The sequence below is a fragment of the Lithobates pipiens genome, unplaced genomic scaffold (genome assembly GCF_037356315.1).
Source record: "Lithobates pipiens isolate NorthernLeopardFrog02 unplaced genomic scaffold, aLitPip1_a1.2 Scaffold_37, whole genome shotgun sequence".
Classification (NCBI taxonomy): Eukaryota; Metazoa; Chordata; class Amphibia; order Anura; family Ranidae; genus Lithobates; species Lithobates pipiens.
Genome location: NW_027507825.1, coordinates 5,656,395 through 5,800,573, shown reverse-complemented (window position 1 = coordinate 5,800,573; position 144,179 = coordinate 5,656,395). Strand labels below are relative to the sequence as shown.

At 47.1% G+C, this 144,179-nt stretch overlaps 1 protein-coding gene across 1 annotated transcript; it reads right to left on the bottom strand.

Moving 5' to 3' along the window:
- Nucleotides 1–52,499: 52,499 nt before the first annotated feature.
- DICER1 (dicer 1, ribonuclease III) lies at nt 52,500–143,280 on the bottom strand. Its single transcript, XM_077466709.1, has 24 exons — nt 143,152–143,280; nt 132,751–132,885; nt 130,013–130,173; nt 124,171–124,339; nt 121,231–121,706; nt 119,328–119,460; nt 114,171–114,413; nt 113,921–114,075; nt 107,611–107,743; nt 104,187–104,262; nt 100,428–100,567; nt 98,497–98,676; nt 93,469–93,682; nt 93,145–93,298; nt 89,558–89,740; nt 86,599–86,704; nt 84,404–84,579; nt 82,183–82,930; nt 78,618–78,773; nt 73,912–74,761; nt 66,912–67,180; nt 57,737–57,899; nt 55,113–55,188; nt 52,500–52,697 (listed from the first exon to the last, which is right to left on the bottom strand). Exons 2-24 carry the CDS (start codon nt 132,874–132,876, stop codon nt 52,532–52,534), a joined length of 5,253 nt encoding a protein of 1,750 aa, XP_077322835.1. The 5' UTR covers nt 132,877–132,885; nt 143,152–143,280; the 3' UTR covers nt 52,500–52,531.
- Nucleotides 143,281–144,179: the final 899 nt, after the last annotated feature.

The window sequence follows — 144,179 nt, the reverse complement described above, 5'->3', positions numbered from 1 at the left end:
TGTACAGAGGGGGAGACAAGTGTATTTTTAACAGCCACATTTCTGCTGATTACTGGCAATGCTACACAGTGGCAGAACACCAGGGCCCTGCCGCAACCATGGAAGTCCTGCCACTGATTTGCACCTTCAGCCATGTAAATCAAGGAATTAACATTCATGCAGACATCCTGACACCAAGGGTGAGATGATGTTCTTGGACAATGCTGTTCTTGGACAATCAACATCTGCCTTGTTACCTGTGTGGATATTAATGGTCGGGTATCTTCCATTAGAACTGAAGAATAGGTTTGGAGAAGTTACGAAAACATCTTCAACATTACAGAGCAGGGCCAGTTGAATGTGACTGACTACTATTAGACTGTGGTGGCTGGTACTTCATTGGTTGGGGTGGCAGCAGACGGACCTGACCACAAACCTGACCACGGACCCTCCCATCACTCCAACCCGCCATCGCACACCATACCCACCTCCAGGTCGCCAGCTCACTTACCCTGTGCTTCTATCTCCGGATGACAGTGCCTTTACCTGCTGGCTCTGTGCTCTCCTCCTCCTCCTATTCAGCTCCTTATCCCTCAGAGCCAGGTGCTGTGCTTGCTGCAGATGACTCCACACTCCAGACTGACATGTTGGATGGTGCCCGCCAGCAGTGGCTTTCCCCCTCCGTCTTCTCCTCCTGGCCAATCTTAGGACTTCCGGTCAATGGGGTCTCAAAAGCCGCTTCCTGAGTGGCCAGGAGGAGAAACAGGAAGACATTTACGAATATTAATTTGCTAATGTCACACAACTGGGTGGGCTTTGGGTGCAGTGCCCTTTTTTGAAACCAATTAGAGCCTCGGGCTCTAATCATATGCTTCTAAAAAAAACAAAAAAAAAACATTGAAATACATGCGTCTGGCACCCTGCATGTAGATTAGGGACCGGACATATGGATAGAAGAGGGCAGTGCCCTGGCGCCCCCTATGGACGGGCCGCCCCTGCTACTAGATGTTCCATTGACAGGTGTATCTGATGGGGGAAGGGGGGATTTAATATTTTGAGTTTAGATGCACTTTAAGCTAAACATAAAATTTGCTCAGAGTTCAGGTGGATAGTACGTACTTTCCTGATGGCTGATGGAGAGGAAAAACAATATAAAAAACACACAAAGCTATGTTAGGCCAATCATGACGTCTGATGACAAAACGCGTAAGGCCGAGCTTGGAGCGCCATCACGTGGCTTCCAGTTGTGAATCTTTTTCTGTGGAACAGATTCTTAGTTGTAAATGATTGTTACTGATCTTCTAGCACTATTGATAATGCGGTTTTAAAGTTACAACCTGCTTTTTGAGTGAATAAACGCATATAAATATTTTTTATGGATTCACGCTATGAGTGTCAATGCTTTCCATTCATCAATATGCGTGTTAGGCCAATCATATCACGTTTTGGAGGCTAAGGCCACGCCTCGAATCAAACACATTCTGATTGGCCCAACACAGTGGTAGGAAGCTCCCCAGTTTGACAGCTCCGGATCACCTCCACGCCGACTAACCCAGCTGGCATCCTCCTGAGGTCTCTCGAGGCCTCAGCTCCCCGCTAATACACGGCGCTCGTGGTTCAATACCCAAGGGATTCACCGGCGGTTCTGTTCCCATGCTGGACCTGGCTAGCCCCCAACTCCTGAGGTCTCTCGAGGCCACAGCTCCCCGCCAATACACGGCGCTTGTGGTTCAATACCCAAGGGATTCACCGGCGGTTCTGTTCCCATGCTGGACCTGGCTAGCCCCCAACTCCTGAGGTCTCTCGAGGCCTCAGCTCCCCGCCAATACACGGCGCTCGTGGTTCAATACCCAAGGGATTCACCAGCTGTTCTGTTCCTATACTGGACCTGGCTAGCCCCCAACTCCTGAGGTCTCTCGAGGCCTCAGCTCCCCGCCAATACACGGCGCTCGTGGTTCAATACCCAAGGGATTCACCGGCTGTTCTGTTCCTATACTGGACCTGGCTAGCCCCCAACTCCTGAGGTGTCTCGAGGCCTCAGCTCCCCGCTAATACACGGCGCTCGTGGTTCAATACCCAAGGCATTCACCGGGTGTTCTGTTCCTATACTGGACCTGGCTAGCCCCCAACTCCTGAGGTCTCTCGAGGCCTCAGCTCCCCGCCAATACACGGCGCTCGTGGTTCAATACCCAAGGCATTCACCGGCTGTTCTGTTCCTATACTGGACCTGGCTAGCCCCCAACTCCTGAGGTGTCTCGAGGCCTCAGCTCCCCGCTAATACACGGCGCTCGTGGTTCAATACCCAAGGGATTCACCTGCGGTTCTGTTCCCATGCTGGACCTGGCTAGCCCCCAACTCCTGAGGTCTCTCGAGGCCTCAGCTCCCCGCCAATACACGGCGCTCGTGGTTCAATACCCAAGGCATTCACCGGCTGTTCTGTTCCTATACTGGACCTGGCTAGCCCCCAACTCCTGAGGTGTCTCGAGGCCTCAGCTCCCCGCTAATACACGGCGCTCGTGGTTCAATACCCAAGGGATTCACCTGCGGTTCTGTTCCCATGCTGGACCTGGCTAGCCCCCAACTCCTGAGGTCTCTCGAGGCCTCAGCTCCCCGCCAATACACGGCGCTCGTGGTTCAATACCCAAGGGATTCACCGGCTGTTCTATTCCCATGCTGGACCTGGCTAGCCCCCAACTCCTGAGGTCTCTCGAGGCCTCAGCTCCCCGCCAGTACACGGCGCTCGTGGTTCAATACCCAAGGGATTCACCGGCTGTTCTGTTCCTATACTGGACCTGGCTAGCCCCCAACTCCTGAGGTGTCTCGAGGCCTCAGCTCCCCGCCAATACACGGCGCTCGTGGTTCAATACCCAAGGGATTCACCGGCTGTTCTGTTCCTATACTGGACCTGGCTAGCCCCCAACTCCTGAGGTGTCTCGAGGCCTCAGCTCCCCGCCAATACACGGCGCTCGTGGTTCAATACCCAAGGGATTCACCGGCTGTTCTGTTCCTATACTGGACCTGGCTAGCCCCCAACTCCTGAGGTGTCTCGAGGCATCAGCTCCCCGCCAATACACGGCGCTCGTGGTTCAATACCCAAGGCATTTACTGGCTGTTCTATTCCTATACTGGACCTGGTTAGCCCCCCAACTACTGAGCACTATGTGAGTGCATTTTATATGGTTATAACTTTGCTTTTTTTTTTAATAAAACAAAATAATGCTGCACTAGGATTGGTCTGGCGCTTCCCTTTCTTTTGCCCTTCCATTGCGTCTCTTGGCAGGCTGAAGATGGCGGCACTCACAAATCATCTGTAAGCTGGAGATTTGTGCATGGAGCGCCTCTACATGGCTTATTAATCGAGTACAAGGATCGTGAGCGGATTTCAGTTTACTTCACGCGCTCGCTAGCAGAGTGCGGCGGCCCCACCAATCCTGTAATCCCGGCACGGATCAAGGAGAAGTACAGATAGGAGAATTCATAATGGCTCAGTTCATAAAATCACATCGACGAGAACCGACCAGAATGCACTAAAGAGCTTCAACTTCAACAAGGGAATGTACAGTGGGGTCCTTCCATGTATTTATTACCTCTCGCAGAGATCGCAGTACTCCCCTTGACAATGCCTTCATCCGCTTTTCTCTCCAGAAGGACAGAGCCATATTTGTTCGGGGATCATTCAGGGTTATTATCTACTTCCTGGACAGAGATGTCGGCTCACAACCCTGTAAATCATCCTGGGTGCTTGTGCAGTTCTTGGTTGTGTTCACGAAGGTCTGACACAGACCAGCTCCTGCTACAGCCAGAGCTAGGACAAGGTCATCCAGTGCCCAGGGCAAATATGCCAACTGCGCCGCCCCCCATCCCTTAGAGGCAGGGTGCCCCCAGCCCTGTAATAAACCATTGATGGGGCACTATTCCTAGAACTGATGCCAATGATGGGGCCTATTCCTCCCACTGGTACCAATGATGGGGCACTATTCCTCCTACTGACACCAATGATGAGGCACTATTCCTCCCACTGACCCCAATGATGGGGCACTATTCCTCCAACTGATACCAATGATGGGGCACTATTCCTCCCACTGACACCAATGATGGGGCACTATTCCTCCCACTGACACCAATGATGGGACACTATTCCTCCCACTGATACCAATGATGGGGCACTATTCCTCCCACTGATACCAATGATGGGGCACTATTCCTCCCACTGGTACCAATGATTGGGCACTATTCCTTCAAATGACACCAATGATGGGGCACTATTTCTCCCACTGATACCAATGATGGGGCACTATTCCTCCCATTGATACCAATGATGGGGCACTATTCCTCCCACTGGTACCAATGATGGGGCACTATTCCTCCCACTGATACCAATGATGGGGCACTATTCCTCCCACTGACACCAATGATGGGACACTATTCCTCCCACTGATACCAATGATGGGGCACTATTCCTTCAAATGATACCAATGATGGGGCACTATTCCTCCCACTGATACCAATGATGGGGCACTATTCCTTCAAATGACACCAATGATGGGGCACTATTCCTTCAAATGATACCAATGATGAGACACTATTCCTCCCACTGACACCAATGATGGGGCACTATTCCTCCCACTGATACCAATGATGGGGCACTATTCCTCCCACTAATACCAATGATGGGACACTATTCCTCACACTAATAGCAATGATGAGACACTATTCCTCCCACTGACACCAATGATGGGGCACTATTCCTCCCACTGATACCAATGATGGGGGACTATTCCTCCCACTAATACCAATAATGGGGCACTATTCCTCCCACCAATACCAATGATGGGGCACTATTCCTCCCACTAATACCAATGATGGGGCACTATTCCTCCCACTGATACCAATGATGGGGCACTATTCCTCCCACTGATACCAATGATGGGGCACTATTCCTCTCACTGACACAAATGATGGGGCACTATTCCTCCCACTGACACCAATGATGGGGCACTATTCCTCTTAGTGACACCAATGATGGGGCACTATTCCTCTTAGTGACACCAATGATGGGGCACTATTCCCCCCACTGACACCAATGATGGGGCACTATTCCTCTTAGTGACACCAATGATGGAGCATTGTTTATTCCCTCTGACGCCAGGCACTTTCTACTCTTAATGCTCACAGTCTGCCCCCCTCTCCAAGAAAAAAAGAATGTCCCTTTGTTTAGAAAATTTGCAGACCCCTGTTGAAGAGAATTAGAGGGGGCGTGTCTGAACAGGCCTGTTACGGAGGGCCAATTACTGAGAGCCCTGGGTCCAACTCAGGTGCCTATTGGGCACTTCAGTCATATTTGAACACCTTGTGCAGCTGCTGTAACAAGAAAGAGGAGGTCAGACTATAAAAATAGAGGTTGGTAGACAACAGGTATGTGACCGCACACCTATTTCTATTGCCGCGTACACACGAGCGGACTTTTCAACATCCAAAGTCCGACGGACTGATTCCGGCAGACTATTCGATCGTGTGTGGGCTGCAACGGACTTTTGATTCGCAAAAGTCTGACGGACTTTAGAATATGGAACATGTTTCAAATTTTTCCACCAGAACTCCGCCGGACCCAGTTCCTACCGAGAAATCCGCTCGTGTGTGTGCTAGTCCGACGGACTAAAACCGACGCGAGGGCAGCTATTGGCTACTGGCTATGAACTTCCTTATTCTAGTCCAGTCGTACGTCATCACGTTCGAATCCGTCGGAGTTTGGTGTGATTGTGTGTGGCCAAGTCCGCTCAGCCGAAAAGTCCGTCAGAACTCTGTCGGAACTCCGGCAGGACTCCTTCGGAAGTCTGTCGGACATAAATCCTCTCGTGTGTACGGGGCTTATGACTTTCAAGTGGCCTTTTTTTTTGTATTGGTTGAATTAGTATTGGTGTCTCTTTTCAACCAATGTAACCATCTTATATATTGAACTGCACATGCAGTGAATGAAGATTAGATATGAAGCCATACGCGTTGTACAGGGCTGGACTGGGACAAAAATTTGGCCCTGGACTTCATCCAGACCGGCCCACTTTAATTTTGCAAACACGCAAAAAACAGTATAGAAACTGTACGCAGTTGCGCAAAAAAGCCCCTAGAGAGCCCCCCCTTACATCTGGGTCCCCAGAGAGCCCCTCCTTACATCTGGGTCCCCAGAGAGCCCCTCCTTACATCTGGGTTCCCAGAGAGCCCCTCCTTACATCTGGGCTCCCAGAAAGCACCCCACTTACACCAGGGTCCCCAGAGAGCCTCCCCTTACATCAGGGTCCCCAGAGAGCCCTTCTTACATCAGAGTCCCCAGAGATCATCTGCCTTACCTTAGGGTCCCTACAGAGCCAACCCCTTACAACTGGGTCCCCACAGAGCCCCCCCTTACATCCGGGTCCACAGAGAGCCCCTCCTAATATCAGGGTCACCAGAAAGAGGGCAGGTAGTAGGCCGGGACCTTGTGGTTGGGGACTCCTGCACTGACTTGGGGCTATGGGCCCCAGATTCGGGGCTATAGCCCCAAAAGTGAGCCCCAAAAGTGAATTATAGAGCTGCTCCAGACATCGGGATTTTTGTCTGCAGGCCAGGTCAAGGTTTAGCCGTTATGAATGAGGAATTTTCTGTTTCACAGGATAAATGTCTATTAGTCAGGTGAGCGCTTCGATCTCTACATCTGTTAGTGTCATCATCGACCCTCAGTTTTGCCCTCAGCCCATCAGATGCAGATACGTTATCTCCAAAGAGACATAAACTGCAATTACAAATTACTTTAATCTCCCGGTGATAAATTATGAAAAATCAGCTATTAGTTATGTAAAGCATTGCAAGCCTGAAATACCTAATTATAACTTAAAATAACGAATGATCCTAATGAACTGTCAGGAAACAATGTGGAGACGGCAATTTAGGGATCTAGTCAATGTTTGACTCTTCTAATCTGGTGGAACTAGACTGCCAAACCAGCTGCTAACAAGACATGTGCATGTAATCCTATTGGAAGAAATATTATTATGCCCCATACACACGGTCGGATTTTCCCGACGGAAGATGTGCGATCGGATCACGTTATCGGCAAATCCGATCGCGTATAGGCTCTATCGGACTTCTTCCGTCCGATTTTCCGACGCACAAAGTTTGAGAGCAGGATCTAAAATTTTCCGACAGCAAAATCTGATCGTGTATGTGTAGACAATTCCGACGGACAAAGTGCCGCGCATGCTCAGGATAGACTAAAGCCTCATACACACGATAGGACTTTGTACAAACTTTCCCTTGGATTTTTGTACAAAGGGCGTCGGCCGTGAACTTGTATTGCATACACACGGCAGGACTTTTTCAGCCAACTTTCACCAAATCATCTGGTTTTTCTGCTCTTTACCGCCACCTTTGGTCAACTTCTGTATTGTTGTCTGATCTTTTGCATTGGTTCTGAGCATGCCTGTTTGTACTTTGTACAAAAGTCCTATGGTTTTCTGTACACGTGATCAGACTTTGCTCCATCGGACTTTTGTTGCCAGAAAGTTTGTCCGCTCGCACAGCCAACAAAAGTCCGATGAAAACCAAAAAAAGTTTGTCCGATGGAGCGTACACACGGGTCGGATGTTGCTCCAAAACAGCTAATTTGCATGTTTGTTGTCAAAAAGTCCGACCGTGTGTATGGGCCTTAAGATACGAAAGCTATTGGCTACTGGTCTCTTTATAGTCCCGTCGTACGTGTAAAGCCTCATACACACGATAGGACTTTGTACAAACTTTCCCTTGGATTTTTGTACAAAGGGCGTCGGCCCTGAACTTGTATTGCATACACACAGCAGGACTTTTTCAGCCAACTTTCACCAAATCACGTGGTTTTTCGTACACACGATCGGACTTTGCTCCATCTGACTTTTGTTGCCAGAAAGTTTGTCCGTTTGCACAGCCAACAAAAGTCAGATGAAAACCAAAAAAGTTTGTCCGATGGAGCGTACACACGGTCGGATGTTGCTCCAAAACAGCTAATTTGCATGTTTGTTGTCAAAAAGTCCGACCCTGTGTATGGGCCTTAAGATACGAAAGCTATTGGCTACTGGTCTCTTTATAGTCCCGTCGTACGTGTTATACGTCACCACGTTCTGAATGATTGGATTTTCCGACAACTTTGTGCGACCGTGTGTATGCAAGACAAGTTTGGGCCAACATCCGTCGGAACAAAATCAGACGGATTTTGTTGTCGGAATGTCTGACCGTGTGTACAAGGCATAAGAGGTCCAGTTCACCTCTAGTCCCATTCAATTCAAGCCCTGATGAAGGGTTGTGTGTTTTTGGACTCTTTGGCTTGCTCCCAACTTTTATTGAAATAAAGTCGTATCTGGACACTCTAGAAGTAGCGTGTCTTATCAGTTGGCATTTTTTGGTGGAACCGGATGTTCTAGTGCGGCTAACCTGGCGCCGAGGAAGAACGCAAAAGTAAAGCCCAGCTCCATTGGCCGCTTCTGTCCTCCTTCAGGACACACTTGGGCTTACCCAGCACCATCTCCACAATGTTCAGGGTAACAGAGAATTATGGGTAAACCTGGACAGGTATCAGAGATGACTATCCAGCATTGGTTCCAGTTTTGCCTCGTACACACGATCAAACAATCCGGTGGAAAAGTTTGCCGGACAATCCCCTCATGTGTGGGCTCCGGCGGACTTTTTTTATACAACTCGACTCGCATTTCGGCGGACAATCCGGCCGTGTGTGTGCCAGTCCGCCGTACTTTTGAAATGAAAGGACTTTTCCCGCCCGGAGAAAAGGCCGCTAATTTTGAGCGCGTCTCAAGGTAGCCGGGGCCAGCGATGCCTCCTTCGCTGGCCCCGGCTACCTTGAGACGCGCTCAAAACCTGGTATGAACTAAAAGTTGAATCCCTACGCCGAAAAATCGGCCCGGGGGTCCCCCCCCAGGTCCATGTCAGACCCTTATCCGAGCACACTACCCGGCCGGTCAGGAAAGGGGGTGGGATGAGCGAGTGATGACGGCGGCAGCGGCGACAGAAGACCGGATGATGGCGGCAGCGGCGACAGAAGACCGGATGACGGCGGCAGCGGCGACAGAAGACCGGGCCACCGCTTGTAAAAGAACTAGAAGAAGGCGCGGTGGCCCGGCAACAAGAACCAAAGAGCGGGACAAGACCCCCGAAGAGGGGGACAAGACCCCCGAAGTCGGAAGAAGAGGGCGGCGGCGAAGAAGAAAGCCGGGCTCCTCCGCTAGTAAAAGAGCTAGCAGAAGATAGCGGAGGAGTCCGGCGAGAAGACCCCCGAAGATGGAAGAGGACCCCTGGAACTGTGTAATAAACTATTTTAACCCTTGTGTGTTGTGTTTTTTTATTTATTTTTTACTTTTTTTCACAGGTGAATGGGTAGGGGTTGTCAGGAAGAGGCCCTTGTCCTCATCAACATGGGGACAAGGTGCTTTGGGGTGGGCCTGGTACAGCTCAGGAGGGGGGGGGGGCGCTCGCTCGTCCCCACCCCCTTTCCTGGGCAGCCGGGTAGCGTGCTCGGATAAGGGTCTGATATGGACCTGGGGGGGGACCCCCACACTGATTTTTCGGCGTAGGGATTCCCCTTTAAGTCCATACCAGGTGACAGGGCCAGCGAAGCGCCTCCTTCGCTGGCCCCGGCTACCTGGAGACGCGCTCAAAATAAGCGGACTTTCCTCCGTGTGTGTGGGCGAGTCCGTTCATTTCAAAAGTACGGCGGATAGTCCGGCGGACTTAGTACGCCATATTAGTCCGCTGAAAAAGTGCCGTGTGTGGGCAAGTAGCTAGTTCGGAAAGTCCGGTGGACAGTCCGGCGGAAAGTCCGCCAGACTTAGTCTGCCAGATAGTCCGCTATGTGTATACGCAGCATATGGCAGTTTTTTATGGTGTCGGTTTCTAATCTACATCATAGTCAGTTTGGAATAACAAACTAAAAAAAGTTGATATGTGGGCAGGCACAGTCTACTTTCTCTACTACTGGTGGTACTCTTCCGTAGTGGCACTGTTGGAGAAAATGTCAGGAGGAACAGGGTTGCTAAACAAGCTGCTGATTAAGCCTGTGCTTTTAACTCACACTGGAATAAATACCTTTGTAGGTCCAGTTCACTTCTGGTTTGTTCACTTGGCTGCCAGTCAAGCCATTATGAAGAGGACATGTACATCCCCGAAATGCATTGGCTATTTCTTGATCTGTACCTCTGACCTTTAATGGAATAAAGTTGTATCTAGACCTCTTAGCACTTCAATTTCAACTCTTTCTTACATTACACTACAAGCCAAGGGGACTGTGGAGATCTGCTGGGGCGTCGAATCTTCCTGCCTAGGAACCAAATCATTTACACCAACATTAATACCTTAAAGCGGGAGTCCGCCGGGACTCCGCGTTTTTAAAAAAAAAAAAGCCAGCAGCTACAAAGACTTTTAAAATAGTGACACTTACCTGTCCAGCGCGCCCGCGATGTCGGCACCCGAAGCCGATCTGTAGATCGTTTCTCGGGTGCTGCCGCCACCATCTTGGGTATGGGAATCAGGAAATGGAGCCTTTCGGCTTCATTTCCCGGTTCCCTACTGCGCATGCGCGAGTCGCGCTGTGCAATAAGGACGGTCCCCGCTGCCTCTGGGATCTGTGTGTTTTCCCAGCAGGCAGCGGGGCACTTGCGGAAAGGGGCGGGACTTGCGGAAAGGGGCGTAATATATGCCCCTTTCCGCAGAGAGCTATCCCGGAAGTGGGTGCAGATACCTGTACTGTACAGGTATCTGTACCCCCCTCCCCCCTGAAAGGTGCCAATTGTGGCGCCGGAGGGGGGGGAGGGTTCCGATGAGCGGAAGGTCCACTTTAGAGTGGACCTCCGCTTTAAGATAACAATACCAGTAAAATAAACCTATGGGTCCAGCACTATCTTTCCACTTTCCTCAACCGTCCTGCAGGACAGTGGGATTACACAGCACCAGCTCCACCATGTGCAGGGTAACAGCAAACTATGGCTAAACCTGGACGAGTAGCAGAGATGACTATTCAGCGTTGGTCCCAAATTCAGTTTTTCATGGCGTTTCTAGTCTACATAATAATAATTGGAATGGCAAACAAAGAAAGTCAATTTGTAGGCAAGCGCAGTCTACTTTCTCCACTACTGGTGGTGCTCTTCCACAGCAGCATTGAAGCTGGAGAGGAAGTCAGGAGGAACAGGGTTGCTCTATGGCTTCTCGGGTCACTGGGGAAGCTATCCCATTGGATGCTGCCACCCCATGTGATCGTAGCAGCCAACTTGGGTCAAGCACAGCCCATTTAAGGCCCTGTCTCCCATGTTTGGCACACAATTTTTGTGCGTTGGTAGAGTAGGGGCCAGTACCCCGCCTTCTAGGGACAGTACTTGCAGTAGGGAAAGGTTCTTGACGAGGAGGGAAAGTGTAGGGTCGCAACTCCTTTCAGCATCATCCCATTTGGGCATGAGCTGGCCAGGCAGCACTCTGCTCTCTTTAGTGTGTCAGTCCAGCTGATACCCACTCTCTTCACATTACTGGAAACCGTCAGTGCGCCCAGCTTGGCAGCCTTCTCATTGGGTTTATTGTGAATGTAGAAACCTGCGTTACATTAGAGGGGGGGCGGGGTCACCCATACGTCACTGTTGAACCCCATGGCTTCCCTCACCAGCGTCAGAGGGGGCGGGGTCAGGTGACGGGTGGCCCCGCCCTCCTAATATAAGAAACGTCAGCGCTGGGATCCCCGCAGTGTTTCCGCCGTGGAGACAGAAGAAGGATGTATGGACAGCGCTGGACTGAAAATCACCCGTCGCTGGATCAGATCAGCCATCGCTGGACCCCGGAGAGATGATCATCCGTCGCTGGATAACAAGAGTGGATTACCACCGCTGGAATCTTTTTTTTATTTTATTTTTAATAAAGGAATTTTTCAAAAGTGTGTTTGTCTTATTTAACCATTTTTAGACTTGCTTTGTGAAATGGTAAGGGTACTTTTGTACCCCCTTACCATTTCAAACGGGGGGGGATCTGGGGGTCCCCTTGTTAAAGGGGGCTTCCAGATTCTGATAAGCCCCCCGCCCGCAGACCCCCACAAACACCGGCCAGGGTTGCGGGGATGAGGCCCTTGTCCTCATCAACATGGGGACAAGGTGCTTTGAGGGCTCACAGACCCCCAAAGCATCCTCCCAATGTTGAGGGCATGTGGCCTGGTACGGTTCAGGAGTGGGGGGCGCTCTCTCGCCCCCCCCCCCTCTTTTCCTGTGGCCTGCCAGGTTGCTTGCTCGGATAAAGGGTCTGGTATGGATTTTTAGGGAGACCCCCACGTCAATTTTTTTTTTTATTTGATGCAGGGTTACCCTTAATATCCATACCAGACCTGAAGGGTCTGGTAATTGAATTTAGGGGAACCCCCACGCTTTATTTTTTACATTTTTTTTATCAATGAATGAATTGTCGGCTAATACAGAGAACACTCATTGAGTGTTCTCTGTATTACGGGAGCCGACAATGGAAAGTGATGTTGAAAGACTTTTTTTCCTTTGCGAAATGACACTTTGTGCAGGGACAGTTCTAAGCACGGGGACAGTTTGTGCAGGGACAGTTCACAGGCATACTATAGATACCCCCCAGGTACGAAATTTAAAGGAATATTACACTTTTATTGTTTCACTTTAATCATTATTAAAATCACTGCTCCTAAAAAAACTGCCATTTTTAAAACTTTTTTTGCATTGATCCATGTCCCCTGGGGCAGGACCCGGGTCCCCCAAACACTTTTTAGGACAGTAACTTACATATTAGCCTTTAAAATTAGCACTTTAGATTTCTCCCATAGACTTGTACAGGGTGTTCCGGCTTTTTGAATTTGCCACGAACAGCCCAAATTGTTCACTGTTCGCTGAACAGGCAATGTTCGACTCGAACTCGAAGCTCATCCCTAGTTATGAACACTTGGCGTATGTCCCTTCAAGGGTCATTTGCTTTGCACAAAAACTGGAGCCGTCCTATTTTTTTATTTTTTTTCAGCGCTTTGCTGTGATCTGAAAACATAGGAGATAAAGCAAACCACCTTGGTCTTATGTTGGGACTGCGTTGGTCAATACTGTCCAATGAGAATGAGCCCTTATAGGCTTAATAGCTTTAATTGCTAAGTTACTGATGTCCCCCCCCCCCCCCCAAATATCACGCAATCCCAATGTAAAGTATTCTGGAGCCACCATAAAGGAGTTCACATACTGGTGTCGTTACCTCACTGCAAGGGAAAAGTGGAATTGGACAATTTTGCTTTGCCTTTTTTGGCACATTTGGGAACATTTAGGTGAAAAGCTTGGGAGTCACTGGGGAAATTTGGGTGGTTTATAAGGGTACAATGGGCTCCCAATAGCTACTAGGGGTCAGGAAGCTCCTTTTCGCTATTGCTCCAATCGTTTGCTAGGGCCATACTGTTAGATATTGATGAACAGAGATGAGCGTTAGATCTATCACTAACCATTACCCTCATACTAACACCAATGGGTCATTTAGACGTGCTGTGGGTCGAGACGTGTTTTTATCACCCCACCAAGCCGCCGCTGCCTCCCAGCCCCTTAAGTGGATAGAAAACCCAGGAGGCAGAGGAAGGCATTCAGATGATGTAATTGGCTGTCAGCAGTCACAGGATCAAGGGCTTCTGATCGCAAGTATGCATCGGGAGCTTTCTGTAACACTCCAGTTACTGTGCTGGGAGCACGCAAGCATGCACTCAGCACGGTAAACTGTTTATATATAGCCGCATATACACTTTCAGACCGGACCAATTTGCTGGTCAAAGACCAGACCACTTTTTGCGATTCGGCACTGCGTCGCTTTAACTGACAATTGCGCGGTCGTGCGACGTGGCTCCCAAACAAAATTGACGTCCTTTTTTTCCCACAAATAGAGCTTTCTTTTGGTGGTATTTGATCACCTCTGCGGTTTTTATTTTTTGCGCTATAAACAAAAATAGAGCGACAATTTTGAAAAAAACGCATTATTTTTTACTTTTTGTTATAATAAATATCCCCCAAAAATATATAAAAAAACATTTTTTTCCCTCAGTTTAGGCCGATACGTATTCTTCTACATATTTTTGGTAAAAAAAATCGCAATAAGAGATTATTGATTGGTTTGCGCAAAAGTTATAGCGTTTACAAAATAGGGATAGTTTTATAGCATTTTTATTAATAATTTTTTTATTATTTTTTTTACTAGTAATGGCGGCGATCAGCGATTTTTATTGTGACTGCGACATTGTGGGGGACACATCGGACATTTTTGACACATTTTTGGGACCATTGTCATTTATACAGTAATCACTGCTATATAAATGCAGTGATTCCTGTGTAAATGACACTGGCAGTGGAGGGGTTAACCAGTGGGTGGCAGTGTAGGGGTTAAGTGTTCCTAGGGGTGTGTTACTAACTGTGGGGGGGGTTGGGCTTTCATTTAGTGAACACTGATCTCTGCTCCAATCACATGGAGCAGAGATCAGCGTCACTAGTTGCTAGGCAGAATAGACAAATGTTGTTTACACAGCATTTGCTCTATTCGGCCGCTCTGTGAGACGATCGCGGGGATGCCCGCGGCGATCGAGTCCGCGGGTCCCGCGACCGGACTCACGGGGGTCCCGACCAGCACGGGAGCGCGCCGCCGGCGGCGCGCTCCCGATGACAGGGCGGCATCGAATATTGGACGTAACCTGTACGCCAATATGCCTGCCCGTGCCATTCTGTCGACGTACATCGTCCTGCGCTGGTCGGGAAGTGGATATACACTATATTGTCAAAAGTATTGGGACACCCTGCCTTTACACACGCATGAACAGTCTAATGCCACGTACACACGATAGGATTTTCAGACAACAAATGTTTGATGTAAGCTTGTTGTCGGAAAGTCCGACCGTATGTATGCTCCATAGAACATTCGTTGTTGGAATTTTCAACAACAAATGTTTGATAGCAGGTTCTCAAATTCCGAGCGTGTGTACATAAGTCTAAATGCACAAAAGTCTGCGAATGCTCGGGAAATCAAGCAGAAGAGCCGCACTGGCTATTGAACTTAATTTTTCTCGGCACGTCGTACCTGTTGTACATCACCGCGTTCTTGACCGTTCGGAATTTCCAACAACATTTGTGTGACCGTGTGTATGCAAGACAAGTTTGAGCCAACATCCTTTGTAAAAAAAAAAAAAAAATCCACGGTTTTGTAGTGTGTACAGGGCATTAGTCTGTAGGGTTCAATATTGAGTTAGCCTAACAGCTTTAAAGAGGGATTCCACCCAAAAAAAAAAAATATTAAAAGCCAGCAGCTATAAATACTACAGCTGCTGACTTTTAATAAATGGACACTCACCTGTCCCGGGGTCCAGCGATGCCGGCAGCCGAGGCCGATCGATCGCTCGGCTCTCGGCTGCTGCCGCCGCCATTCTAGGTGAGGGAATCAGGAAGTGAAGCGAATCGGCTTCACTTCCCGGTTCCCTACTGCGCATGCGCGAGCCGCACCGCGCAATAGGAAATCTCTGCGCTGTCACTGGGACCCGTGTGTGTCCCAGCAGACAGCGCGGCAGGGCAGGAAATGGCGTAGACTCCCACGGGAGTCTATGCCCGGAAGTGGGTGAAAATACCTGTCTTAGACAGGTATCTCCACCCCCCTCCCCCCTGAAAGGTGTCAATTGTGACACCGGAGGGGGGGGGGGAGGGTTCCGATCAGCGGAGGTTCCACTTTAGGGTGGAATCCCGCTTTAACTCTTCTGGGAAGGCTGGCCACAAGGTTTATGGGAATGTTTGACCGTTCTTCCAGAGGCGCATTCTTGTGGTCAGGCACAGATGTTGGACAAGAAGGCCTGGCTTGCAGTCTCTGCTCTAATTCATCCCAAAAGGGTTCTATTGGACTCTGTAGGCCAGTCAAGTTCCTCCACCCCAAACTCGCTTTTCCATGTCTTTATGGACCTTGCTTTGTGCACCAGTCCAAATCATTTGGTGGAGGGGGGATTATGGTGGGGGTTGTTGTTCAGGGGTTGGGCTTGGTCCCCTTAGTTCCAGTGAAGGGAACTCTTAAGGTGTCAGCATACCAAGACAATTTTGGACAATTTCATGCCCCCAACTTTGTGGTAACAGTTTGGGGGATGACCTCTTCCTGTTCCAGCATGACTGCACACCAGTGCATAAAGCAAGATCCATAAAGACATGGATGAGAGAATTTGGGGTGGAGGAACTTGACTGGCCTGCACAGAGTCCTGACCTCAACCTGATGGAACACCTTTGGGATGAATTCGAGCGAAAACAGGCCTTCTTGTCAGTGCCTGACCTCACAAATGCTCTTCTGGAAGAATGGTCAAACATTCCCATAGACACATCTCCTAAACCTTGTGGACAGTCTTTGAAGAAGAGCTGAAGCTGTTATAGCTGCAAAGGGCGGAGCCAACACAATATTGAACCCTCCGGACTAAGACTGGGAGGCCATTAAAGTTCATGTGTGTGTAAAGGCAGGTGTCCCAATCCTTTTGACAATACAGTATATATGCGTGCAGCCAGCAGGAAGAGGTTAAGGCAGTGGATGGAAGTGTTCACTTGCCATGGTCGTGATGCTTTTTTGCACGCAGCAAAAATAGGATTTTTTGTATTCATCGTAAAATCCTTTTCTCTGTAGTTCACCGACTGACACAGCTCCTTTCTTAGACCATTGGGTTGTTACGCCACCTTCAGGAGAGGACTAGGCATAACAAGGACCTTTAAAGTGGGAGTCCGCCGGGAGTCCACGTTTTTTTTTTTTTTTTTAAAGCCAGCAGCTACAAATACTGCAGCTGCTGACTTTTAAAATAGTGACACTTACCCGTCCAGCGCGCCCGCGATGTCGGCACTCGAAGCCGATCTCTCGATCGTCTCTCGGGTGCTGCCGCCGCCATCTTGGGTATGGGAATCAGGAAGTGGAGCCTTGCGGCTTCATTTCCCGGTTCCCTACTGCACATGCGCGAGTCGCGCTGCGCAATAAGGACGGTCCCCGCTGTCTCTGGGATCTGTGTGTTTCCCAGCAGGCAGCGGGGGGACTTTCGGAAAGGGGCGTAATCTACGCCCCTTTCCGCAGAGAGCTATCCCGGAAGTGGGTGCAGATACCTGTACTATACAGGTACCTGCACCCCCCTCCCCCCCTGAAAGGTGCCAATTGTGGCGCCGGAGGGGGGGAGGGTTCCGATGAGCGGAAGGTCCACTTTAGGGTGGAGCTCCACTTTAAGTAAATGCACGGTTGCATTTGTCACCACAGTTCTGAGGCGGTTTGGAGGTAGTGACTCCCAGATGAGGAGCACTCTGGGGGGTTTTTTTTGTGGGTAAAAAAAAGTTCTTGGTTATTCCCACACTGTTGCTTTTGTGGGTAAAGTTTTTATACTAGTTCCCACATGCCATTGTGAGTGAAGTTTTTATGCTGTTTTCCCACCCCTCGTTTTGGCACTGCTTGCGGACGTCCAAATGGTCTAAGAGAGGAGCTGTGTCAGTCGGTGAACATAAGAGAGAATAGGATTTTTAGTACTCACCGTAAAATCCTTTTCTCTGTAGCTCACCAATTGACACAGCCCCCGCCCCTCCTATTTTTGTCTACCTTATACTGCTTGTTAAAGCGGGACTCCGCGTTTTTTTTTTTTTAAAAGCCAGCAGCTACAAATACTGCAGCTGCTGACTTTTAAAATAGTGACACTTACCTGTCCAGCGCGCCCGCGATGTTGGCACCCGAAGCCGATCTCTAGATCGTCTTGTCGGGTGCTGCCGCCGCCATCTTGGGTATGGGAATCAGGAAGTGGAGCCTTTTGGCTTCATTTCCCGGTTCCCTACTGCGCATGCGCGAATCGCGCTGCGCAATAAGGACGGTCCCCGCTGCCTCTGGGATCTGTGTGTTTCCCAGCAGGCAGCGGGGCACTTGCGGAAAGGGGCGGGCACTTGCGGAAAGGGGCGTAATCTACGCCCCTTTCCGCAGAGAGCTATCCCGGAAGTGGGTGCAGAATACCTGTACTGTACAGGTACCTGCACCCCCCTCCCCCCTGAAAGGTGCCAATTGTGGCGCCGGAGGGGGGGGAGGGTTCCGATGAGCGGAGGTCCACTTTAGAGTGGACCTCCGCTTTAACTTACTGAGGCTGCAGTAGCAGGCTGAGGGGTTGTTACCTAAGCGACCGCCCCTTTGGGCGGAACTATAAAGTTCTACTTTTATTATCACATGTTAACATGTTATGCCTAGTACTCTCCTGAAGGTGGCAAAACAACCCAATGGTCTAAGAAAGGAGCTGTGTCAGTCGTTGAACATAAGAGAAAACTACTCTCCCCGTCATGTTTGCGGGTAGTAAAGCCACCAAACACGACCCATTCAAACAATGTGGGGTCAAAACAGATGGGGTCAAATGCTGCTGAGGTGCAATAATTTTGCCGTACATCTAAACCAGGGATCCTCAAACTACGGCCCTCCAGCTGTTGCAAAACTACACATCCCATGAGGCATTGTGCAGCTCTGACATTCACAGACCTGACGGGGCATGATGGGAATTGTAGTTCCTGAACAACTGGAGGGCCATAGTTTGAAGACCCCTGATCTAAACCTTGCCTTACCCAAAAAAGTGATCACCAGTTCATCTCAGCTACTCAATACCAAAGCTGTGAAAGTGGGGATCAGACTGTTTACACCAATTCAGAGAGAAAAGGATTCTCCAGGTTTCTCTATTGTACCATTATTTTTGACGCAAGGTTCTTTTTAAAGCAGATCCTCAGCCCAAACCTTTATTTTCGATAGAGCTGGAAAGCTTTAGAACTTCTAATGTTTTTTTTTTTTTATAGCCATTTGGGAAGTTCCTCAAACTTTCTTCCCCGGTAGTCACACAAGAGGTGTTAGCCCACATACACACGGTCGGAGATTTTGCCAACCAAATCCGTCGGATTTTGCCCTGTCGGATTTAGTCCGACGGATTGTGTCCGAAACTGTTGCATACACACGGTCGGGCCAAGTTGGCGAAAAATCCGATCTTCCAGAACGTGATGACGTAATTTCGTTACGACGGGACTACATTCAGGCTAGTAGCCAATAGCTTTGATGTAGGAATTTGATCTGAGCATGCGTGGCACTTGGTCCGATGAAAATTCTCTACACATGATCGGATTAGGTCCGTCCGGCCCAGTTGGTCGGGAAATATTTCCAACATGTTGGAAAATTGGTGTCGGACGGAGATTCGGACGGAGATTCGGACGGAATCAGTCCGATGCAGACCACACACAGTCGGATTATCCGACGACACAGTCCGATAAGACGCATTCCGACGGATTCTCCGACCGTGTGTACAAGGGCTAAGGAAGATCACCACTCTCCGTACAATTTCATCTTATTTACTCAATACCAAAGCTGTGAAAGTAGTGGGGGTCAGACTTTTTACACCAGGTCTTGTGAAAAAAAAAAAAAGGGGTTGTGCATGTTTCACTATCGGAAACAATCATTTTTTGATGTAAGTTCTTTTTACAGCAGATCCTCAGTCCAAACCTTTATTTTCGATAGAGCTGGAGGGAACTAGAACTTCTAATTGTGTTTTTATAGCCATTTTGGAAGTTCCTCTAAAGCCACGTACACACGGGCGGATTGTATGACGGACTTAGTCCGTCATACAATCCGACGGACAGTCCGTCCTACTTTCGAATGAACGGACTTGACCACACACGGATGCACAAACAGTCAGTCGAAAGCTTGCGCGATGACGTGTACAGCACGTACGACGGGACTAGAAATAGGAAGTCCAATACACAGCAATGCAACCTTCCGCCGTGTAAATCCTTTCTGGGCATGCGCCATTCTTAGTCCGTCGAACTAGCCTACTGACGAGCGGATTGTCCGCTGAAACCAAAGTATGACAGACAGAATTTCGAAAAATCTGAAATACTTAGTACACCAGACTGCACGCTGAAAAAGTCCGCTGAAGCCCACACACGAGCGGACTGTCCGCTGAAATGTGTTTCGACGGACTAAGTAGGCCATACAGTCCGCCCGTGTGTACGCGGCTTAACTTTCTGCCCTGATAGCCTCACAGTGAAGTGGAAGAGGAATCACCCCAATTTCGGTTCCAGCAAACCAGAGGTTTCAAACTTTTGCCTGCTCTATTGACTGTTTAAAAAAAAAAAAAAAAAAGTTTTGGCTGGAGTTCTGGTTTAAATATTCAGGAATATAAAAGCTCAGAAAATACTGCGAGCCAGAAGGGGCTTTTTTTTTGGGGGGGGGGGGGGGGGGAGGATTTACAATGAGCCAGCAAGTCCCCAAACTCTGGCATAGTGGAAATCATTGAAGGGGTTGGTGCACGTTGAAGGCTTTCAGTGCATTATGAGTATTACAGCAGACTAGTTTTACAGGCCTCAATGGTGTCTCTTACACTGTTGCTCTGTTTTTAGAAAAAAAAAAGAAAAAAAAATATTCAGCAACAGAAACTTTTTTTTTTTTTTTTTTTTTTTATTAAAACCACCTGCCATGCATTGTTAGAGGACATTGATGCTGTCAAATAACTTAGCCTCTTAAGCCAAAACAAGTCATTAAGTAGACGGTGAATTAGAGAGTTAGACATGGTCGATAGGAGCCCTCGATGATCAATTGGTCTTTTCCTCTGATAAAAAAAAAAAAAAAATAAAGTAAAAAAAAAAAAAAAAAAAAGTTCCTTGGACGACCTTTTGAATCTTTCGACCCGGAGTCACTCACTGAATCTAATTAAGGCTGAAGAATAGCAGGCCCCGCTTAGTGCTGAAAGGACATCGCTAGATCTATCCATTAATAATTCTCCGGTGGACTGCGCATTGTAATTGTCAGCTTGCAATTTACAGTAATCCTTAGACGCAAAGAGAAAAAGAAAAAAAAAAAAAAAAAAGCAGCTGATTTGAAATTCATACAAGCAGTTGAAAGAGAGAAAAACAAGGTCCACACCGGGTCGGAGGGCACGTTGCGTTAGCGTGTACGCTGAGTGACAGACGTTTTAGTACTAGCTAGGGACCGAATTTTAAGAGGTCACCAAAAACTTTTGGCTCTAGCCCCCCCCCCACCCCACGACAAACAATGAACTTTCCATATATTTATTTGCCATGTCTTTGTTTTTACAGCGAGCGTTATAAATGAGTTAAATGACGTTGCGGAGGTCTGCACATTGTCAGCGCAGGTTATAAGTCACTATTAAACCCCGTCACTTCAGCCCCAACTTCGGTCTCGGCAAGGAGGCTAAGAGTTATTTGCATTCTGCATGTCATAAAAAATCATATCCTCTTACCCAAGGCTTGTTTCTTTATTAAAACGCAGCCACTGGAGTATTGGACTCTGGCAAAAAAAAAATAAAAAAAAATAAACTCCTCTGTAGAACTAAGCAACTGTGAAGCAAAACCTCCACAAAAAAAAAATAAAAAAAATAAAAAAAAAAATAAAATAAAATAAAATAAAATGGAATAACAAATGGTCCCAGTTGTACGAATCTGGGCTTTAACTCAAGAAACACATATTACTTTTAAATAAGATTAGCCGTTATATTTTGCTGCTTAAGTTTAAACTTCTCATGTCATTCTCAAAGTCCAACCTAATGCTGTTTTTCTCCAAGATATTTCAGACATATAAAAAAAAAAAAAAAAAAAAAAACCTCAAAGTAGATTGGAGCTCCAAACAAAAGATTTCCTGCAGCTCAGTGATAATGTTCTGTGTTCGTAAAAAAAAAAAAATTTTTTTTTTTTTTTTTTTAGCTTTATTATTTCGAGGTTGAAGTTGAAGTTTGTACATTACGTTCTAGAAACGATTGGGTAGGGGAAGGTTTTTAATGGGTTTTCCCTTGGTTGTAGTTGGGGTGTTTTTATGAAAGGGCTAATAAAACGTAAAATACAAGCTGTCTTATGTAAAGGAGCAAACTAATAACTTTCACAAATATGTATGTAAAAGTTTCCGTAGCTTTAAAAAAAAAAAAAAAAGAGAAAGAAGGTTGATTGACGCATTTGAACGCTGGCTGTTGTCTCTGTTTTCTTTTTCACAGCAAACATTTTGTTACGATAAAGTCCCCAATGTGTCTTCAGTAATAAAATATTGTTGACCTTAAAGCCTTACCTTATTTTTTTTTCCCCCACACTTTTGTTCGCTTTTTATATACACTCACCGGCCACTCTATTAGGTACCCCTTTGCTAGTACCAGTTTGGACTGGGTTTTCCTTCAGAACTGCCTTAAAGCGGAGGTCCACCCTAAAGTGGACCTTCCGCTCATTGGAACCCTCCCCCCCCCCCTCCGGCGCCACAATTGGCACCTTTCAGGGGGGAGGGGGGGTGCAGGTACCTGTACAGTACAGGTATCTGCACCCACTTCCTGGATAGCTCTCTGCGGAAAGGGGCGTAGATTAGGCCCCTTTCCGAAAGTCCCCCGCTGCCTGCTGGGAAACACACAGATCCCAGAGGCAGCGGGTCCATCCTTATTGCGCAGTGCGACTCGTGCATGCGCAGTAGGGAACCGGGAAATGAAGCCGAAAGGCTCGACTTCCTGATTCCCATACCCAAGATGGCGGCGGCAGCACCCGACAAGATGATCTAGAGATCGGCTTCGGGTGCCGACATCGCGGGCGCGCTGGACAGGTAAGTGTCCTTATTTTAAAAGTCAGCAGCTGCAGTATTTGTAGCTGCTGGCTTTTAAAAAAAAAAAAAAACACGGCGGACTCCCGCTTTAAGTCTTTGTGGACTAGATTCAACAAGGTGTTGGAAATGTTCCTCAGAGATGTGGTGAGTGTGAAGGCCATTGGAGGACAGGGACCTCCTTGTCCAGTGGTGAGATGATTGGAGGACAGGGACCTCATTGTCCAGTGGTGAGATGATTGGAGGACAGAGACCTCATTGTCCAGTGGTGAGATGATTGGAGGACGGGGACCTCATTGTCCAGTGGTGAGATGATTGGAGGACAGGGACCTCATTGTCCAGTGGTGAGATGATTGGAGGACAGAGACCTCATTGTCCAGTGGTGAGATGATTGGAGGGCAGGGACCTCATTGTCCAGTGGTGAGATGATTGGAGGACAGGGACCTCATTGTCCAGTGGTGAGAGGATTGGAGGACAGGGACCTCATTGTCCAGTGGTGAGATGATTGGAGGACAGGGACCTCATTGTCCAGTGGTGAGATGATTGGAGGACAGGGACCTCATTGTCCAGTGGTGAGATGATTGGAGGACAGGGACCTCATTGTCCAGTGGTGAGATGATTGGAGGACAGAGACCTCATTGTCCAGTGGTGAGATGATTGGAGGACAGGGACCTCATTGTCCAGTGGTGAGATGATTGGAGGACAGGGACCTCATTGTCCAGTGGTGAGATGATTGGAGGACAGGGACCTCATTGTCCAGTGGTGAGATGATTGGAGGACAGGGACCTCATTGTCCAGTGGTGAGATGATTGGAGGACAGGGACCTCATTGTCCAGTGGTGAGATGATTGGAGGGCAGGGACCTCATTGTCCAGTGGTGAGAGGATTGGAGGACGGGGACCTCATTGTCCAGTGGTGAGATGATTGGAGGACAGGGACCTCATTGTCCAGTGGTGAGATGATTGGAGGACAGGGACCTCATTGTCCAGTGGTGAGATGATTGGAGGACAGGGACCTCATTGTCCAGTGGTGAGATGATTGGAGGACAGGGACCTCATTGTCCAGTGGTGAGATGATTGGAGGACAGTGACCACGTTGTCCAGTGGTGAGAGGATTGGAGGACGGGGACCTCATTGTCCAGTGGTGAGATGATTGGAGGACAGGGACCTCATTGTCCAGTGGTGAGATGATTGGAGGACAGGGACCTCATTGTCCAGTGGTGAGATGATTGGAGGACAGGGACCTCATTGTCCAGTGGTGAGATGATTGGAGGACAGGGACCTCATTGTCCAGTGGTGAGATGATTGGAGGACAGGGACCTCATTGTCCAGTGGGGAGATGATTGGAGGTTTGTGACATGGTGCATTATCCTGCTGGGAGGAGCCATCAGAAGATGGGGACACTGTAGTCATGAAGGGATGGACATGGTCAGCAACAATACTCAGGTAGGTCGTGGTGTTCATATGATGCTCAATTGGTACTAAGGGGCCCCAAGTGTGCCCAGAAAATCTCCCCCCCCCCACACCATTACACCACCACCAGTCTGAACCAGTGATAAAAGGCAGGGTGGATCAATGCGCCAAATTTGGCCCCACCATCTGAATGTCGCACCTGAAGTCCAGACTCATCGGACCAGGCAAAGTTTTTCTATTGTCCAATTTCGGTGATCCTGTGCCAATTGTAGCCTTAAGTTTCCTGTTCTTAGCTGACAGGAGTGGCACCCGGGGTGGTCTTCTTCTGCTGTAGCCCATCTGCTTCAAGGTTGGATGTGTTGTGCATTCAGAGATGGCATTCTGCATACATTGGGTGTAACGAGTGATTATTTGAGTTACTGTTGCCTTTCTACCATCTGGAACCAGTCTGCCCATTCTCCTCTGACATCAACAAGGCATTTTCCTCCACACAACTGCCACTCACTGGATATTTTCTCTTTTTTTCCCACCATTTTCTGTAAACCTGAGAGATGGTTGTGTGTGAAAATCCCAGAAATACTCAGACCAGCCTGTCTGCCACCAACAACCATGCCACGTTCAAAGTCACTTAAATCCCATTTCTTCCCCATTCTGATGCTCGGTTTGAACTTCAGCAAGTCGTCTTCACCACGTCTATATGCCTAAATGCATTGAGTTGCTGTCCTGTGATTGGCTGATTAGCAATTTGTGCTACCAAGCGATTGAACAGGTGTACCTAATAAAGTGGCCGGTGAGTGCATATGGTTTGACAGTTGTTGTTCTCCCGCAGGAAGGGGGTGTGCTTGAACCGGATGGTAAAAACAGATTCTTTAACCACTTGCTTACTGGGCACTTAAACCCCCCTCCTGCCCAGACCAATTTTCAGCTTTCAGCGCTGATGCACTTTGAATGACAATTACGCGGGCATACAACACTGTACCCAAATGAAATTTTTATCTATTTTTCCCACAAATAGAGCTTTCTTTTGGTGGTATTTAGTTACAGCTCGGAGTTTTATTTTTTGCTAAACAAACAAAAAAAGATGCAAAAAAAAATAAAATAAAAAAAAATCATGTTTAATAGTTTGTTATAAAATTTTGCAAACAGATCATTTTTCTCCTTCATTAAATTGCGCTGATGAGGCGGCACTGGTGGCACTGATAGGCGGCGCTGGTGTTCACTGATAGGCACAGTTAAGGCGGCACTAATAGGCACAGATAAGGTGGCACTGATAGGCACAAATAAGGCAGTACTGATGGGCACAGATAAGGCGGCACTGATAAGATGGCACTGATGGGTGGCACGGATGGGTGGCACAGATAGGTACCACTGATAGGTGGCACTGCTGGGCGTCACTGATGGACACTGGTACATGACACTGATGGGCACGGATATGTGGCACTGAGGTGCAGCACTGTGTGTGAGAGGCAGATTGTGGGCACTGATAGGTGGCACTGATGGGTGGCACTGTGGGCACTGATGGGTGTCACTTTTTGCCATATTTTAGGTGGCACTGGCAGGGGGCAGGTGGGCACTGATGAGCTGTCCCCAGCTCGCCGTGATCGGGACTGATGTCCCGATCACGGCCGCCGGCAATCAGCTTTTTTTTTTCTCCTCGCGCTGACAGGAAAAATAGCCTATTACCGGCTCTGTTGTGATCACATGATCAGCTGTCATTGGCTGATCACGTGGTAAGGGGTCGGGATCGACCCCCTTGCTCCGATCTGTGATCAGGCAAGTCTCAGACTTGCTGATCACAGAGCGGGGCACGCAGGCCGCTAGTGCACGGGGCAACGTCAATAGATGTCGTCCCGGCAAAGCAGGTCCGCGCTGTAGCCGTCATTCGGCTATAGTGCGGATCTCAAGAGGTTAAAGTGTAAGTAAACCCCCCACCCCCCCCCCCCCCTATCGTTTGCAGCCAAGGAAGCTGCCATCTTTGCCTCTGTTTAATCTACAACTGCCATGAGGCTGCACTAGGGTTGCCACCTGTCCAGGATTGACCCGGACAGTTCTGGTTTGGAACCATGCATCCAGGTTTCAGACTGCCTGAAACCCGAACACATTATTCAGACTGGACTATGGCTTCCCAGCAGGGTTACCGGCTGCTGTTATCTAAGCTGAGAGTGTCTGTTACACCCTCTTTCACACTGCCTAAAGCCAACACCCCCCCCCCCCCCCCCCAAACACACACACAGACAGGAAAGGAGAGTGGGCTTGATCTGTATCTCTTACTCTCTTAATTAGAAGTCCAGCAGCCTCAGATACATCTGGGTGAGAGGTGCTGACTGCCAAGGGGTGAGTGAGCTCACCATCCATCCCTGTCTGTGACTGAAGTCTCCCCCCTTCTCTCTCCTGCCTCAGAGAGTACACTTAGGTAAATCAGGGTTCCCAGAGCATCCCTTATGTTAAAGTCCCCAGAGTTCTCCCTTACATCAGAGTCTGCAGAGTCTCCCCTTACAGTGAAAGAGAACTCTGCAAGTTCAGATATAAAAGAGGAACTCTGTGGACTCTGATGTAAAGGGGAACTCTTGTTATTAATGTCATAAGATTAGAAATGTTATTTAATAGCAAAATATATCTATAGATAATACTATATAAAAAAAAAATGCTGTGCGCCGATAAAGTGTTCGGGTTTGACTTGAAGAAAAGGTGGCGACCCTAGGCTGCACATGTGATCAGTTATGACACCAGCCGTTGGATGGTTTGACAATGGGAGCGTTACATTTACGGCACGTTTACCTCCGCTTTAATGAACCCCAACCGCCCACCTTAACCCAACACGGCACCAAAGGGTAACACATGCCAAAGCAACAATTATACCACAGGTGACCTCAAACGGGCACAAGGCTGCTAGATGATTGTGTAGGACAAACAACTTGTTAAGGCCCATACACACAATCAGACTTTTTGACAACAAACATGCAAATTAGCTGTTTTGGAGCAACATCCGACCGTGTGTACGCTCCAACGGACAAACTTTTTTGGTTTTCATCTGACTTTTGTTGGCTGTGCGAACGGACAAACTTTCTGGCAACAAAAGTCCGATGGAGCAAAGTCTGATCGTGTGTACAGAAAACCATAGGACTTTTGTACAAAGTACAAACACGCCATGCTCAGAACCAATGCAAAAGATCAGACAACAATACAGAAGTTGACCAAAGGTGGCGGTAAAGAGCAGAAAAAAAACACGTGATTTGGTGAAAGTTGGCTGAAAAAGTCCTGCTGTGTGTATGCAATACAAGTTCACGGCCGACGCCCTTTGTACAAAAATCCACGGGAAAGTTTGTACAAAGTCCTATCGTGTGTATGAGGCTTTAGTCTTCCTTCATGGAGACTGGAAGAATCCTGAGGAAAGGACAAAAAACAAACTTGTTAGGATTCTTCTGGTCTCCATTAAGGAGGACTGAGGAACGTTCTGGAAAGGTCTTTGTGGTTTTGGAAGCTCTAAAAGAGCCAAGGCTGGGGACAGCACCGGAAAAAGCTGCAGACGGATCCTCAAGCTCGTGGTGGTGGTGGTGGGCATTGTGTCTATAATGGCCAAAAAGCTCTCAAAAATTGTGAGGAAATGGCAGAAGGATGCGATTCCTCTAAGGAAGGTTTATCATTTAATAACTTAAAGTGGAACAAAACCCTCCTATCGGTTTCAGCCATTGGAAGCCACCTCTGATCTTCACCTGCCATGGTGACCAGCCTTTTGACGGTTTGGTTTAGAGCCCAACCAATGTGACCCGCTACGGACAAGCCTTGTTTCCAGGTGAATGGGTTTGCAGCGATGTGCAGCTTGCAGGATTTTTCCTTCCCTGCATGCAGTGTTATTATCAGGGCAGGACTTACCATTGGGCTTGACTGGGCTCAAGCCCATGGGCCCCACCCAATAGGGGGCCCCTGCCAAGATACATAGCCGAGTGTACCCGGCTCGGCTCAGCTCTGCTCACAGTTACTGGGCGTGACTGTGAGCCGAGCCGAGTACACTCGACTACTCTCGGCTCCGTTCGGGACTGCGAGAGAACCCGAGAGCCGCCGAAATACACAGGACTCTGTATCTCGGCAGCACCATTTTTAAACTTCGAGACTGCAATGACAAGCCTGCAAATGACAAGGCTACAATGACACTGGACAAGGCTGCAGATGGATGGGCAAGGCTGCAGATGGATGGGCAAGGCTGCAGATGGATGGGCAAGGCTGCAGATGGATGGACAAGGCTGCAGATGGATGGGCAAGGCTGCAGATGGATGGGCAAGGCTGCAGATGGATGGACAAGGCTGCAGATGGATGGGCAAGGCTGCAGATGGATGGGCAAGGCTGCAGATGGATGGGCAAGGCTGCAGATGGATGGGCAAGGCTGCAGATGGATAGGCAAGGCTGCAGATGGATAGGCAAGGCTGCAGATGGATGGGCAAGGCTGCAGATGGATAGGCAAGGCTGCAGATGGATGGGCAAGGCTGCAGATGGATGGACAAGGCTGCAGATGGATGGACAAGGCTGCAGATGGATGGACAAGGCTGCAGATGGATGGACAAGGCTGCAGATGGATGGACAAGGCTGCAGATGGATGGACAAGGCTGCAGATGGATGGACAAGGCTGCAGATGGATGGGCAAGGCTGCAGATGGATGGACAAGGCTGCAGATGGATGGGCAAGGCTGCAGATGGATGGACAAGGCTGCAGATGGATGGGCAAGGCTGCAGATGGATGGACAAGGCTGCAGATGGATGGACAAGGCTGCAGATGGATGGACAAGGCTGCAGATGGATGGGCAAGGCTGCAGATGGAGGGACAAGGCTGCAGATGGATGGGCAAGGCTGCAGATGGATGGGCAAGGCTGCATTGATGGGCATTTAAATGTTTTTTCTTAAACTTCCCTCCTAAAAGTTTTTTCCTTAAAATTCCCCCCTAAACGTGGGGTGCGTGTTCTACGCCGGCGAGTGTTATACGCCGATAAATACGGTAATGTATAGAAGGTAGGGCCCGAAAGTGACTCAAGCCCAGGGGCCCCCACCACCCTCAGTCCTGCCCTGGTTATTATGCACTACAAATGTACAGGAGGAAAATGGTCAGAGGAGATCTCATAGTCACCACATCCCATAAAAGTAGGACAAGATACAGAGCAGAAGCTCCCGGCAAAGCAAGAATTTTTAAGGTGCCAATAACTCCCAAATGCAAGATAAAAATTGAAATATTTTATTCCACCAACTAAAATTGCGTCAAAAAAATAAAATAAAAATAACAAATGAATGAAAAAAAAAAAAAACATAAAATAAGTTATAAAGATGCAATGGATCAGTTCATCTTAAATATTTACAAACATGATTTGTGATGGGTGGTAATCGTGGAATGATGAACCCAATATTCCTGACATTTTTCACCAAGTATTAGGCTTCTTCAATGGATATACACTATATCACCAAAAGTATTGGGACGCCTGCCTTTACACAGCACATGAACTTTAATGGCATCCCAGTCTTACTCCGTAGTGTTTAATGTTGAGTTGGCTCCGCCCTTTGCAGCTATAACAGCTTCAACTCTTCTGGGAAGGCCGTCCACAAGGTTTAGGAGATGTGTCCATGGGGAATGTTTGACCAATTCTTCCAGAAGCGCCTTTGTGAGGTCAGGCACTGATGTTGGATGAGAAGGTCCGGCTCGCAGTCTCCGCTCTAATTCATCCCAAAGGTGTTCTATGGGGTTGAGGTCAGCACTCTGTGCAGGCCAGTCAAGTTCCTCCACCCCAAACTCGCTTATTCATGTCTTTATGGACCTTGCTCTGTACACTGGTGCGCAGTCATGTTGGAACAGGAAGGGGCCGTCCCCCAAACTGTTCCTCGCAAAGTTGAGAGCATGAAATTGTCCAAAATGTCTTGGTATGCTGACGCCTTAAGAGTTCCGTTCACTGGAACTAAGATGGCCAAGCCCAACCCCTGAAAAACAACCCCACACCCATCAATTGATTTGGACTAGTGCACAAAGCAAGGTCCATAAAGACAGGGATGAGCAGGTTTGCTTGACTGGCCTGACCTCAGCCCACCTTAGAGCGGAGACTGTGAGCCAGGCCTTCTCATCTAACATCAGTACCTGACCTCACAAATGCTCTTCTGGAAGAATGGTCATTCCCATAGACACATCTCCTAAACCTTGTGGACGGCCTTCCCAGAAGAGTTGAAGCTGTTATAGCTGCAAAAGGGCGGAGCCAACTCAATATTGAACCCTACGGACTGAGACTGGGATGCCATTAAAGTTCAAGTGCGTGTAAAGGCAGGTGTCTGATCATTACAAACGGTTTGTGATGTGCGTTGCCCTTCCATGTGCACCAGTTAGGCTGCTTTCACACTGGGGCGGTATTCAGGCGTTACAGCGCTAAAAATAGCGCCTGTGTAACGCCTGAAAAAAACCGGCCCCTTTAACTCCAGTGTGAAAGCCGGAGGGCTTTCACACTGGAGCGGTGCGCTGGCAGGACGGTGAAAAAAGTCCTGCTAGCCGCATCTTTGGAGCGGTGAAGGAGCGGTGTATTCACCGCTCCTATACCGCTCCTACCCATTGAAATCAATGGGACACCGCGGCAATACCGCCGGCAAAGCGCCGCTGCAGCGGCGCTTTGCGGGCGGGTTTAACCCCTTTTCGGCCGCTAGCGGGAGTTAAAACCACCCCGCTAGCGCCCGCACACCGCCGCTAAAACGACGGTAAAGCGCCGCTAAAAATAGCGGCGCTTTACCGCCGACGCCGCTCCCGCCCCAGTGTGAAAGCAGCCTTATAGAGTTGGATGGTTGCCATATCCCTGTAGACCAGCGTCTGATCACAGCTTCCTGTAAAAATAGAACATTTGGGTTCCCTTCGGGTAGAAAAGGTGTATTAGCAAAGCAATCCAATCACACTGGCTGAACTCCGGTAACGGGAAGGGGGTTACAACACCGTGCATACCGCTCTCTTCCCGGCTGTAAAGGCCCGGCCTGTGACAATATCCACATGTAATCCCGAAATGTGATAACACGCTGTCTGCAGTATTTTCCATGTCGGAGTTCTGAAATTTACTGGCACAGAGAAGCCATAACACGGGATCGCTGCGTCTGAATTTTTATCCAGCTCTGGCCAAACGGAGGAGGATGGAGGCGGCGCGGATTCTCCCAAGCCATTAAACGTTGGAGAAGCCGGATTGTTAGGACGCTTGTCTCACGTTACCGACTTTAAACTCAGACCGGGTCATGCCTTCGAAAAGGAAAGCGATGACAGTTTTCTGATCCACAACACCAGCGATGAAGTGATAGTAAAGCTTTTTTTTAATTTATTTTTTATATAACAAACATAATATGTTTACCTGCTCTGAAATGATTTTGCACCGAGCAGCCCCAATCCCCTTCATCGGCACACCTGGCTCCTCCCCCTTCCTTGATCAATGCCCCCTGGGGGTGGGGGGGGGGCACCGCTGCGTGCTCACTCCCGAGCCGCTGCTCTATGTGTCCAAAAGACCTCAGCCCCGCCTCCCCGCTCTCTCTCCTCATTGGTTCACTGGCTGTGTTTGACAGCAATGGGAGCCAATGGGCGCTCGCTGCTGTCTCAGCCAATAATGAGAGGGAGTCCCGGAAAAGCCGAGGTTCTTGCGCCCATTGCTGGATCAAGATGGGGCTTGCGCCATCTCGATCCCGCGTGCCCCCCACAATATCACATGCATTATTATCATGTGTGTTCGCTTTTGATGTTTACTGTATTTATCTTTTGTAATAAAATTTTCATTATTTTATATAATTTTGATGTTTTGAGCATTCATGGTCAAGCGGAAGGAGGTCGGCAAGTGGCGAAGAGAAGTTTATGCAAGTCCAAATGAAATTGAAAAAAAGTAGCGCAGGAACTTTTTGTCAAAGTCGCTGCGACGTCGTGGCGATTTGAACAGGTCCCATTGCCCGGCAATGGGGTGCAACTTGTCATGTGATTTGGAACTGTCAAATCGCATTGGTGAGAACCGGGGTTAAAGAGGATGTGTTGCAGTTTTAGTACGGTCAGGACTAATACTAGACAACCAATTGTGTAATGGTCAGCACAGGGAACATACCCAACGTCCCATAAAGTTGACCCTGAAATACCAAAAGGTTTTCAGTGGGTCACCTGCTCAGGTGTTTCCTAGGAAAGGACAATAATAATACTAAAGCCTCGTACACACAATCGGATTGTTTGCCAACAAAACCGTAGACTTTTGTCCGAAGGGCGCTGGCCCAAACTTGTCTTGCATACAAACGGCAAGGAATTGTCGGCCAACAGACACGAACGTAGTGACGTAATATGTTGTTTTTCAGCTCTTTCTGCTAATTTTGTGTTAGTAGAAGTTTGGGAGTGTTGATTTGCACTTTTCAGTTAGTTTCTGAACAGCCGTTCGTCAACCAGACATGTTGTGGAATCGGAGGAGATAACGTGTTATTTATTATTGGCCTTGGAGTTATTGCTTTGACCCAAGTCCAGTCCAGGAACAGGAGGAGGATTTATTGGACAAAAAATTGGTTGCTTTATTAATGGTGACCAATCATGTCATATGCCTTTGCTGCGGGAGCTCCAGGAGAATAATCCAGATGATTTTCGGAATTATCTCCAGATTGCGGACCCCTGCTTTCACCAACTCTTGGCATTGGTGATCCCCCCCCTATATTAAGAAGCAGGACACATGCACAAGGCTTTTATTTTATTTTTTGGTTGAATAATAATGATTTGATATATTTGTTTTTGGATGCATAGAATGCACTTTTTGGTTACCGTATATACTCGAGTATAAGCCGAGATTTTCAGCCTCTTTTTTGAGGCTGAAAGTGCCCCCCTCGGCTTATACTCGAGTCATCGCTGTCTGCCCGCTCGATCAGCGTGTCGAGCAGACAGACAGCGGCCATTCTATTCAAAAGCCGCGCCTCCGGCTCCGCCTTCGCCTGTGATAGGCGGAACACTGAATTTCCCAGCAGCCTGTGTTCCGCCTATCACGGACATCGTATCATCCTCGTACTACGGACGAGGATGATACGACGTCTGTGATAGGCGGAACACAGGCTGCTGGGAAATTCAGTGTTCCGCCTATCACAGGCGAAGGCGGCGGCGCAGCTTTTGAACTTTACAATGGCCGCCGACGAAGAGGGCACGGGACGGCACGGCACGGGACGGGACGGGACGGGGGCAAGGCAAGGCACGACACGGGACGGATGCAAGGAGGCAAGGCACGGCACGGGACGGAGGCAAGGAGGCAAGGCACGGGACGGAGGCTCGGGACAAAGGTAGGCTGGACACACACACACACACACACACACACACATGGATGGAGACACACACAGGGATGGATGGATGGATGGATGGAGACACACACACACACAGGGATGGATGGATGGATGGATGGAGACACACACACACAGGGATGGATGGATGGATGGATGGAGACACACACACACAGGGATGGATGGATGGATGGACACACACACACACAGGGATGGATGGACGGACACACAGGGATGGACGGACACACAGGGATGGATGGATGGATGGACACACACACACAGGGATGGATGGACGGACACACAGGGATGGACGGACACACAGGGATGGACGGACACACACACAGGGATGGACAGGCATGTCTCACCCTCGGCTTATACACGAGTCAATAAGTTTGCCAGTTTTTTGGGGGGTAAATTGGGGGCCTCGGCTTATATTCGGGTCGGCCTATACTCGAGTATATACGGTAAGTTCTATTGGCAGGTAGCATGTCTAATTTTCTTTTTTAATGCACAATAAATAAAAAAATAAAAAAATTGTGTAGAATAATACTTGGCTATGTGTTTTACTTCAAATGACAGTTTGGGAGTCGGCAGTTACATTTTATAATATAATGTAAAATTGACAAGGGACACCAACATAGTTGTATCTTTGATCTTATAAACTACGGGATAATGGTGTTGTTGTAAATTTCCCAAATAAAAAAATAAAAAAGCATTATTCTTGATATCACAAAAAAAAAAGAATCCCTTGAAAAGCCATTTGCACTAATCCATCAGTATCACCAGCAAAGCCGACTTTCACCGACTGACACAGCTCCTCTCTTAGACCATTGGGTTGTTACGCCACCTTCTGGAGAGGACTAGGCATAACATGTAATAAAAAAAACTAGAACTTTCTAGTTCCGCCCAAGGGGCGGTCCCTTAGGTAACAACCCCTCAAGCCTGCATCGTAGCTTCAGTACTTCAACAAGCAGTATAACAAAGAAAAGGAAGCATAAAACTTCACCCACAATGGCATGTGAAAACTAGTATAAAAACTTTACCCACAAAAACGACAGTATGTAGGAATAACCAAAACTTTTTTTACCCACAAAAAAAACAGGGTGCTCCTCAACTGAGAGGCACTACCTCCAAACCGCACCAGAACTGCAGTATCAAATGCAACAGTGCATTACTTAAAAGGTACTGAGTTTTTACCAAAAAAATAAATAAATAAAAGGATGTTTTTTTGGTAAATGTAATTGCAATTATACAGCCACCTGCAAAACTTTGCGGCCAAAACAGGCATCAGCCGATACAAAATTCTACAAGGTAGATGTCAGTGCAAGTGTGAGCAGACGACCAAGTTGCCGCTTTACACACTTAAGCGACAGACCCTTGATGTCGGCAGGCTCAAGACGTTCCAATTGCCCTTGTGGAGTGGGCCGTGACCGGAAAGGGGGGCACCTGCCCCTTCAAGTCGTAGACCTGTACTGCAATCTGTCTGATCCACCTGGAAATGGTGGCCGACGAGACCGCCATGACTTTTTTTTTTTTGACCAGCCACCGAAACAAAACAAGGAGTCTGACTTCCGAAAGGGAGCCGTAGCAGACAAATACACCCTCAGAGCCCGAACCACATCCAGGGCATGAAGGGCCCCACCTCCTTAGGATGTGTCGGTTTAGGACACAAAGATGGTAACACAATGTCTTCATTGATGTGGAACACCGAAACCACCTTCGACAGAAGAGAAGGTTGCGGACGCAACACCACCTTATCCTTGTGGATAACCAGATAGGGTGACTTGCAAGACAAGGTCGCCAGTTCCGAAACCCTCCTGGCCGAAGTAATGGCCACTAGAAAGACCACTTTCTGGGAAAGAGTCAACAGAGGGATCTCTCTGATATTTTCAAATGGCGGTTTTTGAAGCGCCGACAACACCAGGTTCAGATCCCACGGGGGTAACGGTGGACGCACTGGAGGAACTACATGTCGGACCCCTGAACAAAAGTGCTCACTAGAGAGTGAGACGCCAGGGGTCACTGAAAAAAAAAAAAAGGGAGACAGCCAAAGCTGATATTTGATCTTTAATTGTGCTTAAAGACAATTTCTGGTCTACTCCTTGCTATAGAAACAGCAGGATCCTGGATATAGAAAAGGGCCACGGATGCCATCCTTTCTCCTCACACATGGAGATGTAGGCCTTCCAGGTACGATGATATATCTTCCAGGAAGATGATTTCCATGCTCTCAGCATAGTTGAGAAACCAGGGTCTTTCGGACTTGGTGATCCCAACACCTGGCTCTCAATACCCATGCCGTTAAAACCAGCGATGGTAAAGAAGGATGGAGAATCGGACCTTGAGACAGAAGGTCTTCTCGTAACGGCAGTTGCCAATGGGGCACCTGCCACCAGGCAAACTAGGTCTGCGTACCAGGGATGCTGGGGCCAATCTGGGGTAATCAGTATTGCTGGAATCCCCTCATCCTCCACTCTGCGGAGCAGACGTGGTAACAGTTTCAGTGGAGGAAACGCATAGATCAGCTGGTACCGATCCCACGGAGCCACCAGCACTTCTGACGTGTCTACCCAAGGATCTCTGGTCCTGGACACGAATCTCTGCACCTTCTGATTGAGACGGGAGGCCAGAAGATCCACATCTGGTGTGCCCCATCGCAGCCACAGGAGCCTGAACACCTCCGGATGCAACGCCCATTCTGCTGGGTCCAGCATCTGGCAACTTAGATAATCCACCTGTCAGTTCTCCACTCCCGGGATGTAAATGGCCAACAGGACCGGTACATGTCGCTCTGCCCACTGAAGGATGTGAGCGACCTCCCCACGCGGCCGCCAAGCTTCTTGTTCCTCCTTGGTGATTGACGTATGACACCGCTGTGGCGTTGTCTGACTGGATCCTGATCGGATGCCCTCAAAGTCTCATCGACCATGTGGAGAGGTATAGCCTGATCGCTCTCAGCTTGAGCAGATTGATTGGCAACTTGGATTCCTCCACCGTCCAGAGGCCCTGTGTTGACTGAACTCCCATTACTCCATCCCAGCTGGTTAGACTGGCGTCTGTTGTGATCATAGTCCATTTCAGAGGTAGGAACGACTTCCCGGACCGAAGTGCTGGGGACCTCAGCCACCAGGGCAGGGAATCCCAGACTAATCGGCTCATTGAATCTGCCGATCCAGGGACAACAGAGATTTGTCCCACTTTGTCAAAATCTCCTTCTGCAGGACTCTGGTGTGAAACTGGGCATATGATACTCCCTCAAAGGAGGCCACCACGAGTCCCAGGACTCGCATGCAGAAAAACAGCGACAACCACCTGCAGTTCATGAGCAGTTTTACCATGGCTCTGAGAGTCTGCAGCTTGTCTGAAGGGAGAAACACTCGCTTCCATGGAGTCCAGCACTCCAGGACTGGGCTCCGGGCGCTGAGTCGGTACAATCACCAACTTTGTTAGGTTCAACAGCCACCCAAATTCCTGCAGGGTCTGCATGGTGAACGTCACATCCTCCTCTAACTCTGAGGTGGAAGATGCTCTCAGGAGGACATTGTCTAGGTAACCCACGATCGCGATCCCGGGTTGCCACAGCAACGCCATAACAGGAGCCAATACCTTGGGGGGCTGAAGCCAAACCAAAAGGGAGAGCCGTTTGTCTGTTGTTTACCTACTGATCACCCAGCTAGTGTCCCCAAAACACAGTGTCCCCAAAACAGTGAAAACACCCGTCATACAGTGAGAACATCTGTCCGTCAACAGCTGGCAAATCAGCCGCCCGCCATCTGACACATCTGCCCGCCAACATGACCAAAACATTCTACAACGCCGAGGAGGTTCTCCACATACTCCAGAGTATGCCGGACGAGAGTAGCGAACTCGCTCCGTCAGACTCGGATAGCAACTATGAGCCAGTGGAAACCGAGGAAGATAGAATTCGAACAAGGAGAGTCAGGAGATATGAGCAGGCATCCACCAGCAGCGCTGCACTCCAGGATGATATGCAGGCATCTACCAGCAGCGCTGCACTCCAGGATGATATGCAGGCATCCACCAGCAGCGCTGCACTCCAGGATGATATGCAGGCATCCACCAGCAGAGCAGAACTCCAATATAGGCAGGCATCCACCAGCAGTTCTGCAACCTTCCTGGAGGACAGGCCAGAAGCTAGCAACGGAGCATCCCATCAACGAGGCAGGGCCCATACTAGCCTCCCAGATGTTCTACTGTATCCAACATGGCTGCCCGATACGTCAGTAGAACCTGTAATTCCCCTTTTTACAGCCCAGCCAGGCTCTCAGATACAGTCAAAAAAATGTAACTCCAATTTATTATTTTCACTTATTTTTTTAACTGATGATCTCCTAAATTACATTGTGGTGCAGTGTAATCTATACGCCAGCCAACAATCCAAATTCTTCATATGCCCGTCCTTTTGTTTGGAAAGCACTCACCGTGAAAATTTTTTCCTTGGCCTAACCCTCAACATAGGGCTGACAAAAAAAAAAAAAAAAGAATTATGAACTCCATGCCTACTGGTCTACCCAACCTATCCACCACATGCCGGTCTATTTGTCAATAATGCCCAGAACCAGTTATGAGATTTTTACAACAATGCCTAATGCCCCCCTCAAAATCATCCCAGTTATAAGTTTTTCAAAATTCAGCCCCTAATCATTTTTTTTTTTTGCACCAGCTTCAAGCAGACGTTTACACCTGATATAAATATTTGTGTAGATGAATCCCTAGAACGCTTCACCGGAAGACTTGGAATAAAGCAATACCTCCCCAGTAAAAGAGCCAGACGAGGGGTAAAATATAAGGTGTGCGACAGGGCCACGGGTTACACATATGACTATCATTTATGAGGGAAAAGACACAGCTAAACGCCTCCTGGATGCCCCCCCCCCAAAACGGGAACAAGTGGCCAAATCGGCAGCTGATCGAACCATTTGCTTGGAAAAGGTTACCAACTTTACGTAGACAATTTCTACACGAGTCTCCCACTTTTCCGCCATTTGTACCAAAAGAAGACTGTGGCCTGTGGGACAGCACGGACCAACTGCAAAGGCTTCCCACAGAGATTGTTCGCCAAGAAATTGAAACTGGGTGAAATGGCCAGTATGCTGACTGAAGAGGTACTATCGCTGACGTGGAGAGATAAAAAATAAAAAAGGTCTACATCCTTTCCATAATGCATGACGACACCTTGGTGGAACTGCAGAGAAGAAAAGGCCCCATCCAGAAGCCAAAATGTGAGCATGAGTATAACCTATACATGGGAGGGATATAAAACCAGATAATGCAACCCTACTTGGCCCCCAGAAAATGTTTTGGTATAAGAAAGTTGCCATTTGATGCAACTAGCCCTGTTCAATTCATATATTATTTTTTGCACTCAAAGTTCCCTAACCTATCTAAAATTCCAAGAAGATGTTATCACAGCCCTTCTCTATCCCCATGGCCAAGCCCCTCAACTAATTCACTGCATTAGCCAGACTCCATGAAAGGCACTTTTCCAAAATCCATCCCTCTTACCCAAACAGGTCGCAAACCCCCCCAAAAAAAGTGTGTTCAAGTAGAGGAATTTGCCGTGACACACGATACTACTGTCCCCAACGTCCCTCCTCGCCAGGCCTCTGTATTGGAGAGTGCCATCATACTTCACTCCACTACTAGTAAAGTGAAGATGATTTTTTTTTTCCCAGCTTCCACTGCCTGCAACGTGAATTGACTTCGGCCTTTTAAATGACCATGCTTTTTGCCTGCCTCCTGAACTGATCACTGTACAAGCACAGGGGGTCTCACATACGTGAGGGGCTCCAGAAAAGGTTTTCCGAGTGGAGAAAACACTTTTCTCCAGGTTTTTTCGTTTTCTCGGCTTAGGGACTGGAGACTCTGAGGCTTCGTAGAGATTTGGGAGGGTAGAAGCCTCTAGCCCTGTCCTCAGGTCTTACCTGACCAAGGCCCACTGTTATAGTGCCGCCAGCTGAACTGGCCATGCCTCTGCCCGTCACCTGAACTGCCTGCTAAACTTTGGACTGTACTAAACCCTGTTCATACTTTTCCATATCCGTTTGCTGCCTGGACAATTTCTGGACATTTCCTTTGGCTGTCTGCAGGGGCGGACTGACAACTCATGGGGCCCCCGGGCAATAGGAGATTATGGGCCCCCCAGGCAATAAGAGATTATGGGGCCCCACAGTATACAAAAACACACACACACAGTATACAATCACACAGTATACACATACATGTACACATAGTATACACAGACATGTTTCTATTGGCTGAGAAGGTACTGGAGAGGATTTTTACATATTGTATCTGGTTTTACTGAGGTTGGCAACCCTGATGGGGCCCCCTAGTGGCCCGGGGCCCTCGGGCAGTGCCCGAGTTGCTTAATGGTCAGTCCGCCCCTGGCTGTCTGGACAAATGCTTTGACTGCTCTGGTACGGTATTCCTGCCTGGTGAGACTTTTTTTATTTTTTTGGGGTGTAATTCTTGGTGTGTACATGCTATGTGTAATGCCGCGTACACACGGGCGGACTGTATGGCGTACTTAGTCCGTCGAAACACATATCAGCGGACAGTCCGCTCGTGTGTGGGCTTCAGCGGACTTTTTCAGCGCGCAGTCTGGCGTACTAAGTATTTCGGATTTTTCGAAATTCTGTCCGTCATACTTTGGTTTCAGCGGACAATCCGCTCGTGAGTAGGCTAGTTCGACGGACTAAGAATGGCGCATGCCCAGAAAGGATTTACACGGCGGAAGGGTGCTTTGCTGTGTCTTGGACTTCCTATTTCTAGTCCCGTCGTACGTGCTGTACACGTCATCGCGCACGCTTTCGACGGACTGTTTGGGTATCCGTGTGTGGTCAAGTCCGTTCAGTCGAAAGTAGGACGGACTGTCCGTCGGATTGTATGACGGACTAAGTACGCCATACAATCCGCCCGTGTGTACGCGGCATTAGAAGCCTGAAGGCGCTACTTGCATGTTGGGCCCATGTATGTGGCCAAGTAGTGGAAAAGTCTCACACATGGAGTACTGCCATACTCAGCAGAATGTATTATGGGGTGTCATTTTGGCTATGTACATGCTATGTGTTAGTAAGATCTTATAAATTGTCAACTTTGTGAGGGGAAAAAAAAAAAATACGTTTTCATTTTCTTTCCACATTTTCCAAAAACTTGTGGAAAGAAATGACATGTTCAAAAGACTCATAATGCCTCAGAATATACATTGGGGTGTCTTCTTTCCAAAATGGGGGTCATTTTGTGGGTAATTCCATTGTCCGGGTGCTCCAGTGCCTTCAAAAATGTGATCGGTACTCAGGAAATGAAATGTGTAATTTATGCCTTTAGAACACCTGATGGTGCTACTTGGATGTTGGGCCTCTGTATGTGGCCAGGCTGTGGAAAAAGTCTCACATATGGGGTATCGCCGTACTCAGGACGAGTAGAAGAATGTATTTTGGGATGTAATTGCAATTACGCCTGCACCATGTGTGAGAAATAACTTCTAAATGACAATTTAGTGAAGGAAAAAAAAAATCTCTTCATTTTCCAAAGCATTGTGGGGGGGGGGGGGGGAATTGCAACTTCAAAAAAATTCACTATGCCTCTTACTAAATACCTCAGACTGTCTTTCCAAAAAGGGGGTCATTTGGGGGGGGGGGGGGGGGGGGGAGTTGTACTGAGATTTTCGGGCCTCAAGAAATAAGATAGGCTATCAGTGCATTAGGATTGATACATTTTCAATAATGCGTAGCGGTTTGTAGATTATAACTTTCAAACAAACCAACGATCATTCACTTATCAGGATTTATTTATTTTTTTTTATTTATTTTTTTACCAAAGACATGTAGCAGAATACATTTTGGCCTAAATTTGACAAAATTCGATATTTTTGTTTTCTTTTAAACCAGAAAGTAAAACATTTAGATTTTTTTTTTTTTTTTTTTCAAAATATTAGCTCTTTTTTTTCGCTTATATCAGGAAAAAATAAATGAAGTGGTGAATAAAATACCACCAAATGAAAGCTCTATTTGTGTGAACAAAATGATAACACTTCATTTGGGTACAATGTAGCATGACTGAGTAATTGTCATTCAAAGTGTGAGAGCACCGAAAGCTGAAAATTGGTCTAGGAATGAAGGGGGTGTAAGTGCCCAGTATTGAGGTGGTTAAATAACATACTTACCCGCCACTGTGCAGCTCATTTTGCACAAAGTGGCCCCCCCAAACCTCGTTTTCTGGGGTCCCCCGGCAGCTCTCGCAGTTGCCCCCCCATCAGATAACCCCCTAGGAGAAATGCTCTCGGGGGGTGGGGGGGGGAGGGGCCAGCGGGTCCCTGCCGGTTCAAGTTCCAGGGCTCAGGTAAGTAAAACGGGGAGCTGGTGTTTTTTTCACCTTAATGCATGAGATGGCACTGAAGACAGCACTGATGAGGCAACACTGATGAGGCAGCACTGATGAGGCAGCACTGATGGACACTGTTGGGGCTGCACTGATAATCAATGCCCCGATTACCTGTACAGGTCGTTTCCGTGAGGAAATACCGATGCTCGCCTCTTCTCCTCATACGCTGTCAGTGTGAAGAGAGGAATGCGAATAACCGACAATTCTTTGTTTACATGTGATCAGATGTGATTGGACGCAGCTCATGACATGGGTAAAAAAAAAAAAAATGCATCATTAAACCCACATCGTAAAAAACGATCAAAGTATTCCATGTTGTTTATACTCAGTCATTATGGATTCCTTTTCTGTATTCTGCAAAAATCCTGGTTGATTCTGCTGCTCTTTATCTCCCCCTTCGGTCAATGTCCCCAATGCAGCAGCAGGGATTATGCAGAGCAGTGTTGGCAGCTCTGCACATGCTCAGTTTTCAGTGAGTTTCTATGCAGAGCATTTCCTCCCCCATCACATCTGAGCGTCCCGTGTGACTATCGTGCCACACACGGGGGCATATACACAGGGGTCAACGACAGCCCACTCCCTCTCCTTCCTCCTCCATGCTCATTAACCACAATAGGGGGGCAGGATATTACATGTAGATTGATGGAGGTTTCACCTCCCACTTTATCCAAGACACAGGCTGGAGGGGGGGGGGGCATGACACAGCCTGTGACTTGCAGAAATCCACCCCCACACCATGGAATTGCCACAAAGTAATAAAGATTTGATTTCAAATATATTTTTGTATGACAATATATAAAAAACTGTTTGAGTCCGAGGTATTTTAAATTAAACAAAAAATGTAAATAAATGATGCGACCCAAGGGGGAGGTTTAATTGTGGCTTGATATTTATTTTTTCTTGGGAGGGTGGTGGGTGGTAAGGGTTTTATATAACGGGCTACAATTGTGTTTCACGGTGTTGTAAATGCATGTGATAAATATTTATGGTATTTGAGAAAAAAATAAAAAAATCTGCTATTACTCTGAATCCTAAAGGATGTATTTTTTTTTTTTTTAATAGTTTTTTAATTCATTATTTTGAATATGTGACCAGCAGCAGAGGACTAGAAGCTCCTCCTGCTTATGTTTCCCTGCAGACAGGCTGGGAGAGAGACGGGTCATGTGACAGCTGGATAACCATTAAAAAAAAAAATGCAAGTAGATTTTTCCTATTACAATAATTACAGAGCCATCAACCACATACAGAAATAGAAGGGTCCATGTAATATACTGTCTCTGTGCGTCTGCGTCTCTGTGTGTCTGCGTCTCTGTGCGTCTGCGTCTCTGTGCGTCTGCGTCTCTGTGCGTCTGCGTCTCTGTGCGTCTGCGTCTCTGTGCGTCTGCGTCTCTGTGCGTCTGCGTCTCTGTGCGTCTGCGTCTCTGTGCGTCTGCGTCTCTGTGCGTCTGCGTCTCTGTCTGCGCGCGTCTCTGTCTGCGCGCGTCTCTGTCTGCGCGCGTCTCTGTCTGCGCGCGTCTCTGTCTGCGCGCGTCTCTGTCTGCGCGCGTCTCTGTCTGCGCGCGTCTCTGTCTGCGCGCGTCTCTGTCTGCGTCTGTCTGCGTCTGTCTGCGTCTGTCTGCGCGCGTCTCTGTCTCCGTGCGCGCGTCTCTGTCTCCGTGCGCGCGTCTCTGTCTCCGTGCGCGCGTCTCTGTCTCCGTGCGCGCGTCTCTGTCTCCGTGCGCGCGTCTCTGTCTCCGTGCGCGCGTCTCTGTCTCTGTGCGCGCGTCTCTGTCTCTGTGCGCGCGTCTCTGTCTCTGTGCGCGCGTCTCTGTCTCTGTGCGCGCGTCTCTGTCTCTGTGCGCGCGTCTCTGTCTCTGTGCGCGCGTCTCTGTCTCTGTGCGCGCGTCTCTGTCTCTGTGCGCGCGTCTCTGTCTCTGTGCGCGCGTCTCTGTCTCTGTGCGCGCGTCTCTGTCTCTGTGCGCGCGTCTCTGTCTCTGTGCGCGCGTCTCTGTCTCTGTGCGCGCGTCTCTGTCTCTGTGCGCGCGTCTCTGTGCGCGCGTCTCTGTCTCTGTGCGTCTCCCTGTGCGTGTGTCTGTGTGTGTATCTGTTTAGTATCACTTTAAAGAAAACCTGTAACCTCCAAGTGAATAAAGACCGACAACCTTTCAACAACCAGAACATAACTTTATTGAAGATATATTCAGCTACAGTTATTACAAAAAAATAATAATAATAACTATTAAAGGTATTTGTGATCCATAAGGTGCAGACTGCATATTCCTGCAGTTTGATTTTACAGTATGAAAAGTCATTGGAGACGGCTGCAGCATGTGACGGCGACAACTTCATGTCTAGATTCCACTTTCACGCTCTCTCTCTCTCTGACCCCCTCCCCCGACCCCTCCCCCCCCACCTCCAAACATTATGTACAATAGGACTGCCTGCAAATTTTCATCGTCTTGCTTGCAAACTTTTCACGGTCAAGTTGACGCAGCAGTGGAAAAAAAAAAAGTGCAGTTTGGCGAGTCTGTGGACAAATTGTACAAAAATTTCATAGATATTCTTTAAAAATATATAAAATGTAAAATATTTTTTTTTTTACATTTTTGTATTCAGAGGGAAAAAAAAAAAAAGTGTGTCCGGTAAAGAGGAAAAGTGGTTTCCAGAAAAAGGGAAAGGGTGGGGGTGGGGGGAGGGGAGGGGCAGCATTTTTCATGCAAACATCTTACCAAGACTTACTACATTTTATGAAAACTTTATTTAAAACAATCCCTGACACAAAAACAAGTTGCATTGATAACACACAAGGTTGTAAGACGACACGGCATGGAAAAAAAGCTGTGTTGCGTTATTGCATACATGGTTATTTCAAGGGAAGTGTATAGGCGTGTCTACAATTTTTTTTTTTTTTTTTGAGGGCGCCAATAAGTGAAGTTGTTTAAAAAAAAAAAAAAAAAAAATTAATAAAATGTTTACTGTAAATCTGATCAATGGATGTTAAAGTATTAAAATCACAGCTTTTATTTTATTTATTTAACCGCTTGCCAGACGGCGCACGACGATGTATGTGGGCACGGCTGCGCAAATCAGTGTACCTCTACGTCCCCCCTTTAAGACGCGACATTGTGGGCGCGCGCCCGCACACTCAATCTCCGCCGGGAGCCCGCGAACATGACACCGAACGGCAGAACGGGGAGATGTAAACAAGGCATTTCCCCCGTTTTGCCTAGTGATATGACAGATCTACTGCTCCCTGTCATAGGGGGCAATGATCGCTGTCATGTGAGTAGTAGTCCCAACCCCCCCCCCCCCCCCAGTTAGAATCACTCCCTAGGACACACTTAACCACTTGATCACCCCCTAGTGTTAACTCCTTCCCTTGCCAGTGTCCTTTACACAGTAATCAGTGCATTTTTATAGCATTAATCATCGTATAAATGACAATGGTCCCAAAATAGTGTCAAAAGTGTCTGATCTGTCTGTCATAATGTCGCAATCACTATAACAAAAAAAAAAAAAAAAAAAAAAAAATTAAAAAAAAAAAAAAAAAAAAAAAAAAAATATTGCAGATCACCGCCATTACTAATAAAAAAATTATAATAAAAAGGCCATAAATCTATTCCCTATTTTGTAGATGCTATAACTTTTGCGCAAACCAATATACGGTTATTGCGATTTTAATTTACCGAAAATATTTAGACCAATTCATATCGACCAAAACTGAGGAAAAAACATTTTTTTTATATATATATTTTGGGGATATTTATTATAGCAAAAAGTAAAAATAATTGATCAGCACCATTACTAGTAAAAAAAAAAAAAAAAAAAAAAAAAATCAAAAAAATCAAAAATCGCAGATCACCGCCATTACTAATAAAAAAATTATAATAAAAAGGCCATAAATCTATTCCCTATTTTGTAGATACTATAACTTTTGCGCAAACCAATATACGGTTATTGCGATTTTAATTTACCAAAAATATTTAGACCAATTCATATCGACCAAAACTGAGGAAAAAACGTATTTTTATTTTTTTATTTTTTGGGGATATTTATTATAGCAAAAAGTAAAAATAATTGATCACCACCATTACTAGTAAAAAAAAAAAAAAAAAAAAGAAAAAAAGACCAAACAATTCCATAAAAATACACCATAGTTTGTAGACGCTAAACTTTAGTGCGCAGCAATCAATATACACTTCGTTTTTTTTTTTTACCAAAAATATGTAGCAGAATATTTATTGGCCTAAACTGATGAAGAAATTCTATTTTTTTAAATTGTTGTTATTGGATTTTTTATTTTAATTTTTAATAGCGGAAAGCAAAAAAAAAAATGTTTTCCTTCAAAAATTGTTGCTTTGTTTATAGCTCAAAACATAAAAAACGTAGAGGTGATCAAATACCACCAAAGAAAGCTCTATTTGTGTTGGGGGGGGATGACATCAATTTTGTGTACAGCATCGCTGTGCAATTGTCAGTTAAAGTAACGCAGTGCCGTATCGAAAAAAAATGGCCTGGTCATTAAAGGGGGGGGGGGGGGAATTCTTCCAGGGTTGCAGTAGTTAAAATTGCGCGCACACCCGCTGCAACCACTTCCCGTCTACAGGCACTTCAGCGACGCCTGCGTGGTGTCATTTCTCAGGGCGGGTTGGCCATGCACTACATCCAATAAAATGACCTCTTATAGTCTCCCATTGGAAGATGATGTGACAACGTGAAAGCAATAAAAAAAAAAAAAAAAAAGAAGGAGGAGAGGGACAGAGCGTCCTCCCCCCATACAGCAGTGCTTGGAGCCAATCAGGTGCGCTGCATGCAAATGTGTGGGCAAGGATTATGCTTGGTAGGAGGAGTGATGACCTCATCAATCAGCAGGCTGGGGGTGAGAATAGGACACTACAGGAAAAAGTAAAAAATAAATAAGAAAAAAATAAAAAGTGTATTTTTTTATTTTTATTTTTTTTTTATTTTTTATTTATTATCCAGTTCCGACATTTTCACACAGCCAGGCAGATGGCCTGGCTGTGTGAAAATGTCGGAACTGGATAATAAAAAAATAAAAAAAAAAAAAATAAAAAAAAATAAATAAAAAAAAAAAAAAAAAAAATATTGTATGCATTTCCTCTGTGTAATCAGCTGATCCTCAAAAAAATTTAAAATCTGAACAAGTGTTCAATAAATTAGCGTTACAGCTTCCCCTAAAATGATATCGCTCAACAACACAGGGGAAAAAAATTGGAGGGGGAATATTAAAAAACAGCATAGATGGAGAGAATGTAGCCGTGGCTCACTATGAAGGTGTGTGCGTGCGTGCGTGTGTGCGTGTGCATGCGTGTGTGGGAGGGGGGGGGGGAGCAGAAATCTACCTTAGACGATTGTTTGCTATGCAAGAACATGACAATGCAGGCAACACAAATCCTGTCCTATTCTTCAGATCACAATGACAGCAACACCCCAACCATATTAGTTGACTCCCCCCTCCCCCGGTCACTCTGAAATGAGGTAAAGCACGGTACAAGTGCAATGCTTCGATTTTTGTGCTACATAAACAGCAAATAATAATAATAATAAAAAAAAAGAAAAAAAAAAGATATATATAAGCTTTCACATACACATATATAATGCAGCATAGATCGGCCTCTTCCCGGGACAGTATTGTGAATGCAGACTTAGTAATCGGGCCTTGTAAAATGAACGCTGAGACCATGCGGGGCACTCCCTGGGGGGGAGGGGGGGCGGTGATACAATATTTGCTTCGATTATGGGCGGGAAAGCAGCATTCCCGGGTTCTGGTTTCATGTTTTTGGGGTGCACGGGGAAAAAAAAAAAAAATAATAATAAACCCTTGCCATTGAGCGCTTGCTTGCAGATTTACAGTGATGAGGAAAAAAATGGGGGTGAAAAAATAAAAAATAAAAAAATAAAAATCTGATCTAGCGGGCAAAATAAGTGCTGGAGAAACACTTTAAAAAGGGAAATTACTGTATTTTTTTTTTTTTTTGCAATTTAAAAAAAAAACTATTGCATCTTTTTTTTTCCCCAATTTAAAAGGGAAATTATAGTTTTGTTTTTTGAATTTTAAAAAGGGAAACTATTGCATTTTTTTATTATTTTTTTCAATTTAAATGGGAAACTTTTGAATCTTTTTTTGAAATTTAAAGGGAAACAATTGCACCTTTTTTTTCCCAATTTAAAAGGGAAATTATAGTTTTATTTTTTACAATTTAATAAGGGAAACTATTGTATCTTTTTGGAATGTAAAGGGAAATGACTGCATCTTTCTTTTCCCATTTACCAGGAAACTTTTTTTTCTACTTAAGGGGAAACTATTGCATTTTTTTTTTAATTAAAGGGGAACTATTGTATCTTTTTTCAGCTTAAAGGGAAACTATTGTTTTTTTTGTTGTAATTTAAAAGGGAAACTATTGGTTTTTTTTTTTGTTGTTGTAATTTAAAAGGGAAACTATTTTTTTTGTTTGTTTTGTTTTTAAAGAAACTGATAATTGAGTTATTGTGATTTACATACAGTATATTTTAAAGGAAACTTGTAGGCTCCATTGCACGAGCTAGTGACCTCACAGGAGCGCCGGTTGGAGAAAGTGTCTGAGCAAGGACCTTCCGAAAAAGGATAACCCGGGATTATTTTAATTTAGTTTTAAGGAGTAAAATAAAAAAATAAAATAAAATATAAAAAAGTACTTTTGAAATGACATGGAACATGTTGAAGGCTATATATAAATTTTAGAGATCAGATTCACATCTATTTTAAGCAGATAAGAAAATTATACACATTATGACCACTAGAGGCAGTATGTACTAATCTGTGTATCAATATATAGAACAGAAAGCAAGAGTAAAAATGTAAAAGCCACATAAAAAAAAAAAAAAAAAAAAAAAAAAAAAAAATAAAGACTTTGGGGGTGAAGGTTTCAGGAATTCTAGTCTCCCTTTAAAAGAAATGTGAAGGACATAGAATCTACTTCCAAGAAAAGCAGCATGTGAGGACTGATGGATACGTCTTTTAGGTCAGAGGTCCCCAACCCCCAGGCTTGTGCGGCTCCAACTTCACTGGAGGCCACTCGCGCTTCCACCTGGGCCGGCCCCCGTGGGGTTGCACACGTGGGGGATCTGACTCCTTTTGTGGGTCTAGTGCATTGCCTCCCTCCCACCACCAGAGGGCCCCCCTGCTTCCCTTCTCCCAGCAATACCACTCCCTTCCCTCTCTGTGGTCAGGTCGCTCAGTGGGTGCGTATTATGCCCCATACACACTATCAGTTTTTCTGCTGAGTTTTTCCTTCAGATTTACCAAAACCTTATAATATATAGAAGTTTCAATGTGAATGCAATCAGGCCGGCGCTTCTACTACATGGTTTTGGTAAACCTGACGGAAAAACTGAAAAACTGAGTGTGTGTATGGGGGGCTTTATTATTAAATAGGACTAATGTAATCAGCCTAACAGAGATAAGGATTTAAAAATATATATTTTGTTTCAATAATTATAATAATTTCTCATTATTTTTCATGAAAATAATAAACACAGATACAAATAAAGATGCGAGTGGCAGTTGACGGGGCAGGCTGTAAACCCCCGAAACACCAGACCCCACCCCCCCTTCCAAACCCCCGAAACACCAGACCACACCCCCCGAAACACCAGACCCCACCCCCCGAAACACCAGACCCCACCCCCCTTCCCCGTGCGGAGGGGGTGGTCTTCCATGAGGCCGGTCCCTGGTGCTGGGAGGTTGGTTGGGGACTGCTGCTTTAAGTGGCACACAAAGCAAAGCTTTATTGCTAGGATGCAAAAAAACAGAAGACAGATTTCTATTTTTAAATCCATAAAACGGAGCTGAAAAATTATTTGGAAAACGCTTTTTTTTTTTTTTTAACCTAAAATGGCTCACCATTATATCATCTGGTTATATTATATGTCTTCTGCATATAACACTTTATTTAATTGTATATTAACAAATACTGACCCCCGAAAACAAACACTGACAGATCTCATTAATACACACTGTGCGCATATTATTGGGTGACCTTCCCTTAAATAGTGCCATCTTTGCTAAGGGTACTAATGTTCAAAAAAAAATAAAATAAAAAATAGTGTTTGTATTTGTATCTTTAAAGTCAGATTCTTTACATTATATTTCTGAATAACTGACCAAAAAAAAAAAAAAAAACACGACTAGTTCTTAAATATATAAATAGGTTTATATTTAATCTGAGGTGTTCTTGATCTGAAATTTGCTAATACGTTCAAAAAAAAAAAAAAAAAAAAAATATATACTCCCTCAGCTAGAATTGTTTTTCTTGGAAGTGTCACAAGTTGACCTGAGTTTTAAGACGATCACAAACGATGCAAAATGGAATGAACAATATTGTCCCAATAAACAAAAAAAAAAAAAAGGGAAAAGGAAAAAAGAAATAAAAAAAAAAAAAAAAAAAAACTTTTCTTAATGATGTTCACAATATCAGTAGTTTGGTTAAAAAAAAAAAAAGAAAAAAAAAAAAAAAAGAAACAAGTATACCATGGTGACCAAATTATTTTACAGTGAAAACTTAGGCAGTCCGAACCTACGATTTACCATATAAATCTTATTACATAACCTTGAACAAAGTAAGTTTTCCTTAATTAACACACACAGTAATCACAAGTACAAGACGTGAAATGACAACAGGTTAACGAGGTCACATCATATTTAAAAAAAAAAACAAAAAAAAACAAAAAAAAAAAAAAGGTTTGGTTTGTATGAAAAGCACATTATGGCAGTTGATGTTCCGCATAGCTAGCTTATGTAACAATTTTCGGTGGCATTAAGAGCAAAAATATTAGACTTTTGAAAATATTTAGACTCTTGAAAAAAACAAAAAAAAAAAAACAAAAAACCAAAAAAAAAAAAAAAAAAAAAAAGACAAAACATAGTCTAGTCAGCAATTGCTAACCCAAATAGTGGGAAAAAGATGATTTCATGATTTACAAAAAAATAAAATAATAAATGCAACCTAAATTTTTGGGAGGTGGGGACTGCAGACGGCAGCAAAACAGACACCATGTTTAAAAAAGCCAAAAAAAAAGCAAAAAAAAAAAAACCTGGATTAACACCACAACCTTTAATCTGCCCTGTAAAAATAATAATTTCTCGTTTCGGCAGAAGGAATGAATTCCTCCAATTCTGTCCAAAACATACATTTTTGAGCGTTCAAGCATTAGTGGAAGCAGTTGAAGCAAACCTTTAAACAATTAAAATGGGCATCAAGTGCCGTTGCAATAATTTTCTCTTTTTTTTTTTTTTTTTAAGGAATTAGAGGTATTATAGTTACAGTGCAAATAAAATACGCATTTCAAGCATAATACAAAAAAAAAAAAACAAAAAACAAAAAACATAGCACCAAAAATTAGAAAGCATGCAGAGATGGAGAGGGGGGGAAAAATGAGGTATTCAAGTGAAGACTGCCTACATTAACTAATTGTAGAAAAGGTATAATACACCCTCCCCCCAGAAAAAAAAAAAAAAAACACAAACAATACAGCAGTCTCACCTACATATATTTTTTTTTTTTTTACACTTGTGTTCCTATTTCAAAAAGAACCCCAGGTGGTATTTGACTGAAATAAATGAAGAGCAAATAAAGCGTCAAAGTGGTGAGACCGAAAAAAAAAAGGTGCTAAATCTGTTAGGTCACCGATAAAAACAGAAATTCTGCAGCATATTTTTTTACCTGTGATATGTCATACGTTTACAGCGACACACAAATACACCCTCCAAAAAAAAAAAAAAAAAAAAGATTACGCAGCATTCAATTAAATCTTTTCCCGCTAGTTAGAAAAGCATTATTATTTTTTTTTTTTCCTTTCCTCCTTTACATAGAAACGTTCTTAAAATCTGTCGACACCCACAAAAAAAAAAAAAAAAAAAAAAAAAGTAATAATTCTGAAATAATTTAAAGTCACAGCCTTGAAAAACAAAAAAATATATATATCAATAGGTACTGCATGCATGTGTGTCTGGAGGAGTCAAGGTTGGACATGTTTGAATGAATAAAGAGGGAGTGATATTCCTGTCTATAAAAGGCAGTAAAATTCTATTAAATAGGAACTTTGTGGCATAAAATTGTCCTTCTGATTAACATTCTTTTTTTTTTTTTTTTTTTTTAAACACATAATACAAAGTAATATTCACTCACCCCTTGACACAAAAACAGTGCCCCTGTAAGTGCAATATTTTAGAATTTTACGTTTTTTTTTTTTTTTTTTTGCATGAAAAACAGATTTTCTTTTTTGTGCATGAAAACCAAGACAAAAAAAATATAATGGTAATTACGAGCACCCCATTGGTTCAGATTTATCCGAAACCGCTTATACATAAAAAAAAAAAAAAAAAAAATATGTGAATGGGACAAAAATACGTAATATACACGATTCCATTCACAGGTTGATATATATATATTTTTTTCCTCTCCCTCAGCAACCCATGTCTGAGCAAAGCCCTAAAAAAATAAACTGAGATCGGATGGATTCTGCCTTCAGGATGTGCTATAAATTTGTGGATATAGAAGACTTGTGATAAAGAATGGAGTAAAAACCAAAAAAAAAAAAAATAAAAAACAAAAAAAAAAAAAAAACCCCCCCAAAAAAAAACAAAAAAAAAAAAAACACCATCTTGTCTCATATTGGTTTGCAAAGAGCTTGACGTGGCCTACACCACCGCACCACATGGTTACCGATGTTATCCGTGCTTTTTCATGCGTTACTTTCCTCCGTAATTTGCTCCTCTCAACGTCAGTAAGGTTAGTCATCACAGGTATGTCGAACGCTCCTCGGTGGATGGACTCTTTTTTTTTTTTTTTTTTTTTTTTTTTGCATTGACCAATCATTTTTCTCAGCTTGATACGACCTGAGGTTGATTTGCTTTGAGGCTTCTAAGGGCCCTTCTGGCAGCGGCGGATTTGGCAATTCTGTAGCTCCGGCCGACGCCTTTAAATTTTCCTTTTCCTACGACTTCTACAGTGACTCGGACTTTGCCATCGTAGGTTCTCTCCGCCGGGCTGCCGAAAGAAATTAAGATTTCTCAGAACAAAAACATGAATCTAAAGAAAAGAAGGGAGCGCCACACCTAAGTGCAGTTAATTGCAGAGCTAAAAAATCAAAAAGGTATAAAATATGCACATGTAAAACCGGCATATCAAATGACAGGTCGAGTGGAATTGACCCTGGGATAAGTAAGTCTGTTGGAGGAGAAAGGGCAGGTGTTTATCTGCAGAGTTAGGCAGGGGCGTGGCCAAGCAGAGAGGCACAGAAAGGCAGCTGAATAAGATAACTACGTGTTCCGTCCTCCAGCTGTGACCAGCTGAGCCGGGCAGGAAAGCATCTGAATCTCCGTAGCAGGAGAAATCTACCCTGGGATAAGTAGTCTGTTGGAGGAGAAAGGGCCTATGTCTATCTGCAGAGTTAGGTAGAGGTGTGGGCAGGCTTAGAGTGGAGCAGAAAGGCAACTGGGTAGGAAAAAAAAAAACCCAAAAAAAAACACGAGCTCGGTCTCCTCTAGTTGTGACAAGGAGAGCTGGGCAGGAACTAATCTGGATCTCTGTAGAAGCCAGTGAAGCCACGCCTTGCATCCGTAGAGGCGTGGCTACGCGTTTCGTGATACAACACAAGCCTGCTAACATGCTATTTTTAACGCTTCCCACATAGGATGTTAAGCAGACATGAGGAGGTGGCTGAGCACGTGGTGTTTATTCATCCCTTATTCAGCCAGCCACCATCCTGCTCCACTTTGCTTGCCCAACTCTGCAGATCGACATCGGCCCTCTCCTCCTCCAACAGACTACTTATCCCAGAGTGGACTTCACTGCGTCCTCCCGCTACGGAGATGTGAACGCTTTCCTGCCTAGCTCTGCTAGTCACAGCTGGAGAAGAACGAGGCTCTGGTTTTTATCTACCCAGCCGCCATCCTGCTCCTCTCTGCTTGGCCTGGTCACGCTCCTGCCCAACTCTGCTAGTAAACATTGGCCCTTTCTCCTCCAATAGACTACTTATCCCAGGGTGGACTCCACTGCCTCCTCCTGCTACAGAGATCCGAATTCTTTCCTGTCCAGCTATGCTCATCACAGCTGGAGGAGACTGAGCATGCGTTTTTATTTACACAGCTGCCAATCCTGCTGAGTCTGGCAATGCCCCAGCCTAAGCCTGCGGATAGACATCGGCCCTTTCTGCTCCAACAGACTACTACTACTTCCAGAGGGGGCTCCACTGTCTCCTCCTGCCCAGCCCTGCTTATCACAACTGGAGAAGAACGAGTGCATGGTTTTCATCTACCCAGATGCTATCCTCTCTGCTTGGTCTGGCCACGCCCCTGCCTAAGTCTGATGGTAGACATTGGCTCTTTCTCCTCCAACAGACTACTTATTCCAATGTGGACTCCACTGCCCCCTCCTGCTACGGAGATCCAGACATGTTCTTCTCCAGCTGTGACAAGCAGAGCTGGGCAGGAAAAAGGGTGTGGTTTTTTTCTACCCAGCCGGCATCCTGCTTAGTCTGGCCACGCCCCTGCCTAACTCTGCAGACATCGGTCCTTTCTGCTCCAACAGACTACTTACACCAGGGTGGACTCCACTGCCTTTTCCTGCTACGGACATCCAGACGCTTTTTTGCCCAGCTCTGCTGCTCATAACTAGAGGAGACCGAGCGAGCGGGTTTTATCTACCCAGGCGCCATCCTGCTTGGCCTGGCCACGCCCCTGCCTAACTGCAGCTAGCCACTGGCCCTTTGTTCTCCAACAGACTACTTATTCCAGGGCGGACCTGTCATTTGATATGCCAGTGTTTTTTATGTTACACAGTGAGTGCATATTTATATATTGGATTTTAAACGCTATTTAAATAAACTACACTTAGAAAGTTGGGCCTTTTTTTTTTTACCTATACACACTTCATAGGAATAACCTAGGCCAGAGATGGCGAACCTTGGCACCCCAGATGTATTGGAACTACATTTCCCATGATGCTCATCTACACTGCAGAGTGCATGAAGATCATGGGAAATGTAGTTCCAAAACATCTGGGGTGCCAAGGTTCGCCATTACTGCCCTAGGTGGTCCAGCAGCCATTCTAAGTGCTTGTTTATTAATCTACCATTATATAAAACTGACTTACCAAGACCATCGCCACCAGGGCACTACGGGAGCAAACTTTACTTTTGTGCCATCTCTCTACCATTTACTATACCAAAAAATAAAAAAGTCCCAGTATTCTTACCAGCTAGCCAGCAAAAAAATAAAAAATATTGTTTGGCATTTGTATTAAAAAGAGTTTTTAGATACACGATTTGCAAATATACGTGGAAGGTTTCACCAAATACAGTAAGCTATGGCTCACAACAACACAGCTGGGTGGATTACCGGCCCGGCACCCAGGACCGCCCCAGGATCGCACACTCCTCTATAATCGACTCTCCGAACTCACCTGAACTTGGCAGTCTCCGGCTCCATCTCCAATAATTCTCTCACTGGGGAACGAGGAACATTGGCTGAAAATTTCTCTGTAACAGAAATAAAAAGTCTTGGTTAGAGATTTGCAAAATGTTTAAAAAAAAAATTTAAAAATTATGTCTGGTTAACTTTGACCCCCTGACTTTTCCTGGCGCTTTTTGTTTACAAGTTTAACAGTTTCCCACCCACCCCACATCATATGACTTTCTTGACTTTGAGCGGTGATATCTGAATTATGGGTACAGTTACAGACATGATTCAGATATCTTCTTTATCAGCTGGCGATTCCCTGCACTGTTCAGCCGCTTGATCGTTCTTAAACTGGAGAAGGGATTCGCCAGCTCTGCATGCGCACCATAGAGATTTCCCGGAGGATGGTCCCTTGGAGTCGCTATGATCGTACGTAGGCCGAGTGCGATGTTATATCACGCCTGGCCTCTGCATTTGAAAAAATGGTGATGCCCTGGCTGGGAAGTTGAGATTTTTATTTTTTTTATTTTTTTTCTCGGGCAAACCAATAGAAGCAGTAAGCTCGAGAAACACCGGTGAACAGTGGGAGGGGGTTGGGCCCATTAACCCGGTAAAACCACTTACAAAGAGCAACATACATACGTATTGTGGTGGCAAGTGGTTAATCATCTGTGTCACGTCATATGAAGACCCCCCCTAGTTTCGCTTTGCCTTGTGCTCACCCTTTAGGCCACGCAGCAATTTGTGCCCAGCCGTGTCCAGTGGAACATAGATCATTGTAACAGCTGCTGTGAGCAGCCCCGATACCATGTGAGCGCTGTTGACCAATGACAACAGCTAATGTAAACAATCACTTTCATTCATAGTCATTGTGTACTACTAGGATGAGCTTTGCGATTGGTCACAGTCATCACATGGAACAGACATGGCCAATCACAGCTATCACTAATGTACACAATGGAACGTGAATGGATGCCGTTTGCAGTTTAAAAGTGAAAAAAAGTTTGCCTATACAGTGATCATGACTAATAAGCAATCATAATGTAAAGAAAAAAAAAAAAACGATCACCTCCCGAGAGCAGTACAGTGTCACTATTAGAGGTCGACCGATATATCGGCCGATATTTGCCGTTTTTTAAATAATCGGCATCGGCCGATTGTGCTGATAAAAAGCAGATTTAGAACTACAGGGACTTTGAAATGACTTCTGTAATAGAAGTCAGTGTGAGTTGCTGAGTCATCATAGAAACACTTTCCTCCTCTCTGGGCTGCCAAGAAAAGAACAGAAAGATACAATGTTTACACTTCTGAATGAATGAAGTCATCTCTGTGTGTAGAAGTTCTCAGTTTAACCATTTAAAGACTAAATCTTTTCTGACACTTGTTGCTTACAAGTAAAAATCCTGTATTTTCTGCCAGAAAATCACTTAGACCCCCCAAAAATGATATATATTTTTTTAGCAGAGATCCTAGGCCAGTGATGGCGAACCTTGGCACCCCAGATGTTTTGGAACTACATTTCCCATGATGCTCCACTACACTGCAGAGTGCCAGAGCATCATGGGAAATGTAGTTCCAAAACATCTGGGTTGCCAAGGTTCGCCATCACTGTCCTAGGCAATAAAATAGCGGTTGTTGCAATATTTTATGTCACACGGCATTTGCACAGAGGTCTTTCAAATGCATTTTTTTGGGAAAAAAATAAAAATAAAATAAAAACAGTAAAGTTAGCCCATTTTTTTTTTTTTTTGTCCAAAAGTTTTGACTACCTGTTTTTATTTAATATTATATATATATATATATATATATATATATATATATATATATTTTTTTTTTTATCTAAATCATACATACAAGTAAACTGATTGGAGGTTTGTTTTGTTTAATAAATGTTTAAGTGTAAGAAATTTTCTGTATCACTTATGAAGGCCGCTTTCACACTGGAGCGGGGAGGCGTTGATGGTAAAACGCAAGTTTTAGCGGCTCTTTACCATCATTTTAGCGGTGCTATTTGGCTGCTAGTGGGGCACATATAACCCAGCTAGCGGCCAAGGAAGAGGTTAAATGCGCCCGTGAAGCCCCGATGCCAGATCGCATTGCATGCGCTTCGGCAGTGGTGCCCATTCATATCAATGGGCAGGAGTGGTGGAGGAGCGGTATACACCACTCCAAACGTGCCGCTTGCAGGACTTTTTTTTAAGATCCTGCCAGAGCATCGCCTCAGTGTGAAAGCACTCCGTCTTTCACACAGACTGCAGGGGAGCCGTTTTACAGGCACTTTACAGGCGCTATTTTTAGCCCAAAAGCGCCTGAAAAACGCCACAGTGGGAAAGGTGTGTTAGATCAAGGGGGATTAAAAATAAATAAATAAAATAAAATAAAATCGGCCTAACATATCGGCCCAAAAAAATCGGCATCATATATCGGCTATCGGCCGCCATGATTTCTAAATATCGGCATCGGCCAGAGAAAAACCCATATCGGTCGACCTCTAGTCACTATGGTGAACACAAATCGTTGACTAGTTCTACAATCGGGAACTCAACCAGTTAACCAAACCATTTACTCTAGAGAAAAGTTAATTTCTTCACTAGGCTGAGTGTAGGACATCCGCGGCTGTACACTCACCTATCAACGGTCTCATCATCGGGTAATAAACCTGCCAAACAGTTTCCAGAGACATGCCGCTGTCCATGTAGATCGCTCCGGCAAGCGACTCGAATATGTCTCCCATCGCCTTAGGGACTTCTATGTCTTCTTCTTTCTCCTCATCTTCTTCTGATCTTCTCAGCTGAAAATTGAAAGAAAGGAAAAAAAAAAAAAAAATAGATGGGTTTTTGCATTTACAGTTCATTATCAGTCAAATGGGGGGTGGATAAATCTTCTAGAGATTACATACAAAGTTACATAGTAGGTGAGGTTGAAAAAAAAGACACAAGTCCAACCTATGTGTGTGATTATATGTAGGGCTGCAACTAATGATTATTTTCATAATCGATTAGTTGGCCGATTATTGTTTTCGATTAATCGGATAATAATCTTAAATTAAAAGTGGGTGAAATTGATGTTCATTTTCAACCACAGTGATAGGAAAATGTGGAAATAGAAAACTTCTCAGTCAAAGGAATTTTCAGGCAGTTTATGTGGTTTTTGTTCAGAAATGAAGTGAAAATTTCAAACAAAATTATTTCATTCAACGAATGTACAAAGATTTTTCATCTGAATAATCTCACCTGAAAATTGATCGGTGAGGCCAGCATAAGGCTCGGTACACAACCTATGCAGTTTTAGCTTTTGATCTGTTTCTGCGGTGCTTTTTGCTGTGCGTTTTGATTTTTTGCGCATGTGATTTTACTGCAATTTGTGTTTTTTTTGGGCAGATTAAAAAACACAAATTGCTGCAAAAACGCATTACATTCTTTTCTGCAGCTTCTCCATTGAAGTATATTGAACCAAAAAAAGTACCGTTTTGCGTTAAAAGTCCCTGACCCTTTCCAAATATGCAGCGGCTGAAAAAAAAAAAAAAAGCACAGATGTGAACATGTCCCATAGGAAACCATGTAAATGAACTGTAGTGCGTTTCTGCAAAAAGCACCAATAAACATATAGATGTGAACCAGGCCTAAGCCCTTGTACACACGGTCGGAGAATCCGTCGGAATGAGTCTTATCGGACCGTGTCGTCAGATAATCCGACTGTGTGTGGTCTGCATCGGACTGATTCCGTCCGAATCTCCGTCCGACCCAATTTTCCAACATGTTGGAAATATTTCCCGACCAACTGGGCCGGACGGACCTAATCCGATCATGTGTAGAGAATTTTCATCGGACCAAGTGCCACGCATGCTCAGATCAAATTCCTACATCAAAGCTATTGGCTACTAGCCTGAATGTAGTCCCATCGTAACGAAATTACGTCATCACGTTCTGAAAGATCGGATTTTTCGCCAACTTGGCCCGACCGTGTGTATGCAACAGTTTCGGACACAATCCGACGGGCAAAATCCGACGGATTTGGTTGGCAAAATCTCCGACCGTGTGTACGGGGGCTTAGACATGTAGCAACATAATGGGGTTAAAAAGACTAAAATTAGCCCTTTATAGTACAAAAAAAAAAAAGCAGATAATCACTACTAGAAGGGGTTTCAATTTTTCACTGTAGAACAGTGAAAGAAATATTTACAGTAGTGATTATATTTTTGTACTATAAAGGGCTCATTTTAGTTTTTCTTTAACCCCATTTTGTTACTGGCCGATTAATCAATTATGAAAATAGTAATCGATTAATTTCATAATCGATTAGTTGTTTCAGCCCTAATTATATGTCAGTATTACATTGTATATTTGTATATCTCCGTATGTTGTGATCTTTTAGGTTCTTATCTAATAGTTTCTTGAAACTGTTGATGTTCCCCGCTGAGACCACCGCCTGTGGAAGGGAATTCCACATCCTTGCCGCTCTTACAGTAAAGAACCCTCTACATAGTTTAAGGTTAGACCTCTTTTCTTCTCATTTTAATGAGTGGCCACGTGTCTTGTTAAAGTCCCTTCCACGAAAAAGTTTTCTCTCTATTGTGGGGTCACCAGTCCGGTATTTATATAATGAAATCACATCCCCTCTCAGGCGTCTCTTCTCCAGAAAGAATAAGTTCAGAGCTCACAACCTTTCCTCATCACTAATATCCTCCAGACCTTTTATCAGCTTTGTTGCCCTTCTTTGTAGTCGCTCCATTTCCAGTACATCCTTCCTGAGGACTGGTGCCCAGAACTGGACAGTATACTCCAGGTGCGGCTGGACCAGAGTCTTGTAGAGGGGAGAATTATGGTTTTATCTCTGGAGTTGATCCTTTTTAATGCCAATATTCTGTTTGCTTTGATAGCAGCAGCTTGGCATTGCTGAGCCCATCATCTACTAGGACCCCCAGGTCCTTTTCCATCTTAGATTCCCCCCCCAGAGAAGATGAAGTGGTCAATGGTAAAGGTTTGGTGTTCAAGGCTGCCATAACCTCCCTGGTTAGACCCCCTTTCACACTGGGGCAGTCCGTGCCTTAGTGGTAAAGCACCACTCATTTTAGCTGCGCTTTTCAGATGCTAGTGGGGCACTTTTAACCTCAAAGAAGGGGTTTAAAACACCCGTGTTGTGGGGCCTCCAAATCGCTTTTAGGCTACATCCACACTTGAGCGTTTCGTGTTCAGGCAGAAAGTCGTGGGTTTTTGCCGTGATTTTGTACAGGCCAAAAAGTTCACCAATGTAAAAAGCAGAAACATGATTGTAATCTGCCCAAAAAAGAAGCTCATGTAATTTTTTGAGCTTCAGGCGTTTTGCATCCGGTGACAAAACACTCCGATGTGAACGGGTGCCATTGAAATGAATGGGATTTTGCTTTTTGAGCGTTTTACGAGCTGAAAGCGCTCAGGTTTAAATGCAGCCTTAAAGAGGAAGTAAACCCTTTCAAACCACTTTGACCTACAGGTAAGCCTAGATTAAGGCTTACCTGTAGGTCCAAGCAATATCTCCTAAACCTATATGGTTTAGGAGATATTTGCCCGAAAATGGGCACCGCTGTCTACGGCGCATGCGCCGTAGACAGCGGCGCGCAGGCGCACTAAATGCGGCAAGTCCAAGAATGGATTTGCCTAATTTGTCGACTCCCGTGCGCATGCGCGGGAGTGACGTCATCGCGGCTTCGCCGCTGTGATTCGTCGGAGCTGCGAGACGCCACCAGCAAGATGGATGCGGCGGACTACAGGGGACAGCGGCGACTTCGCTGGCTCCTGTGTCAGGTAAGTGACACATAATGAGCTACTATGCGATGCAATGCGATGCGATGCATAGTAGTCCATTATGCTTTACCTTTGCAGGGAAAAAAAGAGGAAGTAAACTCATCAGGGTTTACTTCCTCTTTAAGGTGCTGCGGAAGCGCTGCCCATTCATTGCAATGGGCAGGGGCAGTGGAGAAGCGGTGTATATACCGCTCCCAAACCACCCCAAAGGTGGTGCTTGCAGGACTTTCTAACTTCCTACAAGCGAAACCGCCCCGGTGTGAAAGCACTGGGGCGGCACAGGAAGCAGTTTTCAGGCGATATTTCTAGCGCTAAAAATGTCTGAAAACTGCCTCAGGGTGAAGGGGGTCTTAATCACTTCTGGACCAAAGATTATACATTGTAGAAGCCTGGAGACCTTGGTGGGTCTAGGTTGGATTGTGTGCAGTATTATACATGGACATCAGTCTCTGGGAGAGGACTATGCTGGTTAATACTACACCTGGGGGGGGGGATTTGCTCTCAGTCACGGTGAGGCTGTCAGATAGGTCACTCTGAAGCCGGAACCAAGACCATTCAGCTGCAGGAGCTTCATAAACATAAAAGGAAGCAACAATAATCTGAATCAGGAAATAAATGCATTGCTAAAAATTGCCAAGTGCCCAATTCTGTCTTTTCAAATTGGCTTCCAACGCATAGTGGGACTCTCATTTCGGGTCAGTCTCCATAATATTGCAAAGTGCTACTAACCACTTCACTTCCGGAAAATTTACCCCCCCCCCCCCCTTTCATGACCAGGCCATTTTTTTGTGATGCAGCCCTGCGTCACTTTAACTGACAAATGCGCTTTTGAGCGACGCTGTACCTAAATAAAATTGATGTCCTTTTTCCCCATAAATAGAGCTTACTTTTGGTGGTACTTGATAGAGGTGCACTGAAATGTCGGCGCCCGTAAAATAAATCAGCAGAAAATTGTGTTTTTGGCTCTCAGCTGAAAGAAGAAAAAAAAAAAGGTACCAATAACGGCACCAGAAAGGGGGCGATCTGCCCCGGGTGCCACATATTGGGGGGGGTGTCTCATCTTGGCACGCCCCTGTCAGAGTCCTCCTCTCCCTCCTCCTCCTGCGTCACCCAAAGCTGCAATCTCCCGCTGTTACGGAGCTTTAATCTGATATATTCGGCAGCCCCTGTAACAAAGACCTAGACCGACTCCTGTGATAGACAGAACACTTATACAATGCCGGGAAATGTAATCAGTGTGATGTGCATCATAGGAGCCGATCTAGGAGGCGGGACTTTGTTACATCGGCTGTCCGGCCCAGGAAGTTCAAGTCTAAGATCCATGACACAGCGGGAGATCGTTACTCTTAGTGATCCGGGCACTGGCAAGGATGCATCTGATGGGCACAGGCAATGGATGATGCATCTGATGGGCACAGGCGATGGATGATGCATCTGATGGGCACAGGCAAGGTTGTTTGATCTCCTGAATCAGATCTGATAGAGGTGCAAGATGCTGCGGGCGCGATGCAAGAGACGGCCACAGACCACAGACTGCGGACACTATGCAAGAGACGGCCACAGACTGCAGACGCTATGCAAGAGACGGCCACAGACTGCGGGCGCGATGCAAGAGACGGCCACAGACTGCGGGCGCGATGCAAGAGACGGCCACAGACTGCGGGCGCGATGCAAGAGACGGCCACAGACTGCGGGCGCGATGCAAGAGACGGCCACAGACTGCGGGCGCGATGCAAGAGACGGCCACAGACTGCGGGCGCGATGCAAGAGACGGCCACAGACTGCGGGCGCGATGCAAGAGACGGCCACAGACTGCGATGGGCACAGGCGATGGATGATGCATCTGATGGGCACAGGCGATGGATGATGCATCTGATGGGCACAGGCGATGGATGATGCATCTGATGGGCACAGGCAAGGTTGTTTGATCTCCTGAATCAGATCTGATAGAGGTGCAAGATGCTGCGGGCGCGATGCAAGAGACGGCCAGAGACCACAGACTGCGGGCGCGATGCAAGAGACGGCCACAGACTGCGGACGCTATGCAAGAGACGGCCACAGACTGCGGACGCTATGCAAGAGACGGCCACAGACTGCGGACGCTATGCAAGAGACGGCCACAGACTGCGGACGCTATGCAAGAGACGGCCACAGACTGCGGACGCTATGCAAGAGACGGCCACAGACTGCGGACGCTATGCAAGAGACGGCCACAGACTGCGGACGCTATGCAAGAGACGGCCACAGACTGCGGACGCTATGCAAGAGACGGCCACAGACTGCGGACGCTATGCAAGAGACGGCCACAGACTGCGGACGCTATGCAAGAGACGGCCACAGACTGCGGACGCTATGCAAGAGACGGCCACAGACTGCGGACGCTATGCAAGAGACGGCCACAGACTGCGGACGCTATGCAAGAGACGGCCACACACTGCGGACGCTATGCAAGAGACGGCCACACACTGCGGACGCTATGCAAGAGACGGCCACACACTGCGGACGCTATGCAAGAGACGGCCACACACTGCGGACGCTATGCAAGAGACGGCCACACACTGCGGACGCTATGCAAGAGACGGCCACACACTGCGGACGCTATGCAAGAGACGGCCACACACTGCGGACGCTATGCAAGAGACGGCCACACACTGCGGACGCTATGCAAGAGACGGCCACACACTGCGGACGCAATGCAAGAGACGGCCACACACTGCGGACGCTATGCAAGAGACGGCCACACACGGCGGACGCTATGCAAGAGACGGCCACACACTGCGGACGCTATGCAAGAGACGGCCACACACTGCGGACGCTATGCAAGAGACGGCCACACACTGCGGACGCTATGCAAGAGACGGCCACAGACTGCGGACGCTATGCAAGAGACGGCCACAGACTGCGGACGCTATGCAAGAGACGGCCACAGACTGCGGACGCTATGCAAGAGACGGCCACAGACTGCGGACGCTATGCAAGAGACGGCCACAGACTGCGGACGCTATGCAAGAGACGGCCACAGACTGCGGACGCTATGCAAGAGACGGCCACACACTGCGGACGCTATGCAAGAGACGGCCACACACTGCGGACGCTATGCAAGAGACGGCCACACACTGCGGACGCTATGCAAGAGACGGCCACACACTGCGGACGCTATGCAAGAGACGGCCACACACTGCGGACGCTATGCAAGAGACGGCCACACACTGCGGACGCTATGCAAGAGACGGCCACACACTGCGGACGCTATGCAAGAGACGGCCACACACTGCGGACGCTATGCAAGAGACGGCCACACACTGCGGACGCAATGCAAGAGACGGCCACACACTGCGGACGCTATGCAAGAGACGGCCACACACGGCGGACGCTATGCAAGAGACGGCCACACACTGCGGACGCTATGCAAGAGACGGCCACACACTGCGGACGCTATGCAAGAGACGGCCACACACTGCGGACGCTATGCAAGAGATGGCCACACACTGCGGACGCTATGCAAGAGACGGCCACAGACTGCGGACGCGATGCAAGAGACGGCCACAGACTGCGGACGCGATGCAAGAGACGGCCACAGACTGCGGACGCGATGCAAGAGACGGTCAGAGATTGCCTTTTTCTTGAGCTTTTCTTGCACTAAAAAGGTGCCAATAATGGTTAACAATAAATTTATATTAAATGATATTAAATCAAATACAATTATATATAAATGTTTACATAGGTAGACTGGAGTTCTGTCTCCGTGGGTGATGATAGGTGGGTACCAGTGGACATCAAGCGGTAGGGCAGTATTCCAACATGATAACAACCCCAAACACACCTCCATAATGACCACTACCTTGCTAAAGAAGCTGAGGGTAAAGGTGATGGACTGGCCAAGCATGTCTCCAGACCTAAACCCTATTGAGCATCTGTGGGACATCCTCAAACAGAAGGTGGAGGAGCGCAAGATCTCCAACATCCACCAGCTGTGATGTGGTCATGGAGGAGTCCAGTGGTAACCTGTGAAGCTCTGGTGAACTCCATGCCCAAGAGGGTTAAGGTAGTGCTGGAAAATAATGGTGGCCACACAAAATATTGACACTTTAGTGCGCTCACTTTTGTTGCCAGCGGTTTAGACATTAATGGCTGTGTGCAGTGGCGGAACTACCACCATAGCGACCCGTGCGGTCGCTATGGGGCCCGCAGCTGAGAAGGGCCCGGTGAGCGGGCGGCGGGTGAGCCGCCGAGCTGCCTATCCGCTCAGCTCTCGTACAGTCACACTGACTGTACGAGCGGACGCAGCCGGGTCACTCGGCAGCGGCGGAGGCGGCGGCGGCGGGGGGGGCGTGGCGGGGAAGCTGCCAGCGGGGAGGCTTGGTGGGTGGCCAATCAGCGAGTGGCGGGGCAGAGAGATGACATCTTCTCTCACCGCCCAGCGCCCGCCCTGCGAACTGCCAGCTCCACCCTCACTCACTGTGCTGGCAGCAGAGAGATTACATCATCTCTCTGCTGCCTGAATCTCTCTGCCAGCTCCATCCTCACTCACTGTGCTGGCAGCAGAGAGATTACATCATCTCTCTGCTGCCTGAATCTCTCTGCTGCCTGACTCAGACGTGACAATCCCATTCCCCACCTTAAAAGGAAAGTGACAATCCACAACTTGTGGTAGGTGATGTGGCAAGTGGACAATCTGCAATGGGTGGCAGGTGACGTGGCAAGTGGACAATCTGCAACTTGTGGCAGGTGACGTGGCAAATGGACAATCCGCAACAGGTGGCAGGTGACGTGGCAAGTGAACAATACGCAATGGGTGGCAGGTGACGTGGCAAGTGAACAATACGCAATGGGTGGCAGGTGACGTGGCAAGTGAACAATACGCAATGGGTGGCAGGTGACGTGGCAAGTGGACAATCCGCAACTTGTGGCAGGTGACGTGGCAAGTGGACAATACGCAATGGGTGGCAGGTGACGTGGCAAGTGGACAATCCACAATGGGTGGCAGGTGATGTGGCAAGTGGACAATCCGCAACTTGTGGCAGGTGACGTGGCAAGTGGACAATCCGCAATGTGTGGCAGGTGACGTGGCAAATGGACAATCCACAATGGGTGGCAGGTGACGTGGCAAGTGGACAATCCACAACGTGTGGCAGGTGACGTGGCAAACAGACAATCCGCAACGGGTGGCAGGTGACGTGGCAAGTGGACAATCCACAACGTGTGGCAGGTGACGTGGCAAACAGACAATCCGCAACGGGTGGCAGGTGACGTGGCAAGTGGACAATTTGCAATGTGTGGCAGGTGACGTGGCAAGTGGACAATCTGCACCTGGTGGCAGGTGACACACTCGGGGCTTCCACTGATTCTGCATTATGGTGAGTTGAACTATAACAATGTAATAATAGAAATAATGTGTTTCAATCATCCTTACACCATAACACAAATGGTGCCGTGATAATTGAAGCGCCAACATCAGCCATTGCCCCAATAAATTGCCCCCCCAAAAAAGTATTTTTTATCAGTGCCCCTCCCGAGACTAGACTCTGGATCCGCCCCTGGGTGAGGGGGGGGGGGGGGGCCCATACAACATTTTGCTATGGGGCCCTGTGATTTCTAGTTACGCCCCTGGCTGTGTGTTGAGTTATTTTGAGGGGACAGGAAATGTACACTGTTATACAAGCTGTACACTCACTACTTTACATTGTAGACAAGTGTCATTTCTTCAGTGTTGTCACATGAAAAGATAGAATAAAAAAAAGTGTTACACAAATGTGAGGGGTGTACTTACTTTTCTGAGATAATGTACGTCAGGAATATGCAATTAGTGGACCTCCAGCTGTTGCAGAACTGCAAGTTGCATGAGGCACTGCAGGACTGACAGCCACAGGCATGACACCCAGAGTCAGAGGCATGATGAGACTTGTAGTTTTGCAACAGCTGGAGGTCGGCTTTTTGCATATCCCTGCTGTATATGTATTGCGGTCAGCAAGTTTTTTTAAGGTTAGTAATCATGGAAGAGAAGAGACATCATAACCCACCTCAGAGTCCATGCCCTGCATCTCGTTCTTTTCCAGCTGAAACTGCACAAAGTCGTCGATGACGTGGAAGAGTTCGGGAGAGACGGCCTTGAAGTACTTGTGGTAGTCGTATTTCACGGCCAAGGAGGCGAATATGGTGTTGTTGACGAGAGCGGATCGCAGGTCGGTCAGAACCCCGGGGGAATGCTGCCGAGGGTCTTCGTAAAGGTGCTTGGTAATGAGGTAGTCCAAAATTGCATCTCCAAGGAATTCCAAACGCTGATAGCAGTCTTGGGGAGGGACACAGGAGAGAGGAGAGAGGAGATTTTAGCAAAAAAAGAACTCTCTCCAAATCTAAATCTGTACAGAACTAATTTCCCTACATGACGATTGACGGGAATTAGGTAGGAAAGTATTAACTAGCCATCAATACTCAACTATGTCAAGTTTTGACAGGTCACCAATGAGATGTCGGGGCAGGAGTTTGGGTCTCCAACACTCACACATGACCGTATTTCAACTTTTAAAACAGAGGGATAGGGTGCGCTATGGAATCTGTTATACAGAGAGTATGTAGTGTAATATAGGTAAGAGCAGCCTCTATTATGTTTCCATCCAGATGGATGGAACAGTAAAATAGGTGAAAGAAGGAAAATAGATGTGGCGCTATACCTTATTAAACTCACTAAAAAATGTAAAATGTAATATAATATAAATAAAATTGTACAAATTTTCCAGCTTGCTGGCTAGTATTTTTTAAAAAACAGCGAGAAACCTTAATGGACTGTATAGTAAAATCAATAGTAAAATCAATAAATAATAAAGTGCTGGGGGTTAGTCCTTATTAAATAGTGAATGCAAAGTGAATATAAATTTTCCAGCCTGCTGGTTAGTAAATGCAATAAAACTGTACGGTCCACTCAAATTAGGTAAAGGTGAATAAATAAATATTTAAATAAATAATTAATAAAACTATCATGAATCAATCAATATACAATAGTGAAAACTACTAAAGTTGCTTGTGACTGTGATTGTAGCACAAACAAATGAATGAACACAAGGGGAACAATCAAACCTATATAAACATGAATACTGGTGGGGTGGTGGGTGTAAACACACTGTGTCAAATCTCAAAACATGCCAAAAATACCACAATATAAAAATAGAAAAATAGAAAATTAAATACAGTTAGGAAATGAAAAATAATAAAAGATTAAAAAGTTTTAGTCCAGAAAGTAAAAAGTAAAAAATCTTGCGGTGACAAGTCTAATATGAAAGTCCAATTGAATTTACTTTCTGGACTAAAACTTTTTAATCTTTTATTATTTTTCATTTCCTAACTGTATTTAATTTTCTATTTTTCTATTTTTATATTGTGGTATTTTTGGCATGTTTTGAGATTTGACACAGTGTGTTTACACCCACCACCCCACCAGTATTCACGTTTATATAGGTTTGATTGTTCCCCTTGTGTTCATTCATTTGTTTGTGCTACAATCACAGTCACAAGCAACTTTAGTAGTTTTCACTATTGTATATTGATTGATTCATGATAGTTTTATTAATTATTTATTTAAATATTTATTTATTCACCTTTACCTAATTTGAGTGGACCGTACAGTTTTATTGCATTTACTAACCAGCAGGCTGGAAAATTTATATTCACTTTGCATTCACTATTTAATAAGGACTAACCCCCAGCACTTTATTATTTATTGATTTTACTATACAGTCCATTAAGGTTTCTCGCTGTTTTTAAAAAAATACTAGCCAGCAAGCTGGAAAATTTGTACAATTTTATTTATATTATATTACATTTTACATTTTTTAGTGAGTTTAATAAGGTATTTCAACTTTTACTCACCTCAAAACCACCTTTGTTTTTGCTCCTACAGTTTGGAGAACCCATCGGGGGAGGGGGAGAAGGACACCCCTATTTAGCTTCATTATGGCTTGTTTATACACCATATGGTGGAAGGTTTGTGGACCATCAAACCTTCTAACCTCCCAATTATGGAGTTCAGGTGTTTCCAGACATTGTAGACAATGGTGCTCTTCCAACCTTGGTAACAGTTTGTACCCCAAAACAATGAAAAATTATACGACTCAAAGAATTCCCCCGCCCCCGCCCCCGCCCCCTCAAACCTGTATCAGACGAATCAGCATGTGAATAGACTAGTGTAAGAAAGAAAAGACAGAATTGGCTCGTCAGGCTCTGGTTGACTTTAACAAAATGGCGGCTGTCTGCACACAGATGCTCCCCTCCCTGTTGCATAAATGTGAATGAAATTAAAGTATCACTGAACCCCCATCATAAAAAATGATGAATAAATGGTGTATTCCATGCTGTTCATTATCAGTCACTAACAGGTTCCTTTTCTCTATTCTGCAAGGGAAAAAAAAAAATGGTTGACCCCCCCGCCCCCCGCCCCTTCTGTCCATGTCAGCTAGGAATTTTGCAGCTGTGGTGGCAGCTCTGCACATGCTCAGTTTTCCGGGAGTTTCCATGCTGAGCATTTCCTCCCTATCTGATCTGAGCCCCCCATGTGACTATAGAGCCACACATGGGGGAGTACACACAGCGGTAAATGACAGCCCACTCCCTCCCTCCGCCTCCATGCCCACTAACCAGCTTGACACAATGAGGGCGGGATATAACATGTAGATTAATGGGGGCTTCACCTCCCTCTTATTCTAAGACACAGGCTGGAGGGGGGCGTGACACAGCCTGTGACTAGCAGAAATCCGTCCACACTGGGTTATCAAAAAAATAAAAGATTTCATTTTAAAAATAAATTTGTATGACAATTTAAAACAGTTTATTGATATTTTTTACTCTGAATCCTAATTTTTTTTTGTTGAACATGTGACCAGCAGCAGAGGACTAAAAGCTCCTCCTGCTTATGTTTCCCTGCTGGGAGAGAGAGCTGGGTCATGTGACAGTTGTATAAACGATTAATGCAGATGGCCACCATTTTGTTGAAGTCTACAGTTTGGTGAAGACCCTTTCCTGTTCCAAAATGCCTTTGCCCCATGTACAAAGCCACCTCCAGAAAGACATGGTTATAGCCACATAAGTGGGGAGGGGGTAAAGTTATGGCCACCTCTGTTAACTACTTACGGACCAAAAATGTTACACTGTTTTGTCTGATTCTATGTTGGATTGTGTGCAGTATTATACATGGACATCAGTGTCTGGGAGATGACCAGACCTGTTACTGCTCAGGGCTCCTCAGTAAAGAAGAAAACCCCTGGGGGCTTCCTCTCGGTCACGGCGAGGCTGGCAGATACAGCAATCTGGAGCCAAAACCTTAGACCATTCAGCTGCAGGAGCTTCATAAACATGAAGGAAATCTGTCCCAAGAAATTAAATTACATTTCTAAACATGCTTCCAGTACCTAGAAAAGGAAACCACATTGGGTCAGCAGAGCATTGCTAACCCAACATTTTGTGGAAATGAGCAGAACTCAGTAATCGCTCATTTTCAACATACAGCGGGGTCTGCGCTCGGATTGCTCTTCAGAGAAATTTTACAGGTTGCGAGGAGGCATTAGTATATACAGTGCCTTGCAAAAGTATTCGGCCCCCTTGAACTTTTCAACCTTTTGCCACATTTCAGGATTCAAACATAAAGATATAACATTTTTATTTTTTGTGAAGAATCACCAACAAGTGGGACACAATTGTGAAGTGGAACGAAATCTATTGGATTTTTGAAACTTTTCTAACTAATAAAAAACTGAAAAGTGGTGCGTGCAAAATTATTCGGCCCCTTTACTTTCAGTGCAGCAAACTCCCTCCAGAAGTTCAGCGAGGATCTCTGAATGATCCAATGTTGTCCTAAATGACTGATTGTGATAAATAGAATCCACCTGTGTGTAATCAAGTCTCTGTATAAATGCACCTGCTCTGTGATAGTCTCAGGGTTCTGTTGAAAGCGCAGAGAGCATCATGAAGACCAAGGAACACACCAGGCAGGTCCGTAATACTGTTGTGGAGAAGTTTAAAGCCGGATTTGGATACAAAAAGATTTCCCAAGCTTTAAACATCCCAAGGAGCACTGTGCAAGCGATCATTTTGAAATGGAAGGAGTATCAGACCACTGCAAATCTACCAAGACCTGGCCGCCCCTCTAAACTTTCAGCTCAGACAAGGAGAAGACTGATCAGAGATGCAGCCAAGAGGCCCATGATCACTCTGGATGAACTGCAGAGAACTACAGCTGAGGTGGGAGAGTCTGTCCATAGGACAACAATCAGTCGTACACTGCACAAATCTGCCCTTTATGGAAGAGTGGCAAGAAGAAAGCCATTTCTCAAAGATATCCATAAAAAGTCTTGTCTAAAGTTTGCCACAAGCCACCTGGGAGACACACCAAACATGTGGAAGAAGGTGCTCTGGTCAGATGAAACCAAAATCCAACTTTTTGCCCACAATGCAAAACGATATGTTTAGCGTAAAAGCAACACAGCTCATCACCCTCAACACACCATCCCCACTGTCACACATGGTGGTGGCAGCATCATGGTTTGGGCCTGCTTTTCTTCAGCAGGGACAGGGAAGATGGTTAAAATTGAGGGGAAGATGGATGCAGCCAAATACAGGACCATTCTGGATGAAAACCTGTTGGAGTCTGCAAAAGACCTGAAACTGGGACGGAGATTTATCTTCCAACAAGACAATGATCCCAAACATACAGCAAAATCTACAAAGGAATGGTTCACAAATAAACGTATCCAGGTGTTAGAATGGCCAAGTCAAAGTCCAGACCTGAATCCAATCGAGAATCTGTGGAAAGAGCTGAAAACTGCTGTTCACAAACGCTCTCCATCCAACCTCACTGAGCTCCAGCTGTTTTGCAAGGAAGAATGGGCAAGAATTTCAGTCTCTCGATGTGCAAAACTGATAGAGACACCCCAAGCGACTTGCAGCTGTAATCGCAGCAAAAGGCGGCTCTACAAAGTATTAACGCAAGGGGGCCGAATCATTTTGCACGCCCCACTTTTCATTTTTTTATTAGTTAAAAAAGTTTCAAAAATCCAATAGATTTCATTCCACTTCACAATTGTGTCCCACTTGTTGGTGATTCTTCACTAAAAATAAAATTTTTTATATCTTTATGTTTGAAGCCTGAAATGTGGCAAAAGGTTGAAAAGTTCAAGGGGGCCGAATACTTTCGCAAGGCACTGTAGCCACTTTGCCGCCTGCTTTAACCCTTTCAACCTCACTCATCCCCACCGGAAGACGGCCGTGATTATTGCTAGCAATCACAAGTAAATCAAACAGGCTGGTTATACCAAAAGTTGATCAACTTGGTACATTCCAGCCTGCCCATAGACTGTTCAAATCTCTGTCAGTCTATGGCCAGTCTTAGGCCCCGGAAAGTTTGTCCGATGAAATCTCAGGGACATCTAAAATCTCTTATACAGATCAATTTTTCAAAAGACCGAAATTTAATTTAGATCGTATCTGAAAGTAATTTGTCTTTCGATACACCAAATGAGTGTTTTCAATTAACCCAAATGAAAACTGTAAATGAAATAACTGAAACGTACATCCCATAATAAGATGTGGCTGAACGATGGACCTTCATTTCAGGATCAACAAATATCCTTTTAACCACTTGCTTACTGGGCACTTAAACCCCCCTCCTGCCCAGACCAATTTTCAGCTTTCAGCGCTGATGCACTTTGAATGACAATTACGCGGGCATACAACACTGTACCCAAATGAAATTTTTATCATTTTTTTCCCACAAATAGAGCTTTCTTTTGGTGGTATTTAATCACAGTTGGGAGTTTTATTTTTTGCTAAACAAACAAAAAAAGATGCAAAAAAATAAAATAAAATAAAAAAATCATGTTTAATAGTTTGTTATAAAATTTTGCAAACAGGTCATTTTTCTCCTTCATTGAAGTGCGCTGATGAGGCGGCACTGATAGGCTGCACTGGTGGGCACTGATAGGCACAGATAAGGCGGCACTAATAGGCACAGATAAGGCGGCACTAATAGGCACAGATAAGGCGGCACCGATGGGCACAGATAAGGTGGCACAGATAAGGCGGCACAGATGGGTGGCACTAAGGGGCACTGATAGGTACCACTGATAGATGGGACTGATGGGCACTGATAGGTGGCACTGATAGGTGGCTCTGCTGGGCACTGATGGGCGGCACGGATATGTGGCACTGGGGTGCAGCACTTTTGTTGAGGCAGACTGTGGGCACTGCTGGGTGGCACTGACAGGGGGGACACATTTTTTATTCAGGCAGGCAAAGCAGGGGGCAGGTGGGCACTGGCAGGGGGCAGGTGGGCACTGGCAGGGCTGGCCGTGATCGGGACTGATGTCCCGATCACGGCCGCCGGTGATCGGCTTTTTTTTTCTCCTCACGCTGTCAGCACGAGGAGGAATAATAGCCGATTACCAGCTCCGTTATATCACATGATCAGCTGTCATTGGCTGACAGCTGATCACGTGATAAGGGGTCGGGATCGACCCCTTGCACGGATCCGTGATCAGGCGAGTCTCGTAGACTCGCCGATCACAGGGGGCACGCAGGCCGCTCGTGCACGGGACGACGTCAATAGACGTAGTCCCGGAAAAGGAGATCCGCGCTGTAGCCGTCATTCGGCTATAGCGCGGGTCTCAAGTGGTTAATGAAAGCTGCAGATGTAAAAACCATTAGAAACTACTCCTGAAGCTTTTATGAGACTTTAGTGATTGAGCTTAGATTTCATTTTTCGATTTCTACCACGACCAACTGATCATACATCTTTCACTTTCCACTGGATAAACCTCCCCCGGAATGTCCAAAAACAAAGAGAAAAGCCCTTAGCCTCACATCTTTATAATAACCTGTGTGAAAACAGCCTCAGCCCGGGCTCTATCCAGGCCTCCTCCAACCCCGAGGCTTAATCAGAGTGTTCCTCCATTAAGATGCTGAACTGGGAGGAAGCTTTCATGTGGACGGACACCAACTCACCAGGTTCAAGGTCTAGTCATTACCATTGGTACTCACCAGTTATAGTATTGTAGTGGTAGGAGGCATGAGTAAAGGCCTGCAGGAGGTAAGCCTTGTTTTTAAACCGGTAGCTGATCTTCTTCTCAAAGTTTTCAAAGCCAGATATCAGGTGATCCAGGGTCTTCTCTGCATCGGGGTGGTCAAACATACAGCGGGGAGGGATTTTTAAATAACCATATTCCACTCCTTTGCAGGAAAGGTCATAACTGGACTTACAGTCATCCATCTTATTGCACAGAAGGCTTCTTTTGTTACCAGAAATGCCATTCTCTGATTTTTTCCCAGGAAGAACCTGGAGGCCCAGAGAGCAGAGGAAGAGTTGAGCGGCCCGTTCACCGCAGCTGGTTAGGTAGCAGCCCAAAAGAGCCTCAACACAATCGGCGATGCTCTTGTCGGCGATGCACTGCTCGGTGTGAAGGTCGTAGGATATGGACTGCTTTCCGGCGTCCGCGCCGCAGTTTTCTTCCGACGGGTTCCAGAAGCCCACCACAAAGTCGTCTTCCTCTACAGCCTTGCTGGGGTCCAGATAGCACATGGCATCCCAGGAACTGTAATCAAAGTCATCAAAGTCAGATGAGAACTGGACATTTTCCAGAGTCGTTTTTTTCGGGGGTTTCCACTCGTAATTTGAGTCGGGAGCAGAGAACGTAGAGAGGGGAATCTTCTTCACGAATGCACCAGACCCCATCAACATGCTGTCGATAAACTTGATATGTTCTTGGTCGTACTCCAAAAAATCGTCTTCAAAATCGGCTTCCTCTTTGGGGTTCTGCCACATCAGATCTTCGTCTTCATCATCATCAAAGTCTTCATCCGTTTTGCCATTGGCTGTCACCCCTTCACTGGCCTGCGCATGACAAATGCTTTGTTAATCTTCAGAGTAAGGGTACAAAAAACAAACATACGGTATATAATAAACAGCAGATTGGTGCAAATGATATACAAACAAGTCTTTCACACAGAGCATCAGCTGAAGCCAGACTTTATCAGAGTTCCATGAAACCTTAGGCTCGGTTCACACAGGGGCGGCACGACTTGCAGCGCCGCGACCTGCTCACGATCAGCAGCGACTTGCAAAACGACTTCTGTATAGAAGTCAATGCAAGTCACCCCAAAGTAGTACAGGAACCTTTTTTCTAAGTCGGAGCGACTTGAGTCGCTCCTATTAGAACGGTTCCATAGTACAGAATGGAGCGTGACTTGTCAGGCAGCAAAGTCGCCTGGACAAGTCGCCCCTGTGTGAACCGAGCCTTAGAGCTGGTTAGGCAACTTGGGACCCTCCAGCTGTTGTGGAACTACATTTCCCATGAGGCATTGCAAGGCTGGTAGTTACAATTGCTTCCAGAGGCATGATGGGACTTGTAATTCTGCAACAGCTGGAGGGCCCCAGGTTGCCTACCCCTGCCTTAGAGCAATGAGCAAATTTTGCTTTTCATATAAGCTTCTACTGACAGAATTTTTCAGGTCATAGTAGGCGAGGTTGAAAAAAAAAAAAAAAAAAGACTAGAACATCCAGTTCAACCGATGTGTGTGCACTTATGTTAAAGTGGTTGTAAACCCTTACAAACCACTTTGACCTACAGGTAAGCCTAGATTAAGGCTTACCTGTAGGTCCAAGAAATATCTCCTAAACCTACACGGTTTAGGAGATATTTGCCCGAAAACAGGCACCGCTGTCTACGGCGCATGCGCACTGAGCGCGGCACTCTCAACGACGCGCGTGTCGGCTCCCGTGCGCATGCGCGGGAGTGACGTCATCGCGGCTTCGCCGAATGACAGCGGCGGAGCGGCGAGACCCCACCGAGAAGATGGAGGCTCCAGACTACAGGGGACAGCGGTGACTTCGCTGGCTCCTGTGTCAGGCAAGTGACACATAATGGACTACTATGAGATGCGATGCGATGAATAGTAGTCCATTATGCTTTGCCTTTGCAGGGAATGAAAGAGGAAGTAAACTCATCAGGGTTTAATTCCTCTTTAATAGCACATTGTATATCCCTGTATATTGTGATCGTTAAGATACCCATCTAATAGTATTTATTATTATTTTTTATTATCTATGCTATACCACTGTTTGTGAAAGAGAATGCCACATCCTTACCGTTTGGACAGTAAAGAACCCTCTATGCAGTTTACAGTTAAACCGCTTCTCTTCTAATTTTGGGGAATAACCACGTGTCTTAATAAATTCCTTTTCACTGAAAAGTTTGTTTCTTATTGTGGGGTCACCAGTACGGTATTTCTACATTGATATTTCCCCTCTCAAGCGTCTGCTCTCTACAGAGAATAAGTTAAAATTCCTGTAGCCTTTCCCCAGAGTCTTGTAGAGGGGAGAATTACCGTTTTATCTCTGGAGTGAATCCCCCTTTTTAATGCCAATATTCTGTTTGCTTTGCTTGCCACCACTGAGCCTGTCCATTCCTTGGACCCCCAGGTCCTTTTCCATCCTAAATGCCCCCATACGTTCTCCCCCCCAGAGTATAGATTGCATTCACATTTTTGACACCCAAATGCATTATTTTACACTTTCCAACATTAAACCTCATTTGCCATGTAGATGCTCACCCCATTAATTTGTTTAGATCTTCTTGCAAGGTTTCCACATCCTGTGGAGAAGTTATTGCCCTGCTTAGCTTTGTCTCGTCTGCAAATATTGAGCTGTTTACCCCATCCTCCGGATCGTTTATGAATAAATGAAAAAGGATTGGTCCCAGGACAGAACCCTGGGGGACTCCACTTTCCACACTGGACCATTCTGAGTACTCCCCATTTATCACCAACCTTTGGCTTCGCCCCTGTAGCCAGTTTTCAATCCAGGTACTCACCACCCTAAGGTCCAAGCCGACAGAGCTTAGTTTGTACAGTAAAATCTAGATACATGTCTATGGGCCTTCCTTTATGGGTCTAAGGGTGTCAACCTTCCCGCTGACCGCCAGCCCAAGGAAACTTCCTTCCCGCTGACCGCCAGCCCAAGGAAACCTTCTACCCGCTGACCGCCAGCCCAAGGAAACCTTCTACCCGCTGACCGCCAGCCCAAGGAAACCTACCTGCTGAACGCCAGCCCAAGGAAACTACCTACCCGCTGAACGCCAGCCCAAGGAAACCTCCTACCCGCTGACCGCCAGCCCAAGGAAACCTCCTACCCGCTGACCGCCAGCCCAAGGAAACCTCCTTCCCGCTGACCGCCAGCCCAAGGAAACCTCCTTCCCGCTGACCGCCAGCCCAAGGAAACCTCCTTCCCGCTGACCGCCAGCCCAAGGAAACCTCCTTCCCGCTGACCGCCAGCCCAAGGAAACCTCCTTCCCGCTGACCGCCAGCCCAAGGAAACCTCCTTCCCGCTGACCGCCAGCCCAAGGAAACCTCCTTCCCGCTGACCGCCAGCCCAAGGAAACCTCCTTCCCGCTGACCGCCAGCCCAAGGAAACCTCCTTCCCGCTGACCGCCAGCCCAAGGAAACCTCCTTCCCGCTGACCGCCAGCCCAAGGAAACCTCCTTCCCGCTGACCGCCAGCCCAAGGAAACCTCCTTCCCGCTGACCGCCAGCCCAAGGAAACCTCCTTCCCGCTGACCGCCAGCCCAAGGAAACCTCCTTCCCGCTGACCGCCAGCCCAAGGAAACCTCCTTCCCGCTGACCGCCAGCCCAAGGAAACCTCCTTCCCGCTGACCGCCAGCCCAAGGAAACCTCCTTCCCGCTGACCGCCAGCCCAAGGAAACCTCCTTCCCGCTGACCGCCAGCCCAAGGAAACCTCCTTCCCGCTGACCGCCAGCCCAAGGAAACCTCCTTCCCGCTGACCGCCAGCCCAAGGAAACCCCCTTCCCGCTGACCGCCAGCCCAAGGAAACCTTTTACCCGCTGACCGCCAGCCCAAGGAAACCTTCTACCCGCTGACCGCCAGCCCAAGGAAACCTTCTACCCGCTGACCGCCAGCCCAAGGAAACCTTCTACCCGCTGACCGCCAGCCCAAGGAAACCTACCCGCTGACAGCCAGCCCAAGGAAACCTTTCGGCAAGGAAACCTTCCCCTCCTGCTGCCCATCAGTCAAAGCCCAATAGAGGTCTTGGTCCTAATCAGCTAAATGCATTCCAGATCCATCAAAAGTGTGCAAAAAATTTGTTCTCTAGAAACCAGCCATAGCCCGACTAAAAAAAACCTGTCCACTGCCACAGCATGCTGCAGACAAAGACCCTTACTGTGTGTAGAAGCAATGGTCCCTCTGCAGAGGCCTGACACCCCCCCGCTGAGTCAAAGCCAGAACTAGGCAGCCAGTGGAGCTTAGCCAGTTGATTGGACAGCTCTAGCTCAGCAAGAATGTGTCTGACCTCTGCAGAGAGACCACTGCTTCTACACAGAAAGCAAAGGGTCCTTCTCTATAGCATGCTGGCCAGGGAGAGACAAGCTTTTCTTCTTTCTAAACTAAGAGTAACCCACCTTTTTCTTCTGATGCATCTGGAGAGTATGTAGCTGGTTTAGTCTTAAGGTATATTCAGGCATCTCCAACGTTAAACTTTGACAATAAGAAATGAAACAAGAAAGTTGCGAACTTCAAAAGATGCAGAGACAGTAAGGGGACTACATGTCCCCTCAACTATATGCTGTATAGAGAGACCCACAAACTACGTGCGGTGCCTGTGTGTAAGGCCATCCAAGTCATTTCACTTTTCAGCTCCGGCATTTAGGAATAAGACAGCAGCCACTGGCGACTCACCGTTTCGTTGCTCTCCCACTTATCAGACGCGCTCTTATCTTGGTTCACAACATAGCCCGGGGGAAGCCAGTTCACAGGCGGATCAAATATGGACACGACCATGCGGCTTGGTGAGCCTTTCTTCTTACCAAGACGGTAAAGGTTACAGTTACTGACCTGCAAATCAGATCAGGTTATTGGTATGTAGACTGCTACCAGAACACAATGTTATAGTCTCACAGTTTATCATCTACCACTAGTGGTCCTTCCGCCTACACCAGGATAAAATGTATAATTTTATTAAAGAAAAAATATATATATGAAAACCGTAGCGAAAGATTAACCACTTGCTTACTGGGCACTTAAACCCCCCTCATGCCCAGATCGATTTTCAGCTTTCAGCGCTGATGCACTTTGAATGACAATTGCGCGGTCATACAACACTGTACCCAAATTACATTTTTATCATTTTTTTCCCACAAATAGAGCTTTCTTTTGGTGGTATTTAATTACAGCTCGGAGTTTTATTTTTTGCTAAACAAAAAAAGATGCAAAAAAATAAAAAATAAAAATAAAATCATGTTTAATAGTTTGTTATAAAATTTTGCAAACAGGTCATTTTTCTCCTTCATTGAAGTGCCCTGATGAGGGGGCACTGATAGGCTGCATTGGTGGGCACTGATAGGCATAGTTAAGGCGGCACTAATAGGCACAGATAAGGCGGCAAAGATGGGCACAGATAAGGCGGCAAAGATGGGTGGCACGGATAGGTGGCACTAAGGGGCACTGATAGGTACCACTGATAGATGGGACCGATGGGCACTGATAGGTGGCTCTGATAGGTGGCACTGATGGGCACTGGTAGATGACACTGATGGGCACAGATATGTGGCACTGGGGTGCAGCACCTTTGTTGAGGCAGATTGTGGGCACTGCTGGGTGGCATTGTGGGCACTGCTGGGTGGCACTGACAGGGGGGGGGACACATTTGATATGGCACTGGCAGGGGGCAGGTGGGCACTGGCAGGGCTGGTCGTGATCGGGACTGATGTCCCGATCACGGCCGCCGGTGATCGGCTCTTTTTTTTATAATAATAATAGCCGATTACCGGCTCCGTTGTATCACATGATCAGCTGTCATTGGCTGACAGCTGATCACGTGATAAGGGGTCGGGATCGACCCCTTGCTCGGATCAGTGATCAGGCGAGTCTCATAGACTCGCCGATCACAGAGCAGGGGGCGCGCAGGCCGCTCGTGCACGGGACGCCGTCAATAGACGTAGTCCCGGCAAAGGAGATCCTTTCATTCGGCTATAGCGTGGGTCTCAAGTGGTCAAAAATAAAAAAATTGACCGAAAGGAAGGGAAAGCCACAGTTTGTGCAGTCCATAAAATATTTTATTCTGCAACAAAAGCCAACGTATTTCAGGGCTCAACACTCATCAGGGCTTGTAGAACAATAACCATGGCGGGGGATACAAAAAAAATTCCCACCATAGGGTGAAGGATACTGTCATGGACTAAGTAGAAAACCAACACATTTCAGGGATAAACCACTCCCTCTTCTTCAGGGCTTGTAAAGCAATAACCATAGAGAGGGATACTGTCCTGGACTGTAAGGTGAAAACCAAGTGGGCATGTACAGATCCATTCAGGCGCTGTGGACAATGCTCATTTCTATCCAAGCGCCTGCATGATTGGTACAGGCCTACTTGGATTTCATTGTACAATCCAAAACAGTATGCCTCACTCTATGGGTATTGCTTCACAAGCCCCGAAGAAGGGGTGAGTGGTTTGCCCCCAAAATGAGTTGGCTTTTGTTGCAGAATAAGATCTTTAATGGACTGTACAAACCTAGTGTGGTGCTCCCGTTCTTTCATTTAAGTGATCGCCACTGAGGGTCCAACAGAACACCATGGTTGATGGTGAACAGCCTCCAGAACACACTACATAGAACATTACAACACATGTTCAGTTCACAAGCTTCAGCGTGGTTATACCAGAAAAAAGATTAAGAAAACGTGGAGGACCTCAAGTCTACAAATATAGGTTTTTCTTCTTTCCCGTAATCTCTCAACTAAAGAAGCCAAAAAAGGAGGCCAAGAGCTTTGCAAATACCATCATCCAGGTACTGAAATCTAAAGCTGCCCATAGATGGGCCGACATTCGGCTGGTTCAGCAGGGACCGCTCTATGTATGTGCATTGTACTTAAAGTAGAATGTCAGCCTCAAAGTAACAGCAGCTTTAAAAAAAAAAATGCTTGCTGATTGAGTAGAAAGTCACCTTCCCAAATTATGCAAGGTCTTCTTGCTAGACCAAGTAGTCATCAGTGAAGGACACAGCTAAATGGTCTGCTAACTAGAAGTCCAATCAAATACTAACTATACCTAAACCTTCTCCCACCCCCATTCTAAGCCTACGCCAACTACCTATGCAAAGGGCGCTCTGGTCTGGTCACATGACTGGCTCCTAGCAGTGGCTTCAGTGTAGAGGAGGGACAGCCGACAACGGCTGCCCCATAGTAAGTCTATAGGCAACATCATCCACAATGGCTGCCCCATAGTAAGTCTATAGGCAACATCATCCACAATGGCTGCCCCATAGTAAGTCTATAGGCAACATCATCCACAATGGCTGCCCCATAGTAAGTCTATAGGCAACATCATCCACAATGGCTGCCCCATAGTAAGTCTATAGGCAACATCATCCACAATGGCTGCCCCATAGTAAGTCTATAGGCAACATCATGCACAATGGCTATCCTATAGTAAGTCTATGGGCGACATCACCTACAATGGCTTCCCCTATAGTAGGCCTATGGGTGAAGTCATGGCCCACAATGGCTGCCCCATAGTAAGCCTATGGGTGATATCCCTGCCCACAATGGCTGCCCCATAGTAACCCTATGGGTGACATCCCCGCCCACAATGGCTGCCCCATAGTAACCCTATGGGTGACATCCACGCCCACAAAGGCTGCCCCATAGTAACCCTATGGGTGACATCCCCGCCCACAATGGCTGCCCCATAGTAACCCTATGGGTGACATCCACGCCCACAATGGCTGCCCCATAGTAACCCTATGGGTGACGTCCCCGCCCACAATGGCTGCCCCATAGTAACCCTATGGATGACGTCCCTGCCCAAAATGACTGCCCCACATAGTAAGCCTATGAGTGAGGTCACCACAAAAGAATTGCAGCTGTTCGCAATCTCTCCTCTTCACTGAAGCTGACCGCTGAAGAAGTCATGTGATCAGACCAGACTTCAGAATCGGTAAGTATAGACATCCTTCCATTGCACAGTAGTTAGAATAGGCTTAGAATGGGGTGGGGGCAGCTCTGAACTGCAATCTGTAAGAGGAAACCGTTCTCTAGGAATACTTCATGGATTACATTAACGTAGATGGGATGTTACGAAATAACACTACACCCATCCCATAGCCCACTCTCTAATTTTTTTATATTTCTGTAACTCGTAGATATAGCATGTTTGCAATCTGTGGTACGATGAAGGCTGGGAGGGGTGATGGTAGGGTAGAGCCTATGCCTCCCCTTTCAAGCCCCATTTGTTTGTCCCCCACCAACCTTTTTGCTTCTCATGTATGAAAGCCTTCCCTCGTGAGCATCTGGGTAGGTACAGAAAAGATAGGTGGTGATGGCATGTTTAAGAAAAGAATCCCCCAGCATTTCAAGCCGTTCCAGGTTAAACCCGTCGCTGGCGTTAGACAAAGTCAAAGCTTGTAGGATAAGCCCGGGGTTCGGCCCAAGAGTCCTTGAGGAATACCCGCTGGAAGTCCCGCTTTCACACTTGACACCGTTCGTGACAGGAGGAGCTTCTGGGTTTAACGTAGTTGTCAAAGAGCCGGGGCACCCATCTGAGGTAGGTTTGGTAGCATTCATGTCGTTATACTTTTCACTCACAGTACATTCGTTGTTGGCGATAGGCTGGTTGTCAATCGTGTTTTCAACGGGGAATGAGGTAGAGGACTGAGCAGGTATTTCCCATCTGCAGCTAGCCGGCTGGCTCCTTGGGCAAACATCGCACCCTCCATTGGCGAGACCGTTGCAGGAGACGCCATTAACCATTGCGCGGTCACCTAATGCAGGCGCCGTCTGGAGGTTGCTGGGAGATTTCAGACTTTTCTGCTCGGTGTGGTTCACAGACATTTGGTCATGAATTTCTGTTGGGGCCTCTGGCTTAGCAGCACGATCAGGGAAACCTGGGGTACCGGGCTTACAGTTATTTCCGGGGTCAGGAGATGGCAGGTTGAGATTTGAGATGAATGTCTTGCTGTCAATGGACCGTTTCCATCCAAAATCCAAGTTGGGATACCTGCAACATAAAGGGCAACTTCATGTGAAAAATAAAAAAAAAATCATAAAAATCGAGGAGTGAAATAAATACACAAGTATTCAGGGTGAAGAACCTATGGGTCAGTTTTTGATGCACTTTAGGAATTTAACCGCTTGCCATCTGTAGGGCGTCATAGGACGTCTTCGGGTTGAAGTGGTTATAACGGTATGATGCCTGGACCTCCATCAAAATTTTTAACTGGCGATTCTCTTATGTAGAATTGATTCAAGTGGTTCTAGAGCCACACCATCACTTCTACAGCAGGTGGAAGGGGGCCCACCCTCCCACCTTTACCAGGCTCTCTTATCCCATCGGTGAGCCCGGTGAGAATGTGGCTGGTGGCAGCCAGTTCCTGGAAGGCATGTTCTTCCTCTCACTTTGTGTATATCTACTTAAAAGCGATTGTTAAAGTTATTTTTTTTTAAAATAACAAATACGACATACCTACCTCCTCTGTGTAAGGGTTTGGCTCACAATGGCGCCGATCCTTTTATAGGGTTCCCCCATGGCACTCCTGGCTCCTCCTCTTCTTGAGACCCCAACAGAGAGCCTCTTTCCATGGAGACACTAATGCGGGCGCACTCCCAAGTTCTGCTGCTGCGTCCACGGACACTGACAGCAGGACTTGGTCCCGCCCCTGAGCCACTGGTTTTGATTGACAATAGCGGGAGCCAATGGCGGCTGCTGCTGCTATCAATCTATCCAATGAGGACCAGAGACAGCGGCTGGAGCTGCTGTGCTCATCCCTGTTGCTGGAACAACTGGGCTCTGGTAAGAAAAGGTGAAGTAAGACCAGATCATCTTTGATCATCTCTAAGATGTAGGAGGACTGTTGTGACATCATGATGTCACTTCCCGGTCTAGGGTGGTGGATGACCCCTCCCACTGTTTCCATGAGATCCAGCAGTCTAATCAACTGCTTGGATCGCTTATGAGTATGGCTCTGTTCACACAGGGGGCGATGCGAGGCGACACGACTTGCCTCGCCGCGACCTGCCGCGACCTCAGCGGCGACTTGCAAATGACTTCTGTATAGAAGTCAATGCAAGTCGCCCCGAGGTCGCCCAAAAGTAGTACAGGAACCTTTTTTCTAAGTCGGAGCGACTCGAGTCGCTCCTCTTAGAACGGTTCCGTAGTACAGAACGGGGGCGACTTGTCAGGTCGCGGCACGGCAAGTCGTGTCGCCTGGTGTCGCCCCCTGTGTGAACCGGCCCCAAGAGCTGAAAAAAAAAAAAAAATTACAGTGGTTATGGCATATATCTTCATCCATAACCACTGCAAACTGCAACGTATGTATACACAATGCAGTCCTGAAGTGGATATAGTGCTGTGATCTTTAAAGCAATGGATAAAAAATAAAAACTCTTAATTCCGTTAGTTTATGATTTTCAGCTATTCTCAGGTCAGGGATAATGACAGATGGAATGTTGACATTTCTAGAGGGGATCTTACCGGAAATCCTCAGGTAGAGACTTAATGCCAACTCCAGCATCAATTGCTGTCTGAGCCCGGAGCTCCTCTGCTGTCAGGAGGCAATGCATACGATAGAGAATGCTGGGCAAGCAGACGGCCTTCCTCCACAAGGATGCTGGGATGGGGTGTATGGCGCACAGCTCTGGAACCAGAATCTGAAATGTACACAATTGTGTCAGCAAAGAAAATGGCACGGCCGAGGACTTCAATACGTCAGAGCAAGGAGCGACATGCAGTCAGCCTTCACATCACTGCAAGGTCATGTTATCGTAATTACTATAATGAAAAATTAATAATGGCATCAATGAGAAAGAAAAGAATTAAGGAAGACGTGTACACAGGCATCGACTTTCACTTCAGCTTCTTCACCACACTTTTACCATAGTGACTGAATGAGTTTTCACAGCTGCCATCTAGAGCTGGCCATTGATTTTTTTTTTCATTCAGCCAGGAGGCTGTTGGGTTTAGGCCCCCCCCCCTCCCACAACCAAGGTGAATAGAGGAATCCTAGTTGGGATATTGTATTCTGACCGTAGGGTTCCTCAGCTGTGAGAACCTCAAGACTTGCCAATTCCTTTCTGACTATACCATCCTTGAGCCTTACCGATGCCATTCTGACTAAACCATCCTCGAGACTTACCGATGCCATTCTGACTATACCATCCTCGAGACTTACCGATGCCTGACTATACCAACCTCAAGACTTGCCGATGCCATTCTGACTATACCATCCTCGAGACTTACCGATGCCTGACTATACCAACCTCAAGACTTGCCGATGCCATTCTGACTATACCATCCTCGAGACTTACCGATGCCTGACTATACCAACCTCAAGACTTGCCGATGCCATTCTGACTATATCATCCTCGAGACTTACCGATGCCATTCTGACTATACCATCCTCGAGACTTACCGATGCCTGACTATACCAACCTCAAGACTTGCCGATGCCATTCTGACTATATCATCCTCGAGACTTACCGATGCCTGACTATACCAACCTCAAGACTTGCCGATGCCATTCTGACTATATCATCCTCGAGACTTACCGATGCCTGACTATACCAACCTCAAGACTTGCCGATGCCATTCTGACTATACCATCCTCGAGACTTACCGATGCCTGACTATACCAACCTCAAGACTTGCCGATGCCATTCTGACTATACCATCCTCGAGACTTACCGACGTTGATCAGACTATACCATCCTCAAGACTTGCCGATATCATTCTGACTAAACCATTCTCGAGACTTACCGATGCCATTCGGACTATACCATGTCGATCTGACTAAACAATCCTCGAGTCATGCCAATATGATCCTTGATGATGCCGTTCTGACTAAACCATCCTTGAACTTTGTTGATCATATTCACTCATCGCAAGTCTGTCGGACTGAAATCAATGGACTCTCTGCAGTGTCCACTGACATGAAGCACCTACACTGTTCCTGTTAGCCAGAGACCACGGGGTAGAGACCACGGGGTAGAGACCACGGGGTAGAGACCACGGGGTAGAGACCACGGGGTAGAGACCACGGGGTAGAGACCACGGGGTAGAGACCACATGGTAGAGACCACGGGGTAGAGACCACGTGGTAGAGACCACATGGTATCAGCGGAGGCTTTAGGTCACATGATGGAAGCCAGGAAGGTGGCTAAAATGTTCCCTATCAATTCCTGTGAATTTTACGGAATGGTCTGTGATAAATGTGCGGTTTCAGGTTATTGCATATTTAAAACAGAAGTCTACCCTAAAAGTAAAATACCTGCATCTATAGACACCCACGATCTAACAGTAACCTATCTAGACCTGTAAAGAATAAAATTGCTATACATACTTTTTAACCGATCCAGTCTCCAGCGGCGGAAGCTCTTCAGGACACAGCCAACAATAGCAGTAAAACGAATGGGGAGGGACGTCACCCATAGAGTTACTACGGGGCTTCCGTTGTCGGCTGTGTACTTTGCACCCGCCTCCACAGGGAAGCCACAGCTGACAGCTCAGCATGGGATCGGCTTCGGGAAAGCTATGTATACGGATTTCTACTTTACAGGGATAGATAGGTTAGTGTTAGATTGTGGAGCTCTGCAGATGCAGGGATTTCAGTTTTAGGGTGGACTTCTACTTTAAACTGTTTAATATAATTAGTAAAAAGAAGCAATAATTACCTGCTTGTTCTGTAAACTTTCCCACTTCGCTTTCCTCTTCTCTGCGCTGCTTAAAGGAAGAGCTTTCCCCTTCTGGTTCAGGTGGCGTGGTGTCAGCAGGTTTAGTCTACAAGATATCATTGGAACACGCATTTTATTTTGAAACCATATAAATTAGAGACGGCTAACAACGCTGCCTCTGCCGCGCCGAATTTCCAAGAATTGGTGTCAGCCCTGCATGACTTCTCTACTGCTGGACCACAGAATGCCTCTCCTCATGTTAGGGAGATGAGGAGGGGGGGGGGGGTTCCGTAGTCCGGCAAGTAATAACTCCCTAACACCCAGGAAGTTGGGTGCTCACTCATCTCTGGCAGGCATTTTTCTTTTGGAAAACCCATTTGAACCACCCATACTGTAGGTACCCAATACAATGCGTACATAACCACCCATACTGTAGGTACCCAATACAATGCGTACATAACCACCCATACTGTAGGTACCCAATACAATGCGTACATAGAGGAATCAATCTGCAAGTAAAATGAAATTCATGGCTGCATTGTAATCCTCCGAGACATTTTCTTATGATTAAAGCTGAAGATTAATCTGCATATATTTTGCCTTTCCTTATTTTACTCCTTTTCAACATTCAAATGAAATTTGTAAATACCCGTTTTCATTATTACCTTATTTTAGACCCAATGACACCACTAGGTCTCTGTGCTTCTCTACACAATGCACACAGAGTGTGGCTGGTGGGAGGGGCCAGCAGGATACTGTACACAGCTTCCTGAAAACATCAGGGCACCCAGCCCTCAGTACGCCTCTCCACAGTCCTTCATCCCGATGCAAAGGTTTGCGGGTGGTATTATGCAAATATTAAAACACCTTGAAAGAGGGACATCAGCCAAGTGTTGGGGAGCTGGGGGGGGGGGCAGCCCCCTCTCTCCTCTGATTGGCTAACTGACTTTGACAGGATGGGAGCCAGTGGCATCGCTGCTGTGCCTCAGCCAATCAGGAGGAAGAGTCCTGGATGACCGATGCACTCGTGGCCATCGCTGGATAGAGATGGGGCTCAGGTAAGTAAGGGGGGAGCTACCCACAGAAGTCTTTTTATCTTAATGCATTAAAGTGGTTGTAATGCATTATGTGCATTAAGATAAAAGCCTGTGTGCAGCTCCCCCCTAATACTTACCTGAGCCCCATCTCTATCCAGCGATGTCCACGAGTCCCTCGGTCCTCCGGGACGCTCCCTCCCGATTGGCTGAGACACAGCAGTGGCACCACTGGCTCCCATCCTGTCAAAGTCAATTAGCCAATCAGAGGAGAGAGGGGGCTGGGCCGGCCGAACCGCTGCTCTGTCTGAATGAACACATGTGACTCGGCTCGGGTGATATGGGGGCACTCGACAGGAGGGAGGGGCCAGGAGCACAGAAGAGGGACCTGAGAATGAGATCAGGCTTGCACTGTGCAAAAGCAACTGCACAGAGGAGGCAAGTATAACACTTTTATTTTATTTCTATAAAAATAACAAAACAACGAGATTTTACAATCACTTTAAGATATAAAAAAAAAAAAACTTCTGACTTTACAATCACTTTAAAGCAGCGTTCCGCCCCAAAAAAGTTAAAAGCCAGCAGCTACACATACGGCAGCTGCTGTCTTAGCAATAGGACACTTACCTGTCCTGGTGTCCAGCGATGTCAGCACTGCAGCTGCCGTTTCCATCAGCTGTCGGGTGCCGCCACTGCCATTGCGGGTAAGAGTACTCGGCAGTGTAGCCTTATGACATCACGGCGAGAACACTACTGCGCATGGCTCCACTCCTCTCTACTACTGGCTTCGCAGCAGGGGGAGGAGGAGGAGGAGGAGGAGGGAGTCCCACGGTCATGTCACAGGTCGTGGCCTGGACTCCTGAAAATAGGAACAGGAAACCTGTCAAAGACAGGTATCCCGTCCCCCCCTCCCCCCCGAAAGGTGCCAATTGTGGCACCGGAGGGGGAGAGGAGACAAATGAGCAGAAGTACCAGTTTTGGGTGAAACTCCGCTTTAAAGTGACACTAAAGGTTCTTTTTTTTAATACATATTATACTTGCCTCCACTGTGAAGCTCGTTTTGCACAGAGTGGCCCTCTTCTGGGGTCCTCCGGCGGCTCTCGCGGGTCCTCCCCACATCAGAGAACCCCCTAGGAGAAGCGCTCTCCCGGGGGGGTTTACCTTGCGGGCGCACTCCCGAGTGCAGCATTCGGCGTCCATAGACACCGAATGAAGGACTAGGCATCATTGGATTTGATTGACAGCAGAGGGAGCCAATGGCTGCGTTGTTATCAATCTATCCAATTAACAGCCGAGAACCCCCTAGCAGAGAGGCAGCGCGTCTCCGTGGGACAAGTTTGAGGGTTCAGCTAAGTAAAACGGGGGGTGGGGGGCCCGGTCACTGACAGGTGTTTTTTCACCTTAATGCACAGGATGTATTAAGGTAAAAAAACAAAAAAAAAAAAACAAACACAAAGGTTTACAACCCCTTTAATGAGTGAATGTCATTCTGGAGGAGTGGCCATTACTAGGCAGGTTGTATTTGCATGCAGACCACCCCCCTAGGTAATGCCCACACGTCATGCTGAGCCACCTTGTTTACAAAAATACAAACGAAAGGAGCTAGGAGCAGTCAAGCTGAGAAAGAAAGTGCGAGATGTTAGACCTCCTCCAGCCAGTAAACCAGGCAGGGGCTCTAGTCCGACTTGTTGCAGCTTCTAATGGACGTTGAGATATGCGCACACTGTGCAGGGAAATCAGAGAAAGTCTAAAGGAGAGGAACCTGTCCAACTGTGCAAGACTGATAGTAAGGCTGGAAGTGGATTCCATCTCAGACCTGAGTCTCCTTCACACTATCCTGAATAAGTGACCCCCCCCCCCCTCCAAATACCACTCATCTCAGCAATATAAATCGGCCTGTCTGGGGAAGCGCGCGGCTCGCTCACCTGGACGACGTGTGGTCAACATCCAGAAGGGGCTGGTTGAGGTTTGTCAGGTCGAGGTTGTATTTTGTTTTGTAATATTCAGCAAAGGTTTCATATTCTGGGGAAGGGAATTTACTAAGTGGAGTAAGATCAGTGTAGACGTCGGCAACGTAGAATCGATGAGGCTGATCGAAATTGCGATATCTGAGAAGAGAAAACAAGTGAGGTTTATGAGGAAAGTGGCACAGACTTTCTTCTTACAGCTAACAGAGCAAATGGTCTTCTAACCCCACACACATTCACAGCCGAACTCCAAGCAAATAGAAAAATGAATCTAATTAAAAAGGACAATTAAGCCCAATATATTGCAGCTTACAGTCCTTGTATGTGGTGGCTGCATTTGTTTTCTCTTTTTTTTTTTTTTTAACCACTTGCTGAGCGCCCTATATGGGCTGGCAGCTGTGCGCTGGATCACATACATAGGATCCTGCACTTTCACCTGCAGGTGGCGCAAGCGAGTTGTTGGTGGGCGATTATTCACAGCAGAAGCTGAGCTGCAGGTGCTGGACACCCACCGATCATCAGAGACTCAGAACGGAGATATGCCTATATAAACAAGGCAGATCTCCATTCTGACAAGGGGGGGGGGTTTGTGTTCCTGCAAATGAAATCCATGTCTTACCCTAGTGAAAGGGCCTCCCACAGTCCACAAACACTGGCTAGGCACACAGTTAACCCATTTATCACACCTGATGTCATTAGTACAGTGTCAGTGCATATCATCATTGAATTCGTGTCACTGGTTCCAGCAAAGCGTCAAAAAGATCAGTTAGGCCCCATTCACACTTGTGCGACCTGAAAGTCATGTGATTTTGCAGAGATTTTAATGCGACTTTAACCACTTCCCGACCAGCGCACGACGATGTACGTCGACAGAATGGCACGGGCAGGCATATTGGCGTACAGGTACGTCCAATATTTAATGCCGCCCTGCCATCGGGAGCGCGCCGCCGGCGGCGCGCTCCCGCGCTGGTCGGGACCCCCGTGAGTCCGGTCGCGGGACCCGGGGACTCGATCGCCGCGGGCATCCCCGCGATCGTCTCACAGAACGGCCGAATGGAGAAGTGCCGTTGTAAACATTTCTCCATTCTGCCTAGCAACTAGTGACGCTGATCTCTGCTCCATGTGATTGGAGCAGAGATCAGTGTTCACTAAATGAAAGCCCAGCCCCCCCACAGTTAGTAACACACCCCTAGGAACACTTAACCCCTACACTGCCACCCACTGGTTAACCCCTTCACTGCCAGTGTCATTTACACAGGAATCACTGCATTTATATAGCACTGATTACTGTATAAATGACAATGGTCCCAAAAATGTGTCAAAAATGTCCGATGGGTCCGCCATAATGTCGCAGTCACAATAAAAAATCGCTGATCGCCATTACTAGTAAAAAAAAAAAAAAAAAATTATTAATAAAAATGCTATAAAACTATCCCCTATTTTGTAAACGCTATAACTTTTGCGCCAAAACAATCAATAATCGCTTATTGCGATTTTTTTTACCAAAAATATGTAGAAGAATACGTATTGGTCTAAACGGAGGGAAAAAATATTTTTTTTATATATTTTTGGGGGATATTTATTATAACAAAAAGTAAAAAATAATGTGTTTTTTTCAAAATTGTCGCTCTATTTTTGGTTATAGCGCAAAAAATAAAAACCGCAGGGGCGATCAAATACCACCAAAAGAAAGCTCTATTTGTGGGGAAAAAAGGACGTCAATTTTGTTTGGGAGCCACGTCGCACGACCGCGCAATTGTCAGTTAAAGCAACGCAGTGCCGAATCGCAAAAAGTGGTCGGGTCTTTGACCAGCAAATTGGTCCGGTCTGCAAGTGGTTAAGCAATGCCTGTGTTAACATGAGATCTATGGACCTCAAATAGCATCAAAGTCGCAGGGACTACTTTGAAGTCGCTGTGACTGGAAGTTGCGCAGATAGGAACAGATAGGAACAGTACTCGTTGGAAAACATGGGGAACGACTCGTCATGCAACTTTGCAGTCCCAAGTCGCACAAAGTGTGAAAGGGGCCTTAGAGTTCCAGATGCCTGTTGCGTAAATCAATCTCTTGTTGGGATTTTTTACTTTTACCAGACATGTAGCAGAATATATATATCGACTTTATAAGGAAATTCGATTTTTTATTGGCTATGTTTTATAGCAGAAAGTAAAAAAATAGTTTTATTTTCAAAAATTGCTGGTCTTTTTATTAATGGCACAAAAAAATAAAAATACCACCAAGAGAAAAAAATATTTGTGTGGGGGGGGGGGGGGAGAGATATATATATATATATATATAAAAAAAGGGCTACATTTAATTTGGGTACAGTGTCACAATTGGCCAATTATAGTAACGCAGTGCCCATATGTAAAAAGAGGCCTGGTCATGAAGGGGGGGGGGGTAAATCTTCTGAAGGGCAAGTGGTCAAAGTGGAAGTAAACCCTCATTTTAATGCCAAGGAAGCTACCACCTTGCCCTCTGATCTGCAACTGCCATGATGCCACACATGTGATCAGTTAGGTCACCGGTCATTGGGTGGTTTGACTGACAGTTTGGTTGAGAGTACAACCGATGGGACGGTTACATTTCCAACACAGGGCGGAAATATAACTTTTCTAAGGCCCCTTTCACACTGACGTCCCGTTCAGGCCCGCCTGTCAGTTTTTCAGGCGGACCTGAACGGGTGCTCCATAGAGCTCTATGGAGCGTCGGATGTCAGCGGTGACATGTCCGCTGACATCCGACCCGCTCCGATCCGAAAAAGTGTGACGGAGGAAAAAGCTATTTTTCCATCCGTCTGCGGATCGGATCGGATGACGACGGGCACTGCGGTCCGTCGTCATCCGATCTCCCATAGGGGAGAGCGGCGCTGTGACAGGTCCGTCCCTGCACAGTGTGCGGAGACAGACCTGTCATCTCCCTGCTCAGCGGGGATCGGCGGAGTGATCCCCGCTGAGCAAACGGACATCCACGGGGCGGATCAGAACTGATCCGCCCCGTGTGAAAGGAAACTGTTAAATCAATGGGTTTACTTCTGCTTGAGGCTGGGTTCACACCGCTGCGGGTGAGAGATCCGAATGTGATTCGCACCGCACTGCAGTGCAAATCACATCCGATCTGTCTGTGCGATGGGAGTTCAGCCATACAGATAGTATACAGATAGTATGGCTGAATTCGCATCGCACCCGCCGCAAACTCGCACAGGACCCTTTTTTTGGTCAGCAGCAGAATCGGATCGCATGGGTGTTGACACCATGCGATCCGATTCCTGTCCGAGTTTGCAGATCGCACTGCGATATGCGGACTGGTCTGGGGGTGTCATTAAGATTTCATTGACACTCCCAGCAGTCCGCATAAGGCAGTGTGAACTGCCGGCGGGAGGCATGCGATGCGGGAAAAGGCCGCGGATTCGCGGCGTTCCCGCATCGCTATGGTGTGAACCTAGCCTTAAGGAATAGACAAAGCCCCTTTCTGAAATCCCTCAATACTATAACCAAATAGCATTGTTTCTAATAGAAAATACCCCCCCCCCCCCCAGGCTCTCACCTTGGAATGATCACTGCATCTTGGTAGTCTTCCAGCTTGAAGATGAAGGGGTTCTCCGGGGTATACTGTGTACTGGGGATTCCAGTACGCGCTTCCGATTTTTCAATATCTTCCACAAATGTAAAGTCTATGTCCAAAGTGCCAGAGCCGTTAACTGCGGGAGAAGAGGGGGATAGATCGGGGGGGGGGGGGGAAAGGTTAGATCCAACGTTTTCCCCCCACAGAAAAAAAGGCTGCAGTTAGGTTCTCTGGATTTGGCTATGAACAGAACTGCCTATGACGACAGGACAGGGGTCCTGGGCTGCCCGTGGGAAGACCACTCACCAACATTGAGAGGTAGAACGCAGTAAGCGGCGTCGGCCGCCGTAGGTTTGAATTCTAGTGCAGGTTTCTCCAGGCGAAGGATGTGCGAGAAGATGTATTGGTGGAGCCGGGTGATCAGCTCCAGCTGCTGCAAGGTCAGAGAAAAGCCGGACTTTTTCAGCTCGATGGATATGGTTACCTCCCCGGACCGTGTGTAAACGGGGAAGTGGGGAATCTGCAAGACATGCCAAAACCAAAAAAAATATTTAAACTTGAAAACTGCTTTATTCATTAAAAACAGTTGGCTGAAAAACCTATGTGAACTATTACGCGTTCAACAGGTCTGAAAGTGCTTTCAGCTGCTACAAAACCCCTCCCCCTCTCCAGCCTACCAGTGCCTGAAAGAGGAAGTAAACCCTAATGGGTTTACTTCCTCTTTCATTCCCTGCAAAGGCAAAGCATAATGGACTACTATGCATCGCATCGCATCACATCGCATGGTAGCCCATTATGTGTCACTTACCTGACACAAGAGCCAGCGAAGTCACCGCTGTCCCCTGTAGTTCCGAGTGTCCATCTTCTTGGTGGGTCCCCGTGGGTCTCGCTGCTCCGGCGCTGTGATTCGCCGGAGCAGCGATGACGTCACTCCCGCGCATGCGCACAAGAGCCGGCACTCGCGGCATCTTCGCCATTGACGAAGCCACGCTCAGTGCGCCTGCGCGCCGCTGTCTACGACGCATGCGCCGTAGACAGCGGTGCCTGTCTTCGGGCAAATATCTCCTAAACCGTATAGGTTTAGGAGATATTTCTTGGACCTACAGGTAATCTAGGCTTACCTGTAGGTCAAAGTGGTTTGTAAGTGTTTACAACCACTTGAAATATGTTATACCCAACGATGCTGGCAGTCCTGACCTTGGCCTAAATTCTTGTGTATAAACAGAAAAGTCAGTCCTACTACCCATACACCACATAGATAGAGCTCTCAGGTGCTCAATCCACGGTCGATGGCTGAGTAGAGTAATGTAGAAAAAAATTATCCGCACTCCGGTTGTTGCTCTTAAAATGTCTTCATTTTATTAAATAGCCACAGTGAACAAATGCAGATTAAGTCAGTTGACGGGTTTAAGCCTATAAGGCCTTAGTCATAACCCATGACTAAGGCCTTATAGGCTGAAACGCATCAACCGATTGTGTACGGACTTACAGAGCCAAATCCAGTTGGCCAAGTCAAACATAGCATTTCTTCCATCAGAGCTATTCACCTAAAATGTGACCCCCCCCCCCTCCCAATTTATCTGCCCTGCTTCCTTGTCAGGGCTGGCTTAGCACTTCCTTCTCTGAGCTGGCAAATCAGCTGTCGGATAATTACCAGCTCTCGCCTCTCCCCACAGTTACCCAGCTGTCCCTGATCCTGCTCGTCTGACCTGCCTACGTAAAGCTGTCCAGCTCACTTCATCTCTGCCTTCGCCTTGGTCACATCACAAGAAACCATCTCCTGCGGTTCTGTTTAGACTGGCTTGCTGTCATCCCTTCTGGCTCCTTATCCTGCTTGCTGTTCCTCCACTTGGATCCCTGACTTCTGGCCTGGCTGATTACCCGATCTGGTTATTGAACTCTGGACTGGCTGACTACTCGATCCAGTTACTGGACTCTGGCTATGCTTTGACTACGCTTATTCTATGTACCTTTTTATTTTTTATTAATAAACAAGTGTGATTTAATTGTACTTCTGTCTCGGTCTGATTTATGGTTTCTGTCATTCCCTCCTATAAGCCTGCCAACAGTCCCGACGATTCCCTCCACCGCTTTGCAGCACCAGTCCCCACAGTTCCGGCTTCTCCTCCTCTCCCCTCCTGCCAGCTTCAGGTGCTGCAGAACCACCAGGAGATTTAACTATCCAAACAGATACAAACACCCCCCGCCCCCTGCGACCTCCTCTTCACTGATCCCCCTGACACCCTCCTCCTTGCAGCACCGCTGGCCGGCTTCTCATTCTACTCCTCCTGCAGCTGCTGCTGGGGGCACATGACGGCATCCAATAAAACTTGCGATCATTTTTTATTGTAAATCTAATTTCTTCATCAATTAAGGCCAATATGTATTCTGCTAAATCCCAATGAGCGTATACTGATTGGTTTGCTCAAAAATGATCACGTCTACAAAACTACGGGATATGTTTATCCCCTCATTTATTTACTAGTAATGGCAACGATCAGCGATTTTTAGTGGGACTACAACATTGCGGCGGAAAAAAAAAAAAATTATAAAAAAAATTAAATAAAAAAAAAAAATCGGACACCTGACACTTTTTTGGGGACCACTGACATAACAGTGATCAGTGCTAAAAATATGCACTGTTATAGTACTAATACTGGCAGGGAAGGGGTTAACTCCAGGGGCGATAAAAGGGTTAAGTGTGTTCCTAGGACAGTGATGGTGAACCTTGGCACCCCAGATGTTTTGGAACTACATTTCCCATGATGCTCACCTATTCTGCAGAGTGTATGAGCATCATGGGAAATGTAGTTCCAAAACATCTGGGGTGCAAAGGTTTGCCATCACTGCCCTAGGAGGTGCTTGCTTACTGTGTGGGGGATGGACTGACTGGATGAACACACAGATCAGTGTTCCTGAATTAGCAGGAAGATCATTGTGTTCATCCCTGACAGATCGCCAGTCTGCCTTTCTGGGGAGTGATTGCGGACGGCCGGTGGACGTCGCATCCGCCAGACCTGCTGATTGGCACCCCTCCCCCCCCCCCCCCACCGGCTAGTGCACAAAATGATGTACAGGTATGTAATTTTGTGCAATAGAGCCAACCAACCACGACTGACCACAGTGTGTGTATATGTGTATATATGTATATATATATATATATATATATATATATATATATATATATATATATATATATATATATATATATATATATATATATATCTATATCTCTATCTATCTATCTATATATATACACACACTGTGGCCAGTCGGCAAGTGGTTGACAAAACTTACAGCTGTAAGTGAAAAAAAAGTAAAATATGGTGCCGCCATCCGAGTTTAAAAGTGGAGCAAAGTGGCAGCCAGTGAAAGGGTTAACCACTTCAGCCCCGGAAGAATTTACCCCCTTCCTGACCAGAGCACTTTTTGCAATACTGCACTGCGTCGCTTTAACTGACAATTGCGCGGCCGGGTGATGTGGCTCCCAAACGTGACATCCTTATTTTTCCCACAAATAGAGCTTTCTTTTGGTGGAATTTGATCACCTCTGCGGTTTTTATTTTTTGCGCTATAAAAAAAAAAGCGCGACAATTTTGAAAAAAAAATTTTTTTTTTTAATTTTGCTATAATAAATATCCTTCAAAAATATATGAAAAATTTTCCTCAGTTTACGCCGATACGTCGTCTTCTACATATTGTTGGTAAAAAAAAAAATCTAAAAAAAAAAAAAAAAATCGCAATAACCGTTTATTGATTGGTTTGCACAAACGTTATAGCGATTACAAAATAGGGGATAGTTTTATGGCATTTTTATTAATAATTTTTTTTTTTTTTTTTACTAGTAATGGTGGTGTTCAGTGATTTTTATCGTGACTGCAACATTGCAGTGGACACATCGGACATTTTTGGGATCATTGTCATTTACCGTATATACTCGAGTATAAGCCGAGATTTTCAGCCCCTTTTTTGAGGCTGAAAGTGCCCCCCTCGGCTTATACTCGAGTCACCGCCGTCTGCCTACCCGATCAGCGTGTCGTGCAGACAGACGGCGGCCATTCCACTGTTCAAAAGCCACGCCTCCCTGTCTGTGATAGGCGGAACACTCAATTTCCCAGCAGTCAGTGGTCCGCCTATCACGGACATCCGCTCATCCTCATACTACGGACGAGGATGAGAGGATGTCCGTGATAGGCGGAACACTGACTGCTGGGAAATTGAGTGTTCTGCCTATCACAGACAGGGAGGCGCGGCTTTTTGAATAGTGGAATGGCCGCCGTCTGTCACAGACGAGGAGAAGAGGTGCGGCGATCCTGGCATGGCCGCCGTATGTTTTTACATGCAGATCGCTGCAGAAGGACACAGGCTGCAGAAGGACAAAGAGGCACAGGACACAGGTGGGATGGACACAGGTGGGATGGACACAGGTGGGATGGACACAGGTGGGATGGACACAGGTGGGATGGACACAGGTGGGATGGACACAGGTGGGATGGACACAGGTGGGATGGACACAGGTGGGATGGACACAGGTGGGATGGACACAGGTGGGATGGACACAGGTGGGATGGACACAGGTGGGATGGACACAGGTGGGATGGACACAGGTGGGATGGACACAGGTGGGATGGACACAGGTGGGATGGACACAGGTGGGATGGACACAGGTGGGATGGACACAGGTGGGATGGACACAGGTGGGATGGACACAGGTGGGATGGACACAGGTGGGATGGACACAGGTGGGATGGACACAGGTGGGATGGACAGGCATGTCTCACCCTCGGCTTATACACGAGTCAATAAGTTTTCCCATTTTTTTGTGGTAAATTAGGGGCCCTCGGCTTATATTCGGATCGACCTATACTCGAGTATATACGGTATACAGCAATCAGTGCTATACAAATGCACTGATTCCTTTGTAACTGACACTGGCAGTGAAGGGGTTAACCACTAGGGGGCAGTGTAGGGGTTAAGTGTGTCCTAGGAGAGTTTCTAACTGTGGGGGGGCGTGGCTACGAACGACACATCAGTGATCACCGCTCCTGATCACAGGCAGAACGGGGAGATGCTTTTTTTTACATCAGCATCTCTCAGTTCTTCCTCTCCGTGAGACGATCGCGTGGCGATAGAGTCCGGGTTCGCCCCGCTGGCCGCTTCTTAAAAGGGCAACAAACAGGTACGTTAGTTTGCCTGTACGAGCCCTTCTGCCGACGTATATCGGCGCGAGGCTGGCGGCAAGCAGTTAAACAGCTAAAGGGGCCTTTCAAACCCCGAAACGCGTCGGGTGCTGTGGATCTGCATGCTGTAGAACAAAGAAATAGCCAGCGTTACCTGAGGTATGGGTTTGGCAGTCAGGATGCCGAAGCACCTCTCTGTATCTTCAGGAGGGTAAAGCTTCCGTCTCCTGAAGTTCAGTTCATCCGGTAATGGCGTGGTCAACACCATTCCTATCACATACAGGTAACATGGCTGTCCCGGCCTTGGATAACTGTTCCGAAGACAGTCGGGGATCTAAACCGGAAGGAAAAAAAATAATAAAGGGTTAGTTCATTATAAAAGGATTCTCTTCGGCGTACATTCACAAAAAAAAAAAAAAAGACCAAGAAAAAAAAAAAATTCAAGACGTTCCCACAAATGGGAATACACAACCAGAGAACTGCCTACAAACCAGACAAATTCCCTCTACCACTGGGGCGATTTCTCTTCACTTCCTGCCCTGTACACACAACAGGAAGTGAGAGGAAATATGTTGGCGGCTCGCTATATAAAACCTGAATAATAATAATATTACAATAATCTCTGAACTGGGGGAAATCTCTTCAGCTGCCACCAGAACAAATAATTTCCCCAATGGGGAGACAATTAAAAATTGGGGTTCTAACCCATCACCACTATTCAATACCAGGCCCTTTTACCCCCCTTTCTGCCCAAGGCCAATTTTCAGCCCTCTCACTTCAAATGACAATGGCGCGGTCATGCTACACTGTAACTCATATGACATTTCTTATCATTTTTTTCATACAAATAGAGATTTCTTTTGGTGATAGTTAATCATCGCCGGGGTTTTTTTATTTTTTGCTAAACAAAATAAAACAGAAAGTCCAAAATTTTGATAAAAAAAAAAAAATTTAAAAGTTTTCGTTTTAGTTATAAAATTTTGCAAAGAGGAAATTTTTTGTCCTTCACCGAGCAGGCTAAACGCGGACGGGCACCCATGAGGCTAAACGCGGACGGGCACCCATGAGGCTAAAGGCGGATGGGCACCCATGAGGCTAAAGGCGGATGGGCACCCATGAGGCTAAACGCGGACGGGCACCCATGAGGCTAAAGGCGGATGGGCACCCATGAGGCTAAAGGCGGATGGGCACCCATGAGGCTAAACGCGGATGGGCAACCCATGAGGCTAAAGGCGGATGGGCACCCATGAGGCTAAAGGCGGATGGGCACCCATGAGGCTAAAGGCGGATGGGCACCCATGAGGCTAAAGGCGGATGGGCACCCATGAGGCTAAAGGCGGATGGGCACCCATGAGGCTAAAGGCGGATGGGCACCCATGAGGCTAAAGGCGGATGGGCACCCATGAGGCTAAAGGCGGATGGGCACCCATGAGGCTAAAGGCGGATGGGCACCCATGAGGCTAAAGACGGATGGGCACCCATGAGGCTAAAGACGGATGGGCACCCATGAGGCTAAAGACGGATGGGCACCCATGAGGCTAAAGACGGATGGGCACCCATGAGGCTAAACACGGATGGGCACCCATGAGGCTAAACACGGATGGGCACCGATGAGGCTAAACACGGATGATCACCGATGAGGCTAAACACGGATGATCACCGATGAGGCTAAACACGGATGATCACCGATGAGGCTAAACACGGATGATCACCGATGAGGCTAAACACGGATGATCAATTCTCTACTTATCAGTGTAGATGTCCCCTTTTACTCTGGCCAGTTACTGGCTCTCTCCTCACACAGTCACAGCGTGAGGAAAGGAATGCCGATAACCAGCAAGAGTGTTTACATCGTGATTAGCTGCGATTGACCACATGGTAAGAGCCGCTGTGATTGGCTCTTTACCCCAATCCTGTGATCAGCTGTGTCACAGAGCACACTGGCTGCTATCATGGGAGGATGTCGACACCTTCCTAGAACTGGCTGTCATTTTGCTATAGCGCAAGTGGTTGAAAATAAACAAAATAATCCCCCCCCCCCCCCCCCCCCCCCCGCCCCGACAGGAAAGAATGGGGATTCCTCACAGCTTTAGGATAGCACTGTCTCCTCTTGGTGGAGCCAGGCCGGCCTGGGACGCTGGTTTCCTCCTCATCGTGAAGGTCGAGCTCCTCCTCGTATTTAACAGTTTCCTTGCCAACGGGCATCAAATGGTCATCCAGTTCACCTGAGAGGAAGAAAAGGTTGTATTCTTTATGATTGACCAATCTGAAAGAGTATTGATTACGAGCTTTAAATCAGAATTAAAAGCTGTGGAAGCTGAACCCAAAAATGTCAGGCAGGGGATATAGTCACTAATACTTCATGTTGTTCCTTTGCAGATGATCTCTTCTCATGCCTTGTTCTGCATGGTGTCTGTGTGTGGAGGCAGCCATCTTGGTAGAGGGCAGGGCTTTGTTTCCTCATGTCAGAGCCTCCAGCAAGGAGAGCAGTGAGCGCACTTTAAAACACAGTTGTTGCTACTCAACCCCCCCCCCCCATCTAACCTAACTTCCCCCTCTACATATTCATACATATCTCAGACAGCAGCAGTGTTTACATCCAATATCATGGCTGCCCTGTACATTACGGCCCCCCGTAGACATCTACGAGACCACCCCCCACTTCTGCAGTTTGTTTAAACCAGGGGTGTCCAAACTTTTTCCAAAGAGGGCCCAGATTTGATAAAGTGAACATGCATGAGGGCCGATCATTGTGCCTGACATTCTTAGAACCATTAAAATTCAGTCTAAGTGTGTTATTTCGAGCACTAATACACGGCCCAACAAGAACTCTCTTGCCTTTGCCGCGCTCGTTCCCGACACACAGACGAATCCTCTGCTCTTTAGGGGTACCGTTAATTCTTAATGGTACCCCACACATTGGAAAACGTGGGGTGCTTTTGGTGCAGCGCAATTAAAAACAAAAAAAAAAACAAAGCTTGGGGACTTCTTTCCCTGCATTTTTGTGGGTAGGGAAGTCCATTGAAATGAATGGGCTGCCCTACACACAGCCACACAGATGTGAACCAAGGGCTTGTTCACATGTCAGGTTGGAGGGGCAGTAAAATCACATGGTTAAAGCGGGGTTCCACCCTAAAGTGGAACCTCCGCTGATCGGATTCCTCCCCCCCCCTCCGGGTGTCACAATTGGCACCTTACAGGCGGGAGGGGGGTGGAGATACCTGTCAAAGACAGGTATTTACACCCACGTCCGGGCATAGACTACCGTGGGAGTCTACGCCATTTCCTGCCCTGCCGCGCTGTCTGCTGGGACACACACGGGTCTCAGTGACAGCGCGGAGATTTCCTATTGCGCTGCGCGACTCGCGCATGCGCAGTAGGGAACCGGGAAGTGAAGCCGATTCGCTTCACTTCCTGATTCCCTCACCTAGAATGGCGGCGGCAGCAGCCGAGAGCCGAGCGATCGATCGGCCTCGGCTGCCGGCATCGCTGGAACCCGGGACAGGTGAGTGTCCATTTATTAAAAGTCAGCAGCTGTAGTATTTATAGCTGCTGGCTTTTAATATTTTTTTTTGGTGGAATCCCTCTTTAAGCTGTTTTTACCACCCCCCAACTTCTCCCCTTTAGCTGCAGAGGGAGCAGTTGGAGGTGTACACATGCTGTGGCTGCAGCTGGAGGTATACCCAGGGTGAATGGGCCTGCACTTAAAGCGGGAGTCCGCCGTTTTTTTTTTTTTTTTTAAAGCCAGCAGCTACAGCTGCTGACTTTTAAAATAAGGACACTTACCCGCTCAGCGCGCCCGCAATGTCGGCACCCGAAGCCGATCTCTCGATCGTCACTCGGGTGCTGCCGCCGCCATCTTAGGTATGGGAATCAGGAAGTGGAGCCTTTCGGCTTCATTTCCCGGTTCCCTACTGCGCATGTGCGAGTCGCGCTGCACAATAAGGATGGTCCCCGCTGTCTCTGGGATCTGTGTGTTTCCCAGCAGGCAGCGGGGGACATTCGGAAAGGGGCGTAGATCTACGCCCCTTTCCTCAGAGAGCTATCCCGGAAGTGGGTGCAGTTACCTGGATTATCCAGGTAACTGCACCCCCCTCCCCCCTGAAAGGTGCCGATCGTGGCGCCGGAGGGGAGGGGGGAGGATTCCAATGAGCGGAAGGTCCACTTTAGGGTGGACCTCCGCTTTAAACTACCCGCAACTGTGTGGATTGCACAGTTGCGGTATAGTGATGCTGCATTTACAGTCTTAAAACAGGTGGTGGAGGCAACATAATGGCTCTTTACCGCCTTTCAAATGCCTGAAAAGCAATCTGTGCATGGACTGCTTTTCAGAGGAATAGCAGTCCTGACTGCTATCACACACAAGCCCTACAAAAGCAGTTCTGATGGTACAGGAACGGGGGGTGCGGATTAAAAGTAACATACATACACACAGACACATGCACACAGAAATTCAGACACACATACACACACACACACACACACACACACACACACACACACACACACACAACACACACACACACACACACACACACACACACACACACACACACACACACACACACACACACACCCCAATGAATAAAGCCCTTTTAAAGCGGAGCTCCACCCTAAAGTGGACCTTCCGTTCATTGGAACCCTCCCCCCCCTCCGGCGCCACAATTGGCACCTTTCAGGGGGGAGGGGGGTGCAGGTACCTGTACAGTACAGGTATCTGCACCCACTTCCGGGATAGCTCTCTGCGGAAAGGGGCGTAGATTACACCCCTTTCCGAAAGTCCCCCGCTGCCTGATGGGAAACGCACAGATCCCAGAGACAGCGGGTCCTTCCTTATTGCGCAGCGCGACTCGCGCATGCGCAGTAGGGAACCTGGAAATGAAGCCGAAAGGCTCCACTTCCTGATTCCCATATCCAAGATGGCGGCGGCAGCACCCAAGAGACGATCGAGAGATCGGCTTCGGGTGCCGACATCGCGGGCGCGCTGGACAGGTAAGTGTCACTATTTTAAAAGTCAGCAGCTGCAGTATTTGTAGCTGTGGCTTTTTTTAAAAAAAAAAAAAAAAAAAGAAAAAAAAAAAAAAAGAACGCGGACTCCCGGCGGACTCCCGCTTTAAAGCGAATCTAGCTTCTAGCACAGTACTGTACCTTTCCGGCTTCCTCATTCAGCCGGGTACTGCACTGTAGGGGGAAGCAGAGAGCACAGCACACACCTCCCCGCACTTTACTTTTCACTTTTGAAGCTGAAGGAGCGTCTCACAGTGCCGGGGATCGGGCTCATCTGACAGCCCTCATCCCGCGGCACACTGGTTGAGAAAGGCTGGTTTAGACAGCCAGACGGGGCCATTCAAAACCATGCTGGGATTGGCCCGCAGGCCGGACTTTGAACATGCCTGGTTTAGACACCAACGGAGAAAGTCCTCACGGTCATGGCTGCCCTGTGCATTACAGCCCTGTAGACTTCTATGAAAACGCCCCCCCCCCCCCCCCTTCCCTCTGGCTTTCGGAATACAGACTCATAAAAGTAAGTCTATGGGGCACTAATATACAAAAAGCAACCAGGACAAAAAGACTTGCCCCTTTGGGTATAAACATACAGCAAAACCACGACTGCTGGACAGAGGCAAGTATGGAGGAGGAGGGTGGATTAGACAGGTATAAAGGAGCAAAAAAAGGATAAAAACACACTTAGTTTTAAAAGTGCATCAATCCTTTATTACTTCCCCACTATAACCCAAACACCAAAATCAAAATAAGGGTCACAACCAAGCGGCGGGAATAGTCTTTCAGGGATTCACTGATCCAAATTTTTCTAATAATCACACCTGAGAAGAAAATGCTTACCGATTTCATGCAGCTTCTTACAGCATATGAGGGCCACCGCTCGCTCAGCAAGCCTCGCACAGCTCATGGGAGGACCCTGCAACAATGACGCACAATGATGTTGCTGGTGAACAACAGTCAAGAACTTAAGAAAAAAAACAAAAAAAAAACAAATGCCCTATTTCCTGCAGAGGAAGGGAGGAGGGGTGGAGGGGCAGCATCGACCTTGTGAGAGCGAAGGTCCACTTTAAAACGCATATTTTGGATTCTCCGTTTACCCATTTTATTCACATTATATATTAACCCCTTCCCGCCGAGCGTACGCAGATCTGCGTACTCGGCTTCCGGGGGTATACCGGGATGATGCCCCCGCACCTGCAGGCATCATCCCGGTACCGTTTTTTGCAGCAGGCGATTGGCTATCCAGGCATAACAACCGATGCGGCTAAAAGCCGCTCGGCTGTTATGCCGGAGGAGCGGGAGGGGGCGTCCCCCCCCCCTCCCGCCGCCTCTCGCCGCTGTTACCGGTGCTCCCGCTCGATCGGGAGCACCAATCAGAGATCCGACGCCTCCGGCTGCTGCGGAGGAACTGGAACGAAGCCGTAATCGTAAGTCTCCTCATCGTAAACACGGAAGCGACGTCATGACCTCACTTCCCGTTTACTCGGCTGCCAATGGCGCCGGTTTTAAAAAAATATACGGTATTCAGAATCGCCGTTTTCGGCGATCTGAATACATTTGAAGTGTAAAGGAGGGGTGGGGGGTCTTTTAGACCTCCGATCCCTCCATAAAGAGGACCTGTCACCACCTATTACTGTCACAAGGGATGTTTACATTCCTTGTGACAGCAATAAAAGTGATCAATTTTATTTTTTATTTTTTTAAACAATTTAGTCATTTTAAAATAAAAAAAAATAAAAAAATTTTAAGCGCCCGCCGTCCCCGCGAGCTCGCGAAGCAAAGAAAACGCATACGGAAGTCGCGCCCGCGTATGTAAACGGTGTTCAAATCACACATGTGAGGTATCGCCGCGATCGTCAGAACGAGAGCAATAATTCTAGCACTAGACCTCCTCTGTAACGCTAACCTGGTAACCGTAAAAATTTTTTAAAGCGCCGCCTATTGAGATTTTTAAGTATACCGTACTTTGTCATCAATCTACAAGTGCGCACAATTATAAAGTGTGACATGTTTGGTATCTATTTACTCGGCGTAACATTATCTTTCACATTACGCAAAAAAATTGGGCTAATTTTACTGTTTTTTTTTTTTTTATTATTCATGAAAGTGACCCTTTTCCCAAAAAGTTGCGTTTAAAACACCGCTGCGCAAATACCGCGTGACATAAAATATTGTAACAATCGCCGTTTTATTCCCTAGTCTCTGCTAATATATATAATGTTTGGGGGGTTCCAAGTAATTTTCTAGCAAAAAATATGGATTTTAACTTGTAAACACCAAATTCCAAAAATAGGCTTAGTCATGAAAGGGTTAAGTTACAAGGAGATCTTCACCGGGCAGCCATGCTCAGTCACAAAGCCTTTGCAGATTTAAAAAAAAAAAAAAAAAAAAAAAAAAAAAAAAAAGCGCTCCATTCATATTTCCTACAAAGCGTGTAATCGGCTTGCTCTATATGTCTGTACTCACAGCTCCAGCCATTTAGAGGAATAGATACTCGGTCATAGGAATGAAGAAGACAAGAGGTCCGCATATGCGCAGTATAGCTTGAAGTGGCCATGAATTTTTTTGAAAGCTGTGCAGGATCTGGACGCAGAATGAAGCTGAAGGCATTTTACTTCCACGGGGAGAAGAGTTAGAGCAGGAGTCCCCAGCCCCCCGGACCGGTGCTGGTTCGTGGCCTGTTGCTGACTGTGATCTCCACAGGGCTATCACAAACCATGGTTGCCGCTGGCCTCCTGCTGTGCAGCCATGCCCGTGTGTGTCCTCTCCCGAGTCCCCCTTTCGCCTGGCCAACAATATCATCCTATCAGACAGGGCAGGAGGAGCTGCAGATAGGAATGAAGAGCTCCTCCTGCCCCACTGATAGGATGACATCAACCGGGCTGCTGGGAGGGGGATCTGTGGGACCGCCAGGTAACGGGGCATCTGTGGGACCGCCAGGTAACGGGGCATCTGTGGGACCGCCAGGTAACGGGGCATCTGTGGGACCGCCAGGTAACGGGGCATCTGTGGGACCGCCAGGTAACGGGGCATCTGTGGGACCGCCAGGTAACGGGGCATCTGTGGGACCGCCAGGTAACGGGGCATCTGTGGGACCGCCAGGTAACGGGGCATCTGTGGGACCGCCAGGTAACGGGGCATCTGTGGGACCGCCAGGTAACGGGGCATCTGTGGGACCGCCACGTAACGGGGCATCTGTGGGACCGCCACGTAACGGGGCATCTGTGGGACCGCCACGTAACGGGGCATCTGTGGGACCGCCACGTAACGGGGCATCTGTGGGACCGCCACGTAACGGGGCATCTGTGGGACCGCCACGTAACGGGGCATCTGTGGGACCGCCACGTAACGGGGCATCTGTGGGACCGCCACGTAACGGGGCATCTGTGGGACTGCCACGTAAAGGGGCATCTGTGGGACCGCCACGTAAAGGGGCATCTGTGGGACTGCCACGTAAAGGGGCATCTGTGGGACTGCCACGTAAAGGGCATCTGTGGGACTGCCACGTAAAGGGGCATCTGTGAGACTGCCACGTAAAGGGGGGATCTGTGAGACTGCGACGTAAAGGGGGGATCTGTGAGACTGCGACGTAAAGGGGGGATCTGTGGGACTGCGACGTAAAGGGGGGATCTGTGGGACTGCGACGTAAAGGGGGGGATCTGTGGGACTGCGATGTAAAGGGGGATCTGTGGGACTGCGACGTAAAGGGGGATCTGTGGGACTGCGACGTAAAGGGGGATCTGTGGGACTGCAATGTAAAGGGGGGATCTGTGGGACTGCAATGTAAAGGGGAGACACTGATGTAAAGGGCGGGGGGGGCACTGGGGACACTGCTATAGTGGCCCTTTACAGTGCAGTCCCCTTTACAGTGCATTCCCTGTTACATTAATGTCAAGAGGACTGTACAGTAATGTAAAAGGGGCTCTGATGTGAAGGGAAACTGAGGACACTGTGGGACGGCTTTAGAGGAAGAACTGTGAGGTAAAGGGGGACTGTGGACACAGATATAAAAGAGATGGGGGCGGCATGGTGTGAAGGGGGCTGAGGACAGGCTTTACGAATATCCCATGGACCCGTCCATTACAACCACCACCCCCCCCCCAGCCCAGCCCCCACCCCTCCCAAGGAAAAGCGCCCGCCATGATACTGATCGCTGGGGGGGGGGCCAAAAAGGGTGGGGGCTGCCGCGTTAGAGGATAACTTCACTAAAAGGTCACAAAACAGTATCTGTGCGCATGACAGTATAATCTTACCAGGTACTTACAACAATGGGGGCTCTTAAAGGAGAGTTTATTGGAAGGTAGAGAGTAGCGCGATAGGCGCCTTCGTAGCTTTCTCGGGTTTTACACTTCGGAGCGAGGTGGGTGAAAGGGTCGCTGGGTAACCGGGCACAATAGCTGCAACAAACCCAGAAATATAAAAACAGAGGTCAGTCTATCACGGAACAGACAGTAATAAACATCGGAGAATTTCCAATACATTCTTTATACAGAGTCTGGGGTTGGTGATGATCCTGAAGCTGAACGAGAGCCAGGGGGTATTCTTCCTTCAATCTTGGGGCAATAGCCTGAAACCAACGCGGGTCTGTGTTGACGGGTCAGTTAACCACTTGCCGATCTCCGCACACCAATATACGTTGGCACAATGACAGCAGTGGGCAAATGGGCGTACCTGTACATCCCCTTTAATTGGCGGGGCTAGCGGGTGTGTCCATGTGCACGATGTCCGCCAGAGACCGCGTCACGGTGCCTCAGAACGGGGGAAGTGCCTATGTAAACAAGGTATTTCCCTGTTCTGCCTTGTGTCATGACAGATCACTGCTCCCTGTCATCGACAGCAGTGATCTGTCATGTCAGTGGTAGCGCCCCCACCCCCCCCAGTTAGAATCACTCCCTAGGACACACTTAACCCCCTTTATCACCCCCTAGTGTTTAACCCCTTCAATGCCAGTGTCATTTATATAGTAATCAGTGGCTAATTATAGCACTGATCACTGTAGAAATGACATTGGTCCCAAAACGGTGTAAAAAATGTCCGATGTGTCCACCATAATGCTGCAGTCCCGACCAAAAAAAAAAAAAAAAAAAAAAAAAAAAAAAAAAAAAAAAAAAAAATCGCAGATCGCGACCATTACTAATAATATAAAAAAATAAATTATAATAAAAATGCCATAAAACTATCCCCTATTTTGTAGATGCTATAACTTTTGTGCAAACTAAATATACGCTTATTGCGTTTTTTTTTTTTTTTTTTACCAAAGATATATAGAATACATATCGGCCTAAGCTGAGGAAAAAAAATTGGGGTTTTTATATATTTTTTGGGGATATTTATTATAGCAAAAACTAAAAAAATATTGAATTTTTTTCAAAATTGTCGCTCTTTTTTAATTTATAGTGCAAAAAAAAAAAAAAAAAAAAAACGCAGAGGTGATCAAATACCACCAAAAGAAAGCTCTATTTTTTGGGGAAAAAAAAGGAACGTCCATTTTTGTTTGGGTTGCAGGACCGCGCAATTGTCAGTTAAAGCAATGGTGCCGAATCGCAAAAAAATGTTCCGGTCAGGAATGGGGGTAAAATCTCCCAGGGCTCAAGCAAGATAAACAAAAACGCATCTCCCCGTTGAAATGCATTAAAAATGCAGCCGTGTTAAGTTTTGGATGCAATTTTTGAGTCACATGACCCATGAAAAACACCATAAAGAGGGATTCCGCCAAAAAAAAAAATATTAAAAGCCAGCAGCTATAAATACTACAGCTGCTGACTTTTAATAAATGGACACTCACCTGTCCCGGGTTCCAGCGATGCCGGCAGCCGAGGCCGATCGATCGCTCGGCTCTCGGCTGCTGCCGTCACCATTCTAGGTGAGGGAATCAGGAAGTGAAGGGAATCGGCTTCACTTCCCGGTTCCCTACTGCGCATGCGCGAGCCGCGCCATGCAATAGGAAATCTCCGCGCTGTCACTGGGACCCGTGTGTGTCCCAGCAGACAGCGCGGCAGGGCAGGAAATGGCGTAGACTCCCACGGGAGTCTATGCCCGGAAGTGGGTGTAAATACCTGTCTTTGACAGGTATCTCCACCCCCCTCCCCCCTGAAAGGTGCCAATTGTGACACCGGAGGGGGGGAGGGTTCCGATCAGCGGAGGTTCCACTTTAGGGTGGAATCCCGCTATAAGCACAGTAAAGTCACGGTAAAAAATCAATGTAAAAATCACAGCAAAAATCGCACGCATTTTCGGCACCTTTTTCTGTATCAGCAAAAAGATTAAAAAAAAAAAAAAAAAAACATTTCGACTGCCGAAATTTTTCTGTTTTACATTCGCATAAAGTCTATAGGAATGCAAAGTCCGCTGAAGGCAGGTGAAATGCAGGTCAGATGGAGGATAACTGCGGCTCAGAGGCACCAGTCATTAATTCTGATTGATACCAGAAGCATCTGAAAAACTCATGTCAGACACAGGCCCTAAAACACTAATAATAAACTTGGGGGGGGAGGGTTTGTTTAAAGCGGGACTCCGCCGGGCGGTTTTTTTTTTTTAAAGCCAGCAGCTACAAATACTGCAGCTGCTGACTTTTAAAATAATGACACTTACCCGCCCAGCGCGCCCGCGATGTCGGCACCCGAAGCCGTTCTCTCGATCTTCACTCGGGTGCTGCCACCGCCATCTTGGGTATGGGAATCAGGAAGTGGAGCCTTTCGGCTTCATTCCCGGTTCCCTACTGCGCATGCGCGAGTCGCGCTGTGCAATAAGGATGGTCCCCGCTGCCTCTGGGATCTGTGTGTTTTCCCAGCAGGCAGCGGGGGACTTTCGGAAAGGGGCGTAATCTACGCCCCTTTCCGCAGAGAGCTATCCCGGAAGTGGGTGCAGATACCTGTACTGTACAGGTACCTGCACCCCCCTCCCCCCTGAAAGGTGCCAATTGTGGCGCCGGAGGGGGGGGGGGGGGAGGGTTCCAATGAGCGGAAGGTCCACTTTAGGGTGGACCTCCGCTTTAATGCTGAACTCCAGAAAACCAAAAAATTCTCTTGCAGGCTGCTCCGCATTGCTAGACCAGGCACTGCAGCCTCTTCATCTATATAGTCTGGCAGCCTAAGGTGGCATGACGTCATCAAGAGTGATGTAGGGTCCAAAACCCGGCACTGGCCAAGAGACCGGTATGGGACAGTCCATCACTAGAGCAAGGGGAGCCAAGGAACAGGCAAGTAAAATGCTTTTACGGTCTGTTTACATCAGTGGTTGTCAACTTATGAGCTAAAGGGGGCCTCAAATGCAGCCCCTGGCTGGTTGGTGGGGGCTACCCTGCAAGGGTATTTTTTTTTTTGTGCCCAGGGTGGGGCTTTAACCGCCCATCAAACTGCGGCAGGCCGGCATGATCCCGTAAATCGCTGTAGCTATACGTTGGCTCGCGGGATTGGGATAGCAGGCACGCGCCCGCTGCTCTGCAGGGGTGCCAATGCTCGTGGCAGATGGTCGCGATGAGCGCTGGCCACAAGCGATCGCAGGCACTAGGAGGCAGATCGCCACCATTAATAGTAAAAAAATAAAAAAATAATTCTATAAAGCTATCTCTATTTTGTAGACACTATAACTTTGGTGCAACCCAAACGCTGATTGCGATTTTTTTTTTACCAAAAATATGTACAAGAATACATATCGGCCTAAACCGAGAAAAAAAAATGGGAATATTATAGAAAAAAACACCTAAGGTCTAAACTGAGAAAAAGAATCGTTTTTTTTTATATATATATATATTTTGGGGATATTTATTATAGCAAGTACAAAATATTGCTTTTTTTTTTCAAAATTGTCACTCTTATTTTGGTTATAGCGCAAAAAATAAAAACTGCAGAGCTGATCAAATACCACCAAAAGAAAGCTCCATTTGTAGGGGGGGGGAAGGTCGTCAATTTTGTTTGGGTACATCAGTTAAAGCGACGCAGTGACGTACCGCAAAAAATGGCCCGGTCATGTAGCAGCCAAATCTTCTGTGGCTGAAGTGGTTAACCACAGATTTCTATGAAAGATCTATCTATTTATACATAACACAGTACACGGAAAAAGGGGGGAGGATGGGATTAGTGGGACTTTTTTGTCCAGCAACTGTTCATCTGGTAATTTTCTACTTCTTATCATAGATTATTGCACCCGTCTTATTGCTCATGAAGAGTGGGAGTCCCCACGAAACGCGTAGAGCCTTAGCCTTATGCTACACCTTCAACGTCATGTGATCTTGAGACTCCGAATTAGTGATATTAATTTATCATTTATATTCTTATTTATTTATTCTATTTATTTATTCAATTTTATATATATTTTTTTTTCTTTTATTGATTACATGACTGTTGTTTATGAAGCAGTATAATTACATTACCGTGTACCAATGTCTCTATTACCCATAGATTGGTTTTATACTTTATTATTATCAACTGAATCATGTTATTCATGAATTATTATTACTTTATTACAGTGTGTCAAGATAATTATTTTATTTTTTATTATTTAATTTTTTTCTCAATTATGCCATTATCATGTAACAATAAATTGCTGAGATCTTATTGAATTATATTATCATGTTATCTTTCTGATTTAATGTTTATTTTTTGGAGCCCATGATCACGTGATTTCAAACCTTTTTGTTCTTAGCTATGCTTCATATAAAGTCCCAATTTTCCTTTTTGCCACTGTTGCAAACTCTTTACATAACACAGTACACCAGGGGTCATCAACCCCCGGTCCGCGGCCCACTACCGGGCCGTATCGTCTTTGCAGCTGGGCCGCGGCAGGCTGTAAGGCACCGGTGGATCAGAGAGGAAAGCGGGCGGGCGAATAAGAGAAGCGGGCTGGTGAGCAGAGATGACATCTCTCTCCGCCCGCCTAGCATCCCCGCTCTTCCGCCCTCACAACGTGCGGAATGTCGGCGGTGCGGCGGGGAGCAGAGAGATGACATCATCTCTCCCCGCCCGCTTAGCATCACCGCTCTTCCGCCCTCACAGCATACAGAATGTCGGAGGTGCGGCGGGGAGCAGAGAGATGACATCATCTCTCACTGCCCACCCCGCATCTCTGCTCTCCTGCCCTCATTTAACCACTTTCAGACCGGACCAATTTGCTGGTCAAAGACCAGACCACTTTTTGCGATTCGGCACTGCGTCGCTTTAACTGACAATTGCGCGGTCGTGCGGCGTGGCTTCCAAACAAAATTGACGTCCTTTTTTTCCCCACAAATAGAGCTTTCTTTTGGTGGTATTTGATCACCCCTGCAGTTTTTATTTTTTGCGCTATAAACAAAAATAGAGCGACAATTTTGAAAAAAACGCATTATTTTTTACTTTTTGTAATAATAAATATCCTCCAAAAATATATAAAAAAACATTTTTTTCCCTCAGTTTAGGCCGATACGTATTCTTCTACATATTTTTGGTAAAAAAAAAATCGCAATAAGCGATTATTGATTTGTTTGCGCAAAAGTTATAGCGTTTACAAAATAGGGATAGTTTTATAGCATTTTTATTAATAATTTTTTATTATTATTTTTTTTTACTAGTAATGGCGGCGATCAGCGATTTTTATTTTGACAGCGACATTGTCGGGGACCCATCGGACATTTTTGACACATTTTTGGGACCATTGTCATTTATACAGTAATCACTGCTATATAAATGCAGTGATTCCTGTGTAAATGACACTGGCAGTGAAGGGGTTAACCAGTGGGTGGCAGTGTAGGGGTTAAGTGTTCCTAGGGGTGTGTTACTAACTGTGGGGGGGGGTTGGGCTTTCATTTAGTGTACACTGATCTCTGCTCCAATCACATGGAGCAGAGATCAGCGTCACTAGTTGCTAGGCAGAATGGAAAAATGTTGTTTACACAGCATTTCCTCCATTCGGCCGCTCCATGAGACGATCGCGGGGATGCCCGCGGCGATCGAGTCCGCGGGTCCCGCGACCGGACTCACGGGGGTCCCGACCAGCGCGGGAGCGCGCCGACGGCGGCGCGCTCCCGATGGCACGGCGGCATCGAATATTGGACGTACATGTACGCCAATATGCCTGCCCGTGCCATTCTGTTGACGTACATCGTCGTGCGCTGGTCGGGAAGTGGTTAAGAAAGGCCACTGAACCAGTGTCACCAATGCAGTGACAATCCTCATCTGGTGGCACTGGCGGGGTGATGTGGCAAGTGGCATTCCTCAACTGGTGACAGTCAGCCTGACAAGTGGCATTTCTCATCTGGTGGCAGGCGACATGGAAAGTGACACACTCAGGGCTCCCATTGATTCTGCATTATGGTGAGTTGAACTATTTCATTCATATTACAATGCAATATAAGAAATAATGCGCTTCAATCATTCTGACACCAAACCAACCATGGTGCCATGATGATGGAAATACCAACAGCCGAACACCAGCTATTGTCCGATAAATTGCCAGCAAAATTCGCTTGCGTGTGCGTACATCACCCCCAGTCCCTCGCTGGGCCTTGGCACAATTTTCTTCCACGCAGCCGGTCCCCAGTGCCAAAAAGGTTGGGGACCACTGCAGTACACGTTATGGTCAGAGATCCATATTATGCTTACCGATTAATGTGGCCAATAGCGGTGTTAATGGTCACCCTTGGGCTCCCATCATCTTGCCGCAACACATAAGGAGGAATGATCTCGTCATCATCTACAACGGCTTCCGACTCTGCCTCCCCACAATCCAGCGACTTGGAACATTTATTCCGCAGTATCTGAAAAAATAAAAAATAAAACGCAATTCAGCGTCAGGATGCAGGGAGGGAATTCATACGACCTCATCATGGAGGAACGTAGCTGTGCTACAAACCTTCTCGATGGCCTTATAGGTCTTCAGATCATCCTCGAACCCCTTTATCTTGTCTGTGTCCGCTAACATGATATAATTTGAGATAGGGGCTCTTGCCCGACCCTTGGACTGGACATAGGACCTGTACTCCGTGGGCAAATCAAAGCGGACCACCAGGTTGCATTTTGGGATGTCCACCCCCTCCTCTACGATGCTGGTAGCAATCAGCAGATTGGTTTCATGTGCTCGGAATTTTCGAAGGACCTGAACGAAAGATGGAAAGTCTGAATTAAATTTTTTTTTTTTTTTCTACGCACAGGTTCCTTTTCATCTCTGTTTTTGGATTGTGAGAGGAAACCAAACACAGACTGAAGGAGAATAAAAAAAATCTTCATGTAGAGAGTATTTGCGAGAGGTTCAGTGCTGCGCGACAAGCCTGCTAAACACCAGATGTACATTACATTTAACTTTTCTACAGACTAAATATACTGATTTTTTTCCCCCAAAAAACATGTAGGAGAATAAATGTGACTAAATTAGATTTTATTGGATATGAGTTTATGACCAAGTAGAAAAGTACGGTTTAGCAAAAAAAAAAAAAAAAATTATAAACACACACAGTGCCTTGCAAAAGTATTCGGCCCCCTTGAACTTTTCAACCTTTTGCCACATTTCAGGCTTCAAACATAAAGATATAAAATTTAAATTTTTTGTGAAGAATCACCAACAAGTGGGACACAATTGTGAAGTGGAATGAAATCTATTGGATAATTTAAACTTTTTTAGCAAATAAAAAAATGAAAAGTGATGCGTGCAAAATGATTCGGCCCCTTTTACTTTCAGTGCAGCAAACTCACTCCAGAAGCTCAGTGAGGATCTCTGAATGATCCAATGTTGTCCTAAATGACTGATGGTGATAAATAGAATCCACCTGTGTGTAATCAAGTCTCTGTATAAATGCACCTGCTCTGTGATAGTCTCAGGGTTCTGTTGAAAGCGCAGAGAGCATCATGAAGACCAAGGAACACACCAGGCAGGTCCGTAATACTGTTGTGGAGAAGTTTAAAGCTGGATTTGGATACAAAAAGATTTCCCAAGCTTTAAACATCCCAAGGAGCACTGTGCAAGCGATCATTTTGAAATGGAAGGAGTATCAGACCACTGCAAATCTACCAAGACCTGGCCGTCCCTCTAAACTTTCAGCTCAGACAAGGAGAAGACTAATCAGAGATGCAGCCAAGAGGCCCATGATCACTCTGGATGAACTGCAGAGAACTACAGCTGAGGTGGGAGAGTCTGTCCATAGGACAACAATCAGTCGTACACTGCACAAATCTGCCCTTTATGGAAGAGTGGCAAGAAGAAAGCCATTTCTCAAAGATATCCATAAAAAGTCTCGTCTAAAGTTTGCCACAAGCCACCTGGGAGACACACCAAACATGTGGAAGAAGGTGCTCTGGTCAGATGAAACCAAAATCCAACTTTTTCCCCACAATGCAAAACGATATGTTTGGCGTAAAAGCAACACAGCTCATCACCCTCAACACACCATCCCCACTGTCACACATGGTGGTGGCAGCATCATGGTTTGGGCCTGCTTTTCTTCAGCAGGGACAGGGAAGATGGTTAAAATTGAGGGGAAGATGGATGCAGCCAAATACAGGACCATTCTGGATGAAAACCTGTTGGAGTCTGCAAAAGACCTGAAACTGGGACGGAGATTTATCTCCCAACAAGACAATGATCCCAAACATACAGCAAAATCTACAAAGGAATGGTTCACAAATAAACGTATCCAGGTGTTAGAATGGCCAAGTCAAAGTCCAGAGCTGAATCCAATCGAGAATCTGTGGAAAGAGCTGAAAACTGCTGTTCACAAACGCTCTCCATCCAACCTCACTGAGCTCCAGCTGTTTTGCAAGGAAGAATGGGCAAGAATTTCAGTCTCTCGATGTGCAAAACTGATAGAGAAATACCCCAAGCGACTTGCAGCTGTAATCGCAGCAAAAGGTGGCCCTACAAAGTATTAACGCAAGGGGGCTGAATCATTTTGCACGCCCCACTTTTCATTTTTTTATTAGTTAAAAAAGTTTCAAAAATCCAATAGATTTCATTCCACTTCACAATTGTGTCCCACTTGTTGGTGATTCTTCACAAAAAATAAACATTTTATATCTTTATGTTTGAAGCCTGAAATTTGGCAAAAGGTTGAAAAGTTCAAGGGGGCCGAATACTTTCACAAGGCACTGTATATACAAAAATTTTTTGCGACACTTACCTGTCCCAGGGTCCAGCGATGCGGGGAGACAAAGCCCTGTTCCTCACAACCTCTTCTACGACGCCGCCGGCATTGTCACTGTGGGTGCCCGCACTGTGGCTTCACAGCCAGGCATGCGCGAGCCGGCCAGGCATCTGCCGCTCCATTCCATAGAGGACAATGCAATGTCGGCCTGAAAATCCGACAGGCAGACCTGATCGCTGTATGCAGCGAGGGGGCCGGGTCCTGCTGTCCTTGTCGCAGGAACCCAGCAGCAGGGCTCAGGAGCGAGCACACACACACACACACACACGTTCCCCTGGGAAGCGGCTCCCACTGGGGACACTGGACAGGGAGGAGGGGCCAGAAAAGAGGAGGTTTATGGCCGTCTGTGGAATTCTATTGCACAGAGCAGGTAAATATACAGTGCCGTAAAGTATTCATAGCCCTTGAAAATTTTCCACATTTTGTCATGTTACAACCAAAAACATAAATGTATTTTATTGGGCTTTTATGTGATAGACCAACACAAAGTGGCACAAAGCGAGTTGGAAGGAAAATGATAAATGGTTTTCAATTTTTTTTACAAATAAATATGTGAAAAGTGTGGGGTACATTTGTATGGCGCCCCCCTGAATCAATACTTTGTAGGACCGCCTTTCACTGCAATTACAGCTTTAAGTCTTTTTGGGGGTGTCTCTACCAGCTTTGCCCATCTAGAGAGGACATTTCTGCCCATTCTTCTTCTTTGTAAAATATCTCAAGCTCTGTCAGATTGGATGGAGAGCGTCTGAACAGCAATTTTCAAGTCTTGCCACAGATTATCAATGTGATTTAGGTCTGAACTGTGACATTCTAACACATGAATATTCTTTGATCTAAACCATTCCATTGTAGCTCTGGCTGGATGTTTCGGGTCGTTGTCCTGCTGGAAGGGGAACCTCCGCCCCGGTCTCAAGTCTTTTGCAGACTAACAGGTTTTCTTCTAAGATTGTCCTGTATTTGTCTCCATCCATCTTCCCATCAACTTTGACCAGCTTCCCTGTCCCCGATGAAGAAAACCATCCCCACCACATGATGCTGCCACCACCATGTTTCACGGTGGGGATGGTGTGTTCAGGATGATGTGCAGTGTTAGTTTTCCCCCACACATAACATTTTGCTTTTAGGCCAAAAAAAAAAAATTTGGTCTCATCTGACCAGATCACCTTCTTCCACATGTTTGCTGCCCCCTCCCCCACATGGCTTCTCACAAACTACAAACTGAACTTCTTATGACTTTCTTTCTCCAATGTCTTTCTTCTCGTCACTAAAAAGGGCAGATTTGTGGAGAGACGACTAATAGTTGTTCTGTGGACAGATTCTCCCCCCTGAGCTGTGGATCTCTGCAGCTCCTCCAGAGTTACCATGGACCTCTTGGCTGCTTCTCTGATGAATGCTCTCCTTGCCCGGTCCGGTCAGTTTAGGTCAGTGATGGCGAACCTTGGCACCCCAGATGTTTTGGAACTACATTTCCCATGATGCTCCAGTACACTGCAGAGTGCCAGAGCATCATGGGAAATGTAGTTCCAAAACATCTGGGGTGCCAAGGTTCGCCATCACTGGTTTAGGTGGACGGCCATGTCTTGGTAAGTTTGCAATTGTGCCATACTCTTTCCATTTTCGGATGATGGAATTAACAGACCTCCGTGACCGGTCTGGTGTGTCCTTGCTGATGTTGTTTGAACTAAGGTTCTCTAAGGCCCCTTTCACACTGGGGCGGTGCGGGCGTCGGCGGTAAAGCGTTGCTATTTTTAGCTGCGCTTTACCGTCGTTTTAGAGGCGGTCTGCGGGCGCTAGCGGGGTGGTTTCTAACCCCCGCTAGCGGCCGAAAAAGGGTTAAACCCGCCCGCAAAGCGCCGCTGCAGCGCCGCTTTGCCGGCGGTATTGCCGCGCTGTCCCATTGATTTCAATGGGTAGGAGCGGTATAGGAGCGGTGAATACACCGCTCCTTCACCGCTCCAAAGATGCGGCCAGCAGGACTTTTTTCACTGTCCTGCCAGCGCACTGTGAAAGGGGCCGGTTTTTTTCAGGCGCTACACAGGCGCCATTTTTAGCGCTGTAACGCCTGAATACCGCCCCAGTGTGAAAGCAGCCTAACAAACCTCCGAGGGCTTCACAGAACAGCTGTATTTAAACCAAGATTAAACTACACACAGGTGGACTCCATTTACTAATCAGGTGACTTCTGAAGGCAATTAGTTCCACTAGATTTTTAGTTAAGGGGTATCAGAGTAAAGGGGGCTGAACACAAAGGACCCTTACACTTTTCACATATTTGTAAAAAAAAAATTGAACCATTTATCATTTTCCTTCCACTTCACAATTATGTGTCACTGTGTTGGTCTATCACATAAAATCCCAATAAAATACATTTACGTTTTTTGGTTGTAACGTGACAAAATGTGGGAAATTTTCAAGAGGTATGAATACTTTTTCAAGGCACTGTATATGCGAAGCGCTGTGTAAATTGACGGTGCTATACAAGTACCTGTAATAAATAAACTACATAAAACAAGTAAAATAAAAAACCACAGTGAAATGAAGAACGTTCCCATCTCCATAGTGAGGAATGTGCAGATGGAGTGGCAGCACGAGGGCGAGGGAACGCCAATGCCTATCTGACTCTACATACATCAACGCAACAAATGAGGTTATTTAACTGTCAGCGCCAATAAGGAGCACGTAACACAGAAACAACCTGCGAGAGTATAACAAGCGATATCTGTGCGTTTCTAATGCCAGATAATTATGGTCTCTGCTGGAGGGAGTCCAGGGCGCAGGGCGCTGACACAGAGCAGACCGAGGACGGGGTCTACGAGTGAACCCATTAAACTGGAGGAAAGAACTCGTTTTCCCCAATATGGAGTCACTTCCATTACCTCTTCTTGCTTTCTGAACTCCACTTCCATCTGTTTGTTACGTGGCTGGTTCTTTCCGATGCCGTGGCCAGTTATGAAGTTACTGCTAATGTAAGCCAGCTCTGGGTCCTGTTTCCCGGCCTCCTTAATCAACCTGTAATGGTAAGTTGGAAACGTCCGTTAAAAATCACAGCTGCACTTCAAAAGAGAGACAGACATTAGTACCGGCGATACGAAGGAGGTTAAACCAGCCTATTCCAACCTTCCGAAAGAAGCTTCAGGTCTCGGGAAATCCTCGCTAATAACTATCGTATTCACAGCTCACCATACATTACATTACCAGCAAGCTGAGATATAGCAATATATACAAGGATAGAAAATGTGCTGTACATAATTCATACCCAGGGCATCTATATGAAATAATACAATTCAACAAATAGTGGCAGATGGTGAAAATTGTAATGTTCCCTGTACATTGATGGTCTATAGAGAAATGCACCAGTGCAAAAGCCAACAGGAAAGGCTGCCCCTTACCCCCTTTGCGGCCAACGGGAAAGGCTGCCCCTCACCCCCCTTTGCGGCCAACGGGAAAGGCTGCCCCTCACCCCCCTTTGCGGCCAACGGGAAAGGCTGCCCCTTACCCCCTTTGCGGCCAACGGGAAAGGCTGCCCCTTACCCCCCTTTGCGGCCAACGGGAAAGGCTGCCCCTTACCCCCCTTTGCGGCCAACGGGAAAGGCTGCACCTTACCCCTTTGCGGCCAACGGGAAAGGCTGCCCCTTAGCCCTTTGCGGCCAACGGGAAAGGCTGCCCCTTAGCCCTGGCGGCCAACGGGAAAGGCTGCCCCTTAGCCCTGGCGGCCAACGGGAAAGGCTGCCCCTTAGCCCTGGCGGCCAACGGGAAAGGCTGCCCCTTACCCCCTTTGCGGCCAACGGGAAAGGCTGCCCCTTACCCCCTTTGCGGCCAACGGGAAAGGCTGCCCCTTACCCCCTTTGCGGCCAACGGGAAAGGCTGCCCCTTACCCCCTTTGCGGCCAACGGGAAAGGCTGCCCCTTACCCCCTTTGCGGCCAACGGGAAAGGCTGCCCCTTACCCCCTTTGCGGCCAACGGGAAAGGCTGCCCCTTACCCCCTTTGTGGCCAACGGGAAAGGCTGCCCCTTACCCCCTTTGCGGCCAACGGGAAAGGCTGCCCCTTACCCCCTTTGCGGCCAACGGGAAAGGCTGCCCCTTACCCCCTTTGCGGCCAACGGGAAAGGCTGCCCCTTACCCCCTTTGCGGCCAACGGGAAAGGCTGCCCCTTACCCCCTTTGCGGCCAACGGGAAAGGCTGCCCCTTACCCCCTTTGCGGCCAACGGGAAAGGCTGCCCCTTACCCCCTTTGTGGCCAACGGGAAAGGCTGCCCCTTACCCCCTTTGCGGCCAACGGGAAAGGCTGCCCCTTACCCCCTTTGCGGCCAACGGGAAAGGCTGCCCCTTACCCCCTTTGCGGCCAACGGGAAAGGCTGCCCCTTACCCCCTTTGCGGCCAACGGGAAAGGCTGCCCCTTAGCCCTGGCGGCCAACGGGAAAGGCTGCCCCTTAGCCCTGGCGGCCAACGGGAAAGGCTGCACCTTACCCTGGCGGCCAACGGGAAAGGCTGCACCTTACCCTGGCGGCCAACGGGAAAGGCTGCCCCTTACATTGGTGATCAGTGGGAATAATGCCCCTTACTGATACCTAAAAAGATCACTGGTGTCAGCATATACTTATCCGAGTCTCATAAATTGTCGTTTGAGAATCCGCTAGTTAAATCTAGAGGGAACCCTGGTTGAGAAAGGTTGGTTAAGACATTCATGTCAACATTAACTTTTAAAGGAAAAATCCACTTTCGCTGAACATTAAAATAAGTTCAGAAAAAACGCAAGATAGAAAAGAGCCCCACGAATTACCGATTTAAGACAACGGCCGTGTATCTTCGCTCCACAAAGATGATTCCACACAGAATGTTGGTAAACGGAGATGGGAAGCTGGTTTCAGTCTTCTCTTTCTCCTCGATCTCCTCATCCTCATCTTCATCGTCCTCAGAGTCACTCCACGACACATAGTTGTCCTGGTTGCGGTTGTTGTACCACTCCACACTCTCGAATTGCTGTCGCTCGTAGGGTTTATACTTGCGAAGGATCTCTAGGAGTCGCAGGACTTTGGGGGTGACGAATTTCAGGTCAAGAGCGGCCGGGGAGAAATGTTCCTCACAAAGGGCATGGATCTTCCTCAGAATTGTATCGGTGAACAACAGAAATTTGCGATGGAGTTCCTCCTGTTCGTGTTTGATGTATTTCTGCAGTTCACGCACCATCATCCCCGCCACCTTATCCGCGCACCAAGGGCCCAGGACCAACAGGACCGCCCGGCAGTCCGACAAGATCTACAAACAGAAATGGACAAATTAAAAGGGAACCTGAACTCAAAAAAAGTGAAGATATGAGGTCTTACAGGAAACATCTAGAAAGATAAATTGTGCATTAAAACAGCAGTCGCCAAACTGTGGCCCTTGGACCAGATGTGACCCTACGCTTGCCTTTATCTGGCCCTTGGGGCATTATTCCTCCCCTCGATATGAGACACTATTCTGCCAATTGACAGCCAACAATGGGGTGCCATTTCCTTCCAATGATACCAATAAATTAGCCCTCCACTAAAACCGAATTTAGCAAGGTGATGCCAGGAAAATGTCCACTTCCGCTGGCCATAGTCCAGCCAGTCTATTGTTCTTTACACTTTAAACTGGCCCTTTGTTTAAAAAGTTTGGAGACCCCTGACCTAAAAAATGGCAATGCATCTCCAGTGCCTAGGCACCCATGTTCTATGTATCTGCAGTGTGAGATCCAAGTCACTGCTGCCTCTGACTGGAGATTTTGTGATGTCACCACAATGCTAATCTTGTTCTCCTTGGTGGAGAGGAAGCTGTACCTGGGGACCTGCAGTCTAAGGCTCTCCCTGCTTCTTTCATTCTGTGTGTGCTTCCTCCATCTCTCTTGCTTTATCAGACTGTTATTCTCACTAGACCTGGAGTGAGATTTGGTGAGGTCACTACTGTGCTGCTCTCTGTTCTCCTTGCTAAAGAAGAAGCTGTACCAGAGGACCTGCAGTGAAAGGCTCTCCCTGCTTCGCCTGAATTCTGTGTCTCTGTGCTTTCTCCTACTTCCCCCTATTATTATTCCTGCATCAGTGTGCACTTCATCCAACATCAAAGGGGGGGGGGGGCAGCTCACAAAAGCCCTGTCACTACCAAGATGGATGCCTCCCCAAAAAGGAATGGTGCAGAACAAGCCATAAGTCACTAATGAAGAAATGATCAGCTGAAGGGACACCACAGGCAATATATTAGTAACTACAGTGGTTTCCATTTTTCATTTTGCCTGTGGAATATGGTGCAGACACACTGAGACTGGGCTTCTGATGAGTCTCTGCACCAGTAGCATAAGACCTGGTTCACACTACTGCGACTCTGCGAGCTACGATTTGCACGAGCGTGGCAGGAGGAACCACCTGCCGGGCCCGCAGAGGGAACCCAAGTCTAAGGGGCTACAGCCAAGGTGTACCAGCTCTCCATTTACTATATAGGATTCAAGAGGGGGGGGGGCTCTGCTAGACTGGAGTTGGGAACCACACTTTGTATTAGAGCTCTGATATGCAGTGCAGCCTCGGATATACAGAATCTGTAAATATTGGCAACAAAAAAAACGTATTGCCACAAACTGTTAAAACAGTTTAGACTTTGATTTTGTGCAAAAGGAGGTGGTAAGTGTGCTGGAGAATGGTTTGGTGAACGGCACTACCAATGTTCACTTTTCTTTTGCTAGGTATACATTGATCCGAGTGGCTTCTTTAGCAATACTGATCAGATACAGGGCTGGTGCAAGAATTTTTGACACCCTAGACCAGTGATGTCATAGACCAGTGATGGGGAACCTTGGCACCCCAGATGTTTTGGAACTACATTTCCCATGATGCTCATGCACTCTGCAGTGTAGTGGAGCATCATGGGAAATGTAGTTCCAAAACATCTGGAGTGCCAAGGTTCGCCATCACTGCCCTAGACGAAACCTCCTTTTATCCCCTCCCATTGGCTCCGCTCCCCATGACTCCACCCCCTTTGCAATATGTGACCCACCCAACCATTACACACACACACACACACACTAACCCACCTACCCGACCATTACACACACACTCACCCACCTACCTGACCCACACTGATCTACCTGACCATTACACACACTGACCAACCTGACACATACACTGACCTACCTACCAGACTCTTATTTCCTGCACTACTCACCCCCCCCCCCATCCCCCACGCACAGCTCGCTGTAGATAGGGAGGATCCACCACCCTCCTTACCTCTGCTTCATCGACCATTACATCCGGGGCTCTCCTCAGCGCTGGGCGGGCTCTGGTGTCTCCACCAGGTGGTCAGCTAACAGACGCTGCACCGATTTCCACCAAGCCCCGCCCCTCCGCTGCACACACACACAGCGCCGCTCCAGGAGGGACAGGCTGGAGCAAAGGAGTCCCGAAGCAGCGCTGTGAGATTTTAATCTATGAAGAGAGCAAGGGAACAGCGGGGCGCTCAGAGGGACACATTGGGGGATTGCAGGCTTGCAGATGTGTTCCCGGGACAGAGGCTATGGCTGTGCCCTGGGGGGGTGGGGGGGGGGGGGGTAGTGCACCCTAGGCGGCTGTCTACTCCGCCTAGTGGTAGCACCGACCCTAATTAGATAACATTGCTTTTTCTGAGCAAAGCTTGTACAGATCAGGATCCCTTTCAAAAAGGGATCAAGTCAGCATGTGCTGCACCCAGCACGCAATGAGGTCCCTAGACATACCTGTTTGGAGATGGCTGTGGAGTCTCTCTCCTTTGACTGTATTGGAATGTTGCAGTCATCCAGAAAGTAAAGAGCTTCCTCAAGTTCGGACAGGAGTCTCTGATAAAGACCACTTTTGTCATGATAGGAACCACAGTCCAAAACAATCTCACAGGGCTGAGAGGCGTACCTGGAATACAAAAAAGGGGAGATTGGGAGACATTGCATGCTGGCAATAAGAAAAGGTAAAAAGACCAACAGACATTCTCCCCCCCCCCCACCCCCACCCCCCCAAGATTCAACAATGCTTCTTACCACTTTGGGATGAAACGTTGGCTTTAACTGCTTGCCGACCAGCTGCCGTCATTTTACTGTGGCAGGTGGGCACAACCCCCACGAAACGCCGTGGCTATAAGTCGGCTCGTGGGATCAGGATATCAGGTGCACACTGTGACCGCCGGCCATGAGCCATCGCAGACACGAGAGGCAGAACAGGGACGTGTGTGTGTGTGTGTGTGTGTGTGTGTGTGTGTGCGTTTGTAAACACACAAATCCCTGTTCTGTGAGACGTGACAGATTGTGTGTTCCTATTAGCTAGGAGCCACGATCCGTCACTTCCTCTAGGTCAGTCCCCTCCCCCTACAGTTAGAAACACAAACTGGGAACACAGTTAACCCCTTGATAGCCCCCCCCCCTAGTGTCAATCCCCTTCACTGCCAGTGAAATTTTTAGGCTCGGTTCACACCAGACGCGGCACGACTTGCCGCGCCGCGACCTGCCGCGACCTCAGCGGCGACTTGCAAAACGACTTCTGTATAGAAGTCAATGCAAGTCGCCCCGAGGTCGCCGCAAAAGTAGTACAGGAACCTTTTTTCTAAGTCGGAGCGACTCGAGTCGCTCCTATTAGAACGGTTCCGTAGTACAGAACGGGGGCGACTTGTCAGGTCGCGGCGCGGCAAGTCGTGTCGCGTCTGGTGTGAACCGAGCCTTACAGTAATCAATGCATTTTTATAGCTCCGATTGCTCCCAAAAAACGTGTCAAAATTGTCCGATGTGTCCGCCATAATATTGCAGTCCCGATAAAAATCTCAAATATCGCCACCATTATACTAATTAAAAAAAATAATAATAAACAACAACGCCATAAATCTTTCCCCTAGTTTGTAAACGCTATAACTTTTGTGCAAACCAATCAATAAAACGCTTATTGCAATTTTTTTTTTTTTACCAAAAATATGTAGAATACTACATATCGGCCTAAACTGAGGGGAAAAAAATATATATATTTTTTTTTTAAATGGGGATATTTATTACAGCAAAAAGTACAAAAATTTAGTTTTTTTTTTTTTTCAAAACTGGCGTTCTATTTTTTTTTATAGCGCAAAAAATTAAAAACCTCAGGAGATGATCAAATACCACCAAAAGAAAGCTATATTTGTGGGGGGGGGGGGAATGTGAATTTTGTTTGGCGGCAAAGTCGCACGACCACGCAATTGTCAGTTAAACTGACGCAGTTGCCGAATCGCAAAAAATGGCCTGGTCATTGAGCAGCCAAATCTTCCGGGGCTGAAGTGGTTACAGCTTTAAACTCCTGGGGATCCTCTTTAACCACCTCAATACCGGGCACTTTCACCCCCTTCCTGTCTAGGCCAATTTTCATGCTGCACTGTGCCCATAGGACATTCTAAATCAGTTTTTTTTTTTTTACCACGAATAAAGCTTTCTTTTGGTGGTAATTACTGGGGGTTTTTTAACCACTTGCTTACTGGGCACTTAAACCCCCCTCCTGCCCAGACCAATTTTCATCTTTCAGCGCTGATGCACTTTGAATAACAATTGCGCGGTCATACAACACTGTACCCAAATGACATTTTTATCATTTTTTTCCCACAAATAGAGCTTTCTTTTGGTGGTATTTAATTACAGCTGGGAGTTTTATTTTTTGCTAAACAAACAAAAAAAAGATGGAAAAATAAAAAAACAGGTAATTTTTCTCCTTCATTGAAGTGCGTTGATGAGGCGGCACCGATAGGCTGCACTGGTGGGCACCGATAGGCATAGTTAAGGCGGCACTAATAGGCACAGATAAGGCGGCACCGATGGGCACAGATAAGGTGGCACTAAGGGGCACTGATGGGTACCACTGATAGATGGGACTGATGGGCACTGATAAGTGGCACTGCTGGGCACTGGTAGATGACACTGATGGGCACGGATATGTGGCACTGGGGTGCAGCACCTTTGTTGAGGCAGATTGTGGGCACTGCTGGGTGGCACTATGGGTTATTAATGTCATCTAAGGAAGCTCCAAAGAGCCGGTCGCCAAGGAAGGGAAGATCCGTCAGGGCTTTTTTGGATGCCTGGTCAGCAGACCAGCATTTTAACCAAATCAGGCGCCTCAGCACCACAGCTGACACTGAAGCCCTGGATAACAGGAGAGTATCCAGGGCCACGTCACAAACGTACTTAAGGCCTTGCACTAGTTGGTCTGCTAGTTCCATGCAGACAGGGGAGGCATTCTGCTCTCCCAATTCGCGGTGCAAAAGTTTTGCCCACTCAGTCAGTGTCTGACACCAGTGCGGATGCCAGTACTGGTTGCACAGCTGACCCCACAACCATAAACAAGGAAACGAGCTACTGCCTCGGCCCTCCTGTCCGTGGGATCCTTGAATGCAGGAGTCCCCTCTACAGAGATCGTGGTTACTTTATTTAACCTGGATACTGGTGGGTCAACGACCGGGAGAGCCGACCATTTCTTGAGCAGGCTTTCCTCATGTTTTTGGGGACCGAAAAGGTCCTTTGCGGCCGACCCCATTCCCTGTAGATGAACTTGTCAAAATAAGCCAAATACAGAAACACCTTAGCTGAACGTGCTGGCTTGCGGGACCCAAAAGGGACCAATACATCAGCAGAGGGATCCGCTGGCTCCTGTACCTTCAGGGTATCACACACAGCTGTGATAAGTGCTCCAAAATGCACTTTGTCGTGCCCGAACCCAGACAGGGAATCACCCTCAGTAGGGGCCTTTTACGCGCAGCTTTCCTTCCACGCACCGCTTCTATTTTAGCAACAAAAGAGTTAAGGACCGCCGTCAGCGCTATCCGCAGGTGGCCCGGTTGCGATAGCCTGGATTTCGGGGGGGAAAACACCAGTTTCTGAAGCCATGCTGACCCTACCCTGCCTGCCACCTGCAAGAGGACTTAGGACAGTGAAGGTCCCACCCTCCTGCCGCTGCGGGTGGGGGGGGAGATCTAGCGCCAGACTCACCACCCTGGGGCGTTCTGTGAATGTCACTAGCCGTGCCTGTAGTCCCTAGGAGGTTACCCAGTTGCAGAGTGAAGAAACTGTGTCGGCAGCAGCTGTATAGAAAAGCGGTGAAACCATCTGCAGAACTTGCACCAGCGTTCAGGGAAGAGCCATCCAGAGTCCTGTATACACAGCGGACACAGGAAACAGCATGTGAGAGCACATGTAAAGCTGTCACAAGAGAACTGCGGTGAAAAGAGCGCTCGGGCTTCAAAAAAATGGCCGCTAATGCAACTAATAGGAAAATTCTATAGAAAATGGCTGCTGAGGCTCACAAGGGGAACCCCTTTTTCCCCACAGTCAAAATGGCAAGCAGTCAGCGCCATGCGGTGACAGGAAAAAACACAGAACAGTGCTGCCTGCATTCAGCAAGAACACCTCCACAGACACCTTTTTGGGACCCCCCAGACCGGGACCAGGACCAACGCTAGCTGCACAGAGCCCCTTACAGGTGAGAGACTCAGAGAAACACCCACACAGCTACCCCCCCGGAGGGGGGGGGGGGGGGGGGGGAGGAGGAGGAGAGATAGGGACGTGGGAGAGAAGAGAAGGAGGTGAGGTGGCCCCTGAATCGACCTCCCTGGGAATGCCCAGCTGCTCACCCCACCGAAGCAGGGAGAGCCATATACTTGCCATTCCTGAAGAGCTGGGAGACATTCCATCACAGACCTACTCCTGCGCAGTTACAGGGTAGCTGCTGGCCCGGTATACTGTGATCCAGATATCAGTAGCTCGGTCATATGTATACCCAGGAGCATTGAAGCTCACCGACCACCTCTGGAGCCGAGGTATGTCATGACCTGCTGAGCCTTAGCTGCGGCCTGCACACACTCGATGGCCGGAGTGGGGAGACTGCAAGGATAACTTAACCAGCCTGTCACCCAGCTGGCAGTTGATAGAAGATCCCAGGATCTTTCATCTTGCGCAAAAAACATCAAACCTGCAGCAAAAAAAATGGACCAAAGGGCCCACACGGTTCCTAGGTCATTCTTCACTAGGCAACATAAAACTGAGTTCTTCCTGGGAGCAGGGAGGGTTGTTAGCACAGGGTCCGCCGCCCGGGGCGGGACTAAAGTTCTGTGTATTGTGTTACAATTTTTTGTCTATTTCTCCTAATGGCAGGCTAACAAACCCATTTAGTTACAGAGAGGAGCTGTGTCGGTCGGTGAATATAAGAGAAAATGGCCTGGTCATTTAGGGGGGTAAAACCTTCTGGAATTGGTTAATATAGAGAAAATAAACAGTCCCGCTCAAAATTTCAGATTGCCATTACTAGCATTAAAACAAACAAAAAAAAAAATGCAATATAGCCCCCGTTTTGTAGATGTGATAACGTTTGCACAAACCAATCAATATGCACTTATTGCGATTTTTTTTTTTTTTTACCAAGAATATATATATATATATATATATATATATATATAACATACAGACTGTAGACCTGGGCAGCTGTGTGCCGCACATGTGGTACTTTTTCATAGATTTGTGCATTATTTGTCAAAGTTTACTATATAATTGATCAGATTGCGTGGATGAGTCCCCCCTTTGTGAGCATTCCTGAGACCATCTGTCTAAATTTTTTTTCTTTTTTGCATATAGATTATTGTGCTACATGGTGGACAACCCGTCTTATAGACGAATCGCTTGATCATTATTATGATATGATGTGATTGTATACACCTGGATAGAAAGTGTGTTTTTATTTCCCCATCAGCTAAACTAATGAAGACAATTTTTTATTTTTTTACTTTTTTTGGGGCTATTATAGCAAAAAATAAAAAAAAACGTATTTCTTTTTTCAAAAGTGGCGATTTTTTTTTGTTTATAGTGCAAACATTTTTTTTTTTTTTAAACACAGAGGTGATCAAATACCACCAAAAGGAAGCTCTATTTGTGGGAACAAAAATTGATTTTGGGTACAACATTGCAAGACCATGCAATCAGTTAAAGCGACGCAGCGCCGTATCACAAAAAAATGCTCTGATCATTAAGGGGGGTAAAACCTTCTGGAGTGGAAGGGATATATATATATTTTAATAATATATATATATATTTTAATAATATATTTTAATATATATATATATATATATATATATATATATTTTAATAATATATTTTAATATATATATATATATATATATTTTAATAATAATAATATTTTTTTATATATATATATATATATATATATATATATATATATATATATATATATATATATATATATATATATATATATATATATATAGCTGTTACATTGCTCTCTGATCTCTATATGCCTGCTTATAAAAAAAAAAAAAAAGAAAACACACAAAAAAAAGAGAAAAAAAAAAAGGGGGAGGGAGGTACTATAACGTCATTTTATTTTTAGGAGACATCAGGTTCGGCTCAGGCAGGTTGAACTGGGAGCAACTTTTTAAACCATTAACCAATTCTGAAAAGCTCCTATTTGAAAATGTTTTGACCCGAAAGGCAGCCTGGCAACCAGAAAGCCTCCCCTGTGTAAATTCCCAGTATTGCAAAGCTGGGGATGAAGTCATGGGATCTGCGTCCTGTTTACCTGTCTAACACCACCAGATCGGTCGCAGTCTCTGCATTACTCTTCAGAATTTCCTCCAGTCTCTGGATCTTCTCCTCCAGGTCAGAAGGGTCGCATTTCCCGTTCAGGATGGACGCGGTCAGCCCCAGGATCCGTGGACACGTCTGGCAACTCTCACAGATCTGTGCGTGACGAAGAGTGCGGAGGGGACATATGAATGAACTTATTACAGCGAGACCCCGAGGCGTGATCTTCTATATACAGACCTCTGCACAGTGTGGGACGCGGCGGTCCCGGGGATGACATGCAAATCAGGGAAATTACGCAAACCGCATGTCATCACATGGCGGGTGATGGAGCTGGGGGCAGAGGTTTCATTTATAGGTCAGGAGATGGAATGACAAAAACGACAATGTAGATTTGCAGTCCATCACACTGAACTAGGTCAATGAGGAACTTGCTTGACAGGAAAGCCAAACCAAATGTAAAAAACAAAGTAGACCGACAGCAAACGATGAAAACTAAACTCCAGGCAGATAGCGAAATACACAGATGACAGCATGAGAATAGCAAATGAAACCCCACATCACTGCTAAGAGGTCCAGACATAACTTTGTTCCATTAAAAGTAAGGGGTACATTCCACACACACACAAACAAAAAACAAAAAAAAAACAGCCAACGCGTTTCATCAGGGCTTGACTGGAAACGAAACATGAACAACCAGAAGTGAAGTGCACTGACAATGGTATTTTCTGGTGTGAAACATGTTGCTACTTTTTTTGGATTGTACAGATGTCTTTTAATAGAATAAAGCTGGACCTTTTAGCGGTGGTGCGGCGCTTCAATTTTAATTCTCGTTATATTACATTATAAGCCAGGGGTCTCAAACTGCTGGCCCACCAGTCCCATCATGGCTTTGCCTATGGGAGCCATGCTTGTCAGCCTTGAAATGCCTCATGGGAATTGTAATTCCCCAACAGCTGTAGGACCACTCGCTTGAGACCCCTGCTGTAAGCCAAAACTACTGTGGAGATCCTCTGGGGTGTAGAAGCTGTCTACCCAGGAACCAGAACCTTTACCCCATAAGTCTCCAAACTTTCTAAGCAAAGAAACAGTTTACTGTCCTTCAGATTTTAGGAGGGCTGGGGGGGGGCTGTGCCCCATCTATGGCGCCAGTAGGGGCGGGAAACAGTGCCCCATCTATGGGGTCAGTGGTGGGGGGGGGCCCATCTATAGGGTCAGTGTGGGGGGGGGGGGGGGGAGAACAGCGCCCCCGTCATTGGGGTCAGTGGGAGGAACAGCGCCCCCGTCATTGGGGTCAGTGGAGGAACAGCGCCCCCGTCACTGGGGTCAGTGGGAGGAACAGCGCCCCCGTCACTGGGGTCAGTGGGAGGAACAGCGCCCCCGTCACTGGGGTCAGTGGGAGGAACAGCGCCCCCGTCACTGGGGTCAGTGGGAGGAACAGCGCCCCCGTCACTGGGGTCAGTGGGAGGAACAGCGCCCCCGTCACTGGGGTCAGTGGGAGGAACAGCGCCCCCGTCACTGGGGTCAGTGGGAGGAACAGCACCCCCGTCATTGGGGTCAGTGGGAGGAACAGCGCCCCCGTCATTGGGGTCAGTGGGAGGAACAGCGCCCCCGTCATTGGGGTCGGTGGGAGGAACAGCGCCCCCGTCATTGGGGTCAGTGGGAGGAACAGCGCCCCCGTCATTGGGGTCAGTGGGAGGAACAGCGCCCCCGTCATTGGGGTCAGTGGGAGGAACAGCGCCCCCGTCATTGGGGTCAGTGGGAGGAACAGCGCCCCCGTCATTGGGGTCAGTGGGAGGAACAGCGCCCCCGTCATTGGGGTCAGTGGGAGGAACAGCGCCCCCGTCATTGGGGTCAGTGGGAGGAACAGCGCCCCCGTCATTGGGGTCAGTGGGAGGAACAGCGCCCCCGTCATTGGGGTCAGTGGGAGGAACAGCGCCCCCGTCATTGGGGTCAGTGGGAGGAACAGCGCCCCCGTCATTGGGGTCAGTGGGAGGAACAGCGCCCCCGTCATTGGGGTCAGTGGGAGGAACAGCGCCCCCGTCATTGGGGTCAGTGGGAGGAACAGCGGCCCCGTCATTGGGGTCAGTGGGAGGAACAGCGCCCCCGTCATTGGGGTCAGTGGGAGGAACAGCGGCCCCGTCATTGGGGTCAGTGGGAGGAACAGCGCCCCCGTCATTGGGGTCAGTGGGAGGAACAGCGGCCCCGTCATTGGGGTCAGTGGGAGGAACAGCGCCCCCGTCATTGGGGTCAGTGGGAGGAACAGCGCCCCCGTCATTGGGGTCAGTGGGAGGAACAGCGCCCCCGTCATTGGGGTCAGTGGGAGGAACAGCGCCCCCGTCATTGGGGTCAGTCGAAGGAATAGTGTTCTAAGGTCGGTTAAGGCAAGCAAAGGGCCACAGTTTGGAGACCACTGATTTACACCAACATCCATACCTTACTAATAAGACAACCCTTCGGGTCCAGCACCATCTTTCCACTTTCCTCAGAAACACATACATGCCAGCCATTGTACCTGCCAAAAGGATTTGTATTTCTGTCCGTCCAGTCCTGACATTTTTCACAGCTCTGTCAGGCAGGAAAGAACTGACTTTTCTGAATTCCAGCCTCACTAGTCTCAAAATCACTTTAAGGTAAACCTTTCCGGGAACAATTGAACATTTCTGGATGTTCCCCTACAAGATAACAAATCTTCCCCTTTCTGAGGTCCGCTTTAAGCCCCGCTCCTCCTACCTTCATGATTTCCCGATACGGGTGATCCTGGATGGCGAGATGGCATTCGTCAAACACCAGCAAATTGATGTTGGATAATAACAGATTTTCGCTCTTGAGAACGTTCAGGAAGATGTGGCAGGTCATGATGAGGATCTGAAAACACACACAACAAGAATATAATGTAGAAGATTGCTGCGGGGACCTGCAGAAACGTCTGGTTTGAATTCCGCTGGTTAAACCTCATATGTTTCCAATGTTTCCTCTGTAAACCAACTGACAATTCCCATCAAGCCCCCAACCCGTCTGACACACTCCAAATTGCCGTTGTGCTGCGAGTTTCTGCAGAATGAAGTTTGACAAGAGTCCCGGCGAGGAGGTAAAACAAGAGGGTTTGAGTTACCGAGACTTTTATGAGATGCGTTTCTTAAACCATCGTATATTATCCGCAAACTAAGCTTCATACGAGCCCCAAATTTCTAAAACAAACTCTAAACGTATATATATCAAAAAAAAAAAAAAAAAAAGGATATATTGAGTTTGCAATGCCAATATGTTATAGGAGTTTAGAGGACAGATTACGGAATATGTACATTTAATCCCATTGCTGCTGTGACACCTAATTGTAGATGAAAGGAGGCCGGCCAAGCGCTCCATCTGCTCCGATGATTGCCCACATTTTCATGGGGGTAGAATAACCCCCACGACCCTCGTATGGTGGCTTCAATCTTAGTACATTAGAGAGACGCCACGCCTTCACCTGGGGCACATTACAACGGATATTAAAAGGAGAAGCTGAGAGCAGCTGGAAAACGCAGGATCAACCATGCAAACACAAAATTTACCAAATGAGCACAGCAGATCTTTTAACCACTTACAATACCGGGCACCTTCGCCCCTTTCCTGCCCAGGACAATTTTCAGCTTTAGGCTGGGAGACCCGGATGTGATTCGCACCGCACTGCAAATCACATCCGATCTCTGTGCGATGCAAGTTCAGCCATACAGATACAGTGGTGTGAAAAAGTGTTTGCCCCCTTCCTCATTTCCTGTTCCTTTGCATGTTTGTCACACTTAAGTGTTTCGGAACATCAAATCAATTTAAACAATAGTCAAGGACAACACAAGTAAACACAAAATGCAATTTGTAAATGAAGGTGTTTATTATTAAAGGTGAAAAAAAATCCAAACCATCATGGCCCTGTGTGAAAAAGTGATTGCCCCCCTTGTTAAAACATACTATAAGGGTCCTTTCACACGGGGCGGATCAGTTCTGATCCGCCCCGTGGATATCCGTTTGCTCAGCGGGGATCACTCCGTTGATCCCCGCTGAGCAGGGAGATGACCGGTCCGTCTCTGCACACTGCGCAGGGACGGATCTGTCACAGCGCCGCTCTCCCCTATGGGAGATCGGATGACGACGGACCGCAGTGCCCGTCGTCATCCGATCCGATCCGCAGACGGATGGAAAAATAGCTTTTTCCTCCGTTACACTTTTTCGGATCGGAGCGGGTCGGATGTCTGCGGACATGTCACCGCTGACATCCGACGCTCCATAGACCTCTATGGAGCACCCGTTCAGGTCCGCCTGAAAAACTGACAGGCGGGCCTGAACGGGACATCAGTGTGAAAGAGGCCTAACTGTGGTTGTCCACACCTGAGTTCAATTTCTCTAGCCACACCCAGGCCTGATTATTGCCACACCTGTTCACAATCAAGGCATCACTTAAATAGGAGCTGCTTGACACAGTAAGGTCCACCAGAAGATCCTTAAAAGCTACACATCATGCCGAGACCCAAAGAAATTCAGGAACAATTGAGAAAGAAAGTAATTGAGATCTATCAGTCTGGAAAGGGTTATAAAGCCATTTCCAAAGCTTTGGGAATCCAGCGAACCACAGTGAGAGCCATTATCCACAAATGGCGAAGACATGGAACAGTGGTGAACCTTCCCAGGAGTGGCCGGCCGCCCAAAATTACCCCAAGAGCGCAGCGACGACTCATCCAAGAGGTCACAAAAGACCCCACAACAACGTCCAAGGAACTGCAGGCCTCACTTGCCTCAGTTAAGGTCAGCGTTCATGCCTCCACCATCAGGAAAAGACTGGGCAAAAATGGCCTGCATGGCAGAGTTCCAAGGAGAAAACCACTGCTGAGCAAAAAGAACATCAAAGCTTGTCTCAATTTCTCCACAACACATCTTGATGATCCCCAAGACTTTTGGGACAACATTCTGTGGACCGATGAGACAAAAGTGGAACTCTTTGGAAGGTGTGTGTCCAAGTATATCTGGCGTAGAAGGAACACTGCATTTCATAAAAAGAACATTATACCAACAGTAAAATATGGTGGTGGTAGTGTGATGGTCTGGGGCTGTTTTGCTGCTTCAGGACCTGGAAGACTTGCCGTGATAAAAGGAACTATGAATTCTGCTGTCTACCAAGAGATCCTGAAGGAGAATGTCCGACCATCTGTTCGTGTACTCAAGCTGAAACCAACTTGGGTTCTGCAGCAGGACAATGATCCTAAACACACCAGCAAGTCCACCACCGAATGGCTGAAGAAAAACAAAATGAAGACTTTGGAGTGGCCTAGCCAAAGTCCTGACCTGAATCCTATTGAGATGTTGTGGTATGACCTTAAAAAGGCCGTTCATGCTCGAAAACCCTCTAATGTAACTGAATTAGGACAATTCTGCAAAGATGAGTGGGCCAAAATTCCTCCAGGACGCTGTAAAAGCCTCATTGCACGTTATCGCAAACGCTTGGTTGCAGTTGTTGCTGCTAAGGGTGGCCCAACCAGTTATTAGGTTTAGGGGGCAATCACTTTTTCACACAGGGCCATGATGGTTTGGATTTTTTTCACCTTTAATAATAAACACCTTCATTTACAAATTGCATTTTGTGTTTACTTGTGTTGTCCTTGACTATTGTTTAAATTGGTTTGATGTTCCGAAACACTTAAGTGTGACAAACATGCAAAGGAACAGGAAATGAGGAAGGGGGCAAACACTTTTTCACACCACTGTAGTATGGCTGAATTCGAATCGCACCCGCCCCCAACTCGCACAGGACCCTTTTTTTTTGGTCCGCAGCAGAATCGGATCGCATGGGTGTTCACACCATGCGATCCGATTCCTGTCCGAGTTTGCAGATTGCATTGCGATCTGCGAACTGATCTGGGGGTGTCATTAACATTTCACTGACACTCCCAGCAGTCCGTATAGGGCAGTGTGAACTGCCGGCGGGAGGCATGCGATGCGGGAAAACACCGCAGATTCGCGGCGTTCCCGCATCGCTCCAGTGTGAACCCAGCCTTATGAAGGACGATTGTGCGGTCATGGTTTCTGTCATAAAATGTTGTTTTCCCCTTCACTGACAGGCACCGATGAGGAGGCACCGATATGCAAAATTAATGGGCACACACAGGTGATGAGGTATTGTAATGGGCTCCGATTGGTACTGTGGTGGGCCCTGGCAGACATTGGGGCACTGATGGGCAAATCTGATGGTACTGTGCTGATAATGTGCCGATTATCAGTACAGACCCCCTCCCCCCCCCCTTCCGATCGGCTCTCCTCGTCAACGCAAACCTAGGAATGCCATTTGCCTGCACTTCCTGGTTCACGCGATGATCAGCTGATAAGAAGCCTCTGACAGAGGCTCCTCATCACGATTGTGGATGTGGGTGCGCCGGCATGTTATCCTGCTGGATGTCATACGACACCTAGTCAGGATAACAGAACCACTTCATATGTACCCAGGGCTGCAAGATGTACTAAAGCAGGCCAGAAGAGTCTGTAGCCATTTTAGGTGGTCATACACAGCCAGTGCTCGATTGGCTGAAATACAGCGGGAATGCCACATGCCGGAAACCACCTGATTTGTAACATGCCCACCAGGTGGAACTCAACTTTGGGAATGCTGCAGCGGCTATACATGCAGCAGAGGGCCATTAACGGGTACCTGTGCCAGTACGGCACCTCTGCTTTTTTTTCCCCCCACGCCAATGGCTGACCATTAAAGTGATTGTAAAACCGTTACAACCACTTTTACCTACAGGTAAGCCTAGATTAAGGCTTACCTGTAGGTGCTTGAGAGATCTCCCAAACCTCCACGGTTTAGAAGGTATTTACAAAAAAGGCGATCGCCGATGTCTACAGCGCAGGCGCACTTTAGACTCCTTTAAAAACAACGAGCGTGCCATTTCTAAAGGAGATTGTGCCGTGACTGGTGGGTCATCGCGGCTCTGACCAATCACAGCGCCAGAGCCGCAAAGGAAGTTGGATGCTTTGTGCTACATCGGTGACATCGCAGGCGATACATAGTAGCCCATTATGCTTTACCTTTGCAGGGAAACAAAGAGGAAGTAAAACCCATCAGGGTTTACTTCCTCTTTAAGGATGCATGCACTGTATTGTCACCATTTGAGGCGGCACGAGGATGGTGAGCAGTGACAGCGCATGCATCACTGAGACAGTCCCTGTTGTGTTCCTGCTGGAGCAGACTCTGCGTGGCATTTTGGACAGGGCAATGGAGGCAGAGCAGCAGGAGAAAGAGGAGGACTTCCTTTCCTCTCGAGGCCTACTTTATCCAGACACCATCATTCCTATGTCACAGAACACACGGGGAGAGAGGAGGGGAGGAGGGGGAGGAGGAGGAGGATTCTGGCACTTTCATAGGCTTTGTACAACAGGAAGACATGCGTCAATCTGTAAGCCATGGCTTTCCAACCCCAGGATCCCTGGGAGTAGTACATGGGAGGAGGAAGTTCCAGAAGCTTTCATCCTGAGAATCTGCTTCTCAAGCCTCTGCAAATTTGAGGCACATGGTCAACCTCATGCTTCAAAGCCTGCGAAAGCACCCAAGAATACGTGGCATAAAAAGAGAAGGACGATTACTGGTTGCAAACCCTCCTTGACCAACGGTATAAGGGGAAGGTCTCAGAACTCATCCCGTCCCCACAGAGAGTACAGAAGATAAAATCTCTTAGGGATACGTTAAAGAGGATTTTATTGAACATTTTTCCTGTCTCCAGTAAGTTACAGTGTTGTGGAAAATGTAGTTGAGTGTTCTGTTGGTCAAGAGAGAAGCGTTGGAGAAAGCGTCCACCTAAGTGAGGCATTTCGGAATATTAGCCCTCGCCGCCCAGGACTGTCAGCTTCCGCATCCCATGGTGGACGATTACCTTGGGGCCAAAACAGATGACATAGACATGTTTCGCCACTACACTGATTGTCCAACAAGCTGTAAAGTGTAAATGTGGCTGCTTCATATTACCTACCCAGGATTATTTCATCTTATTTAAAGAGGTAGAAAACCCGCAAATTTTTTTTTTCTTTTTTTTAAACCTGCAAAGCAAAAGGCATAATGAGCTAGTATGCACCGCATACTAGCTCATTATGAAATACTTACCTTAGAACGAGGCCCCGACATCTGGCCCGATCCACGCCAAGGGAGCTGACATGCTCCCTCGGCGTTTCTTCCGGGTATCGCGGCTCCGGCGCTGCGAGTGGCCGGAGCCGCGATATCGTCACTCCCGCGCATGCGCGTGGGAGATTTCATTCCGGCCGGCCGGCCACTGCCGGATTTTCACGGCGAGAACCCCCTTGTGCGCATGCGCCGCTGCAGTCAGCGGCGCATACCGAGGGGAATATCTCCTAAACCATACAGGTTTAGGAGATATTTTTTTTACCTACAGGTAAGCCTTATTATAGGCTTTCCTGTAGGTAAAAGTTAAAAAAGTGAGCATACAACCACTTTAAAGGGGTTGTAAAGGTAAATGTTTTTTCACCTTAATGCCTTCTGTGCATTAAGGTGAAAAAACATCTGACAGTGCCTGCGCCCCCAGCCCCCCCCCCCCCCCCGTTTTACTTACCTGACCCCTCGAAAGTCCCGTGCTCGTCCCCCGACGTCCTTTCCACCGTTCAGCCTGGCCGCTGATTGGCTGGAGTGGATGGATGGAAAGCAGCGCAGCCATTGGCTCGCGCTGCTGTCAATCACATCCACTGACGCGGAGCTCCGGGGGGCGGGGCCGTGTGATACAGCGAGCGGCTATAGCCGCCGGCTGTATCACGGAAACGCGCCCGCAGATGCTTCTCACCATGTGAGGGAGTTCGCATGAACGTGAGAAGCATCTGCGGGAGGAAGCCGAGACAGCCGCCGAGGGACCCCAGAAGAGCAGGTTCGGGGCCACTCTGTGCAAAACGAGCTGTACGGTGGAGGTAAGTATAACATGTTTGTTATTTTAAATAAAATAAAAAAATTCACTTTACAATCCCTTTAATCTTTTTATTTAATCATCCAGCATGGTTTCAGAACGGACATTCAGTGCTGCAGGAGGTTTCGTTTGTGATCATAGAACGCGTCTGTCCACACTCTGTGGACTGTTTGACTTTTATAAAAAAAAGAATCAGTCCTGGATTACCTGCTATGAAGCCCCTGATACCGATGTCACTAAAGCCCCGTACACACGAGAGGACTTATGTCTGACAGACTTCCGAAGGAGTTCTGCCGGAGTTTTGTCGGAGTTCCGACAGAGTTCTGATGGACTTTTCGGCTGAACGGACTTGGCCACACACAATCACACTAAACTCCGACGGATTCGAACGTGATGACGTACGACTGGACTCGAATAAGGAAGTTCATAGCCAGTAGCCAATAGCTGCCCTCGCGTCGGTTTTAGTCCGTCGGAGTAGCATACACACGAGCAAATTTTTCGGAGGGACTGGGTCCGGCGGAGTTCCGTCGGAAAAATTTGAAGCATGTTCCATATTCTAAAGTCCGTCAGACTTTGGTGAATCAAAAGTCCGTTGCAGCCCCACACACGATCGAATAGTCTGACGGAATCAGTCCGTCGGACTTTGGATGTTGAAAAGTCCACTCGTGTGTACGGGGCATAAGTGTTTTTGGGATGTGGAATCTCTGCAGGACTTCGAGGCTGCCTAGCTTTGAGGGGGTTCAATCATTTCATCTGGAAGAATGTTTTTGGTGTAGGTTTCATGGGCACAAATAACACCCAAAGACCAAATCTTTCAGCACCTGTTTGATAGATGCATATCATTGCAATTTTTTACAGCAAGGCCGATTCTTGCTTTTATCAGGATTACCTCTATAGGGTTATGGTGGGAAGGCTCCAACGACACCCAAAGAACAATGTTTGTGCCCCCGTTACTTCTATCCAAAGTCAAAGTGACACCAGAATGTATCTAAAAAAAAATCTCTGATCTTGTTTCCAGTGCACAACATTGTGGCCTCGTCATACACACTGGCTCACCTGTTGCTGAGCAAAATAAAAGGCAGCATAAAGCAAAAAAAAAAAAAACACCACAATTATTGCTGCAGCAGATTCTAGACATGGTACAGATCTGCCACCTCACAGGTAGACCAAGGAGTACCCCCCAGGCACTATATTGTAAGGATATTTTAATTTTTATGAAAAAAAATAAAAATAAAAAAATCGCTGCTCATTTCAAAATTAAGTTTTTTGCAAACTTTTCTATTATTAATTATTGATACATGACCCCCCCCAGGGCAGGACCCGGAACCCTATAACCATTGTATGCCCAATTACTTGCATATATGCCTTCAAAATGGGCAATTTAGATTTTTGCCGTTCGGGTCCCATTGACTTTAATGGGGTTCGTTATTCGGGTCCGAACTTTCGCGGTGTTCGAAAGTTCTGGTGTGAACTGAACAGGGGTCCATTCGGCCCATCCCTAATCACAGGCAGCGAGACATTTCCCTATCCCCCAGCTGCACAGATTGGGAAATGTTTTACTGCCTGTGATTAGCGGTATGCACTGTTGGCTTCCTGGCGGGATTGGACAGGTGGATTGGGATTAGGATCCCGAACATGACTAGCCCATTTCTAGTCACAGTGATCAAATGGTACAGACAGAGCCAATCACAGCAGATCACATGACAATTGTACACGATGGATGGCTTCCTTTCATGCCATTCATTGTGTATTTATGTGTTGAGCTCTGCGACTGGTCGCAATGATCACATGGTACAGACAGGGCCAATCACAGGCCAATCTGTACCATGTGATTAGCTGTGGCCAATCACAGAAAATTACATGTAAAATTGTAAACAATGGATGGATACTTTTAAATGCGGACCTTCAGTCATTTTTTTCAACTTTACATAATTAAATCTTCTGCCTTTGCTGTCGTTTTAACGTTGGATAGTAAAACATTTTTTTTCTGCCAGTAAATGCCTTATACAGTCCACTTCCGGTTTGTTGTCTGGTCATTAGCCTAGGGTTATGACAACATGCACAGCTCTCTCTGTAACTCTTGACTCTTGTGAGAGTTTGCCAGGCGGGGACGGGGGTACGGGGGGGGTGAGTCATAAGATGGCCAATGAGAGCTGCAGTGCTGTAGGTTTGCCTCTGTGTAAATCCAGGAAGTGAACAGGCAGCAGCTTCAGCTGCCCACAGTTAAAATGGCTGTAGCCAGACTCAGTGGAGGGAGATTTATGCAGCATATTTGGCAAGTACAGAATATATATGTTTATAGTTATAAAATAATATGCAAAGTGGTTGGAAGGAAGCTTCAGAACGTCAAAAGATGTTTTTATTACAAAGCATGCAAACAGACTGCAGTTCCTCTTTGATGCAATTTATTGGGTACTATTGTGTTGAGCAGGGCCAATCACATCAAATCACATGACAATTGTACCCAATGGATGACTTCCTTTTATGCCATTCATTGTGTACTCTTGTTGATCTCTGATCGGTCACAGTGATCACATGGTACAGACAGGGCCAATCACAGCCCACCTGTACCATGCGATCAACTGTGGCCAATCATGACTAATTTCAAATAACTGACTGAAGCCATTTTCATTCATTGAAAATGGTGATTTATGACAGCGTTATTCAATTATACGGAATCTTAGTTTGTAAAAAAACAAAAAGTTAAAAAATCCTGATCACTTCCTCAAAGTAGTACAACGTTACTATGTTAACATTGTATTGCTCTGGTCACTGTGTTAAAAAAAATAAAAAAAAAATAAAAGTAAAACATTTACCGGCATATAACATGCACCCCAGTTTAAGAGGGACGTTTAAGGAAAACAAAAATGCTCACAGCCTCCCTCCCCCTGCACAGTACACAGGGCCCCCCCCCCTGCACAGTACACAGGGCCCCCCCCCCCCCCTGCACAGTACACAGGCCTCCCTCCCCCTGCACAGTACACAGGCCCCCCTCCCCCTGCACAGTACACCCGCACCCTCCCAGGAGACCCCCCAGTCTCCTAGGACAGCACTGCCAGCCCCTTCTACACCACTCCACCTATTAACCTCATTGTAAAACAAAGCTTCCATTTACCTCATTAGCTCTATTTTATCCACCAACCTGGTCACATGACTGCTCTACTTTGACATTACATAGACGGTCATGTGATCGCTCGTCACAATCTAAAGCTACACTCTGAGGATAAAATGGAACCATGGAGATATTTGGATGCTTTGTTTTACAATGCCACTGACACAGGCGGAGCGGTGTAGGAGGAGAAGGGGCTGGCAGGTGATTTTTGATCTTTTTTTTTCTCAACTTTAGACTATAGAGGCAGCGCTGTCCCAGGGCCAGGAGAGACAGCCGCAGGCCGGCCTGACAAAACATCCTGCCACCCCAGCGCGTGGTTCCCGGGATAGACTGCCCAATCGCTGCCCCCCACGTTGGTTTAACCTCTATTTTCCGGTGGGGGCTGGGGGTTGCATGTTAAACGCAAATACGGTATATATATATATTTTTTTTTTACATACAGTCACCAGTCCGTGTCCCTGATCACCGCCACACCATTATACGACGATGCTGTATTGCACTGAAAAGGCACAGTCTTTAAAGAGGGATTCCGCCAAAAAAAAAAAATATTAAAAGCCAGCAGCTATAAATACTACAGCTGCTGACTTTTAATAAATGGACACTCACCTGTCCCGGGTTCCAGTGATGCCGGCAGCCGAGGCCGATCGATCGCTCGGACCTCGGCTGCTGCCGTCGCCATTCTAGGTGAGGGAATCAGGAAGTGAATCGGCTTCACTTCCCGGTTCCCTACTGCGCATGCGCGAGCCGCGCAATAGGAAATCTTCGCGCTGTCACTGGGACCCGTGTGTGTCCTAGCAGACAGCACGGCAGGGCAGGAAATGGCGTAGACTCCCGTGGGAGTCTATGCCCGGAAGTGGGTGAAAATGCCTGTCTGACCAACACAGGACCAACACAAGACCAACACAAGACCAACACAAGACCAACACAAGACCAACACAAGACCAACACAAGACCAACACAAGACCAACACAAGACCAACACAAGACCAACACAAGACCAACACAAGACCAACACAAGACCAACACAAGACCAACACAAGACCAACACAAGACCAACACAAGACCAACACAAGACCAACACAAGACGGCTCACCTGATGATCCAGAAACTCCTGGTTCCATCTCTCCTTTGTCCAGCTCTCCACCACCTCTAGAACAGAATATTCCCCGACCTTCAGATCGGAGTGAGTGCGCACCGCAGAAACCTGCTGGACAACTTGCTTTGCTGAAAAAAATAAAGAATCTGTATTCAGAAAGAAGAGAAAGACACCAGAAAACACATAAGGTTACAGTACAATGAGGCTCAGGCGCTCCCCGGGATCCTCAGAAATACAAAAACAAGGGAAAAACAATGCAACTTATTTTTATGCAGCCAGCTAAGACTTTTTAGAAAACAGCACACATTTCAAATGTCTCTATTGGAACCAGAACAGCAATACAGTGAGGGGGAAAAAATAGGATTTTTGTATTCACCGTGAAAATTGAGTACTGTCCGTGATACTTTTTTTTATTTGCACTAACATACAATTTTTCAGGACAAGCTTTCGGGGTATGTCCCCTTCTTCAAGGTCCAAGCAGTACTGATTTACAAATTTTTAAGCAGAACGTAAAAACCTTTGGTCTTAAGTTCACTGATTGACACAGCTCCTTATTCTTGACCATAGGGTTGTTACGCCACCTTCAGCAGAGGACTAGGCAGAACATGTTACACGTACAAAAAAAAACAAAAAAAAAACTTTCTAGTTCTGCCCAAGGGGCGGTACCTTCAGTAACAACCCCCCAGCCTGATTCCTGCAGCTTCAGTACATCAACAAGCAGTATAATGTAAACCAATAGCAGGAGAGGGTGCTGTGTCAGCGAACTTCAGAGAAAAGGTTTTTACGGTGAGTACAAAAATCCTATTTTCTCTTTCATTCACTGACTGACACAGCTCCTTATTCTTGACTATAGGGACCTCCCCAAACAGTGTAATAACAAGGGGTGGGAAACAGCATAAAAAAAAAATAAAAAAAAACTTCATCCACAACCAGAAGTGCTTCCTAACAGGAAAGGTGGCCACCTTACTTAGCCACATCAGAACTTGCGGCCAACAATGCAACAGTGCATTATACTCAAAAGGTAA

Excerpts from the sequence above, each read along its gene's own strand:
- DICER1 (XM_077466709.1), bottom strand. The coding sequence starts at position 132,876 with ATGACCTGCCACATCTTCCTGAACGTTCTCAAGAGCGAAAATCTGTTA. Across the intron at positions 121,707-124,170 it reads CCACAGCCATCTCCAAACAG|ATCTTGTCGGACTGCCGGGC; the intron begins GTATGTCTAGGG and ends TTCTGTTTGTAG. Across the intron at positions 114,414-119,327 it reads AGTTCAGAAAGCAAGAAGAG|GTCCTTCGAAAATTCCGAGC; the intron begins GTAATGGAAGTG and ends TCTTTCGTTCAG.